At 36.2% G+C, this 144,179-nt stretch overlaps 9 protein-coding genes, 1 long non-coding RNA gene and 1 pseudogene across 14 annotated transcripts in view; 5 read left to right on the top strand and 6 right to left on the bottom strand.

Annotated features, from left to right (window-relative positions):
- Window positions 1-2,065: 2,065 nt before the first annotated feature.
- wdr47b (WD repeat domain 47b) lies at window positions 2,066-15,775 on the bottom strand. Its single transcript, XM_052591133.1, has 14 exons — window positions 15,519-15,775; window positions 13,759-13,928; window positions 13,410-13,493; window positions 13,236-13,320; window positions 11,244-12,028; window positions 9,355-9,460; window positions 9,097-9,266; window positions 7,686-7,913; window positions 7,445-7,606; window positions 5,745-5,914; window positions 5,314-5,484; window positions 5,098-5,229; window positions 4,081-4,299; window positions 2,066-2,987 (listed from the first exon to the last, which is right to left on the bottom strand). Exons 2-14 carry the CDS (start codon window positions 13,914-13,916, stop codon window positions 2,845-2,847), a joined length of 2,613 nt encoding a protein of 870 aa, XP_052447093.1. The 5' UTR covers window positions 13,917-13,928; window positions 15,519-15,775; the 3' UTR covers window positions 2,066-2,844.
- A 3,027-nt stretch (window positions 15,776-18,802) lies between these two features.
- LOC127988387 (uncharacterized) lies at window positions 18,803-24,066 on the bottom strand. Of its 3 annotated transcripts, XM_052591132.1 has the most exons (7): window positions 23,815-24,066; window positions 23,332-23,432; window positions 22,233-22,580; window positions 21,545-21,637; window positions 20,641-20,778; window positions 19,664-19,731; window positions 18,803-19,218 (listed from the first exon to the last, which is right to left on the bottom strand). In XM_052591132.1, exons 2-6 carry the CDS (start codon window positions 23,372-23,374, stop codon window positions 19,712-19,714), a joined length of 642 nt encoding a protein of 213 aa, XP_052447092.1. In that variant the 5' UTR covers window positions 23,375-23,432; window positions 23,815-24,066; the 3' UTR covers window positions 18,803-19,218; window positions 19,664-19,711. The 3 variants fall into 3 exon arrangements, with proteins under 3 accessions (XP_052447092.1, XP_052447090.1, XP_052447091.1); XM_052591130.1 differs by lacking the exon at window positions 19,664-19,731 and having other exon boundaries at window positions 23,815-24,053; XM_052591131.1 differs by lacking the exon at window positions 19,664-19,731 and having other exon boundaries at window positions 22,233-22,577; window positions 23,815-24,053.
- Window positions 24,067-34,723: 10,657 nt separating this feature from the next.
- On the bottom strand, window positions 34,724-81,802 carry p3h2 (prolyl 3-hydroxylase 2). Its single transcript, XM_052591129.1, has 15 exons — window positions 81,219-81,802; window positions 50,882-51,034; window positions 50,577-50,766; window positions 47,289-47,420; window positions 46,439-46,566; window positions 44,654-44,743; window positions 42,200-42,240; window positions 42,032-42,123; window positions 41,440-41,567; window positions 41,188-41,283; window positions 40,509-40,659; window positions 39,994-40,111; window positions 39,752-39,827; window positions 39,528-39,668; window positions 34,724-35,860 (listed from the first exon to the last, which is right to left on the bottom strand). The coding sequence occupies exons 1-15, from the start codon at window positions 81,624-81,626 to the stop codon at window positions 35,768-35,770; spliced, it is 2,037 nt and encodes a 678-aa protein (XP_052447089.1). The 5' UTR covers window positions 81,627-81,802; the 3' UTR covers window positions 34,724-35,767.
- A 2,454-nt stretch (window positions 81,803-84,256) lies between these two features.
- LOC127988384 (claudin-1) lies at window positions 84,257-86,175 on the bottom strand. Its single transcript, XM_052591127.1, has 4 exons — window positions 85,873-86,175; window positions 85,631-85,795; window positions 84,645-84,726; window positions 84,257-84,541 (listed from the first exon to the last, which is right to left on the bottom strand). Exons 1-4 carry the CDS (start codon window positions 86,081-86,083, stop codon window positions 84,364-84,366), a joined length of 636 nt encoding a protein of 211 aa, XP_052447087.1. The 5' UTR covers window positions 86,084-86,175; the 3' UTR covers window positions 84,257-84,363.
- Window positions 86,176-89,226: 3,051 nt separating this feature from the next.
- Window positions 89,227-91,581, top strand: LOC127988385 (uncharacterized). Its single transcript, XR_008161631.1, has 2 exons — window positions 89,227-89,487; window positions 90,402-91,581. It is a non-coding gene; the product is annotated as an uncharacterized LOC127988385 (long non-coding RNA).
- A 183-nt stretch (window positions 91,582-91,764) lies between these two features.
- LOC127988383 (coiled-coil domain-containing protein 50) lies at window positions 91,765-114,125 on the bottom strand. Of its 2 annotated transcripts, XM_052591125.1 has the most exons (12): window positions 113,834-114,125; window positions 108,145-108,207; window positions 104,240-104,369; window positions 102,638-102,728; window positions 102,325-102,421; window positions 97,776-98,567; window positions 97,364-97,488; window positions 97,241-97,285; window positions 97,048-97,152; window positions 94,971-95,065; window positions 94,784-94,887; window positions 91,765-94,696 (listed from the first exon to the last, which is right to left on the bottom strand). In XM_052591125.1, exons 1-12 carry the CDS (start codon window positions 113,880-113,882, stop codon window positions 94,677-94,679), a joined length of 1,716 nt encoding a protein of 571 aa, XP_052447085.1. In that variant the 5' UTR covers window positions 113,883-114,125; the 3' UTR covers window positions 91,765-94,676. The 2 variants fall into 2 exon arrangements, with proteins under 2 accessions (XP_052447085.1, XP_052447086.1); XM_052591126.1 differs by lacking the exon at window positions 97,776-98,567 and having other exon boundaries at window positions 113,834-114,110.
- Window positions 114,126-117,074: 2,949 nt separating this feature from the next.
- Window positions 117,075-120,082, top strand: LOC127988381 (platelet glycoprotein V). The gene is made up of 2 exons (XM_052591124.1): window positions 117,075-117,168; window positions 117,678-120,082. Exon 2 carries the CDS (start codon window positions 117,687-117,689, stop codon window positions 119,583-119,585), a length of 1,899 nt encoding a protein of 632 aa, XP_052447084.1. The 5' UTR covers window positions 117,075-117,168; window positions 117,678-117,686; the 3' UTR covers window positions 119,586-120,082.
- Window positions 120,083-120,776: 694 nt separating this feature from the next.
- Window positions 120,777-124,574, top strand: LOC127988380 (regulator of G-protein signaling 21-like; annotated as a pseudogene).
- Window positions 124,575-128,512: 3,938 nt separating this feature from the next.
- On the top strand, window positions 128,513-131,289 carry si:ch211-117l17.5 (regulator of G-protein signaling 21). 2 transcript variants are annotated; one of them, XM_052591123.1, is made up of 5 exons: window positions 128,513-128,696; window positions 128,832-128,891; window positions 129,001-129,062; window positions 129,185-129,351; window positions 130,365-131,289. In XM_052591123.1, the coding sequence occupies exons 1-5, from the start codon at window positions 128,620-128,622 to the stop codon at window positions 130,551-130,553; spliced, it is 555 nt and encodes a 184-aa protein (XP_052447083.1). In that variant the 5' UTR covers window positions 128,513-128,619; the 3' UTR covers window positions 130,554-131,289. The 2 variants fall into 2 exon arrangements, with proteins under 2 accessions (XP_052447083.1, XP_052447082.1); XM_052591122.1 differs by having other exon boundaries at window positions 128,514-128,696; window positions 128,998-129,062.
- A 6,511-nt stretch (window positions 131,290-137,800) lies between these two features.
- Window positions 137,801-140,009, top strand: LOC127988378 (regulator of G-protein signaling 8). Its single transcript, XM_052591121.1, has 5 exons — window positions 137,801-138,006; window positions 138,095-138,175; window positions 138,624-138,685; window positions 139,084-139,250; window positions 139,325-140,009. Exons 1-5 carry the CDS (start codon window positions 137,807-137,809, stop codon window positions 139,502-139,504), a joined length of 690 nt encoding a protein of 229 aa, XP_052447081.1. The 5' UTR covers window positions 137,801-137,806; the 3' UTR covers window positions 139,505-140,009.
- A 3,524-nt stretch (window positions 140,010-143,533) lies between these two features.
- The window catches only part of LOC127988376 (ubiquitin carboxyl-terminal hydrolase isozyme L5-like), a 4,979-nt gene continuing 4,333 nt past the window's right edge, over window positions 143,534-144,179 (bottom strand). The window contains exon 11 of the mRNA XM_052591110.1: window positions 143,534-143,765. Within this exon, the coding sequence (XP_052447070.1) occupies window positions 143,721-143,765 (45 nt within the window). The 3' untranslated portion in view covers window positions 143,534-143,720. The remainder of the gene's footprint in view (window positions 143,766-144,179) is intronic.

Below are 144,179 nucleotides of genomic sequence, written 5' to 3'. Positions count from 1 at the left end.
GTCTCAGGTTCGTGTTTGGGGCATTGGTTCGTCACTGTAGACCTGAAGGATAATGACTTTCATATTCAGGTTGTTCAGCAGCACAGGAAGTTCCTCAGGTTTGCCTTTGGGGGAAAGGCACACTAGTGCAGGGTTCACCCCTTTTAGTAAAGTTAGTACACAATCATAGCCATAAATGCAATGGTACTAATAATTGGCTTAATTTCTTTCGGTGTTTCTGCCTTGGTTTCCTCTTTTTCGGTTTCGGCCAAGGATTTTCATTTCATTGATTGCAGCATTCATTCATCAGTCATGAGCTGGACAAACAGGTGATGTGTTTCACCTGTCCCTGTAACATCCAGACAAGAATCAAGTTACCTCTGTAATTTATGTGCTCAATACTACATTTACATGTTGAGGTAGTTGCTGATGTGTTAACTCACTTTTTATTCAACACAAATGCTCCTCAATTCATCAACAATACCAATGGACAAATGGAACAAATAACTTATGTTTCGTTACTTTATGTAGATGTGTTTATATTTACATCCCATTCATCTAATGCAAGCAGTGCTGAAAACACTGAATTCTGCTACATAAGAGTGCACATACATCACATGTCTGTTCATGATATAATGTGCTAATATGCTAATCTTTTTGAACGTATTCCTCTTAGATATTAAATAGACTTTGGAGACGTACATGTGCTTACTGGAGCTCCGCTGTTACATGAGAAATATGTTTTAACAGAAAATTCACAAACATATAATATACTAACATTAACCGTTTACACTACAGTAGTTCAACAAATGCAACTTTGTGGTTTGTAATACTCACATTTGTAAGTTGGGCAAGTCGCTGCGTCCAATGACGACATATTGATGACGTACTGATCTCCCGCAGTCTCCTGGGATAGAAAAGTGTCCATTGATGAGCACTTAAAAATCTGAGTTGAAGCAGTAAGACAGCTGGGGATTTATCGCTTACTCTTTTATGAATACTGAGGTTTCTGACATACTACTTTCTTCACATGCTCTTTTATACTGTAAGTCGGCATATTTGAAAACAACTTAAGTGTACGTCCGAATCTCACGAGAATTCGTCACCAGCCAGGTAATTCTCACCTACTCTTTTATGAATACTCATGATTCAAACAGAATTATTCGCTCACCTAATGCTTTATATAGTAAGGAAGTACATGTGGTTTCGGACGCAGCTGAAGTCTTTTCGTCCACACGTGCTTCATGTATCTCTTGAATTCAACAACCACATCATGAAGCAACAGTGAGTGTAGTAAGTCATTCATACATGTTATTTATAATATCGCATGCTATCTTACCCATTACAAACCTCCTTAGCCTAAATATGTCTTTTGGTTTGAGACATTCCAGTTCAATTTCTTGGCTAATGAATGGCCAGCCAATGTTGTTAGTATTCTTCTAGTTGCATTCATGTTCAATTCAAGTTTTACAGGGCTGCCTGCAAAAAAACCCTGCATAGGCCCAAAGGTACGTAAATTACTCTGATATTGTAATTAAATGACCAGCACCTGTACAGTCTATGAGGAAAAACACCCAGATACATAACCTCAAACACGGCTTCTATGTTCTCATATCTATGTGCAGGCATTGTTACGAATTTTCTTCGCCATCGCCATCAAATGGAAAATGTTATATCTGAAATTCAACTTTGACTACTGAAACAAACGGACAGCAAACAACAAAAAAAGAAATCTAGTATAAACACGTGTAATGGCTGTATATTCATTCTTTATTTTAACATTTAGGACCGAACTTTTTTATTTATTACTTAAAAAAAAAAAAAAGATGTGTAGTTCTCTCTATATGAAAGATAGTAATGTTGTTTATTATTGTGTGGTTGTCATACATTGAATAAAGATATATGATTGTTTTTGTTGTCTTCATTATTATAATCTTAAGTTTATATTTCAGAAATTATATGATATGCCAATTTTAATTTATGAAATATAAACACAATACAATACATTGATAATCAGATTAATTTCAAAATGAAGATGTTTTGATTGTAGAAGAACCAAGTGAAGCGTTCATCAGGCTAAACCCCATAGTTTCAAAACTGTGTTTATTTCCATGTTCAAATAAAGTACTATCACATTCTTTGTACAACGGGTGACTGACAGAGTGCTCTAACGGTCGTCTGCGTCGATACAAAAAGGTGCTCGATTTATGCTCAAAAGTGATGCATATTATGCACATAAATAACCGCATTAGGAAAATGACGATCCAAAATAAAAGCATTCCTAAAAATGCGTGAAACCATATCAACACTGAGGAGGACGACTTTCACCAAACGTTTATCCTCAGTATTTACGGAGCGTTGCTTCATTTATATTTATTTGAATAAAGACATGACTCTTCATGCGGCATAAACAGATGCTGAAAGAGTGAGGTCTATAGTGACGTGTGCTATGTTCTTAGCATTAAATAAGCTCATATTTACAAGACATTCAGTTCGATAAGTGTAACTACAGAGAACATCACCTCAAGGCACAATTCAGCTCACATGTTCAGGACCGTTTCGTTCACTTGAAATATAAATATAATAAAATATAGAAGCAATGCTACGCGTGGCTTTTGTCATGTTTTTAAGTGAACTGCAATAGATTTGACAATAAAGCTGTTTCTTCCAGTAGACATGCAATTCCATGTAGACATGACTAGGACTGAGAAGCTACAGTCATTTCTTTTCTCTTTTTTTTTCTCATGTGAGTGTACTGGAGTAATGTTACAAAGAAATACAAACACCCACAGACACACACACACACACGGTCACACTCTTTCACGCCTGTGTTTTCTGTGCTCTTGGGTTTGTCTTCTGCTGGGGTTAAGGCTGATAGGCCCACAGTGTGACCGTCTTATCAGCTGAGGAGGACAGGAAGGACAGGTCTGTGGTGTGCCAGCGGCACTGGATCACTTTATCAGCGTGTTCAGCCACCACACTCACCGGCAGAGGTTTGGTCAGATCCCCTGCAGGAAAACACAGGACTTTTTACTTCCATAAAGTGACATTAAAACTACAGCGGGATTATAATAATAATATTATTAATAATAATAATGATTATTATTATAACTGTTCTTTTTACCACTGTACAGCCATTAAAAAAACACTCCCACTGTACTTTTCAAAACCAATAAAAACAAAACTGATATTATTGAGTGGGTTCTTATAAATTTGTATTATTATTTAAATTAATGTATTCATTTATTAAATGTGATTTTATTAATTTAAATTATTATAATAATAGTTATTTAATATTTTAATTAATTTTAATATATCAAATAATAATATGGTAAATACTACTACTACTGATAATAATAATAATTAATAATAATAATAATAATTATTATTATTATTATTATTATTACACAACATCTTAAAATAAGCTAATTCTGTCAAATGAACTGAAATTATTTATTGAGCTGTTTTTTTATAAACTTTTATTAAGATTTTAATTATTTATTTTAATTAATTTAGTAAATAATAAGCATAATAATAATAAACCAATTAATTGAAATGAAACGGATATATATATATATATATATATATATATATATATATATATATATATATATATATATATATATATATATATATATATATATATATATAAAATACAAGCCAGAATCTGCAATGTGGCAAAAAAAAAAAACATTTCCCAAACATATACTACTACTGATAATAATAAATAATTCTGTAAAAATAACTGGCATTATTTATTGAGTTGGCTTTTAATATTAAATTTTTAATATAATAATAATAATAATAATAATAATAATAATAAACCAATTAATTGACATAAAACAGATATTAAATAATATTCACAAGCCATTATCTGCAATGTGGCAAAAGAACAGGCGCATTCATTTTTATTAATTAATAATAACCATTCACAAGCCATGTTATTTTATAATGTGACATTTACTGTAATGTTTAGTGAAAATCTACTTGTACAAGAACTGATTCGATTATGAAAGATGGGCTGTCTATGACGGGGGGCTCGAGAGAGGGTTGAAAAAGAAGAAATAATGAGCACATCATTATTGGTGTGGCACGACTTACCCTGAAGGTCAGTGATCATGACTTTGTTGTCGTAGGAGCCGGTGAGCAGATAGTGGGCTCCAGGAGAGAAGCGCACTGAGCGCACGTCGCTGGTGTGCGGCCGATACGCCTGGACGCTTCGACCTCCTCTGATGTCATAAAGCATGCAGCGACAGTCCTCCAATCCGGTGGCCATGAGCCGCCCACTGGGATCCACTGCCACCGAGGCCACAGCACTTCCTGTCACATGACACAATGATATAAACCACCCAAACCTCTGGACGAAGACAGAATCAATAACAAAAATGTATCTTTATTATTGTTAGTGTTGTTGTTATATGTGTTTATTTATAGATTGTTTTTGCTGTTGCTTGTTGTCACTGAATTGTTTAGTATTAATATTGTTTAATAATTACAATAATTATTATTGTTATTCATATTAGTAATTAAGATTATTATTATTATTATTATTATTATTGTTTTATTTTTGCATTGCTTGTCAATTAATTAATTTGTATTTAATAGTATGAATAACAAAATATTTTATTATTATTACTATTATTGTTTGTTATAATTTTTTTTATAATTCTATATATATATATATATATATTATTATAATCTTAATTATAATAATTGATATTATTTACACATCTTTTAATTTAATTATTACTATCACTGAAATTGGTTCTAAATATGAATATTCTGTAATATTAAAATTAATACTATTGTACTGATTATAATTGTTTTTGTTATTTTTTGTTTTTGTACATTGGTCATTGTCATTTAATTGGTTTTGAGTTTTAAAATTGGGTTTTATAAAACAATTCTAATTTGTTTTTTATTTTTTTATCAAATAATACTGTTTTATCAATATTATTAACCGTAACCATAAATTCAAATTTCAATGAATATTTATAAAATAATCTGAATGATTCATTCAAAAATCACTCTCAAGAAATCTTTATCCCATTAATCACAAACGTGGGAATCCTGATGTTTTAAATAAAGGCTTGTAAAGGAGCGGGGGAAAAAACAGACCTGTTCCATGCAGGGCCGTCCCGACCACCTTCACACAGCTGGGCACACGCAGGTCCCAAAACCTCACCGTCTTATCCTGAGAGCCGGAGGCGATCATCCACCCGCCCCACGTGTACAGAGACAGGATGTGTCCTGCAACGGCATGTCAGATCATTCAGCACAACATGACATCCTGTTCATACGTGTGTGTGTGTGTGTGTGTGTGTGTGTGTGTACCTGTGTGTCCGCTGAGAGCGTGCAGCCCCTGTCCTCTCTGGCAGTCAGTGGTGTAGATGTTACAGTCTCCAGCCCCAGCGCTGATCAGGATCGCCCCTCCGCTCTCGGGACCCTCCATAAACGCCAGGTCTCTGATGGTGCCGTCATGCATGCTGAACTCTAGATCAGGACCTGCAGTCCACACACACACACACACACACACACACACGCACACACACATTTCAATTGATCGCCCCATTGATCAAAGAATCCTGAAAAGCAATGTTTTATAATAAGCGATGTTTCTTGAGCAGCAAATCAGCATATTAGAATGATTTCTGAAGGATCATGTGACACTGACGAAAATTCAGCTTTCCGTCACTGGAATAAATGACATTAGAAAATAGAAAATTAGAAAGTACTTGACAGACATTATTTGAAAGGCATGTTACCTGTGGCGTTGCAGGTGTCCGCATTGAACGGAAGAACTTTGACGTACTTGTCATTGGAGCCTGTGGCGAGAAGCTGGCCGCACGGACTCCAGGCCACGCAGTAAATAGAGCCTTTATGGTGTTTAATACGCTTGAAACAGATCTCAGGCTGTTTTACTGGACCCTGAGCACTTGACAGGAAGAACAGAGGACGTTAAAAGATATTTTGAAGAATGTTCAAGGTTATGACAATTTTGTATGAAAGCCCGTTTCTGCCATTAAAAAAAAAAAAAAAAGATAACTGTTAATTGTTATCTTGCAATTCTGACTTTTTTCTTCCAATTGTTGGATATAAAATCACAATTGCGAGTTATAAAGTCAGAATTAAGATATAAACTGCCAATTCTAAATCTTTTCTTGCAATTGTGAGAATATACTTCACAATTCAGAATCTTTTTTTCATTATAAAGTCCATTTCTGGGGAACTGATACTTTATAATCGCAATCGTGTGTTTATATCACGCAAATTCTGAAAAAAAAAAAAAAGTCAGAACTGTGTGAATGTTGCCTTAAAAAAAAAAAAAGGAAAAATAAGTCCTGTCAAACAATTGATCGCGATTAATCACATCCAAAATAAAAGTTTTTGTTTACATAATGTGTACTGTGTATATTTATTATGTATATATCAGTGCTGGGCAATTAATCGCATTCTTATGCACAAAAATAATAATGCATTCAAAAGTAGTGCACTGTGGACTTTTTGAATTTAAAAGTAGGCCTACTGCTACATGAACAAAAGTGTTATTACATTTGGTTTGCAAACACTTTAAACAAATAAAGAGCTTTTTACAGCAAGTGTTCCTTTTACATAATAGCGGTTAAAATATTTATTGTTGCCTAAATCTCAATTTATCTCAACATTAATGTAAATAAATTAAATATAAAACTGGCTGTTTGTCACTGCCAGGACATTAACGTTTTTATAGAAAATATTTTATAGTTTGTTATAGAAAAACTAGAGTCCAGAGCTTTGATCATAACATTATAACAAGCACCTTCCTATTAGAAACCTGCACGATCATGGGACACATCTCAGCGCTTCTCTGCTGTCTTCACAATGAAAAACTGCGTTAATGCACGATAAAATAATTGTCAGCGTTAACTTGCCCAGCCAAATATATATACCGTATTTTTCGGACTATAAGTCGCACCTGAGTATAAGTCGCATCAGCCCAAAAATACGTCATGATGAGGAAAAAAATATATATATATATATTATTTGTACTATTAAATTATATAAATATATTCATGTAAATACATGTACATATTTTCAAAATATTTAGTGTGTGAATGTGTATTTATATGTACATAATAAATAAGCTGTATACACACAAGTATTATTTAAACAAAAAACGTTTATTTAGGATGCGATTATTCACGATTAATCAATTGACAGCACTATTTTTTATTCAGTGGCAGAATGAGGCTTCCATAGGTTTGGGTCCCGTTGACTGCCACAGTATCTTCTGTTCATACTATGGAAGTCGAATAGAACCAGAAACGGTTTGGTTACCAACAATCTTCAAATATCTTCTTTCATGCTCCACAGAAGGAAGAAACTCATACAGGTTTGGAACAACATGAGGGGGAGTAAATGATGACACACTTGTCTTTTTTGTAGGGTGAATTAGCCCTTTTAAATACTGAGAAGAAGAACGCACCTGGTTTGGAGGGATTGTGGGTAAGTGCAGACGCGCAGTGTTTTGGAGTTGGAGCCGATTGCATAGAGGGTCCCGGAAGGGTGGAAGGCGACTGCGCGCACAGCCTGTGTGTCCTCCAACGTCTGAACTGCAACAAATTTGGGTTTCTCATCCTGAAACACACTGTCATGATGCATCAGCATTACAAGCAGCTCACAAACCAGAGTGATTTCATCTTTTAGGGTCAAAGGTTGTGAGAAACCTCTTGTTGACCAGCACTGGAGACTCGTCCAGAGACGGGATGCCTCGGCCTCCTCCCTTCTGAGGGGTGCTGCTGATCACCGCGGTCTTGTTCAGGCCTGAGCCGGTCTCTGGGGTCTGTTTACCGGCTCCGCTCGCTGCCGTACCGTTACACTGCTGGGCCAAAGCCTGGACGTCTTCACCCAGGTCCTCCATTCCCACGTTCAGCTCCTCCAGTTTCTGAATGGACCTACATGAACGATCAAGAAAACTGATGGTGATGTCTAGAGATCAAGGTACTTAATGCCTTATATAATGCTGATATTGATAAAACTTATGATAGCAAAGCTGTTTTTATAATGTACTTAAATCATATTTACTCTAAAATTAATAATTTAAAACAATAATTAAAAATAATAGTTATTAATAACCGGAACAATTCAAAAATGGTCCTCGCACCATTAGTGCTCGGGCCTTAATAATTACAATAATAATTACTAAAATGCATACAAAAATATAAATTTATATTGTACTATAAAAGTATTATTTAAAAATACAAAAATATTACACATGTCAAATATGCTATTAAATTGTATTTAATGAATAATTATTAAAATTAATAAATGGCATAATACACTTACAGTTTAATTATTGCAAAAATAAGTTTACAAAACTGCTGAAAAGCAATGTACAACAAAATGTATATTGTATGTGATATTGTAAATAAATTGCTGATAATCTCAAAATGACCAACTATTATGAGATTAATATGTCTAGCACTAGTAAAAAATCTATTATTAATTTATATGATAATATACAGGCAAAATATATTATAAATAATAATTACAAAATATATACAAGTTATGCACAAAAAATGTAAATTACTGATCATTTCACAAATATTTTCATATTAAAATGATATTACACTGATCATTTTAGGAAATATATTTAAAATATATCTGAAATATATATTAAATTATATTTGAATGACATCGAAATAGCATAATTTACATAATTCACACTTTCTATAAATGATATCATGTAAATGAGATGTTTATGATTTAATGAGAGCCAGTTAAGAAGTTCACAATATCGCTGTAAATAAATGAACTAAAAAAATGCAAATATAATAATTAGCAGATAGTCTCAAAACTGCCAAATATTTTCCAGATTAATCTCTTTCTCTATATATAAATAATACTACATAGATTAGAACAGAACAGAATAGAATAGAATAGAACAGAATAGAGCACATGCTATTACTGTTATCCCTGAAATTAATTGCACATCAATAACAAGTGAAACAAACGAGTTAGTTAATGGTAAGCACGTTCCAGTCCAAGAGGCATTTACAGCACTTCCAATCTCATCGTCTTGACATCAGAAGCCACACAATCAATCAGCTGCACATCTGAATGCCTGCTGGATCTGACCTGTTGAGGAACTTCTGTGTGAGACTGTGCTGCGCTGCGTCTGTGGGCTGATCTGGGGGATGAACTCCACCCTCCAGCAGCATCTGATGGTACAGCTGCCTCTGCTGCTGCTTCTGCTCCAGATGCTGCTGCACCCGCAGACGCTGCCGCTGGAACTCCTGGAGCTGCTCCTGCACACACGACACAAGACAAATCACCAGCAATGACCAGTCTGTCATCATTTGCACATGTAATCTAAATCTAAATGGTTTTAAATACCTCCGATTTCTCCGCTGAAGCTGTGGCTCCACCATCTCTGCCAGGAGTCAGTGGAGGACGTGGTGAGTTCGCTCCTCCTGAGCTGTTTATCCACTCGTCTGGAGCTCTGGAGGAACACCAGTCAACACAAATGAGCGGGAAAACATCTTAATATCTGTGGATGCATGGATAGTAAAATCCAGGTTCATGCCACAAGCTGATAGTTGGCTGATAAATGGCTAGAATTCAAATTCCATCCTATTTTTTTTTTTTATACATTGAAAATAAAACATTAAAAACTATGAAAATGAAAACAAGAGAGATGATATTGTTAAAGATTAAAAGATGAACCTTGAATGAGCGTTAGATGATGGCCAAAGTAACCTAAAATGTACAAATAGTGGAAATAAGCAAGAACAATTAAATATGCAATATATATTACCATTTAAAAGACAGTAGCATAGCATAAAAACTAAATCAGGAATATTATCTCTACCTTTTAATAAAAAGTGCACATTAATATTATGGTTTCTATTGCCACTTTTCATTTAGTATTCAACAAAAGTTCTCTGAAATATATTGACTGTCATTGAAGTTTGTTTGGACTTAACTAGTAAAGCTGCCAGGGTTTATTGTGGTGGATCTAAAAGGATTAGAAGTGTTAAGCTTGACCACCATATGTCGCATTTCACCTTCTAACACAGAAACCAGCTCTTAGAAGCTAGATTTGACTACGGTATTTTATACTTTACAATGAATTGTGCAGTTTTGTTTATGACAGATGTTTACCCTTGGTTTTATTGTTGATTAATATAGTTAAACCATGGTAACCACAAATTAACCTTCGGTCTGGCTACACAAACCATATTTTAACCATGGTATTTATAGAAAAAAATGTGGTTATACAAATGGTATTCAATGCGCCAGAAAAAAATTGGTTACTACACTTTTAATATAATAAAACCATGGTTAATTTTCAAAAGGGGATGGGGCGCAAACTCATGGAACACAAAAGAAGAAATTTGGAAGAATTTTTAAACTGTTTTGATTAGAGAGCAACCGATATTGGTTTTTGAGGGCCGATACTGAGATTAGGGAGTTAAAAAAGGCAGATATCGATATATCGGCCGATATTTTTTGTGCATATTATAGTACAGTAGCAGTCAAAATGTTGGACACTTTCCCATTCACATTTTGCAATGATCACTTAAATGTGACATTAGATATGTAATTGAGGCAGGGCATTTAACAATTTAACAATAAATTTACATCTTGCGCACTTTAATGCCCTTTGAATGTAATGTGAACATTCCTTTGCCCGACCGCGAATTAAACCGCCTGTAACTCCTGGATCCCAGGGGCTAGCGATGCGGGGGTGTTCTCAATTGAAATGAGGCTTCGAGACACTCAATTTGGCATTCAAGAGGTTTCCTAGAGCTGAAGGGATCCCCCAAATTTGGCGTGGATTCCCCATGTCATTGCGGAGATATCGCTGTTTAGAGTTTTGATTGTTTTCCATACACTTAAGCTTTAAAGCGTTTCATCCAGGTCACCAGTACCAAACAATGGAGCACGCTCTGCTGGACAAACTACGTAAATACATAATTTACAAGCATTTTACCTGCGTTTATTCTGCCCAAAAATTGTCATATCGGCAGCATATTCACCGATACCGATATATCTGCGACAGGCTCTTATCAGCTGATAAAAATCGGCGAAACGATATATCGGTCGGGCTCTAGTTTTGATTTACACAATGGAAGTCAATGGAGTCCAAAACAACAGCACTGCTCCCCTTTGACTTTTACAGTATTGACAAAAAAAAACTGAGAAAGTGATTTTTAAAATAAAAAAGCATACCAGTTTTTTAAATGTTAAACAAACAGTCATTTTTTGGTGAACTATCCCACCTGTCGGGTGAACCACTGACGTTGCTCTCAATCACATTTTTGCTTCCATTTCCTCCTGAAGGATAACCAAAGTTGGCGAACGACTGCGACATGGCCGCTGCTTTCCCGTCACCTTCCGTGCTTTTCTTTTCTCTTCCCACCAAGCCATGGGACAGACCGTCCAGGGCGGGATTGAGAGAGCGGGACATGTAAGTATCCGCCGATTGGGGCCGCCGTAGAGGCGATGCTGGGCAAGGCGAGAGTTTGGTGAGCAGTGGAGTGAGAAGATCTGCGTGACCCGTCCGGGCCGGTTTGACGAGCCGGTCTACGTGGATGCTGAGGGTCTTCTGCTCAAACGCACAAGCAAAGACCGAAGACGAGAGGTTTTGCAGCCAAGACAACAAACTCAAGTCCAGTTCCTCACAACCGTTCCCACACAGGACATCGACGGCGAGGAGAACCTCCTCCTCATTGATTTCCTCTCCAGTGGCTTTGCTCTGGCAGAACTCAACGCAGCATTCATACAGGATTCCCTTGATGAGGAGCTGGAACAGACGGTCGCCGGTGGCTTTGAATCCGGCTTCGCTCAGTTTGCGGTCTGCGGGGATGAAATCGGCCACCATGGAGCAGGCCTCCTCGAAGCAGTGCACGCGGGCCGTGCTGGGGTTCCAGTCCTTGAATTCGGCGTGGTGGGTGAGGCGCGGGAGCGTTAGGAGCAGGCAGAGTTTGCTGTAGTCTTCTTTGGTTGGGCAGAACTCTTCCAGGCAGTGAAGGGACTTCACCGCATCTTGCATAGTCAGCTCCAGCTGCAGGTGTGAAAGAGAGCAGTCGTTATGAATAAAACCCTTCTGACACATTCTGAGTTAAGATTCATGAGGTTTTAATGTGAGATTGCCCAAAATATCCCTATCTATCTATCTATCTATCTATCTAAGTATTAAATTATATTTAAATAGATTTTATTTCATAGATTAATTTTCAAGATTTATTCTAAGAACTAAAGGCCATTTAATGGTATAAATAATATTATACATTAAACTTCCATTTTGCTAAAGAATTATGTAATTTATTTATGAATCATTTACTTATTTATCATGGTACACATAACAAACATAACCATAACTTACAATTACACTTTTTACATTTTGCATAAATAACGAGCAATTATCATTTTAACAAAAACAATTCATTTATTTGCTGGTTTGTATACCATTTTTATTCATCAAAACTATTTATTATTGAAATGTATTATTATTATTATTATTATTAAGTATTAAAGGATATTACATAAAAAAATCTTCCATTTTGCAAAAAAGATAAACATTATTTATTTATTATTCAAGGATATGGTACAAGTAAAAAAAATATATAATAATAATCATAACTTTTTCCTGATCATTTTGCATAAAACACTGGCATAATTTATAAATCATGTACTTATTTGTAAACTTACTATCTATGACATGTTTGTATTAAAGGCTATTTTAAAATAATAATAATAACAATAAAAACTTCTTGCGCATCTTCTTGCACAAAGGATAAACATTATTGATTTATTTATTAGTATTGAAGAATATTGTACAAGAAATAATAATTATTATTCTTATCTACCTACTATCTATCTGTATACATTTTTCATTTATTTTCAAATTATTGCTATTATTATCATCACAACTAATAAAAAAAAAAAAAATCTTTCATAGAAAAAGGAATGTTTAATATCAAATAATAATGATAATAAATAAACTTTCAATTTCCGACATTTATTTACTTAAAATGAATTTATAAATCAGTTTCAGTGATAATGATAATAACAGTAATAATTTTTTCAATTAATTAAATAATGAAAGGCTATTTTTTCTAAGTAACACTTATACTGTTAATACAAATATTAATATCATATACAATTAAACTTTCCCAATCCCAAATCCCAATTTTACATAAAAGACAAGTGGGTCTTTTTTAGAATAACATGATGCCATTTTCCACACACACACACACACACACACTCACATTCTCAGGGTCATCTGCTGCAGATATGGCGTTGTTTACACACAGAGCTTCCAGAAACTTCTGTTTTAGGATGATATATCGAAATCTAAAAGATTAAAAAATGCCAAAAGACTGTGAAACAAGCAACACAAGCCTGAATGCTGAACAGATTCATAACTGTGCGACTGTGCTTACTTCTTTCTGTCAAATTTATCCAGGCACTCCAAAGGCTGGATGAACTGCAAAACTTCCTCCCACTGCCCGTCTAATATAAGTTGCCTTAGAAAAAATTTATTAATAATATAGAACCTGATTCTTCTTTCATAAGTTAAAATGATGCTCCTAAAAGAAATGCAAGTGTGCTTAATACTTCAGCACCTGAAACAGATGTAGGTTTTCCATTTTCACACTTCATTAAGCAGCACTACCATTTATTAAGGATGACAGTTTTTCAAAATACACCACAGTAAATGGCTACTGAAATGGCCACTGCAAGTAAAACTTCATAGTTGTGTAGGATTCAAAGACACAGCTTCCTACTGACCTCAGGAAGAGCATATCATCTGAATAAAGCCCATTAATGATGCCGCTCTCTTTTTCCAGCGCCAGCATACTGATGTGGAGCTTTCTGGAGTTCAGAAAGTCCAGGATCAGCTTGATTATCTCTGCTTCTTTAATGTTTATAATCTCCTCTGCAGTCATGGTGTCAGATTCCTGAAGGGACAGAGGGACAAGGTTATCTGTACGCGCGTTTGTGTGTGTGTGTGTGTGGTATTGCCTACACTGTGGGAACCAAATATTCCCACAAGGATAGTGCTCCATGGTAACTTAAACGTCTAAATTAAAACCTAAAACCAATAAATAAATATAATTCTGTGGAAGCAAGGCTTAAGAGAAAGAAAATATTATTAACTAAGAATATACGGTCAAAAATTGTATGTATATATATATACATACAATTTTTGACTGTATATTCTTTTACATTTTATATATAAAATATTTTATTATTTTATATATATATTTCTTTTTTTCCATTAATATTGAAATATAGATAGATGGAGGGGGGAAGAGATGGAGGGGGGAAGAGATGCATATTAAATTACATAGAATACATTTATTTAAATATTATGAATAAATAGTTCAATGTATAAAATATAATGTCTAAATAAAATGCATAACACAAACTAAAAAATATATATAAATATTCTGTGAGATTTAAGAAAAACATCATAATTTCGATGGAGCAAAAAATAAATAATACATTCATAATTGCAATGAATATGTTTAAATTAATTAATTAATAATTAATAGGTGAGGGTTAGGATCAAGGGATAGAAAATATGATTAGCTCAAATTATTACACTGAAGAACTGAAACCGAAATTTAAGAAATACATTTCTTTAAACATTGTAAATAATTAATTTGAAGTTTAAACTTTAGGGACAGATTAACTCAGTATATTAAGCAGAGGAAGTAATATATAAATAAATGCAATACATACATTTAGCGCTCTTTTAGGAGTTATGGCTTTTAGTAATTATCCTTAACTCTATTCTAAACATGAATAATAATCATTAGGTAAGCAAACCATTCTGGTTTCTGAGCAACATCATGTAGTAAATCATTACTACAACTACTAATAATAATAATAAACATTACCATCAAATATTGTGAAGCACCATTAATTCATGTCACTGATCTCAAGCCCATGCATTTCAAATGTACCATCATTTGAATAAATCACGTGCCTCAGAGAAAATGAAACCTTCTATAGACTTGATTTATTATGCATACAAACAGTTACATGCAAGTACTGCGACAGCTTGTGCCATGCAGCCCTGTCAGCAAAGAGCAGCATGCATTTCAGTGTGTTTGCACTAGTGCATTGGTTCTCAAACCTCACCATGAAGAACCCCCAGCACTGCACATGTTGTATGTCTCCCTGTCTCTGACACACCCACTTCAGGTCTTGCAGTCTCCACTAATGAGCTGATGAGCTGAATCGGGTGTGACAGATGAAGGAGACATACAAAATATACAGGGCTGGAAGTATTCCAGGACAGGTTTGAGAACCACTGCACTATAGTGCAATGGAGACAGCAGCATTGGCAATCAGGCTGCTGATCTGACCAATTTATCTTCTGACCCATTTCTCTGCATGCGACCTCAAATCTTGTCATTTTCGCTGACGTGCACATGTATAAACAGCATGCATGTCCTGTCTGGCCCCAAATGCAACGCAGTGCAGCGTTAACTCTCTGCGTGCTTGGAAGACAAGGTAAAAAAAAAAATCCAGAACCTTACCTTAAATCAAGCCTTGGCCAACGCCGAGTTGTTTATTCAGTCTTCTCCTGCGCGGATTAGCGCGAGCTCAGCGTTCAGCCGCCCGAGCGTGAGGTGCGTTTATCCCGACAATAGCTCGGATATCCCCACCCACCTTCCGTCTGTCTCGCTCTCCGTCAGCGGCAGCAGCAGCGCCGGTTACCGGCGGAGAGACGCGCTGCTCGGGACACACCCACCCAGCGCGCCGCTGCATTGCTGCTCATCTTTACACTGCTGAGGTTCTCTTAAAACATATATATTAGATTGGGGTGTCTAAATTATAATATTATGTGGGTTCAAATAATTATGGTCAGAATAAAATGCACAAAACACAAGAAAATTGACAAATATTTATTTTCCTCATTCAAAAATATTTAACAATCCTTAAAATTATTAAACGTGGGAAACGATAATAAATCGCTGAGTGCATTTAATTTAATTGTGCTAGAAAGCAGAAAACCCTGCTGTTGTGCTGTGTGTCCACTTGATGGCACAATAAAATCACAAAACTGATCCAAAAGCATGTTTTTGATTTCACCGAGAACTCATCGATGAGCTAATCGGTGAATGGTTGAGCTGAAGCTCTGGGATTACTTTAAATAGTTCACTTCCGTCTTCAAGATGTTTGTTAAAGAGCGTTTCATCTGGAAAACAGTCTCATAAAATCATTTTTAAATCATAAACATGTTAACAACATTTTCTGAGTGTCTATGTAACATCTGACAGGAAACGTCTTCGAGGTGTAGGCTATAGGCCGACTGCAGAATGAACAAACACACACACTTACAAAAAAAAATAGGGCTTCCAGATATAAACGTACTTTGAAAAGATATCTTCGTAAACTACTACAACATTGAGTTGTTGTTGTGAGAAGTACACATATAGCTAGCCTATATAAACTATTTTCCAACATAAAATTAACCTAGCAACAAATGTAGCTAAACTAAATCCATCAGAGTTCTTGACTTTTTGGACTCAGCTCAACTGCCATCTAGATTAAAAATGATTAAAACCGTTTCTTTGTTTTTATGGGAAATATACATTTAGAGATAAAGTCAAACCAACATTGGGTCTCAGACTCGCCAACCTTAAGCGTATGATGTAAACTAAATGCAACCCTTGAACCTTTTTTCTTTTCTTCTTTACATTTTATATATTTTCTAATTTGATGTTTATATGATGTTGTATGTTAAATGCTAGTAGTGAAGTTCCACAAATCCGGGATATGTTTATACATTCTCAAATTTGGATAAAGGAAGGAAAATAAATAGAAATCAAAAACAGCTCATGGAATATTTGACTTCATGAGGTTGACCAGATGTTAACACGAGGTAACCTTTTTCTGAAGGCAAAACATCTCCTTCAGTGAAAGGCCTGTTTTATACATTTTATGTCAAATATCCCACAAAGTATTGACTTGGTGTCCAAATTACAGTTCAGCAGTTGATTTTATCTTTGTTAGTCTTCATGCTGTTCATTTTTGTTCAATCTAGGTCACAAAGGAAATGCGTGAACTGATATATTTTTGGGCACCCAAGTGTCCATCAGTTTCGATCAGTAAGCATGACCCTGTTTGGCAAAGGCCTTCATTGTTTTTTTCACACATTAAATGCACCTGCAACTAGGACAGGGCTGTTCTCTGAGGACTGTGTCCCACTTTCTGCTAGTGGTCCGGGTAATGTTTCTTTGAAAATGTTCCTACACCTGCATTTTATGTATCTGCTTATGACCATCAACCTAAAAATCTTTTACACGGGCCAGATGCATAAACTGTTTAGTCTTATAAACTTATTCATCTAATTTTTTCTTTAAGACTGGTCATAAAATTTTGTTATGAAAAGGTCTTATTTATATTGAAGAAGTAAGACTGATTTCCCCTTGGCAGCTGCTAGTTGGTCAAACTAGTTCTTAAGACACAGAACTATGCACTATGTACTCAACCATGTAGTGAATGCATTATATAAGGTTATTTTGTTATTTATAATCTGAAATCCGGAGTCTGTGTCCAAAATTCCACATTTAGTTGTTTCGGCTATTTAAGTGCATCATCTGGGGGTTTAAAGTGCTGTTTAAAGTATTATTATTGGAACTCACACTGTTTATACTACAAAACCTCGTATAAGAGTGCATATGTGCGATTTGGGACGCACCTACATTCTTAACATGGAGGCAAAATTTATGCAACTGGCCCCAGAACATATTAAAATGATTTTAAAAATGTTTTGGAAATAATTTTCTCATGATTGCAAATGAGTTTACTTGATGAAAATAAATATTAAATATTAATACGGTTTAAAAACATCTGTTCTGTATTTTCACGTATTTTAAAATTTAAATCATTCTAGCGATTGATCTAACTCATTATAATTTCCTGATTTATTTCATAATAATATTCCTTATTATTATAAACGTCAAAATGTAAGTCTTTACACAGTCGATTTAATGAGTTCTCCTTAATTTCCTCGCTTCCTTAAAAAAAAAAAACAAAACAAAACAAAACAAAACAAAAAACAACAACATCAACAACCATAACCAAAATCAATCATAAATTACAGCCAATCAGGAGAGCGTGTGGGCGGGGTCTATCGCTCTCTCAGCATGAACACTGCTCGACTTGCTCTTAAATCGAATTCGGTAAAAGTGCATATTTTTAACGTTAATCAAAATACATATTCAGCTGTCTTTCATGGAATTCACTTGTTTGTTCACAGTTTGAAAGTTCTTGTTTCCTTTAAGGTATATTCAAGATCTGAGGTAAAGTTAAGCTACTGTCGTGTTTTGACGGCTATCAGAAAGTCGCATTTTGTGTTGAGTATTTCATTTTTGACAGGAATAAAAGTAGGCTGTGCAGGATAGACGTTCAATGGATTATACTGTTGTTCAACAACATTAATTTCTTTAAAGTCATGAGTTGTGAAATGATATGAAATGCATAACATTACCATTGTCTCTCTCACAGCCTCGTTTTAAAGTCATTATGGCGTCTGGACTGATTAAGGTCAGTAACCGACGCTAGTTACAATAGGCCCGTGTTAAATGTGCGTTCAAAGAAAACTCCCAGTTCCTTTATTGAATACATACGAATGAATGATTCATAACTACGAAACATCTCAGTTCCTTTTTTCTTCTTCCCTCATTTGCTGCTTTCACAGCATGTGGTTTGTTATCTAATCACGGTCGACTAATCTTCATGTAACTTCTGAAATACCAGACCAATTTGTGCAGTCGCAGTAATGATAATGCATTATTAATTGTGAGTGGAAAAAAAAAGTGTGACAGAGTTTTATTTTTGGTGGTTTTCACATTTATAACCACAAAATGTTTCGGTTTGACACAACTGAAAGTCATTAAGGGACAAAAAATCAGGTTTTCTCATGTATCTCTTTCTGAAGAAAAAACAAAACAAACAGCTTCCCATCTTATTGGGAAATGCAACATTACAATAAATATGTGTGTACAGTAAGGTTTTTAATATAATTAATGTGTTTTCAGAGGATAGGTCATTCTTTCATATTTAATACTTAAGGCCTTCGGATTCTGTTGCTTGAAAGAGTGTCGTACTTCCTCAGTGGTTTAATGGTGTCCGTTTTTTTGGACGAAGGCAGGTCGCAGATGTCCTTCTTAGCCTTGTTTCGCCCCCAGCAGCTCGATTCCACTGGTTTGGTGTTCTCATAAATGATGTCTAAAAACACATAAGATTACTGTAGAGTTACATCAGATGGTTATCAGTACAAAGCACAGGCCACACTGAGGGTCTGGAGGAAAACGGTTTGCTGTGCACGCTGCACCAAACTGCTCGAGCCTAACCACAGACAATGAGAGGCAGTTTAATCGTCATCAACTGGAGCGCACTCTCAAAGCGCTCAACCACATACCACCCACACTCATTCAGCACTCAGTTTGCAACCCAGAAATGTCTGACATTGTACAAAGACTCCTGAGGATGCGTTGTTTTGTTTCTTAGTGGGGTCTCGCGTGAGGTCTGTGTGACTTTTAAAGGATTGTTGTGGCATAATTTTGATTACAGCAAGAAATAATATTGATTCCTGCATCAGTTTATAGCAAGAAATATGATTATAGGCTTTAAACATTTGTAACTAGCATTATATAGCACTATGTGCTCTTACATCTTAATGCTTTATGATGCTTATGTCCTCCATTTGAAATAATTCTTATCAGCGGACTGAGCCAAACACTGCAAAACAAAAACAAACAAAAAAACAAACAAACAAAAAAAGATTCTAGTCATACACAAGAATGTTTAACAGAAAATTACTTCCTAAAATTCACGTTCAATTTAATATTTTTCTTGCCGTTTCTTTGTAATTGTTTGTAAAATTTACCAGCAATTTCTGAGGGAAAATAGTTTCACACCATTTTTTTTCAGTGTTTAAAATATTAATGTGTGATGGACAATGAACTTTACACTGTATACAAAAAAATGTGTAAAATATACGGTAAAAAACAGCAGCTGTGATTGCCAGAATTATACCGTTAAAAAATACGGTAACACCGTTTTGGGTTTAACCTTAAATTTACAGTTTAATACCATAATTTAACTGATATAATGTCAATATACCAATTTATTGAAGTACTGAAATCTGTTTTGTACCTTTGTAATACACTGGTGAAAATGGGGTGATGAGAAAGTCATGTGATGAAACAAAGACCATCACAAGCAGCTTTTAAATATTAACATATATAGAAGGTGCACAGTCATTCACACAAGCACTAAACACCATCACGGTGAGACTCATTAAACTGAAATTTACAATAAACATTATTTTAACAACATTGTATGTAACATACAAGCCTAATAAACATAAAAGATAAGAAAAAATAAGAAAAAACAGTTATTTCAAAAAAGAAAAAACGTCAAATTCAAACAAAATTTCAAATGCGACGCATAGAATTCTTGGAACATCAGTTTACTAGAAATTACCGTTAACCATTTAAAAGGTTTGTACTGTAGCATTTTCACAATTTTTTACAGTGATAGGTTCTTAATGTTAAAGCTTAAGCTAAAGTTAATATTTGGTATTTTTAAAAATAAAATAGTTTAGTATTAAGCACTGTTTGGTGAACCGTAGATTTGTAAATGTACCTTCAGGTTTGCGTGTCAGGATGCATATGACAACAATTGACACCAGAAGTACCGCGCATCCAACAGCCAATGCTAGCCATATCCACCACTGAGTAGACTTATCCTTTGATATCATGGGTGGTGTGGAGGTTGTTGTATCTATAGCACACAAAAAGATACAATTATCAGATTATTATTATAATAATATTTATTATAATATTATTATATTATCTTTCACATATGTGGCTCTTTCTATTACAGTATAAACGCTAGATGTATATTCATGAAAAAATTACTGTTCTATAATTTGTGCAGCGGGGTTTTAAAGACTGAAAGTCTTAATTTAAACAAAAAATTTAACAAAAAAGTAAAACAAAAATATTTTATTATATATAATAAAAATGAAATATTTTCGATTCAGTTCTGTTTCTTATTTCTGTTCAAATAAACTAATTTGTGGCATTGCCTCCTTTGAACAGACGGATGGCCAGGTGCTCTTGCTTCCATCGAAGCGTACAAAGCTCTTTCGGTCATTCTTAAATTATGAATCATAACTTGTAATAATAAAATGTATTACATTAGAAAAAAATAAAATCAAAAATTACCAGTGGACCCCACTATAAAGTATGCCATTTTGAATTTTAGCATATTATTAATATATTTATAGTTTTTATCTCCTAAAGACTTTCATTTGAGAACAAGTTTACTAATATTTGAGACAAAACCAAAAACTGACCACTTGCAATTTAATCCATGTATGTGAAGTAAAGTACTAATTTATTACTTTGTGGTTACTGTACTTGTGGAGGTCAAATATATGACCAAAATGTACATTATTGTACAAAATTAAAATTAAAATTTCAAATGCAAAGAGTTGAATACAAAGTATTTTAGGATAATTGAGTGTAAAAAGCTGAATATTTACCATTGTTCATGCAAGTTGTAGGTAAATGTGCTGTTGTCTGATTCTGAGATTCTGTGGTTCTGGTTGTGCTGCTGGTGCTATTGCTAGTGGCATCTATTAGAAAAAAAAAGAAACACTTTAGTGAATGTTGTTACATGGATACATTTCAATTCTAAACTTGCTCAATTTAAATTTCCGTTTATGCTGGAAAGTGGAAGAAAAGAAAACTTTGTCAAAGATTTGGATTCTGCTCTTTATTTCCCTAAAGGTAGGTGATCTGATTAAAAGCCAGAATGCAACATTTTTGTGAAATAGTTGTCATGAAGCAGTTTATATTTATAGATAATAAGATATTTGTACATAATAAGGTGATACGATTTGAAGTTTTTCATATTACAAATTATTTTCCAGGAAAAACAATTCTGAATTAATTTGAACACTTCCAGAATATCTTCAGAATAAATTTGGTGTTGTGTGTTTTTTGATAGCAGCACTCAAACTGCATGAACTTTACAAGTTCACACCTGATGGTCATGTTCTCCATCATGATTAGAGAATCATCCAAAGAGCATCTGATCAGCTGGAGAGTTCACATGATTTAGATTCCCAGGTGTTTAGTGCAGTCTCAATATATTGTAGAATACATGATATACATTTTTCTATAACAAACGTTATTTTGTACCATAGACTACAATGTCCCTTTACTTACCGACTATAACCTGTGTTCCATTACTGCAGTATCGTAAGAGAACCGGGATGTCTTTTGTAACCTTGCAGAAGTACCATCCACTCTCATTGGCTTTGTTAAAAGTAATGTTGAGTGTTGACCAATCTTCATCTTCCTCTTTAAAAAATCTCTGTTCTTCAGGTATCTTGTTTTCTGTTTCACAGTCTAAATAAGGTGTCTGGCTATAATGCAAGCTCACTTTGTACTTTCCACGAGGCTGAAAAGTGCAGTTGAATGTGACTGAAGCTTCTTCACAAACTTCAATGTACTTTGGTTCCAGATGGACGTTAATTTTCTCCTCTTCAGGGGTACTATTGAAAGCTCCTGCTACTGTACGTATGTCAGGAAAAGAAAAGAAAGATCATTTATTGTCTGTTGTTAGGTACAAACAATAGATATATGATTGGAAAACTGACCTTGTGAAAAGAAAGATGTTTTTAACATTACTTGATACTAGTTGGCAGATTTAAACTCCAAAAAAAAAATATATATATGTATATGCAAAATATGCTTTAATTTTAATTACTCAATCCACACCTCAAACAAGATATTCTGGGTCTATCAACCACTATAACTACTCCTACTCTTGTCAATAACTATGTAACTACAAGTTATTTAAATACAAATCATTCAACAAACAATGTTAGCAGAAGATATTATAATCTGGACAAAGGCTAATTGTCTTTTTTAGCTCAGTGAATATTTCAAAGGGTATGTTTATTTTTTTCAAGTCAGTTCCTATGTCAGATATCATAAAGCCTTGAAAACATGCAGTTTAATAAAAATGCAATTTATTGTCCAAGGTATAACATACAGTTAATACAAATTCTCTTTAAATAGTGGGGCATGTTGTCACAATGGAAATTGCTAAGTGAAACACTCATTGGTGTAATCCGACTTAGACTTAAAATCAAATATTTACTGAGGAAAACGCCTTTGTGTCGATTAGCCAAGGATATATTTTAAACATGAAGTGTCAGAAACAGTCCATCCCGAAATATTGACCAATTCTTTCTGGTAGATTAAATCCGAACTTTGTTCGAAACAAACTAGGCTTTAAAACAGAATGAATTTCACTTACCTGTGAGTAAAAGAACAAGGATAATACTGCACAGTCCATCCATGCCTAAGATGGGCACAGAGCGGGTCTTGATTTATAAACCCCCCTCAAAGAAAAATGGTCTGAACAAGAAGAAAAAGACTCTTTTAAAAGATAGATTCAACTTCACTGAACACACCACCTGCTGTCTTTAAACAAGGACGTGTGAATCTTCCTCTCGCTCGTGGTGATAGTTAAAGCTCTGGCAGAGATATCTAGACTGGTTCCTGTGTGGTCATGCATATATGAATAGAGCTATCTATTGATACCTTATGAAAGAGTTTACGAGTTGTCTTCCTGTAGAAGCTTAAGTCTACTAGATTGTAGTAGAGTTAAGTCAACCAAACAATGGTTTTCACAAATGGAAATCTATAACAAACGAGATACAATGCATTATATAGGCTAACATAAAAGATCTGCAGCTGGAAAAGTAATGGTTTGAAATGATGTAAACAGTACACTTACCGCTCTTAAAGTGGGTGAAAATGTGAGAGCTGCTTTGAAGTAATGCTCACAGGTTTACAGGCGTGAAAACAGGTCAGAGACACAAACATGAAATGAAAATCAGCACCACAAAGAACTCGCCTGACATCAGACGTATCAGGAAAACACCAGAGACACTCTCTGTTCACACGCAGAAGCAGCACTGCTCAGAAATAAAACACTTTAGGACCACAAAGTCACAGTTGTATTCCGCTGATATATTTCTTTACATTACATAGTAAATTAGCACCTGCACAAGCTTTTCTCAACATTAATTGAACTTTTCTGAACCATTTGTGCGATGAATTTTAATCAAGTCAGTTCTGTGTACTTCGAAACCTAACATGTTTTGTGGAAATATTTCACGTGGAATGTGTTTATCCTAAACTTATATTTCAAATAACTGACACTTACTGATATTTTATCTTGATATGTTATCTAATATGTATGACTGGAATATTTTATATTTATTGCAAGACATTTGGAGATTTTTAAGTGACTTTACATGTCCAAATCATTTTTTTGTTTTGACATCTCATACATGACTTGCTGGGAACTGTGACGTAGTTCGGATGTGGTTTCAATATTAAACCTAAAGGCATGCCTAAACCACGGTTTAAAAGTCAAACTACACGCCACACTGAAACAGAAAATGTAAATCTGGCAGTTTTTATTGACAAATCAAACATTTTGCATGCGTTGTATTGCATAATCTGTATATATATATATATATATATATATATATATATATAGAGAGAGAGAGAGAGAGAGAGAGAGAGAGAGAGAGAGAGAGGATAAATATATCTCAGTATACGGGGCGCCTACATTTACTTCACTATATTACAATCAAATCTAATCTAATCTTGACAAACTATATATCGTTGGAAAGGTCTAAGACTCCCAAATATATATTTTACCAATGTTTTTTTTGTTAAAAATGATGTAGGAAAGGTAATAGATTAATTTATGACGAGCGCACCCTCAAAAATCTACATTATAACTGGAGTTTTCACCTTTGTTAAAAAAAGACTTCTTCGTTGCATTTTTCTCTATCACATTTTAGAAATCATCAGAAGTTATTTATTAACTGAAAACTTAACTCAAAAAAATTGTTGAAACAGATAACATCGAAAATTTTAAGTCAAATTAACTTAATATTTTTTAGTTCAATAAAATATTTTTAAGTGTCTGTTACCATACACTGTAAACCCTAATAAGTTCACAGAACTCACAGAAGTTTAAAAATTGCATTACATAAAAAATTACATTTCCAGTTGCCTTAAATTATCTCAGTTATCTTATAAATATTGATATTTCTCAACTTATAATTAGAGAGTACTTCACTCAAAATGTTCTCTATTTTTCAACTCATATAATGTGGGAAATACCCTCAAATATAGTCTATTGTTGTCCATCCTAAACCTAACCACAGGCTCTACTCTTCACCACAACGGTAACACTACAAAAACAACATAATAGAAACCTTTGTAAATTCTGACATAACACAACGTTTAAGTACTAACTTAAGTCCCTCTATGTTAATCTTGTGTAAAGACACACAAAATAACACTTAATTTCTACATTTATTTTCCTTGTTTTCTGATGCAGAGCATGCTGGGAACTTGAAAACGCAATCATTTTAAGTTCACCTTACTACAACAATTTTGAGTTTACAGAACTTATTTAAATTAAGTCCAATGAACTTTCTTTAATATTTGAGTCCAATTAACTAAGTTCATTTGATTAATTTCACTGTTTGGTTTTACAGTGTGTGCAAAGCCCATTTGTATACACAAATCTGGTGAAACAAGGAAGCAAAGCAGCGCCACCATTACTGCGTGCCTTTGCTGCTAAGGAAGTAGCAGAAGTAGCGTATTGGTCCCGTAGGCAGCTGTAGCAGATGTTAGCTCAAGCTGTAAGAAAAGTTATTTTTATTTTTTAGTACGTATGCTGTCCAGTGATGCCGGGAAGAGCGTGTTGTGTGGTTGGCTGTTTTAACAACAGCACAAAACTATAGGCCTGGAATAAAACCATTTGTGAAATTCATGGGCCTTTGTTGCACATTGTCTGCCCATGTTTACGGTCATACGGATTACACAGAGTTCCTGGTCGAGCGGAGGAGTATTTATTGTTTGAATTTCTAAATAAAATTGACAGAATATGAGAGCTGAGTTTTTTCTTCTATCATAACCTGCTCTGTCTGGTCTGTCGGTCTTCGTGTCCTCTTTGCTTCGTGATTTTTCTGTGCGTGAGAAAATGGATGTGTGGTGTGAGAGAAAAGCGTTAAGTGCATTTGTATAAGTTGTTTGAAGAGTAAGAAAAAAATCAGTGGGTCTTAACCATAGACTGTGTTTTAACGCAGTTACAGTCGGCAAGGCGGTTGGACTAAAGGGGAAAAAATTATTAAATGGGTCGGTCGGGTTATTGGCAAACAAGAATATTTTTTAAGGATGGCCTTACAGTTATTGGAAGCTTGTGAACATATTAGCAACACAGCTTGTAATGACAGGTTTTATTGTTGTCATAAATTAATACACTTCTTAATTACATTACATATTTGGGGGAAGTCGTGGCCTAATGGTTAGAGGGTTGGACTCCCAATCGAAAGGTTGTGAGTTCTAGTCTCGGGCCGGACGGAATTGTGGGTGGGGGGAGTACATGTACAGCTCTCTCTCCACCTTTAATACCACGACTTAGGTGCCCTTGAGCAAGGCATCGAACCCCCAACTGCTCCCCGGGCGCCGCAGCATAAATGGCTGCCCACTGCTCCGGGTGTGTGCTCACAGTGTGTGTGTTTGTGTTCACTGCTCTGTGTGTGTGCATTTCGGATGGGTTAAATGCAGAGCACAAATTCTGAGTATGGGTCACCATACTTGGCTGAATGTCACTTCACTTCACTTCACTTCATATTTTTACATTATTACATTATGTTGTCAATAAATTACCTTTATCAGTAAGTTTTGGCCACTGCCTGACATCATCTACTCAATGTTCCCTTTCACCAGACATTTTCTTTATTGAGCAGGATCCGCTTTCATTGAAATGTCATTAGACTTCACCGGCAAGTGTCACACCCAGGCGGCAAGGAAGTCGACCGAAAGTTGAAGTCGGCCGTGTGCCGCCATCTTGTAGCAGAACTTCACTTGACTCCCATTGACTCCCATTCATTAGGCGTCACTTTGACAGCGAATAACTTTACACCTGAGGCGTTTAAAGACTCCGTTTGTCCATTATTTATTTCTAAAGATACACGACAATGTATAAAGGGCTCCATTACCTTCTATGTTACATTATGGCCCCGTATAAACAGTTTTTGTAAAAATAGGCTAACGATTGCGTCATAACCACGCGACTCTCTGTCGCATTACCGTACAGACAAGAGGAGAAGCTCACAGGCGATTAACTTAATATGGCGTACTGGCGTTACATTTTAAAATACTATACAAAATAATTAATCAGAATACTTACTCCTGCTCACTCACGCCAAAGAACTCCCCGCTCAAGCTCGCCGTCTCTGCAAGATTAACGATGGCAGTTTGCACGCACAGCTACTAGAAGATTTGCATCTGTCAGACAGGTTGCTGACGTCGTCAAGCTTCGTTTGAGTCTGCGCGTCAGAAACGGAAGTGCTAAAAAACGCTAAAAATGGGCTTCACTTGTCTCAATTGAGTTCCAATGGGGTCGCTGTTTCCATTTCTTTTACTGTTCATGGTCACACCGTCACACTTCACAGGCATGCAGTAATGGCGGCAGGCAACATGGCGGCGCCCACTGAGTTCGCGGCGGATTTGTGTATATCCACCTTCATTTTAGATCCATAAAATAATAATAATAAATAATACATTCAGATTGTCTGTGCAGTATCTGTTCCTGGACAAACGACCCAAAGGAATATCCAGAGGCCAGACAGCACTTCAGATTATTAAGCCTGATGCTAAACTTCTTGCTGCGAGCCCGGAAATACATGAGAACTCATGAAAGGTAACATTTGTCTTTTTGTTTTGCATAATTTTAATAAAGTGACAAAGACCTGGAAAAAAAATCCTGTACTTTTTATTGGTGTAGTAAAAATAATTTTAACAAAGAAAAAAAAGATAATATGAAAGTGTTATCTATAATAATATGACATAAATGTTTTAGTAGTGCATATGAATATGAATATATATGATTAGTAACTACTGTTCTCCTTGCCAGCTCCGTCTGTTTATTCGGCAGTATATAAATCTTCAGTTTGTGTTTTTTGTTGTTGTTGTTTTTCTTTTTACTTTTTTAACTTATTAGAGGGGCAGAATACCACAAGCAACTTTATTTCAGCATTGCACCAAGCAAAAATCTATTTTAATCATTGTAGTAAAGATCAAGCACAGGTAAAAAAAAAAAAAAAAAAAAAGATAAATTAGAGGGTTAGTTCACCCAATAATTCACCCTCATGTTGTTCCAAACCCATAAGACCTATAATCAACCTCAGAACACAAATGAAGATATTTTTGATGAAATCCGAGAGCTTTCTGACCCTGCATAGACAGCAATGCAACTGAAATGTTCCCAGGTCCAGAAACATTGTAAGAACTTCAATAAAACAGTTCATGTGACATCAGTGGTTCAACCTTAATTTTTACAAAGCAGCAAGAATACAATGCAACATTTCAGTTACATAGCTGTCTATGCAGCGTCAGAAAGCCTCCGATTTCATCAAAAATATCTTCATTTGTGTTCTGAATGAAGGTCATATGGATTTGGAATGACATGAGGGTGAGTAAATAATGACAGACTTTAATTTTTGGGCAAACTATACCTTTTAAGAAAAAAAAAAAAAAACATCAGAGTGGGTACGTTTACAGTTTAGGGTGCCTCCTCTATTTTAATATGCATGAGTCGCCACTGTATGCAGGCAGTGATCCTAAATATGTTGCCAACCAGAACCTGTGTTCCATCACTGCATTTGTCTTCAAGAACAGGAATATCTCTCGTAACCATGCAGAAGTACCATCCGCTCTCATTGGTCTTGATGGAATTAATGGTGAATATTGACCAACTGGTATTGTCTACTGGATAAATGGGCCCTTTTTCAAGTAATCCTACTGTTCCAGAGTTACAGTCTAAATCAGTCGGGCTGAAGTACCATCTCAGTTTATTTCCACTCGGCTGAAAAGTGCAGTTGATTGTGACTGAGTCTCCTTCCCAGACTTTAATGTACTTTGGTTCCAAATAGACGTTTAGTTCTGGATTTACACTACTGACCAGAGCTCCTGTTGTGGTCAAGAAATAAAAATGACAGTAATGTATTTACTCATGCTAAAACAACAGTGTTTGGAATATTGATGATATTGAGCTTGTTGTGAACGTGATTGTTTCATTTAGTGCAGTTTATTTTGTATATCCGTTTAAATTTTGCATACAATGTAAATTGTAAAATGTGCACAAATAGTGTTATCGATAGTTAAACAATTTATAAAATGACATATGTGTCTGTGTCAATATATATGCTGAAAATATACAGAGAAAATCATTGCTAGATAAACACATTGTGACTTTTTAGTGAGATAAAGCTTCTGTGACTTGCCCCAAACATATTTATTTCACAAGATATTTCACTTTCTACATGTTATATCAAAAATGTTTAGGCTGTTCATATAAGTCTCACTTACCTATAACTAAAAGAAGAAAGATTGTACTGGACAGTCGATCCATGTTCAAGTTGGACACGGTTTCAGCATATTATTTGAAATCACCCTGAGATTAAACGAAACAACAGTAAAACAAGAGATGACAGTGAAGTTCCTGCAAATGATTAATTCAACTTACACCGATCAAAAACAGCACCTGGAGTCTTTATATGAGGACACCTGAAGCTTTCTCATTCACTCGTGATGGTTAAAGCTGGTGAAGTCTGGCAGAAATACTTACAGTAAATGGGTTCCTGTGTGGTTATGCATATATGTAAGTGTTATATAAATAGCTTCTGGTGGCGTCTTCCTGTAAAAGAGTCTACTAGAAATTAGTGAATGGGTGCCATCAGAACGAGAGTCAAAACAGCTGTTAAAAACATCACAAGAATCCACAAGTAATCACCATAACTCCAGTTCATCAATTATTTTTTTCCAGAAGTGATATAAATGTGTTAAAATGCCTTAATTGGCTTGTTTTTAATACAAAAAAGTTTATTTTTTTCACTTCACAAGATTTTATCTAATGTACTGGAGTACGTGCGAATTAGTAATATTTTTCATCAGCTCTTTTGCACTCTCATTCTCTCACGGCACCCATTCACCGCAGAGGACCCATTGGTGAGCAAGTGATGAAATGATAATTACTCAAAATCTGCTCTGATGAAGAAACAAAATCATCTCCATGTTGAATAGCCTGAGGGTGAGGGAACTTTCGGCATATTTTTCCTATTTTTTTTTTTTTTAAGTATCTGAAAAAGCCTGATGGAACTTAAGGGCAAGCCAAAGCCACTAAATTAAACCTCAGATTGAAACCCTATTTTCCCTACGTGTCAAATATTTTGCATGTGTTTGTACTGCATAATGTATATTAAAGTCACTGCAAGTAAAGGAGACATATGTATAATTGAGTCTTTAATTTAAAATACATATTGCAAACATTGTGCATTGCATACAGTAAAAGCAGAGTTAAATACTCATGTTATTAAATATCAGTGAGAAAGTGGCCATCATCCTTGTTTAAATTCAACAAGAGCTGAGGCAAATGTGTAAAGCACATATCAACTACACACAGATAGAGATGTTAAACAAGACAATGAATTTGAAAGGAAAGGACAATTAATATGCCAGATTTAAGTTCAAATTCCTTGAAACAGGAACAAATAGCATCTTTTATTAAAAAGGTTCCTAACATCAAATGCTGACGCTTGCTATTATAGCCGTCTACGATCAAACTAGAGCATAGCTTGAGTCAGTTCATTTGTAAACAGTATAAATTAACTCATCTGAAAGCACAGTGGTGTCACAATGTGAAGGAAGCTAGTTCACCATTAAAACAACTGACAACTGACTAACTTTAACTTTTAATATTTATTCAACAATTCTAATCCTTAGCTTCAGCTCAGGGTGCCATTATAGAGAGCATCATGACGCATGTGTGTACTACATCAGCAGCATCACGCACATGCATTGTTTACATTTGGAGGAGAAGAATTGTTGAGTAAAGTCGTTATTTTTGTTTCTTTGTGCACCAAAAGTATTCTCGCTGCTTTGTAAAATTAAGGTTGAACCACTGATGTCGACTGGACTGTTTTACTGATGTCTTTACTATGTTTCTGGGTCTGGGAACATTTCAGTTGTATTGCTGCCTATACAGAATCAGAAAGCTCTCGAATATCTCCATTTGTGTTCTGAACGAAGATTTACGCTTCATTTTTGGGGGCGAAGTATCCCTTTAAGAAAAAAAAAAACAATCAGGGGTGGGGGGCTACAGTTTAGGGTGCCTCCTCTAATTTAATATCCACGACTCGCCACTGTATACAGGCAGTGATCCTAAATATGTTGCCTACCAGAACCTGTGTTCCATTACTGCAGTATCGTAAGAGAACCGGGATGTCTTTTGTAACCTTGCAGAAGTACCATCCACTCTCATTGGCTTTGATAAAAGTAATGTTGAGTGTTGACCAATCTTCATTATACTCTTTTAAAAATCTCTGTCCTTCAGGTATCTTGTTTTCTGTTTCACAGTCTAAATAAGGTGTCTGGCTATAATGCAAGCTCACTTTGTACTTTCCACGAGGCTGAAAAGTGCAGTTGAATGTGACTGAAGCTTCTTCACAAACTTCAATGCTCTTTGGTTCCAGATGGACGTTAATTTTCTCCTCTTCAGGGGTACTATTGAAATCTCCTGCTACTGTACGTATGTCAGGAAAAGAAAAGAAAGATCATTTATTGTCTGTTGTTAGGTACAAACAATAGATATATGATTGGAAAACTGACCTTGTGAAAAGCAAAACGTTTTTAACATTTCTTGATAATAGTTGGCAGATTTAAACTCCAAAAAATAAATAATAAAAAAAATAAATGCAAAATATGTTATAACTTTAATTACTCAATCCACACCTCAAACCAGCTACTCTGGGTCTATCAACCAATGACTTTATTTGTCCTTTTTACATATCTTGTCCATAACTACACTATAACTACTACTACGACCTGTAACTATGTACAGTACAGACCAAAAGTTTGGACAAACGTTCTCATTCAAAGAGTTTTCTTTATTTTCATGACTATGAAAATTGTAGAGTCACACTGAAGGCATCAAGGGTTATTTGAGCAAGAAGGAGAGTGATGGGGTGCTGTGCCAGATCACCTGGCCTCCACAGTCACCGGACCTGAACCCAATCCAGATGGTTTAGGGGGTGAGCTGGACCACAGACAGAAGGCAAAAGATCCAACAAGTGCTAAGCATCTCTCGGGGAACTCCTTCAAGACTGTTGGAAGAACATTTCAGGTGACTACCTCTTGAAGCTCATCAAGAGAATGCCAAGAGTGTGCAAAGCAGTAATCAAAACAAAAGGTGGCTACTCTGAAGAACCTACAATATGACATATTTTCAGTTGTTTCACACTTTTATTGTTATGTATATAATTCCATATATAATGCCACATGTGTTTATTCATAGTTTTGATGCCTTCAGTGTGAATCTACAATTTTCATAGTCATGAAAATAAAGAAAACTCTTTGGATGAGAAGGTGTGTCCAAACTTTTGGTCTGTACTGTAACTACAAATTTATTTAAATACAAATCATTCAACAAACAATGTTAGCAGAAGATATTATAATCTGGACAAAGGCTAAATGTCTTTTTTAGCTCAGTGAATATTTCAAAGGGTATGTTTATTTTTGAAAGTCAGTTTCTTTGTCAAATATCATAAAGCCTTGAATACATTCAGTTTAAATTTATTATCCAAGGTGTAACACACAGTTAATACATTTTTTCTTTATAATAGTGGGGCATGTTGTCACAATGGGAATGTACCATTTAATGACATGGTATAAGCTGTTTAACAGCTTCTTGGCAAAACATAAAGAGCAAAACGGTTGTGAAGCACAAACAGATTCATGAAACAGCAACAAATGTGAAGACCATTGTTTTTGTCCATAAATACTTTAGATAATAAATTGCATAAATGTATGTACAGTATAACATGTAAAAAACTGAATTTACTTAAGCTAAATTAAGAGACCTTTTTTAACTAAACATCAGAAACTTACATTCAATATCACTTGCTAAGTGAAACACACATTTGTGTAATCCGACTTAGACTTAAAATCAAATATTTACTGAGGAAAACGCCTTTGTGTCGATTAGCCAAGGATATATTTTAATCATGAAGTTTCAGAAACAGTCCATCCCGAAATATTGACCAATTCTTTGTGGTAAATCTGAACTTTGTTTGAAACAAACTAGGCTTTAAAACAGAATGAATTTCACTTAACTGTGAGTAAAAGAACAAGGATAATACTGCACAGTCCATCCATGCCTAAGATGGGCACAGAGCGGGTCTTAAATAATAACCCCCCTCAAAACAAAATGGTCTGAACAAGAAGAAAAAGACTCTTTTAAAAGATAGATTCAACTTCACTGAACACAACACCTGCTGTCTTTAAACAAGGACGTGTGAATCTTCCTCTCGCTCGTGGTGATAGTTAAAGCTCTGGCAGAGATATCTAGACTGGTTCCTGTGTGGTCATGCATATATGAATAGAGCTATCTATTGATACCTTATGAAAGAGTTTACGAGTTGTATTCCTGTAGAAGCTTAAGTCTATTAGTGAAGTAACTGCAAATGATTAATTCAACTTGCACTGATCAAAAACAGCACCTGGAGTCTTTATATGAGGACACCTGAAGCTTTCTCATTCACTCGTGATGGTTAAAGCTGGTGAAGTCTGGCAGAAACACTTACAGTAAATGGGTTCCTGTGTGGTTATGCATATATGTAAGTGTTATATAAATAGCTTCTGGTGGCATCTTCCTGTAAAAGAGTCTAGTAGAAATTGTTCAAACGACATTGTCCTTTTTCTCATGGCCATTTGTAACATGAATTTGCTAATTATATGGTTTTATCTACTTCCAGTTATTCCAGCTGAACAAAAACAGTCTTTATGCTGATTGATAGCACAAACTGGTATTTGTTATTATTTTAATGTATTGTCATAATTATGAACACATTGGTTTGTTGAGCAAATAGTTTAATTGTTATACACACTTTGCTATTCTTCCAGTTATTTACCTATAGCGACTAATGCATTGAAACAGATTTGGAGAAATTTAGGTAACCATTACATCACTTGCTCACCAGTGGATCCTTTGTAGTGAATGGTGCCGTCAGAATGAGAGTCAAAACAGCTGTTAAAAACATCACAAGAATCCATATGTAATCACCATAACTCCAGTTCATCAATTATTTTGGCCAGAAGTGACAATTAATGTTAAAATGTCTTAATTGGCTTGTTTTTATAAAAAACGAGTTTTTTTCACTTCACAAGACTTTATCTGATGTACTGGAGTACTTGCGAATTAGTAATATTTTTTTATCAGCTCTTTTGCACTCTCATTCTCACGGCACCCATTCACCGCAGAGGACCCATTGGTGAGCAAGCGATGAAATGATAATTACTCCAAATCTGCTCTGATGAAGAAACAAACTCATCTACATGTTGAATAGCCTGAGGGTGAGGGAACTCTGGATATTTTTACATTTTTTAAAGTATCTGAAAAAGCCTGATGGAACTTAAGGGCAAGCCAAAGCCACTAAATTGAACCTCAGATTGAAACAGAAAATGCTGGCATTTTTTTTTCCTACGTGTCAAATATTTTGCTTGTGTTTGTACTGCATAATGTATATAAAAATCAATGCAAGTAAAGGAAACAGAAGTATAATTGAGTCTTTAATTTAAAATACATATTGCAAACATTGTGCATTGCATACAGTAAAAGCAGAGTTAAATACTCATGTAATTAAATATCAGTGAGAAAAAGTGGCCATCATCCTTGTTTAAATCCGACAAGAGCTGAGGCAAGTGTGTAAAGCACATTTCAAATACAGAGAGAGATGTTACAGGAGACAATGAATTTGAAAGGAAAGGACAATTAATATGCCAGATTTAAGTTCAAATTCCTTGAAACAGGAACAAATAGCATCTTTTATTAAAAAGGTTCCTAACATCAAATGCTGACGCTTGCTATTATAGCCGTCTACGATCAAACTAGAGCATAGCTTGAGTCAGTTCATTTGTAAACAGTATAAATTAACTCATCTGAAAGCACAGTGGTGTCACAATGTGAAGGAAGCTAGTTCACCATTAAAACAACTGATAGCTACGGTATCTTAATTTCACAGAAGAATATACAGTAAGTATATAACTGTGCAAATACTCATTTTTCATAGTCTGTTTCATTAGGTAACTCGGATTATGTCTAGTTAAGTTAACTTGAATATAAAATACATCTAAAAAAGCTATGTATATATGTTGTCGTACAGTGTCAATTCACTCTTTGGTGATACGAATGGCATTTGATTCAATAAAGCCAAAGTCAAACCATACTTTCCTTGATAGAAATTGAAATGATGTTCCCGGTTTCTTTTAAAGTCAACATTAAAAGATTAAGAACCCATTTTACTTCCGTAATTTGATGTAAACAGGAGATTTCAACAGAAAAGTGATCGTGAAAACTCACTGATCATGGAATAATTTTGAGTGGATTTTGATTTCATGTTGACTTTAAAGGTATGAAACCAAATAACTTTGAACTGGGATTTGATATGCACACATAGGCCTTATAATAACAACAACAACAATAATAAAATTCTCACAAACAGTAACTAAATATGACACAGTAAAAAAATAAAATCATTCTGATCATTCAATAAATAAGTAATGACGTGAACCCTGTGCTTTGTCTCCCATTGGTTGATGGACTATAACTCGTCTTTTGGGTTTATTTGCAGGCCGTGGTCCCACGTGTGCTGACTATCAAGGGCTTGAATCACCTCATCAGCTTGAAGCCTCTCCTGCAATTAGATTTAACACACATTATATTTCATCATATTTTATCACATCACCAGAAGTGTAAAGTATTTGAGTAAATGCAATTAATTACTGTACTTTAGTATCTTCTTGGAAACTAAAATTTTAATGAGTATTAAAGATATTAACAACTTTTACTTTTTGAATGAGTATCTATACTCTTTACTCCACGACATTTGTAACGAGTGTTTGCGTTTATACATTACATTTTGGATGGCACCTAGTAGGGCTGTCAAAATGGCTGAAAAGCTAACTAGAATTTTGTACTTGCGTATTATCAGTATTCAAATTATATTCGAATTCGGGCTTCTTTCCTGAGGCCACAAGAGGGTGCATTGCGCGAAATATTAGTAAAACACGTTTCTTAAAAGCAATAATATAACATGACAATCTTAAAAAATAAAAAGTGCATAATGTACGTATCGTACGTTGCAGGGTGTAACCAGCACAACCAGAACTACCAGTGACGCAAGTATACATTGATTGGCCAGAAACTTATGAAAACAAACTCTGTGTAAACATACTGTAAACATTGTGTCAACTTATTTCGCAAGTATGGTGAACAGCGTTAAATATACGGACGCTGAAGTGCTTGCACTCCAACCAAGTGTAGCACTGTGACTTCCAGATATCAATGTAGAATCTTAATCCTCCTTTCTGTTCTTTCAAACGCTTAACGTATACATCAACATTCCATGTCCGTTATTGTGAATTCAGCGAGACACAACCAAAACACAGCTCCAATCACAGTGTTAATGTTATTCTTCTTTGTTAATGTTGTTGAATGCAGCGCAAAATGGCATCGCTGTCGACCAGCTTACTTTATATGCTAGTACACACTGTCGATGTGAATGAAACCCTTTAAATGGTACTGGGAAATAGGTCGTGAAAGATCATCCCAATACTTTAGTACTGTACATTTAGATCTGGAACTAAAGCCGTGAAAAAGGCCCTAAAGTGCACTTTCTTCATTTAAAAACATGAGATGTAGCTGGAAGGGGAAAAAAACACCATAAAGTCTTGGAGGTTGGATATTCTGTGCCTATATTTGCACCTATATACCTATATACTTCAGTGTTTTCACATTCCATCTGTGAAACCAGAATGCAAAGGTTCCATTACCATTTGGAGAAGTTGTGGCCTAATGGTTAGAGAGTCGGACTTGCAATCGGTTGTGAGTTCGAGTCCCGGGCCGGCAGGAATTGAGGGTAGGGAGATTGCATGTACAGTTCTCTCTCCACCTTCAATAGCATGACCTAGGTGCCCTTGAGCAAGGCATCGAACCCCCAACTGCCCCTCTGTATAAATGGCTGCCCACTGCTCCGGGTGTGTGTTCACAGTGTGTGTGTGTGTGTGTGTTCACTGCTCTGTGTGTGTGCACTTCGGATGGATTAAATGCAGAGCACAAATTCTGAGTATGGGTCACCATACTTGGCTGAATGTCACTTCACTCACTTATTCACTCACTCACTCATAGCAATAGCACAGCTGTGCATTATATATTCAACCCACACAACATAATGGGAGACATGTCATATTCAAAAAAGGACAAATAGTTGGTGTGTGTTTTGTTGGCGCATCTGTAACCAGGACAGCATGTTTCTGTGGTGTATCGAGAGCCACAGTTTCCATTGTAATGTTGGCATACTACCACAAAGGATAAACCACATCTAACAGGAGTATCTGTCGATGTAAGAGGAAGCAGTCTGAAAGGGATGTGACCTAGATTGTATCCAAAAAACAAAACCACTCCCCAACTCACTGCTGAATTTAATGTGTACCTCGATTCGTCAGGAGCTCCACAGAGTCAACATTCATAGTCAGGCTGCTGTAGCCAAACATGTGGTCACCTGTGCCCATGGCAAAAGTCTGTTTCAGTGATCCCAGAGCAAATCTTGGGCTAATGGATAATGTGAAACCTACTGTTCTCTGATGAGCCCACATTCACTTCCACATGGTTGGTTTTGGCTGCAATATTGTTGCACGCTCTAGGCCCACTACTGGTGCTAGACAGGCAACACTACCAAACCATCCTGGGGTGTACTAGGGGTGTAACGTTACACAAACATCACAGTTCACTACATACCTCAGTTTTGATGTCACAGTTCGGTATGGTTTTAGTACAGCGGGGGTAAAAATTAGTCAGTCTATTGTTCATTATCTGTTCATCTTCACATCTCTCTCTTCACAGCAGTTCATTCAGTGTACTGTTTGAGTAAATGAATTACTGCGGGATATTGGTTTGATTGAGCTTAAGTCATTTGTGGATTTAAAGCGTATTGGAGACGCGAACCGTTTCAAACGATTCAGTTCGATTTGATGAACTGGTTCAAAAAGATCTGGTTACATCGAATGATTTGTTCGCGAACCGGATATCCAGACTGCTTTGTTTTGAACTCTCTCTCACAACAGACACGAAAGAGAAGCGATGTTGAATAAAGTCGTAGTTTTTGCTATTTTTGGACCAAAATGTATTTTTGATGCTTCAACAAATTCTAACTGACCCTCTGATGTCACATGGACTACTTTGAAGATGTTTTTATTACCTTTCTGGACATGGACAGTGTACCATACACACAGCTTCAATGGAGGGACTGAGAGCTCTCGGACTAAATATAAAATATCTTAAACTGTGTTCCCAAGATAAACGGAGGACTAATGGTTTTGGAACGACATGAGGGTAAGTTATTAATGACATAATTTTGCTTTTTGGGTGAACTATCCCTTTAACTATATAAGATTTCATTACATTAATATAGTATTTAAGATTACAATTAAAGGGTTTGCCACGGCGCTAGAGTGATGCAGTGGAGACAAATTGTTGAATAAAGTCATTGTTTTTATTTTCTTTGCGCTGTAGCTTCGTAAAATTATGGTTGAATCCCCAGTGTCACATAGATTATTTTACAGATGTCCTTACTACGCTTCTGGACCCTAATTGTGGTTATTACAATGGGAGGATCACAGAGCTTTCAGAAATCCCTTACGTAAGGGATAATGTACACCCAGCTGGTCATTCTCTCAGAATAAACCCCCGACAGGGTGATCAGGTCTTGTATCAGCCTGAAGGTATAAGAAGTATTAGATATCTGAAGTTTGAACTGTATTTTACAAGCCAATTTTCTTCAGTGTATATAAATGTTTTTGTGCTCTTATAGAGGTTTTATATAATGCCCTGTTTATTTCACAAAAAAAAAAATATATATATATATATATATTATATACGATATGATATGACCCCTATAACAGTGTACAAGTCAAACCAGGTACAGCACTGGCATTCATTTAAAGTGGTCAAGGTTCACTGAGATGCGTGTAGAAATACTCCAGGTCAAAGGCCTTAGAAATGTGCGCTAAGTAAATATAAGCAAGATGGGCATCATTTCAGTGTACTGTGAGAACAGGAAGTGGTTTGGCGGCTTGACACTTCACTGGTGGGTATAACACTTCTGAACAGCAGGCCATATGCGGCTCAGGACTTGTGCTTAATGAACATTGGAAAATTCCACTTCCTCTAAAATTACATTTTCCAACTAGACAGAATTTAGTGACATAAATACATACATGGCGCCGTGTAAATGTCACTGGCATTACTAAAAGCTAAACAAAGACTGAATGTGCTCTTTATGACAGACATGCACGATTTCTCACCAGTTCCCTGTAGAGGGGGTCTAAAGTGAACCAGAGCGCCACAGCACAGCGCTGCCCCCTAGTGACCGCTCGCACACCGTGTGGATTCTCACCGCCGGACGAGAACCCCACCATCCGCCCGCACCTGGGCTTCACTGAGGCCTGCGACGGGAAAACAGAGCGCTTAAATGCCAAACTCCACCCGAGATGACAGATGAGCTAAACGCACAGTAATTTTTCCTCACGGTGACAGTCTTGGCATCCATTTCTGTAAAGATGAATTCTCCACCATCAAAATCCCCGTTCAGATACAGCAGGGCACTGAATGACCGTAAAAAAGAGAGACGGAATATAATTAATACAAACTACTTTGTTTAAAACTTTATTAGTGAATAACGATTCCTAACCAGGCTCACATTTAGTTTAAAGTACAGCTGTTTTGACTACTGAAGAGGGTTTTAAAGCGGTTAAAACACTTATTTTTTACCTGTAGTCTCGGTAAGTGTAAGCGGGGGGCTCTTTCCAGCACTCATTCGCTTCTGGGTCCAGAAGACAGTTGTCAGCGTGTATTGGGTGACTGAGGTCGTTTCTGTGGTCCTGCTGACCTGATCAATAAAATGTAAATAAATCAATATTTTAAAAAAAGAAGACCTATATATATATATGTATATGTGTATATATATATATATATATATATATATATATATATATATATATATATATATATATATTGGTTTAACAATATATTATATGTAGAAATGTGACAAATATTTAACAAATTTGAAGTGGATCAGAAAAGTTCAAAGACAAGCATGCGTATTGTTTTGGTTTTAGGACAACTTTGATGAAAGGTTTTGATCCACAATGTCGACTACTAGAGCAAGTGTATAGATATATAGGTATATATAGCTCATGACGCAGCATTATGTGTAGGATACGGTGACTTAAGTAATCCAAATGTGGTTTAATCTGAGGTAGAAACTGAGAGCTGAGGTGACGTACCAGATATGGCGGTCCTACACACTAAATGTGTGTATGAGAAATGCAGAGTAGAGTTTAGCATGAAGTATGACTCAATGATCCGCCTGGCCTTCTCACTGACATCATAAAAGAGGCGGGCACTTTTCAAAGGAACTCGTCCCTCGTAGCCATACTGCAAAGATAAATAATGAATAATTAATTTAGATTTATTTTTGCAGTTTTTGCTTTTATTGTGATAGGACAGTGTAGAGGAGACAGGAAGCGGGAGAGAGAGGGGGCGGGACAGGAAAAGGTCCTCAAGCTGGGAATCAAACTTGGGACGCCTGCAGCACAACAACGTTTTATGTCGACGCAATGCACACAAGGCTATCAGCATCGACACATAATTAATCATTGACTTTATAATATTCATTACTGTTTAAATATTACGACTTTGTCCATTCAAAAAGTACATAAATCTTTAAAAAATAATATTAATAAATTGAAATTGTAATTTTAAGTACATTTAAATTCCAAATAACAATACTGATAAGAACTATTTAAAAAAATGGACGGTTTTACCCAATGTTTGTGTGTCCAACACATTTTTCATGCTGTTAGCTTAGCAAAATGCTAACACTTTTTTTTTTTTTTTACATTGGATTGATGTGTCACTCTATTTGTGTTTTGTGTCAGCCAGTGTTAAAAACATAGGTTTTACCTTCAGCGTTTTCAATACTGTCGCCCCTTCGAATTTCTCATTTGGTGTGTGAGGAGACATTTTCCCCTTGTAGCCGTCGCCAGCTGCAGTGACAATCTAAGGAAATATTCATATTAATTAACACCCCGAACAGTCAAAGTACTTAACTGTAAAGTTATAGAACATCTGGCAGGAAGTGAAATACAATTCTATATAACATGAACTGATTTGTTGTACACTCTGAGAATGACGTAACAGAAGTTAGACTCTCACCTGTGCCAGCTGTTTGAGCTCAGAGCACTCGTCCTCACTGATGACTTCATCAAAAAGCACCCTCTGACTTCCGTTCAAGGTGACAGAGTTTTGAACAAGTCGTACATTCTCATACAGCAGTGGACCTCCTATACACACGTACACAACCGCAAAATTACATTTAATAACCAATACAAATGTTAAACATTAAACATGAATGGAAATATAACGAATGTTCTGAACCAGTTTTTTTTTTTTTTTTTTCTTCTTCAGTATTCAGTATAACTAGGATCGCAAAAAGGTGGACATTTTCCAATGAATGTAGAAAATATGCTACAGTTTTTGGAAACGTTACAGGATTTTTTGGAATATCCCAGGGATTTTTGGAAAGATTTCGGAAATTTACGGGAAATTTTCCACACTTTACATCCTTAAGTCTAACATTTCTGCCATTTTTTGTAGCTTCTCTATGATGTTGCATGATATAGAAATTATTTTCATATCTGGGTGGAGTACAAATGTAACTGTTCACCTATTTTGGTCCCTCTTGCATTTTGTTCAAGTTTTGTATATTGTCTATTACAATATTTATAAGTCAGAAATAGTATATCACCTTCTCGCAGCTCATGTAACACAGGCATTGTGATATTTCTCTTTGCTGATATTGGCACATAGTCCATCCAGCCATCAGTACCAGAAGGAATCCTAAAGAGACACATTCAACACATAAGCTCCTAACATTATTATTATTAAGCTTTATTATATTAATGAAAATGCCTACCTGTTAGCATCTTCTCTACTGCCTGAACTACTCCAGTAGTGCTGAGGAGAAACAACAATTAGAAGCGTACATTAAAAACTACAGTTATGAAGAGATATGCCTTTATGATATTTGGGCTTGTTTGATGATCCCACCACAAGTGGGCGATGTAGGCTGGTTGTGTAATGTCAAATCTTACAGGAGCACCTGTTCCCTGTCACAGCTGTTGCAAGACTGAACCATTTCTAAATTCATGTTATGACTCATTCCCAATGTCTACATGGTACATTTGAACCATTTTATGATATCTGATTCCACGTACATTTGCAAAGCAAACCCTAAATTAATATAAACATAGAAATATCATCTATACATTTGCAAGACGTTTAAAAAGAAAACAATCCACTTTTAAAGATATGAATGTAAAAGATCGTACATTTAAAGGTAGATTATTACAATCTGCAGAAGCCTTATAACTAAAAGTTTTTTTTTTTTTAATGTTCTTATCTAAAGGAGTAAGAAAATTAGTGCTGAATGTTTTAATTAATGTGAAAAATGTATATAATATCAAATACTGATGTAAAACTTAGGATAATTAAAATGTATTATTGCAAACCAGTGTTAATTATACATAATACAATGGTGTGTAGCAAATGAACATCCAATGACAAATCTACACAATTTATTATAGGCTATAGTAAGAGGCAAAATATTTTCTGCTAACCAAAAATATTAACTTAAATTGTTGTTGTTTTTTTATCAAATGTTAAAAGTAAAACAATGTTAAGACTAATACAATACACTGGTTACAAAATTAATATTCAGTATATTCAGTATTCCGTCCTTCGGATGAGACGTTAAACCGAGGTCCTGACTCTCTGTGGTCATTAAAAACCCCAGGATGTCTTTCGAAAAGAGTAGAGGTGTGACCTCAGCATCCTGGCTCAATTCGCCCATTGGCCTCCGACCATCATGGCCTCCTAACAATCCCCATATCTGCTGATTAGCTTCATCACTTCATCATGTCTCTTCTCCACCAGTAAGCTGGTGTGTGGTGGGCGTTCTGGCGCACTATGGCTGCCGTCGCATCATCCAGGTGGATGCTGCACACTGGTGGTGGATGAGGAGATACCACCCGACTATGTAAGCGGTTTGAGTGTCTAGAAAAGTGCTATATAAATGCAAGGAATTATTATTATTATTATTATATATTCAATATGAGGTTAAAAGAAAGTTTAGGATCCAGTCATAAGCCCAGGTATTTAATTTGATGCAAATATGTGCCATCATTAAACATTATTGTTAGATTATTAGGTTTTAGTTTAAACGAATGCTTTGTACCAAATATCATGGTATGAGATTTACTTTATTAAGTTGAAAATTAATAGAATGCAGCCATTCTTGCAAAGCATTAAAATCTGATTGGAGTATATTTTGAGCTTGAGTTAAGTGGGGATTTGAAATACTGATAGTATTGTCAGCATAAAGGTGAACAGAAGAGTGCAAAAAAATTATGGAAAGATCATTAATAAAAATGGAAAAGGAGGGGAAAAGAAGAGGACCCAGCATTGAGCCCTGTGGTACACCTCTTTCTTGAATAAATCAGAGGTGTGTTTCCCAAAAGCATCATTAGCCAACTATACTCGCAAGTTCTGTCGTTACAAACATGGTTCAACGATTCAGTGTTTCCCGAAACCATAGTTCAAACAAACATTCACAAACAGCGTTGCAATCTTATGTGGTTGGAACTAAATCTCTCGCCCTCTGGTTAAGCATAGTTTCTTGTTAGTAAGTTTGGGCTTAAATAAATTCTGCTCTTGGGCACAGTAAGCAAGCAAGCTAACATGCAGTACATTCCATCTTTCATTCGATTGATTTTAATCTATGTATTTTTGCACGTCCTCGATAAGCACTATTATTGAAGAGCTTGCATGTGCATAAATGACTAAGGGAACCCCATAGTATGACGTAAGAAGGAAAGCCGCAATGAATCAAACATCAGATAAAGAGAAATTATAGAACAAAAAAGTAAATTAGTCATCAGGTGCCATGTACAATAAAGCAGCAGCATCTCTAATCAGTTAAATAACAGAGGAGGTATAACGCTACAACGTGTGTGAAGTCATTAACATTGGCCCTGTATTGTTGAACTAAAGTGGTTTAAACAACGGAGATGTGACAGTGTTCAGGAAACTGTCGTGACTAGCTAATCCGTTTCTACAACAATGCATCCTATTGTGGTGGTTAATCAGTGAGTTTAGTCTTTGTTAGGGATATGCCCTCCAGATTGTTTCCCTTGGATAACCACATATTGTTTTGTTATGTAAATAAGAATTAAACAACAATAAATAATAGAGAAAAAAGAACAACCGTATACATCTTTTATAATAATAGGTAATGATCAAGTAGATCAAAGACCTTCTTAAAAAGGCATAGAAAGAAAGAAATGACAGACTTGAGATTTTGTGAACTTACCCCTTCAATATAGGGCACTCCAAGATTACTGCTGCCAATGAGGAGCAGATCTAACTCCTGTTTGTGCCGCCTTAGATACTGTTCAGCTTCCTGAGGCATAAAAAAAAACATAGTGAGACTGAATATATTTCCTACATGCCATAGGTTATAGATTATGGCCTCCTAAAGCATCTTGTCTATGACCCAAAAAAATAAAAAGTGACCTTAGAGATGAATGATGTAGTCTCAGTCTAAAATTAAGCTTGTCCACAACCTTTGCGATTTCTCTTCGCTTCTTCCAGGACTTTTTATTAGTGGTCTCTGGCACTCATTTAAAGCAAATTACTATAAATGGAGCAAAGTCTGCTGCTAAGTGTGGTTGAGACAACGTAAAATGGCAGCCTTGGTGCCCTTTTGGGGGAAAAGTTACATTGGTAGCATGTGCGGCTTCGTGTTCTTCGATTGCAAACAGCTCGCAAATTGTTTCTGGGAGCTTTAAGGTGTTTCTGTGAAACTGTTTTACTCAGCTCCCTGTTCAGAAAATTATGCTGTCAGCACAGTATCTCAGTGGTGGGCTAACAAGGTCCCAAAGGAACTAGAAATGTGGGCAATCAGATGTGGCGGTAAGCCAGATAGATGGAAACAGTCTGCAATGGGGTGGAAAAGAATGTATTTGGTTGTTGTGAGCTAAGAACTGAAGGATATTGCAGTGAAAGACGTATTCAAGCCCCCTGGCTCTGATGTCATGTGGCTTTTACAGTGCTAATAGCTTCCAGGCTTTCCAGCAAGAGACTCTTTGGGATGGTTCAAGAGTGCGTGCAGTCACTACTGTACATCTCGAAAACCAAACACACTAAACACATGATTATTCCAGTGTGTTTATGCTTGCTGGAATCCTGCCAAATTCTGCACTTGGGGAACAAGTCTTACTATAGGGATTTCGTATTGAATCTGGACCGGGAAGATCTGGATCTGTCAAAACGTTGCAGGTGGTGACCCAAGAACTATCAACATTATGAACTTTAACTTGCTCAATGGGGACTGTTGCTAGTGTATGGTAAGTTAATTTAAAGACAAGCATCAACTAAAGAGAACATTTTTGAATTAGGTCTATCTCAGGAGACCTTAAGATTGAGAACAATACATTGAGACCTTGAGAACAATAAATGTCTCTATAAACATTTTGTCAGTGGCTATCATGACTGTCAAATGGCATCTGGTAAAAAGAAATAAGAATGTCAGAGATAAAGAAAAGGAAAAATGATTTATAAAAATTTACCATGTTCTTAGAACTCTTTGTATTCATACAGTTTTGAAAAACATTAAACCATTTTAAAGAATTAAGTGGTGATGTAAAGAAAGTTACAAAGTTTTTTTTCTTTCTTGCATGTGATGTACATCTGAGTAAAGCAGATTATTGAAAGTTCTTAAAATAAAAAAAATATTTGTTATTCAGTGGAAGAAACAAGCCTCCATATATATATATATATATATATATATATATATATATATATATATATATATATATATATATAAGTAATTATTTTCAAAAGCATTTTTACAGTTTTTTTTTGTTTTTTTACTTTTTTTCAATTAAAAATTATTCTGTTTTATTTCAAGTAGCTAAACACAAACGTGAACTACTCATTCATTAATATACTTTTAGGCACCACATGACATTTTACAACCTGAACAAACCTTTGCTTGCCTATTAACCTTTACACAGTCATGAGGATCTGCAGGGCTCCTCTCTATGACTTCATTTCCTGTTTTAAGTTTTCTGCATCTTGCACTACCATGTCTCACCTTACGAGGCTGGCCATCATGTCCCAGCACTTCCCTGTAATACTCCATATTCTCAGTCATGAACTCTTCACCTTCGTGGAACAACAGGTAGGTCAACGCACACTCCAACGCCTCTTCATTCCACCCAGCTGAACACACAGAGAAAAGAAACAGCTATTCAGTGTTGATGTAGCCACCAGGGTTCCGTTTCTTGGCTCATCTTGGGAGATTATTCATCCTGTGAGGCTGTCTGATTTTTTGGAGTCATCTTTTCCCACAGTCACGTTTATTTCCTTTTGGAGACACGCATGCTCGGAAACATTTGCATTCCAGGCCAGTGACCACAATGGAACAAACGCCACAGGGGTGAGCGAGTGGAAACACGCGGCTCTGAGATTTGCTACAAAGACGGCACTCGCACACACCTGAAAGACTTGCCATTTTATGAACAATAAGCAGTAATATCAAAATGTTTAATCTCAGAGCTCTTTTTCTGGAGGTGGAAGGAAAAGATCTTCTTTGACATTTTCCAAGAAGAAATCAATCAAGTCCTAAATATTTATCAGACTCTCCCTTTTCTTTAGAGCAAGTAGTTTCATGATTAATGGTTTTGTCATTTCAAAATTATTTTCAAGGTGCTTTTAATCTGATTATAATTACTGCTGACATTTTCTTTCCAATACTGACTAATTCTACATTTTGTCTGATGTAAGTCAGTTGGCTGTTGCCAATATCTTCTATCCAAGAAGAGTCCAAGATCCAAGAAGAGAAATGGGGTTAGATACAAAATCAAATCCAAAGACTTGAGAAGTACTGCAAGGCTGTGAAGGAGAGAACACTCATTCTAGTATTGACATGTATAGAGGTCTACCTTGGAAATAGGCAAATTGTAGGTAGTCGTAATGCAGTGGCAGGTAGTTTTCCACAGGCGACAGGCGACCGGGGCGCGTAGCCAAGTCTCGGACACACTCGTGCTGACAGTGAAGAACCTGTGTGTAATGATCTGGAAGACAAAGTTCAACATGATTTAGATTAGGGGTCTCAAGTTCAAATTAGCTTGGGCCAATAGTCAGTTCGAATTCTCCATCTTGAACCAGTTGCAAGAAAAAGATGTTTGAATTTTAACTACATGCCATTACATTCATAAAAACAAAGGTTCAATAGGTGTTTTGCAGTGATGCTAAAGAAGAACCATTTTGGTTCCTCGAAGAACCTTTCAGTGAATAGCTCTCGAGATAACTACTGTATCTTTTCTTATTCTGAAGAACCATTGAATACTCTGAAGAAACGTCTTCCACTATAGAATCTTTTGTTTAATGGAAAGATTCCATGGATATACATTCTTAAAAATGTTCTTTTCTTAGGGGTTTTCAGACTAGAGGAACCTTTTCATAGTTCCTAGAGCTATTTTTGGACGTACCCACTTTTTGGCACGTTTGCACCGCAGGAACTAAGAAACGTTTTAGTTCAAGAAACCCTATTTGGGGGAACTAAATAAGCTTCTATTTCAGAGTAGGGTCTAAAGCTAGCTGTTGATATTTGTAAATGCTGCCGATAAAGATATCGCTGTTGGTCGCTTAAGAGTTCATACTGCTGTTGCGTAAATGCATGCAGGCTATAGTTCTCAGAACAGAGATCTTAGATCTATGCAGTGTGAAAAGGCCTATAGAAGAACCTTTTTTGTTTCCTCACAGAACCTTTCAGTTAACAATTCTTAAGAAAATGATTTTCTCTTACTGTGAAGTCCATTTAATATTCTAAAGAAAATATGAGGAATAAAGAACACCACATGTCGCAAAGCACATGTAGTGAGATCATCTAACTGGGATCAAATCAAAGATGTTCAATCAGAGGTGCCTGGTGTATTTCATGCGGACAAGGTTGAAGATTAAATTAGAGAGCTGAGAAGACTCACTTAAAAGGGTTTCATGATGTGGTGGATGGGTTGTAGGCAGATTGATCTCAGATGAAAGTGCAAGTATATTCACAAATTAAAAAGATGAGAAAGATCTGCTTTCAATAGAGAGCTTAAGAAGCGTATTATGGGATGGAGACACTATTTGATTAAATTGTTCTGTGTTAGTCTATTCATGTATTCACAAAGGCATATAACTAGCTCTTGTCTTCTTTTATAAATATAACAAAGAAAACATAGAAACCATGAAAATTATGATGGTGACCAACCCATCTGCCTTAAAAACCTTTTGTTCATACAGCAGAAAATGAGTTCATAATTGTAGCATAGATTCATGTAATTGCATACCAAAAAAGTGTCCAATCCCACAATCCCTAAACAATGTCTCCATTCTAACCAAAACATACATACACATATGCTCTCAGATCCTTTAATGTGCACAAACACACCCAACGGACAGAACATGTCAGTGACATCATTCTGAATATTTTCCAGAGATTTCTTGCTGAAGTCTGAGACATAACATAAACCCTGAAGCTAATGTCAGAAACACTGACGACTCCCATGAAGAACAAGTCCTTTCATGACCGGCCAATTCTTCACATTTAGGCCATAAACAGACGTCAATCATGCAACAGTCTTTCACATCCTTCCTTAATCAGTAAAATACAATCAGCAATAATTAAGAACCATTATGGCAGCTCAATGACATGCATTGTCTTGGAAGCCAAATGTTAAGGGGATGTTATGACAAGTGTAAGTGAATCACAACTCCTGGTTTGACTTTTATGGACTTTCACATGGTTAAAAGATGTCAGTTAGATGTATTAGCTTAATTTATTGCATATTATGCAACTATTTTACTGAAATGTGACAACTTTAACTGAAAGAAGCTAAAAATCACTAGCCAGCATTGTGAGATCTGTATCAACAACTTTATTATTATTTTTTTACGTTTTTTGAAAGAAGTGTATTTATTTGATCAAAAGTACAATAAAAATATTTATATTGTTAAATAAATATAAATATTTGAAACAGCTGTTTTCTACAGTATTTAAATATATTTCAACGTGTAATTTACTTCTGTAATCAAAGCTGAAATTTCAGTCTTCATTGTCACATGATCCTTTATAATTTTCTTTATGATCTGAGTTTCTGAGCAAACTTATTATCAGTTTTGAAAATAGTTGTGCTGATTAATTTTTTTGTGGAAACCGTGATACATTTATTACAAAAATGAAATAAAAACGGCATTTATTTGAAAATATAAATATTTTGTACAATTATACGTCTTTACCGTCTCTTTTGACCAATTTATTGCATCCTACTGAAATTATTTTTACATTTCTTTAAAAATATATCTTAATTTTCCCAAAGTTTTGTGCTTTTGAATAATAAGGCACTAGAATCTGCGAGGATGATACAAAATGATCACCATCTTTGGGTTTATTTTGAGAAAATGACCAGCTGAGCACAAATTAAATTAATGTTGACTGTTTGTGATCACCAAGTAACATACTTGTCACTAATTAAATTCATTTGACATGTGATCAAAGGTGTGTATAATAAACACTGAAAAACAAAACATTAAATTAAAGCTAAACATATTAAATATACTGCCACTTTATATTAGCATTAAATAGTTTTCTTTATTTAAAACTGAGGTCAGTTGGACTGCAAGTGGCCAGCTGAATTTCAAACAGTAGTCTGGTTTTAGGCAGGAATGCAATCCAGACAAAACATGACTCATGTTATGAATGATTAACAGACACTAACTAGTTTTTCCTGTGCAACTTCACAGGCTGATGTTAAAACGAGCAACTTCTGTATTGATAAATAATAAAACATAAAAGTGAATTCAGCTTTGATCCAAAGAAGCTTTTTAAATTGTACGCTTTGTTCAAAACGCTATAGGGCAGCCATATGTCACACTCTTTGAAGCTGTTCATTGGTGAACTATCATGACCTGCCTGTCAAGACACAACAATAACAGATAGTATTTCAAACTAAGGTCAAACATTTGTATCTCTTGCCTACTCAGAAATGACCTACATCGAGGTCATAGAACGGGAAGATCTCCATTTCTGGAAACACAAATAGCTCAGAAACATAATATCCTCAATAGAAAGTCCCAAAGAACCACATGAGTACGGAAAATTTCCCAGACCCTTCTCAAGATCACGGATGATAGCTTTAACAGATTAGAAGGAAGCAGAAAAGCTCTGAGTAAAAAAGCATCTGTACCTGAGATTAGCTCGTAGAGGTTGTATTTGTACAAGACATGTTTCTGCTCCTCGAAGTGCTGTGGCCCTTCACAGAGGGCCCGACACTCCACATCTGCATGGTAATACTCAGTCAGAGCCTCTTCAAAGAGCGTCACAGACTCTTCGTAGTTGCCTTTGTCATAGAGCTTGACCCCAGCAAAGAAGGCTTTCTGTAAATAAAGACACACTTCATGATGCTGAACTTGGTGTTCTGGCTTTGTAGGATGTCCGTGAAGGTTCAAGAAGCATTAAACATTGCCGTAATTGGGGTCAGCTGTCACTCACCTGGTGTGGGCGGGATTCCCGGTCAATAAAGTCTTCCTCTTTTACACCTTTCTGGGCTTTGTACTGCTCCAGGTCCTCTCCCATCTCCACATGCTCAGGGTTGGCCTGGAAATACGTATGAGCAGCAGATGCAGCTTTGTCCAGTTGCCCGAGCTTTTTTTGAAGGGAAACAGAACAAAACCATTTAAAAAATAACCTTTGGAAGCCCACTGTTAACACATTTTTGAGTTTTACCGCCCAAATATTGAGAAATTACATTGGAAGTATGTCAAATAATGTTGTAAACACAGTATAGCCAATTTGAACACGCACTGAAATTCATTTTGGTCTGAACTGGTCTCTTCAGCAGGGAAGCTCCTTGTGGCCTCTGAAAGGGATTACAATTTTGAATAAATAAACCAGAGACTCTTTAAATCATAATTCCAATGAATTCTGCTTTATCACAGGAGGAAAAAATGTCTAAACAAGTTCACAGAAGCTGTCAGCTGTTATTTTTCGGCCTTTATGAATTGCAGACCTCAATCTGTTCTGCAGATCTTGGTTTGGCATTAGTTTATTTAATTCTTACTAGGAACAACATATTGTATGAATAGAACTGTTTTATGTTTATACTAAATAACTTGTGCATTGCAAAAATTATAACAAAGTTGATGATTCGCAGAAAAACAGACCACCAGAAATCACAAAACACATCAGAAGGCTATCAGCATCAAGACTTCCAGGTCCAAACAGATTACGATTTCATTATCACTGAATACCAAAGCTTTATTTTCAACAAAACGTCCTTAAATACACAAACTTACAGCAAACAAGTTCCATGAATCACAATGAACGGTGCTACATAATTCTTTTTGAGGCATGCTTTGGTCACTATTTTCTTTTGTTGTATGGTAAAGATAAGCCTAAGATGTTAAAAGTTGAATAAATAAGCTTTCCATTACTGTATGGTTTATTAGGATTGCACAATATTTGGCCATGAAACAACTATTTGAAAATCTGGAATCTAAATATTGAGAAAATCGCCTTTAAATTTGTCCAAATGAAGTTTTTAGCAATGCATATTACTAATCAGAAATTACGTTTTGATATATTTATTGTAGGAAATGTACTAAATATCTTCATGGAACATGATATTTATTTAATATCCTAATGATTTTGGGCATAAAAGAAAAATCTATAAATTTGACCCATACAATGTATTGTTGGCAATTGCTACAAATATAACCGTGCTACTTATGACTGGTTTTGTGATCTAGTGTCACGAATATATTATTTTTTGTGCACACAGTCCAATGACATGAAGAACCTCCATGGAACCTTTACATTTTAGAAAAGGTTCTTTATAGTGGAACAAAAAGTTCTAAGCAAAAATGGTTCCCTGAAATGTTCTTTTTCTAATGCATCTCTACAAAAAACACCCTCTGAAACCTTTATTTTAAACACTGTAGAACAATATCATGGAACTTCTGATGTCTCCTGATACACCCATAGATGAACCAATGCACAGTGAAAAAGATGATCACGAATCATCTGCGTCTTTTATTTTTTCCTCATAATTTGCGACTCAGCCAAGGTTTGGTCTTTTATGTTAGGGAATGAGGCTGGGGGGCTAAAGGCTTAAGAGGATATGCTTGGTTGCCTCTGAAAGGCCAAAGAGCAAACTAGCGTTGACTGCATTCCTGTCTTCTTTCTACCACCCCCTCATCCACACACACCCACACAAGCCTTGTGTTCCAGCTGCGAATAGATTGCAAAGACCCTGATTGGATATACAGTTTTTTTGTATCCCGTCCAAATGCTGACCTGTCTGATTTTCTTCTAAAGCAGGTCAGAATCCAGGAGCCGAAGCCAAAATGCAACTTGGCCCCTCAGATCCGAATGTTATGTTCAGTCACCTGCCTTGTTTATCACATGCACTACAGTAGTGAATCGAAAAATCCTCATGCCCTGACAAATCCTGTACTCGTCACAGAACAGTGACAAAAGAGTTCACAAGAGGTGACTGGAAAAGGGCCCAGCTAGACACAAAAGCTCAAATGCAGCTGGGATTTAGTCCGGCTGGGTGCATAGTCTGCTCACATCCACGCATCTCTTGCAGCCATTTTCTCAATTTATTTACCAAAATCAGAAGTTATGAGACTTCAAAACCACAAAATTTTGTGGCATTTTTTGTGTGTTTTATGTTCCCGTATTAAAATCGTTGCCTCAAAAATTTTCATGTTTGCCTCTGCAGAAATGTTAACAACCATCATAAATTAGGGAAATTAATATTTTGAAGTAGCTGCTTTTCTTTGCAGTGTAACAACCTCCTTTAAACCAGAACTGTTAGTAGTTAAGTACCCTCAGGCCTTGTGGACATTGCACATAGTAGTTTGTTGCCATGCACACATTTAAAGACTTATCTAAAGAGTAATATTATGCACATTTGACACATTTAACTGCAAATTAGGTACATTTTATAAGGTATTCCGCTGGTACATGTTATGGTATTTTATGAAATGTTATGTTGTCATGTTATGCCATGTACTTTTGGTATAACCTAACACAATATAACATAACCTTACATCCAACCTACAGCAAAATAACCTAACATATAACCTAGCATAACATGCATCCTAACATAACATAAGCTAACCTAACATAACCTAACATCCAAACTACAGTAACAAAGCCTAACATACTGTATAACCTATAACATATACTGTAAGCTAACCTAACCTAACATCCAACCTCCAGTAACATAACATAACTTAACATATAGCCTAACAACACATGCAACCTGACATCATGTTTGGTGTCATTTTTAAAGATCTCTGTGCGATTGCTAAAATGGATGGGGAGTGTTCCCCTTTAGGGTCTGTGAGAATGTTTATCTGTCTCCAGCCAGGTGTGACCCTGGATCACAGAACCTAACAACCAAAAGGTCTTTTATGTTTTTACTGGTTTGAAGATTTCTTTGTTGTCTGGTCTGAGTATATTAGGGAAGTGACAAAACACTACTTTTGGATCCTATAGCCAGAAACTCCCATGCAGTGAAGCCCCTTTCACACTGCACTTTGGACCCGGAAAAATGCTGGAAAATTGCTGAAATCTACAGTAACATAATAAAACCTAATTTATAATCTATAACTTATAAGATAACTTAACATCCAGTCTACAGTAGCATAACATAACCTAACATACTGAAATTAATTAATCACGATTAATCATTTGACAGCACTAATATAAACTAACCTAACATATAACTGGAAACAACATAATCTATAATATAACACCTAAGCTAACCTCAGTTATGATTTGGGGCCTTTTGTTGTAGACTTTGGCTTAATTATCATGGCTGAATATAATATCTAAACAATGACCTGAGTCTCACTGACCATGCTGCCAGCGAGTTTTGTGAAGACATTTATTAGTTTTCTCTTCAACAGATGGTTTTACAGCTGAGATACTCATTTCACACACACTTACACACAAATCCACAGTGTTGGCTTTCCAGATATTCTCAACAAACCCATTACATAAAAAATGTAGTATGCGTAAAAAACAATTTCCCCTTCATTTTATGTCAAATGGATACACCCCCACAGACAAACTAAGTGTGTGCAACACTTTGAAAAAGGTCAACTTTAACCCACATCAACCAGCAGTTTGTTCCTAATAGCATAAACAGCCTTCAGCTAACATTTTGCCTTTTGGGTAAATATTTTCCAGAAAGAGCACCTGTGAACCTCGTAACTGCTCTTTAATATACACCACCACAGTTTCCCCCCCTGCATCTCCAGCCAGAGTTTACAAACCATTTACTCACTGGCTGTAAAAAAAGAAAAACATCCTGTTTGATGTGGTATAACATCATAGCCAAGACAAGCACCATTTATGCTTTTTTTTAAGTTGAAAAAGGCAAAGAATGTCAACAACATGTTGATTGGACTGTAGATGCTTTCATGTTCTGAGAAAAACTTTTGTTTGGTAGAGATAAACTATAAACATTCAAGGCCCTATCATACACCCGGCGCAATGCGATGCAAGGCGCAGCGCAAGTGTGTTTGCTAGTTTCAGTCCAGCGCCATTTGCATTTTCCCGTCAAGCGCCACGTCGTTTGAATAGCAAATGCATTTGCACCCATATGTGCGCCCATGGGCATGCTGGTCTAAAATAAGAGGCTAATTAAATATAAAAATGCCAACATGTCATAATGGATAGTCATCGCATGTATCAGAATTAGGAATTTTATTTGCTCGCACACGAACAGCGCCGAATCATCTCTGAGACGTGTTCTGTCTTTGCGCATGCCAAATTCCTCCGTGTAAATAGCAAATCTGTCATGGCACGAGCACAACTGGCTTCTTAAAGGGAATGGAAGATGAGACTCTGATTGGTTTATTGCATGTTACGCCCCAAAAACACCCATTACTCATTAAGAGAATAGGGACAACCCATTTAGACCATGCACCCGGGTGCGTCAACCGTTTTTCCGTCGTTAAAATAGCAAAAGTGGATTAAGACACGCCCTGAGTGCAACTGCGCCAAGCGCTTTACACTTTGCATTTAAATAGTTAAAATAGGGCCCTCTGTGTTTTAAGTGTTAACAAGGAAAGAAAGCATGTATAAATGTGATTTTCTTGGATTAAGTATACTACACTAAAGTCTCTACAAATTATTTAATCATTTAGAAGACACATTCATCCAGTGACTTACAAATGGGGAAACACAATCAATTTATAGTTTAAGCTAATAAAAAATTACATATTCACGGGGGAAATATGTCTATTAAGCCTTTATTTGGTACTTTTTTTGCTTGTATCAATTATAAATAAAGCTTAATCGGGTCCATAGCAAACAAAGACTTATTATTCATTGTGTACTGTAATCTAAGGATAAGCTACTATTGAACAAATATTCAATGGAATACTTCGGCGTGTATCTAATAAAATCAGTGCGCTGTATATTGACCGAAGTAGTGATATTGACTTCGAGCTGAAAACTGCCCTGGTTTCACTCAACACTAAGCAATAGAGAAACCACAAGAATCTGTGCAAATGCACTGAACTCCCTATATTAAATCCAGTGTGTTTACAAGTGGGGTTAATTTAGATAGCTGTGTCTTGTTATTTATACTTTACTTCCAAACGTTTTCCAATTTCCATCTTAAACTTGACTTTAGATTTTAGTAAATTTACCTAGCAATATTAACCTAGCAATGATAATAAGGAATACTGGGAGTCACATCATGCAAGTCCTGCTTTACAAAACATAACCTTAAATGTAAAAAAAAAAGCTATTTAAACAGTATGTTTTCCCTGGTAAACCACAATGTAAACTCCAAAGATTCTTATAAACAAAGTAGTAAGAATTGCTTGTCGTAGTCTTTATTTTTAAGTAAATTTGGATAAAAGTGTCTACAAAATGAATAAATGTAAAATTTCTGTTTCATACTAAGTAGGCCGCTTTATAATTATACATTATTTTTAGTAAAACCATTATAAAATGTATAGCATCCTCTTTTCAGTATGTTTCTGTATTTTCAAATTAAACGTAATGTCAACTTAAGAACTTCTTGATGCATTTATTCTGTTTACTTCAAAAAAACTTCCATGGCATTGGCATCCTTGTTAAATTTGCATAGCAAGTTTTGATTGGTTTTCTTTGTGCATTTATTTACTGAATGTGACTGAGCTTTTCATTCATGCATCTATTTTAACAATCTATGGTTCTGTCTACTGTCCCTGTCCCTTTGTCTATGCGGTGTGGCCATTCGTCCACACGCAAACGCAACACCAGGTTACTGAAACCAAACATTATTGAAAACTCCTGCCAGGGTGAAGATTTTCAAAAACTCCAGTTGCAGTGTTATTGTGTAGACTGCGAAACCGAAATTTTTGGCCTGTGATGACGGAGCATGCACTGTTATCTCCGCCTACTGGAAACTTATTCAGGCTTCTGATTGGCCAACATGGCTTTACGGTTGAGATAATATCGCCACCTGTTGGCTTGGCACGATCTTAACTGCTTCATAGCATGCTTTTGCATTTTCATGTGGATGGAGATTTTTTTTTTTTTAAAGGAAGAAGGAAAAACTCCATTTATAAAAGTACCTGTGTACAGGTACGTGTGGACATGGCCTACATCTGCTTTAAAAGAAAATACAAGCGTTCCTAAAACTTGAAACACAACATGTGATTTCTGTGCCATTAGGACCAAATATTCTCAATAGTAACATCATCTTAAAAAATAGATTTTTGCCCAAACTAAATACATTTCAGCATAAATGATGAACTGAGCTTTTGTGGCACAAAACATCAGATTGAAGCAGTCACCAACAAATTTTCTTCCACTAACAAGTCTCAACTAACCCACTTTCTCTATCAATATAAAACCTATTCATCCCATGTTGACCTGTCTTTCTTCATGGCAGTTAAACCTCAAAACCAAGCGGCTGTGGGGCACGTATGACACGTGCTTTGGAAAATGTGGGAATCCTATGGATGATGTCATCTGTCTGGGTTGTGGCTTCCCTTACACTTCCATTAGTGCCAACACACTAGCCCTTTTCTCTGTGCCCGGGCCTCACCCACTCAACACACATGTTGGTTTAATAAGGTAATGTCTGAGGAATGTCTTTAAAGCATGATGGAACAGACAGCCTCTTTCATTAGTGCAAAGACATGGGATTGCTGGAAAAAGTAAAAATAGGTCTACAATAATCCAGCTACTGTATGCTGCCGCTGAATGGATTTCTGTGTACGTGGGCTTTTAAAAAAAAAAAAATTTATGGTTTCTTTGGTCATTCCTTGTTTAGAGGAGTTGTTTGACTGTAGCTGATTTGATTGTACATAATTAGAGGGGAAATCAAAAGATTAGAAGTTAGATTAAAGGTTTGGACTAAACTGTTAACATTTCTGTTTGGTAAACAATAATTCTGTTATTCTGTTAAAAGAAAACCCTCGGACTCCTTGAAACGTAACTGTCTAATTACTTTTTCATTTAAATTTGTTTGCTTTTTCTTGGTAGCACTAGCTGTATTAGCAGTATGCTGTATAAGAGATTCTAACACCTCTCTGCAAAAAAAATAAAAAATCATGTTAACGGCATACACGAAGGGCACAATGCGACGCAAGACGCTAGTTTCAGGCCGGCTCCATTCGCATTTTCCTGTCCAGCGCCACGTCGTTTAATTAGCAAATGCATTTGCGCTCATTTGTGCGCCCATGGGCATGCTGGTCCAAAAAAGAGGTGTGTTCAGGCGCATTGCTATTTTAAGGAACTGAAAATAGACTGCGCCATAGACCAACTCAAACCTGGTCTTAAGTCTGGCACAATGTTTTTTCTTTGTTATTTAAAGAGCGTGTTAGTATAGGCAGGTCTGCAACGTGCGTACACACTGCTTATTAAACACAGGACAGCATCACACAAACATGCCGAATATTAAAAATTAAAGGATTGCAATGCAATAATAATTTTATATAATAATTTTTTTAAGTAATAATTTTTTGTAGGCTAATTAAAATATATATATATATATATATATATATATATATATATATATATATATATATATACACATATATATATATATATATATTTAATAATATTTATTTTTGTAGGCTAATATAATATATATATATATATATATATATATATATATATATATATATATATATATATATATATATATAGTAACGGGAGGAGCCAACGACAGACACAGTGGGCATGGCGTAATGCCTCAGAGAGGCTTTTATTAACAGAAAACGGGACAATTGTGGCCAAAGGGGGAGAGGGTCTAAAATAAACAAGGGATCTGGTGTCCTCATCGTGCTGCGGGGTTTGTGTGGGTCGGGCAGTGTTCATGGAGGAAGGGTCCAGGTAAGGGGCAGAGTCCGGCGGCCGCACGCGATCCCCTCTTCGCATCCTGCTCGTTACCCGCTGCGCTTGCAGGGGATGGACGGCCCGGCATCCTGGCCCATTGGCCATGTAAATGGGTGTGGTTCTCGTCCGGACCGTGGGTCCGGCAGCTCATGTCTCTGGTGGCGTGGGAGTCCCTCAACGCACCCTTCCTGGACCCACGAGGACACCAGTGTGCATGCACGGGGAAGAGACCGGTCTCTCGAGAAGAGGTGCGTTGGGCTTTTGTTGGTTTTTGTTGTGCCTACATGTCATAATGGATAGTCATCGTATGTATCAGAATTAGGTTATCTATTTGCTCGCACACAATCAGCTCCATTTCATCTCAGAGACGTGTTCTGTCTTTGTGCTTGCCAAATTCCGCCGTCTAAATAACAAATCCATCATGGCACGAGCGGAACTGGCTCTTAAAGGGAATGGAAGATGAGACTCTGATTGGTTTATTGCACGTTACGCCCAAAAAACAAAAATGTTTGAAAACTGTACAAAATTTTACACACTTTTTATTGACATTTATAAAATATTGCAAAGGTTTTGTACAAATCTGTAATGGAAATGCAGCTACTGTCCTGCAGACTTTAACCCCAATTAAACACACCTGAACCAGCTAATCAATGACGTTAGACTCACTAGAAGCTTCTAAGAAAGTAAGTTTGGAGCTGGTTGGAGCTAAAATCTGCAGGACATTGGCTCTCCAGAAGCAGGGTTGCACACTCCTGTCATGGAAGTTTCTCGGCTGCATCCTCCAGTAGTCTCAAGGCTTACCTTTGCTAAACCCGTCCCACTATTTCCTTTCACTTTCCCACTTTTAGCAAACCCATTAAAGGCTTAAAAAGCTCATAAAAATAGTAACAGCTCAATAAATCAAGGCAGGCCATTTTTTTAAACCTTCCCTTGCCTCCTGCATTAGGAGAGACAGTTTTGTTTTAGGGGTTTATGTAAAACTTGAGTTGAAATCCTCTCGAAACATCATCCAGCTTTCACTTGTGTTTATCCCCACGACTATTGGGCCCAAACATTTAATAAATGCACACAGTTAATAGTCCTCAACATCTTCTGTTCCAGCACCTCGTCTTTCATGCCACTCCGTGGGATCTTTTGGCCCAGAGCGGAGGGGTGAGTCAGCCCTCCCTCCACATCCTCCACATTCCTGCAGAGTTCTTGGCCTGAGAGAGGGCAGCCCCCTCATATCATCGCTCCCGGACTCACGCTGGCCTCCTAATGACCAAACTCCCCGCTGGGGAGAGCAACATTTGATCAAAAATCAACCTAATTTATCTTTTGGTTAAATATGAGCCTGATGTGAACTTACATTCAGCCCCTTCATGTGCTTTTTAACAAACTGAATGGAGCTAAAGTTGTATCCAATCTACATCACAAAGAACCTTTTTCTGATGATGTTTACAAATGAGTTCCTCAAGAGGTCAAAGAGCCCATCAGGCATATCAGTTCTGCTAGTGCGCCGTTTAAACGTATGGATTGGAAACAGAGTGGGATGGGGGTGCTGTACTAAAGAGTTAAATCTAAAGCAGGCCTGGACTTTGTACACTTACAACAGAGCATTATAATGGAGGCACTGGTATAACAGTGTTTCCACAATGCTGCCATTCATTCTCTCACGAAAGCACCAACACCCTCGATTTTCCATCCTGGAGGTCTGCACACTGTATTTTGTCATGTTGCAGATGCCCCAGTCCTATACTGAGTGCAGGAAACTAAGCAAAGGCTACTGTATTGGCTCTATCAGGTATGAACGTGCCTGAACATAGAGGCCCCAGTGAATTTTGAGAACCCTGAGGATCTGAGTGCCAAATGATGAATGATTTGTCCTTTGTGATTGACAAGTTGACAATTTTTTGCTGCATACTCAAAGTAAACCCCAGGTATTGGGTTTCTAAATCTAAGGGACATTTTTCTAATATTTTATTGTTCGACAAGAGAAAATTGTAATAAGCTTTGGCAGTTGTCAGTGTTATTCCAATTTTATTTGCTTTGCAGATTTTCATAAAGCAACATAAATATCCTGTCAGTAAGCTTAGTATGTCTGATTGATGTTTGTAGAGTTAAGCCCTGATTCAACTTCCCCTGATTCAAATATTGTGAGCGTGATCCAGCAAGTTTCCAGCGATAAATGATTTGCTTGTCTGTGCTGAATGTGGAACTTATGTGTGAAGTGACACAATAACATTCAGCAAGCTGCCCACGAGGTAACTGGTGCCAACTAAAAACGTACACTTACATGGAATAGGTAGCTTGACCTGTTATGTTTGTTAATTCGTGTTGAGCTGTATATTAGTATATTTCAGGGGTCTTCAACTAAAATTGCTTGAGGTCAAGTAAATGAACTCTCCTCACAAGCCAAGGTCCGTACAATTATGTACTGCATGTAAAAACATAAATTGCGTATTTTTCCACCCATTCATCTCGAAAAACTCTTCAACTTTCCTAATTTTTGAGAATACCATTGTTTTTCAGTCATAGAAAGTTGCATCGGTGTGCGCTGCTCTCTGCTCTCTTCACTGTCAAAACCTGTGTCGATGTACGACCCAAATAGCGCTACTGAGCTGACCTTTATGTGCCTGATATAAATTGGATTTTATAATAATGTTAAATAACGTTTGGCATTTATTTATTTAATTGTGTCAAAAGGCTTTGCGATCCATATGGACGCATCTCGCGGTCCGGATTCGGACCGGGGTCCGCCAGTTGGCGACCCCTGGTATATTTTAACTAGTAATTCCTAATGAAACAACTGAAACATCTAGAAGGCTTAAGCATAACATTAATCCACATTATGCATCTTTAACAGGCTAAAATATGAGGTTTTTAAAAAGTTTAGTGTTATTTGTTTGTTGGTTTATGGAAAGGTTTGAACAGGCCAACACTAAATGCATCCAAAGTGCGACAAGAGTGGCTCCTCGTTTCAGATCACAGCATGAGGCTAGTTAATTGAACCAGGGAGGGGATGCAGAGTCCTGTTATCTTTGGAGTAATGGGGGTGCTTGAGTTTTGACAGTAGCCTGGCTAACAGCATTTCTGGCAGAACGATGCGGTAAATCCGCCAAGTGGAAGCCCCCTTCAGTCCAGGAGCCGCCAAGAGCATCTCCCCTTGAGACCCGCCATGGCTCCCCCTGAAGAAAACACCCGCTGTACTTCGACAAATGGGAATAAATGGCTTTCTTGGGGGCGTTCGGGGAGGTGACCTCTGAGATGGTGTGACTGTTTTATTAAACTCTGATGACTATTATTAATTCATTTTTTTTTTACTTTAGGGAGGTACTGCTGGAAAGAACATTTGTTTACGAGTTCTAGTCACTGTGCAAAGTTTCTGACAAAGAGGAAGATCAAATCAATGAATCATTTAAAATGATAACCATGCAATAAATTCTAAACAACAAAATTTCAGTAAAAACGGACCTCAGCAACAGGTTTGGTTGTTAGCACATTGTTAGCATGCTCTGGGTGGTTGCTAGAGGATTACTGAACAATAATAACATCGTGAAGGTCAAAGAGTCAATGTAGCCACATCTCTTGCCTGATTTCACACCCATTTGGAAAACATACTGATTTATGACTGATGACAAGTGGTTTACTTAATAGCACTTTAACCGAGGAGGTGTTTCCAAACAAAATCAACCGCACATAAATTTGAGCTAGAACTTAAGCCAAGCACTGCATATTAATAGGTAAATAGCTGATGCAAAGTACAACTTAAAGGCAATTTTGTATTTAGTTTTGGTAAACTACAAATTAACCATAAAATGTATAGATCTATTTTCATTTTCCAATGAATTCAATGAGGAAAAAACATTCCCTTGCCTGTTACATCATATTGTTACATACACTAGGTGTTCAAATGTCGACAACCGACATTGTAAAACGTTTTATTTCAACCAACTCAGATCTACACCTAACTAAATCAAAAGCTAAGAAGCATTGCATTATAAAAATGAAAAACCCAACAAAACAAGGGATTTTTTAAATAATTGTCCAGTTTTAATATCAAAACATTAAAAGATACTGAATAAGCTGACTAAATCTCAAAAATGGTGTTTATGTGTAAAACCAACGATACAAGATGTGGTTTACAAGAGATTTTTAAAATACTGTAGAGTTTTAGCATCAAAACATAAAGATATTGAATTACCTGACTGGAAATTGGGTAACGTGTATACATATAAGTTTCTGTCAAGTTTTTCTTAAACTGTTGCCCTTTCCGAGAAAAAAAAAAACCTTCGAGGCATTTACATGACCTTTACACAATGTTGGCTGCATTCAGTGAAAACAGAAGCAAAATCCCCACAAACCACAGGAGATCTGATCTGATTTCTTAATACTGATTTCCACTCGGCTTTGAGAGAGATGGGAAAATGGGTTGAAATATCGAAAATGAAAAATGAACTGCTCTCCCGACCTCTACACCAGTGGTTCCCAAAGTAGGGGTCGCGACCCCACGGTGGGTCGCGGGACCCCGGCGCAGGGGTCGCGAGATGATTTCGATATAGGCTTTATATATTTTTGTTTCAATTAATTTAACTATTTCGCATCGCACGTACGATCACACCGGTGTGGTCAGTCTAGGCTAGTCCCTGGAGTGTACGACCACACCGGTCAGTGCATGACGTGAAATTCAAATGTGCTCTCGCGAGTTGGCTGGCGCTGAGCCAGAGACAAGTGCGCTCAGAGCTGTCATCACAACTTTTCAGTGTTTTCAACCACATAATGTTTATTTTAGGTTTCAGACATATAAGTACTAGAAAAAACAATACATTTAGAGTTTGTAAAATTCACACTGATGTCAAAGGAAGAGGCAATAATAATATTTTTCATTATAATTAGACACATTTTATTCATATCAGATACACATTGTGTAAGTAACTTTAAAGTTTACTCCATTATTCTTCCAGTTCACCAGCCACTTACTTTTATGTATTTCGGGAGAAGTGGGTGAATTCACGTGTTGTAAATCCAACAGATCTGATTCTCTGAACTGCGTCTGCGGCACAAACTAAGATAGCGGCGCCCATCGCGCATACAGCTCAACTAACGCGATCGTTATAAAGGTGTTTAAACAACAAAACACTTCCACTTGCATATATTTGACAATCGGAATATCAGCTATTTCATGCCATATCTAACAAATTTGTTAATATTTTGAATAAAAAAGGAAAAATGACAAAAGCAGATCATTCATTGTTGCTGCGGTATATCACGTGACAAGCAATGACGCGTCACCATGGAAAGCATAAAGTGACACATCTAGCGGATTAGCATGAGTGTGTGTTTGTGTGTGTGTGCGCGCGTGTGAGCAGCTCAGACTTACTCGACTGGTTCCTGATGGCAGAATAATGAACGAGTTCAACCCAACATAGCTGCACAGTTACGTGGATATCGAGCAACTCATGCAGACTTGTAACACTGATTTTGCACGCAGAACAATAAAATATAACTTTGTGTGCTTTGAGACTGGGCATAAAATCGATTTGCTGTACATTTCACGCGACAAGAGGTGTTTTTTTTGGGGGGGGGGGGGGGGTCGCGGGGCAGCAGCGCATTTATCATGGGGTCGCGTGCTAAAAAGTTTGGGAACCCCTGCTCTACACTGCCGGAAATGGGTCAGACCAAAAGGCGTAAGTTAAGTTTGTTCTGCCGTGTATTTATAAGAGGCGAAGGACATGATAATGGAGGGCCAAGCTTGAGGGGGCAGTGGAAACACAACAGGTCATCTCTGATTACACAGTGTGAATAAGTAGTTCAGGGGTCCTGACCATGCTGGGTGGTGACCTCACTGGCAGGCAGCTCAAGCCGGTGCCACGAGTCTGTAGTTGTCAGGAATCCATGGATGTTTGATCTGGGAGGGTTGCGAAAAGGTCAAAGGTCACGCCACATTCCTCTTGCAAAAACAATTGCAGAAAGACAATTGCACTGACCACCCAGACTGTAGCAAAGGCTCAAAACACCCCATTTCCAAATAATTCTTTCAATGCATTTATACATTTAGTAGATGCCTTCATACACTGTGTTTGCAATCACAATCTTACAAACTATTCACACTCTGACTTTACAAAAAAATGTTTTAAATACAGACTAAAGAGTTATGAAAATCATGCAACCATGGTGTAGTTTCTTAATGAGTTTCTGCTGATTGTATTTAGGCTTCATTTATTTGTTAAGATTATCACGATGAAAAAAATGTGAAAGGAATCATGAACTTCTGTTGGTCGCTTAGTTTATTTTCTGCAATATTCCAAAAGGCTGGGCCAATGGAAAAAGCCTGTTGGGTTTTTGCCAAGGAAACCAGAGTGAGGATAACTTCCAGGTTGGCCTATAAAAATAAGTCATCAATGCTATGCTCTGTTAATCTTTAAAGGATTTGTTCCAGAATAAAAATGTCCTTATTTTCATGTCCTTTCTTCGGTGGAAAAGATATTTAGGTTTTTGAGGAAAACATTCCAGGAAGTTTCTCCATATAGAGAAAAATCCTGGAATGTTTTCCTCAGAAACCTTAATTTCTTTGTGAATGAAGAATGAAAGAAGCCTACTAAGAAGCCTGAAAGAGTATTATCCGTTTCATGTAGTACATTTGGTTTTTGTTTGTGCTGAATTTGATAAAAAGCAGATCTGCTCTGTTGGCCTTTGATTTCAGAGTGATCAAATGAACATTTAACACACTAACATCAGAAACCACAACAGGTTTTGTTGTGGCTGAAAGGCCTTCTGGTTCCTTTATTAAAAGCATCATCTGTTCTAGTGGTGCTTTATGTTGAGACTATAAATTTGACTGATTTCAGTGAGTTAGTTTAAACCATAAGGACTCAATTAAAATACATTTTACTCTTGCTTGAAAGAGGGGATGTCTTTTCTCTAAAAAAACCCCTTTGCCAAAGTAAACTTTGCTAACCTGAAGCAGCCTTGGTTTCATGATGATGCAAAGCATGTGATTTTTAACAGATGCTTAAGAGCACTAAACAGAGTGAGGGTTAGAAAAAAAGACATTACTCGTCATCATGAAATTCCAGATGTAATTACATTTTTAAACATTTTAATATATTTTCCATTAAGTGACAGAGAAAACAAACTTGCAAAGTAAGTTTGAGCTCAAAATGATCTCAGATGCCCCTGGTTTGCTCAAAGCGTTTCAAACTCCATCTCTAATCAGGAAGGAAGGATAAATAAAGCTATGCAAAGATTCTTGCATTAAATGTCGCTCTTTTCTGTGTATCTCCCCAGAATCCTGTAAATCAAATAAGCTAGAAATGCTAAAAATGTCATGTGCTTGTTTACCCTGACTCTGAAACAAGACCTCACAGTTATTTCGGTTTAATTGGCAAATTTTGTTTAGCAAAGCTGAAGTTTCCTGAGTTGAGAAAACAAGTCTCCGGTTTAGATCTTTATGTACTATGTGGATCAACTTCATTATCTCGGCACACAGTATAGAGTTGGACAAGGGGGGTCAGGGCTTAAAATGTTTTACAGCATGGCCAAATAAACATCCCACAACATTCTTTACTTACACTGTGGAGTAGTATAAAGTTGAATGGCATTTGTGAGCAGAGGGTTTACAATTACACATGTGTTAAATGTAAAGCAGCATTCCTTTTGTTACCATTAAAAGAAACTGCTGTAGGACTTTAAACATCTGTTCCATTCAGAAAAGTTTAATTACATAGTGGCTAAACACAATTCCAGAGTACAAAGCCCTTGATTATTAAAACGCAGACGTCAGTATAGGGTTCATTCCAAGTCGGTAAACTCAAACAGGACTCAAACTGTAAATAGCTCCCTGGATTTAAAATAGGATTCTGAGTAGGTCTGCAGGAGTAACACACCTTTAGAAAACAACACTGACTATTGATGGTTTTCAAGTATTTATAAAGAATATTCGGAGCTAGGGATTTTCCACTAAAACTATGCAAAAATAGTTCTAATAAAAGCCAAAAAACATTGTGCACTAGTGAAAACATTAGGAAGGGTTGCCAGAGTCTATTTAAAATTTCAGTTAAGAGCTTGTGGTTTAACCAGTGGCAAATGCTAATGAAAGAGCTGCTTACATGAGCAGAACAAACCATGGTTGAAAGTCACGGTCTGGTATAATTTATTCTTTTTCTATGCCAGAATCTTATATACTAAAATTAAATGGTAAAATAAAACAAGATTTGGATTTCCAGAAGGAAATAAGTGTTCTAAAGGGAATAAATGCTCTAAAGTGCTCCCCACTTGCAGTAGCATTTTTGTCATCATAGAAATGCTCAAAAGACAAAGCTTCTTCCACATATGTGACCGTGGACCAAAAAACCAGTCTTAAGTGTAAACGTGTGTAAATAGCACAAATAAATAAATAGAACGAACATACAGTAAATATTAAACCATTTAAAACAGGGCCCACATGTACAACCTGCACCAGGGCCCCTCTAACCCAGCTACGGCCCTGGGTAAAGGTACCAAGACAGACCAATGCACTACAATGCAATACAGTTTCATTATTATCCAGAGCGGATTACTATAAAAAATGTGTGCGGCTAAATCATGTTTTGTCGCGCAAGTGCCACCACTGGAAAAGGTTAGTGTAGTTCCTTGATTTACAGTAGGAACTTTACAAAATATCCTCATGGAACATAATCCTTACTTGATATCCTAATGATTTTTGGCTATTGCTAAATATATACCTCAGCGACTTAAGACTGGTTTTGTGGTCCAGGGTAACATATAGGGAACATTATGCTATCTTATAGGATCACTTTTTTTTTTAAACTGAATTCTGCGACAACAAGTTTGTTGAAAATATTCATTCAAGATGGCACGAGTCAAGAGAAATTGGTTGATTCAATGCTATCTCAAGACCAGTTCATACATATTTTACAAGGTGGATAATTCGTACAAATTCATACGGCCTCACTCATACTCATCATTTTGAACAATTTCTGTGAGGTGTAGGTTTAGGGGTGGTCATTCAAATGAATTCTTACATATTTGCCAACTCGTAAAACATATAAGAATTGCCTTGAGATCAGGTTGGTCGATTAAATTTAGCACGTAGTAAGTATGATAAAGCATTGATAAAATGAGCTAAGTATTGGACCATATGATCATATTAGTGAGGATTATGTTTTTTTTAGCTTAAAGTATTTTGTTTTAAGCTTAGCAACATGTAAACATTAAACTACTGGAATCAACTTTGAAAGATCTATTTTCTTCATAGTTTTGCACCATTACAAGAACTTTGAAGACTACTGAAAAAACACCTTAAGAAGGTTTGCAAGTTTAGCTTGTTTCCCAGCCTGGTAAAGTTGGTCTGGTTTGCTGGTGTGAATGTATTCAAGTTTTTTGGGGACTTGATAATAGTCAGGGAGAATTATTATCATCCTCTTCTGCCTCTAAAACATTGCGCCCAAAAACAGGTCTTCCAGAACAGCGAGTCTAATGATTCTACCAGACCTCCATTCAGTCTACACTTAAGTGAGTGTGACAGTGGATTCAACACAAATGCTTTCCAGCTTCACACACTTTAACTGGAAAACTCTGTTTCTAGCAATTTCTGGCAGACTTGTGATCAAGCATTGGTCCTACACAAGTCTGTTGGCAAACAATGACAAAGCACATGTCTCTGGTTGCAGACTAGCATGCATTGACATCATCCGCTACCCAATTCTGACAGCAAGGTATGATCCAGACCAAAAACTGCAGACAGTCCTGTGCTATTTGCTTTCTGGCCAGTTACACAGGAAAGACTTAGTACAGACTGGGCTTTCCACACAGGTGTAGCTTTAAGTGAGAGCATGTTAAATCCTCAAATGCTGCAGTAATAAATAAAATACGGCCCCTTGGATTCATTCCAGGCTGATTCTGGGATGTTGCCCTTAAGGGCTGTAAAACAAGTAGCCACTAGAGCCAATAATCTGTAGGCAATAATAAAAAAAAACAGCAAAACATGCCATGTAACATCATGATTCAATATAGATGTCTCAGATGGGAGTATTGTATTATATATCCTAAGGTTTTGAGAATCACTCAAGTGTTTTTATTAGTGCGCCGTGCAGGAACTACTTAAATGTGACCGTAGGCATATTGATGCATTGAAGTGCATCTAAAGTTATCCCTCTACAATGTTAAACATCTTTAAGCATGGACTCCATTAGCAGATATGGGAATAGAAAACAGCATGTCTGCATTCCTGAAAAAAAATAAGCATTTGGAGTTTACCATACTGTATACACCCGGTTATGCTCCTTGGCACCAAGGCAAGCGCACCCAGAGGCCTGGTCAGTGGGTTAATTAAGCTTCCAGAAGAAGCCAAGAGTGACGCAAAGCCAGATGGCATGTCATCACCAGTATAATTAGTATGATACGATATGCCACTATGACCTCACCACTGAAGTGCTTCTTAATATCAAAGCACAGCCACAAGCAACATTGTGGCTGCGACAGTAGAAGGATGGAATGATTGGTAAAATTAGTTGGGATGGTTAAACGTGACTGATGGTGTGGTTGAAAGAGGGATACATTACAGTTATTTCTGGACTGTGAGATCACCCTCATAAACCCTGATGTAGGATCTCACTGGTTGGTCCAGATAGCTAATGTGGAAAATAGTCCATGTCATCCATGTCTTTCTGGTTTCAAACTCTTGAAATGTCCTCATTGAACTCAAAAGACCTGACCTAGAAACACAGTTCATATAAATGACTCAACTGTATTACAAGAATCAAGGGATGTTTTCTAGGGAATGGTTGCCTGTTTCAAATGTTTATGCACTTCTTAAGATCACACCTTTGGTGTACGTATTAATTACTGCTAAAGCAAGCAATTTTCCCCTTAAATCACCACTTGGAAGTGCTTTAAAGATTCCAAAGAATTCAGAGTGCAGGGCTGCCAAAGTGTGGGAAGTGCAGATGGGAGTATTGAGTTACCTTCTATACTAAGAGGAAGGCACATCCATTGTCAAACAATCTCATGCCACACACCTCCCAGATCTAGATACCATATATCCCCAGTCAGAAAGTTGACTAAGTCATCAGGAATTGGGAGCTGTCATGTACATGGTATGGCATGGAGAGGAAGGAACAATTTAACTAACCTTTCAAGTAACTCCCTGTCAAAAGTCAAACTTAACTACCATCCGAGTGGCTAAAAGGAGACCTGGGAGTAAAAGGAAAGGGTGACAGGTAGCTTTAAGAATGAAATAATTGGTCTGTGGTTTTGGAATCGAGAGGAAACTAGATAGGACATACTGTAAAAACTTAGGAAACATGCAGGAAAAACATTAGTGAGGTAATGGCTGATGGTCCCACTAGGACAATTGTAGCAGGGTGTACTTAATTACAGTGCAGGTGACAGCTGAATGCTTGACGTTAAAGTCTTTGACTTTCACTGGCACTCCAAATGGTAAGTCAATGTAAGCTATAGTTACATGCTGACATAAAACCTAGGTTCTGTGCAAAGCCCAGGGACAGCGGTAATTGTTTTAAGCAAATTTCCATGTTCTTCCCTGAACGTTCTTGGGCGAGACTTTAAGGAAAAGTTCAGAGAAAAAGGGACCAAAAAGGGACCTTTTCTATGTAGCTCTCAAATCTCATTTGGGCATTTTAACATTTGGTATGTGTTTTTTTTTTTTTTTTGGAGTAGATAATAACCCATAAAACCATTAGCTTTACAATAAATATTGTAATACTTAAACAATACTTATATTGTATAAATCAATACAGTTGAAGGCAAAGACAAAGGTTTTTTCATAAACAAGGACTGAAACTTTAGACTGTCCTAAACCAACAGTGCTTTACAGGAGGGCTTTCTCAAACATGTCAAATCTCATTGAGATACCAGAAGTTTGAGGCCATGAGAGTCTTGGTGAACTCATGTTGAAGGACTCTTAGATTCTGGTGTGTGTTTCCATCTGACAGAACAATGATTAAAAACACACCTAGGACATGAAATAACAGATTCCAGCACTTCTTTTATGCTAACATGGTGTGAGAATATCACTCAACTTGATGTGAAACCCTCTGTGAAATTCTGCCTGCAGAATCAATGAGATCACACAAAATGTTATAATACCTTTCCAGCAGGATCCTGGGATGAAGGTGTCAGAGCATCCAGACCATGCATGCAACCAAGCTAGGACATGGGATACTAAAACCCTCAGGTGTTTTTGCTGCAGATTATAACACGCCTCGCAGAAAACAAGTGATAAAGCACCTCATATGCATGTTTGAGCAAAAAGAACCAATGGTTCCCTTTGACAGGTACATGCATCTCTAACATACACTTTTTCAGAAAGATCTAATAAGAAAGAATGCCCATCATTTGCAGTGTTGTAAATATACAACCAGCCGACCAAGAGACTTGAGTAATAAGACAACTCCATAAACCCAAATGGTCTCAAACTGGTCAGACACATGGCCTTTTGTATTGCCCATGATTCAAGATTCCATGATAATGCTATTAAAACCACAAAGACCAATACGATTTAAATTTACCCAGCTTGATATAATAATAGCATTTGCTAATCAAAAACTGATTTATAAACAATGCTTTCTGCTTTGAATTTTGCACCACGCTTCACATATGTGTCATCAATCATTGTAATCATTGGGAACCTGAATCTGACACGTTATCAGCGTTTTTCTTTGAAATGAAAGATGAACTCGTTATTCTTCCTTAATGCTTAAATAAGAACAAACGAATTAGGGAAGCGAGGGAACGATTCATCTTAAAAGACAAGCTCCAGGTTCAAAAGAAAGTTCGACAGCAGCTGCAACCACATCTGTACATTCAATTGACTAGTCCCTCCGTTTGCCCAAACAAGCAAAGATCGTGTTTACAGTAATGCATATACACAACTAATGTTCAGCGGTCTGTAGCCGGATGATCCTTGACTTGATGTTTTGAAGAAGCGCCTGCGGTTTCTACTAGGGCTGCACAATGCGTCGTTTAAGCATCGATATTGCGATGTACGAATCCATGATAGTCACATCACAGGATGTGCGATGTAGACTGTCGTAGTTGATCTGTTATTCATTAACTGTATGGGCCAGCTGCTCCCCAGCCCTTGGCAAATGTGATTCGCGGATTAATTGCACAGCAATTAAATTTTTTTAAGTCCTGTCAGTTGAACAGGGCAGAGAGAGAGAGAGAGAGCGAGAGAGGGAGCACGAGAGAGAAAGAGAGAGTGCGCGGGAGAGAGAAAGCGCGACAGAGAGCACGTGCGAGAGAGAGAGAGAGAGAGAGAGAGGGAGAGAGAGAGGGAGCACGAGAGAGAAAGAGAGAGTGCGCGGGAGAGAGAAAGCGCGAGAGAGAGAGCGTGCGAGAGAGAGAGAGAGAAAGAGCACGCGTGCGCGAGAGCAATACAGAGAGAGAGAGAGAGAGAGCGAGAGAGAGAGAGCCCCGGCCGCACGCTCACCGTCTTCAAACAACACAAACGCTGTCTTGCTCTTTCTCCCTCATGCATATTAATCAATAGACACAATGTTGTCGTTGTTTAAATAATTTCAAATGAGAATGTAAGTGTGCTAACCCCATTTTTTTTTGTTAGAAAAAATTTGATAAGATTTCATACTGCAATATATATCGCAGAAAAATAAAATATCGCAATGTCATTTTTCCCCAATATCGTGCCACCCTAGTTTCTACTGCTATGACATCACAGATAAAATAATGCTTTAATGGAACATAAAAGCATTGTTGTTCCGAGGTCACCGTGGCCACCAGATCCAGTCTGTGTCCAGATCAGAGGGTCACTTCAGTCACCCGGATCCAGTACGTATCCAGACATGATGGTGGATCAGCACCTAGAAAGGACCTCTACTGCCCTGAAAGACAGCGGAGACCAGGACAACTAGAGCCCCAGATACAGATCCCCTGTAAAGACCTTGTCTCAGAGGACCACCAGGACAAGACCACAGGAAACAGATGATTCTTCTGCACAATCTGACTTTGCTGCAGCCTGGAATTGAACTACTGGTTTCGTCTGGTCAGAGGAGAACTGGCCCCCCAACTGAGCCTGGTTTCTCCCAAGGTTTTTTTCTCCATTCTGTCACCGATGGAGTTTCGGTTCCTTGCCGCTGTCGCCTCTGGCTTGCTTAGTTGGGGTCACTTCATCTACAGCGATATCATTGACTTGATTGCAAATAAAAACAGACACTATTTCAACTGAACAGAGATGACATCACTGAATTCAATGATGAACTGCCTTTAACTATCATTTTGCATTATTGAGACACTGTTTTCCAAATGAATGTTGTTCAGTGCTTTGGCGCAATGTATTTTGTTTAAAGCACTATATAAATAAAGGTGATTGATTGATTGACATAAGTTAATCTCAATACTGTGTCTTTCCAAAAAGCCCTTGTGGAGTTTCTATGTGTGAAGATTGAACATTGAAGACCATTCAAGAGTAGCCAAGAGAATAGTAAAAAAAAAAAAAAAAAAAAAAACCTTTCCATTGTTTTATTGCACACATTTCAAGCAAGACCAAGTAACTTCAAAAGACAACAAATGTCGGAATCTCCCTCTCTGCAATTTCCTAAGGTGATTTGATAATTCCACAGAAGTTGCAAGAAACAAATAGTGTACTTGTAGTTGGGAGGTGTGACCCCCCCTAGCTGAGAAATTATTGGTGGAAATTCCTGGCCATTTCAGTCGGGAAACATGTTTATGTCAGAGTTGAGGAAAGTAATGATTAAAGCGATGTTGAGCCCGCCCATGACAAGAACGTACAAGAAAATGAACAAGATGCAAATACCAAATTGAATTTTCCATATTAAGGCCTGGAAAAATAAATGACCCGGGAATTGTAGTCTTTAGCGCAGTTCATAAAGTAACATGGGGCATAACCTGAGCTCCCACAGTTCATGAATCACACTTACTTCAGTTTCCACAGTTTAGTAGTCAGCGTCACAGGGTCTGTGAATGGAAGTCCTGTTTCTTCAACTACTGAACCAGCAGGCTAGAATGTGGCTTCCAGCATTTATACACATGAGTCACATCCTGCTGGAGCCTGAGTCTTCACATCATCCCCACTATTAGCCGACATCATCATCTCAGCAGACATGCTGAGACTACACACTGTCTGTGTTTAAAGTTGGTCTACCACAATTGTAGGAATGTGTACTTTCATTTGTTAAATGATACCAACCCCCCGATGATTTTCACATGTACTCTGCACATACACTACACCAAGACAAGCAAGAAACTAGACAGGTTCTGTAAAATAATATTTGCCTTCGATAGCATAATCTAGAGGGGGAAAAAGACAAATTGTGAATCTTAGGCTGTAAATCTTGACTTCTAATCTATGTGTGTGTGTGTGTGTATTTGTACTCTGGTTTTATGTGGTTTTGAAAAAAAAGTATTGTAATTACAATAACAGATTCATTTATTGGCTCTTTAAAAAAAATTCAAAATCCATGTAAAAAGTATATATATATATATATATATATATATATATATATATATATATATATAAACCATGTATCATTAATTTAGATATATCATTAAATTTCTTTTTTTGAGTGAAGCAACATGATATTTTGTGACCCGAACCAACGTTTTATTTCCATAAAAAGGTCAGATTATCTGATATTTTATATTTTATTTGAGACTTCCTGACCTTCTCATTTAGTCATGAAGGACTGCAGGTGTCCACTTTTTGACATAATTTGCTTTTAACGCACCCCCCTCCCCATAAGCAATATGCTATGCTTCTTCTAACATGCACCACTAATATGAAATGCAGATACAATGAAACAACATTCAGTGGTGTGGTGCTAACACGTCCAACTTTCCATGAAAAGTACTCCAACATGTTTTAACGCTGGAGAGACAAGTGAGGTTTATTTATGTAGTGAACCTGAGACCTCCTCAGGTTTTAGTCAAATCCCACAAGATTAAATACATGAGAGAGTAAAAGTGCAGGGCAAAGTGATTAGAAGGCCAATAATCTCTCCAGTGTAACCATTCGCCAACAATGGAGCAGTGTACTTTACCCCACTCACCATACATCTGACCTTCAGAAGAGGTCTGAAGAGTTGAGACTGAAATCGGGCCTCCCCATTGGGCCGTCTAAAAATCCTGAGTTCACACTTACCAATTGTCTTAAACTGAAGCAGTGAAATGAAAGAAAGTAGATTTAAACCAACAAAAGTACTTTAAACAAACTGTTCCCAGTGAATTACAGCATGAGCAAATCACACATAGTGTCTATAAAACGAGCAATGAAAGATCTCATCATCTGGCAAAAAAAAAAACTGGGCAATGACTTGAATAGGATTACGTTTGTGACCAAAAAGCGACATGACTGATCGTTTTTCTGCCTTCACATTTGCAACCCTCCTTCCAACAGTGCTCTACATCCCCATTTGAAAGCACACTTGCATGCCGTTCAGGTACTTGTTGACACCAATGTGAGCAGTGATTTACCATGGAGGTGTCCTGTTACAAACATGTAGTTGAATTTGTTCCAGGTCATAGCAGGGTCCTGGAAAATAAAGCCAATCTATGCTTGTCATTTATGAAAGAGGCAGTGAAAAAGTGCTGTAGATGAGTAGATGAAAGAGATGAAGGAACGAACATCTTAAGAACTGTTTAAAACTAGTGTGGCCCAAGAGGTTAAGCTGAATTACTGCAATTAATAAAAAGAGATATGTAAATAATGCTTACGTTACTTGCCATGACATATTTAGTGCAAATAAGACTTGTTTTTATGGGTGTCTATGGGTTAAAATTGCATTGTCTATGGGCAATGACGTCAAACACCATTTAAGTAAATGACCACTTAAATGTTGGCATATTCCTCATAAAAGCTATCATATGACTACAGAAAACTTAATGCATAATGCATAAGTAATAAAAACTGCTTTTATGGTACTTTTGGAGCATCACTTGTGGAAAAGGAGTGCACTTTAGTATACTTTTTATTACAAAAAGAGTACTTGTTACGCAAATAATATACTTCAACGAACATACTTAAGTGCAAAGTAAAAAAAGGAAAATGTCATGCACTTAACAGCTTGTTAATTCAAATATTAAAGTAAATGTATAATAGTTTGTTTTAAATACATTTCTATTAAATGCAGTTAGCAGAATTTGTGACTTTTTAAACCCATTTAAGTTATATGCAAATTGATAATTTCTTCCTTATGGAAATATAGTTTGCTGGATGTACTGACAAACTGAAATATATATTTTTATTGACATTTTTATTGAAACCTGTATATCATGTATTTAAATATTTTGTAATTACACGTTAAGTTGCACTTTAGTACATTTAAGTGATATTAACTTTAATATGTATTATGTATTATGGAGTGTGTAGTCCTTACATACACTTAAGTGGCCTTTTATTTAATTAATATTATATTATTAGCATGTACAGTTTATTAAAATATAATTTGATGCACACGGAACAAAACCTGGAAATATTTTTCCGAATATAAACGGTTTAATCAGCCATTTTCAGTAAGATTTTATGTTATTAAATATTTTTTGTGTGCCTGCAATTCTGCGTTTAAATTGAATCATAAAGCAATGTGTAAATCACTTGTTTATTTGCTTAAATATTTATAGTGCACTCTATTCTACGTGTTTATTGCCAAAATAGACAGCGTAACCTTTACAAGTAATTTGCGTGCAATGTATCTGGTTGATATGGAATGCCTGCTGCTGCTCTAAGAAATCATATTAAAACCACTTAAATGGTACACAGAGTATGAATTTGTACATTTATTACAGAAATGCTAAAATGTCTGACCGACCAAATCGGTAAACCTCAAGCTATGTCTATGCTGGGGTCATATGTTTTAGCTCTATGGAAAAAAGCAGCGTGGACATTCTGCAAAACATCTTTCACTTCCTAAAGACTAAAGTCAGTCTCAGAGTGAGGACTGTATTTTAATTTCTAGCGAATTATTCCTTTAATACACTCTTTCTGCCAGATACTGCATGCAAGATTAAGAGGGTTAAAGCTGGACATTGTCTCAAATGTCTTCACTGACACACGTGTGCCAAAAGCATAGCTGTTTTTTTGATGTATTTCCTGTCACTTTTGTATGCAGTCAAAGTTTCACTGCAAAAAACCAAGTTTACAACAAAGGTTACAAACATAACATTTGCTCTAAATACGAATAAACACACTTTAACCGATACAGAAACCACAGTGGGGCCCTCGAGTTTCAAGTTGACCTTTTACAACACTATGACAACGTTGCTCTCTGAAAACCAGCTGTCTTCACATTTTTGGCAAACACTTGTAATACTAAACACTGTTCTTCATAGACTCTATAGAAGGAAGCCACAATTTCATTCAAAATAAGCACGAGAGAAGCCAAGTGCGATAGAAGAACACTGTTCCAGACTGCAGACAGATGTCCGCTTGGCCGCCGCATCCCGTTTTCCACTCTTTCTCAGACTTTGCCAAAATTCCCCCCCCAAGAGTCTTTTCATTCATCAGCTTTGCCCAACAGCTCTAGGACTTCTACTGTGACCCCCGCAGGACTCCTAAAACCAAGCCAAGCCAGGCTATTCTATCTTTATGGAGTCGCATTATATCTGACGCAGTTTTACGAGGACCTAAATCAAGGAGATCCGCCGATAAAGTGGAAATATGTGACGTAAATCAAGATTTAACAAGAAGCGGCTTGTACTGTATATCAGCGAAACTATACCAAAGGCTTGTTGTTTTTCTCCACTCCACTGTCACGTACAAAATTCTGGCTTGTGATCTGGAAAACAAAGCACCCCTGTGAGATATACGCTTCTGCTCGACGAAGTAGCGCGATCTTCCAGAATTTACAGTCTCTTGGAAGCGCACGCAATTCAGTGGTTGTGTTTTCTACATCGTAATCCCAGGCTGGGCCACTTGTTGTGCAACGAAATAAGGCAACGTGCCCACACATTCCTGCTGCGCTGTTATCCGCTTAGAGCCGGTCATGCACAAAATGTTTGGCAGAAGAAATGCCATGCTCTCTGGTTGAGCGTGTTGATGGGCACGGACCGAACCCTGCCAAGCGGCTGGGGAAACTCCACACACACACACACACACTCTCTCTCTCTCTTTTCAAGCGACGCAGGTGCACTGTTTGTTTAGTTTGCAAGTGCTTGCATAGCTAAAACAACAAGCTTTGAAACTCATAAAGGAAAACGTATACGGTGGGGTTTTGTTATAAACTATGATATCTTCTCAATCACTGTATATTAAATTCTGCCGAGCTGATGATGAAGATAACAGGCTAATGGTGGAAAGAATGAGATACGATGCTGGCACAGTGCAATTCACAGGGTTTTTCCATGATCTTATCTGTTCTTGCACTGGTTGTATTACAATAGATATGGGTTGGGCTTTTTGAGGTTATTGAAAAGAATGAAAGACAGTAACAGCGACACTGAGGTCACAGTTGGGACACTAAACTTCTGAGTATCAAAATATATCATTTAAAAGAGACATGATAAATGATTTTGGTGAAAAACAGTCTATTTCCTTAATTACAAATTGATTTGGGCTACTAATAAAAGTGAGAACTCCAGACTTTTTCACATTTAACAGTTTGATATAGCTCAATATCAAGCTTAAATAAGAATATTCATTTATAAAATTATCATGTTAAACTTTGCAGCAACACGATCATGTAAATAATAATAATAATAATAATAATAATAATAATAATTTCAAACTTTGTAGCAGTAGAATGGCATAAAATAATAATAATTTTAAATTATAAATCATTTGAATTATTTTAATTTGCTTTTAATTTTAAATATTAGAATTTAAAACTTTGTAGCAATATAATGGCATAAAACAATAATTATGATGATTATTATTATTATTTACAACTTTGTAGCAATATGATGTCATAAAATAATCATCATCATCATCCTTTATTATTATTATTATTATTTACAATTTTGTTGCAAATTATGATGCCTGAATAAAAATAAACGTATTATTATTATTATTATTATTATTAATGTAAAACTTTGCAGCAATGTGATGGCATAAATAATAATAATATCAATGAGAAGCCGAATAATTATTATTATTATTTAGTAAATACTGTGTCATTTTAACAAAATAAAGATAATAATACTACATTACTACCAAATATCTGTAATCATTTTTTTTTATTACTCTAAAATTTTTATTGCTGTGGTCTAATAATTATTTGGTAAATAAAAACATCTTCAAAAACAAAACAAAAAAGTTTATTTGAAACTTTAAATAATCATAAAATATTGGTTGTTGATTACAATTATTATTTATTTCGACACCTGTTACCTGTCAATCTGTTACTGATTCAGTGATTAATTCAGTGCAGGATTCATCACACAGATTCAAACCAGTTACTTAAGGTGATTATTTTAAATCGTACTGCACAACTTTAAAAAGTTTGTGCTTGAATCGGACTACACATCTCATGCTATTTTTGATGTAAGTCCATGAGCACAATTCAATTTGTTTTGTTTTTTTGCATCACACCAAATTAAATTCAGACTGCAAGCTCGCATTCACAATGAGTAAAATATGACTCAACAGCGACAGTGTACAATGAAACATGAAAACCTCAGTCGCTTTACACGTGACAATCTGTCCACAATGCCAGAACAGGCGTTTGTGCTGAGCTTTGATCTTTCTCTGATTGGTCCTTTTGATGCGAAAGGAACTAACAGAGCGACAGGGAGCACGACCAGTGGCACAAAACTCACCCTTTCATTACCCAAAACAAGCTGCTGCCTTTCCTTTCAGAACTGCAAACACACTTTAAGAGGAAAACAAAATATTTGCCTAGATAAATGCTGATTGACCGAGGAACACAAACACACAGACTTGTCAATGAAGTAACAGTTGGCCCCTGTTTCCCCTTCGTCCAGGCCGAAAAAAGCCTCATTATGCCAGGAATATGATGGGAAAGAGGGCCATGCGGTTAAAATATCAAAGAGCAGTGGAATGTTACATATTTTCTCAAATATCACCCCATATATTCGCATACAGACATCTCTTTAAGACATTGAGCGAGCAGGAGCGCTGACAGGAATGTGTCTGATCTCTCGCCCTGGTCATCGGTAGAACTGTGCCGACTTGAAGTCTAAACCACCGCTTTTCTCTCTATTAATCACTTTCTGTCTCTGGACACAGACCGCTGCCCTCAGAATGTCACGCTCCGTTCCCATCTGTCTGGACTGCAGTCCAAGCACTGTTTTAAATATCTCAATCATTTCAGGATTTGAAGTTAAAGACTGTTACAACATACAAAACATATGCAGTGAATGGGTGCCGTCAGAATGAGAGTCCAAACAGCTGATTAAAACATCAGAGTAATCTACAAGTAATCTACAGCACTCCAGTTCATCAATTAACATCTTGTGAAACCAAAAGCTGAATGTCTGTATATATTTTTACCAGAGAGTCTGAAACAGGAGAGAAATATGCACAGGTCAAGATCATTTAGAAGCAAAGCATTTCTAAACAATTATGCTTGGTGGATTTTGATGTGAGAGGACAATATGGTAAGGACTTTTTCACTGGAAGTAACTGGAGGTGGATAACTGGGATGTTTTTATCAGCTGTTTGGACTCTCATTCTGACGGCACCCATTCACTCCTGAGGATCCACTGGTGGGCAAGTGATGTGTTGCCAAATTTCTCCAAATCTGTCCCCAATAGGAAATAAATGGATGACCTAAGGGTGGGTGATTTTTCAGCAAATTCTCATTTTTGGTTGAACTATTCCTTTAAAACATATAACAATATATTCCTGACATCCTGCTAAAAACCTTAAAACTTCCCCGCAAAGTGTCCTATGGTAATAAAGTTTCCACAAAAACTGAAAGAAAAAAAGCATAACAAATGAAATTTATTATTATTTTTCTTTTCTTTGATCGTCAAAACCTGTGTTTGGCCGTTTGGCCTCTCTTTGCAGTCACGTATCGCACACTTTTAACCCTGCGCCACTTGTAACATTCGTTTGGGGGAGGACTAAAATGAATGTGAATTGTTTGAAGGGGAGACCTGCAGAAACAAACTTTCTAGAGATTCCCTCTGCTACAGTTAGCACTCGGAACTGCGTAATAAGCATTTCGTACCACAAATTTCAATTTTACGTTGTTTACGAGAAAACGAAGGCTGTGTGTCAGAAGTTTAAACATAATATAACACACAGAAACATTTGATCCAAACCTTCAAACATAGGCTAAATAAACGCACCGAAATGACCGATTTGAATGAGATGAGCACACATAAAGTTGACCAAAAATGTTCGATTTGAACATAAATGACAATTGACATTCAGCGTGTTCCATTCGAACGCACGACAATGTTCAGTTCGAACGTTCCAACAGATCTAATGATGCTCGGAAATGTTAAATTGATGCACAAAATACTATATGGGCACATCACTGTACACTGTACGGAACCTTGCTCGGTCACGTCTTGAAAATTGTAGGCTACTCACTTTTCTGTAGGCAAGTTGCAGGTAGTTATAGGGATTTCTTCTATTGAAATCTTGAATGACATCCTCGCTAATTTTATGCACGGACTGGGCTCCGATTTTCCCCTCAATGCATTGATTTAAACAATGCCCTCGATAGAGGACCACTTCAAAAATCTTATCAGTCAGAAAGCTGTCAAAGCGATGCTGGTCGCTGCATTTCAGCCTGCATCTGATCCTGGTCTGGCGCACTTCAGAGAAACTCTTCAGCGCGCTCTCCATGTACTGCACCACACGGTCATACTCTCCTTTATAAAAAGCCTCCACTCCGTTATCATAAAGCAGGTCGAACGGTTCCAGGGAGGCTGATGGCTGCAGAAGTGCCTGGAGGATGCATGTCAAAAAGACGAAGATTTTAGAGTTCACATCCATCTCCTGGAGCTGCAGCGTTATGACTGGCAAGATAATGCGCTCTGAGAGTGATGAATAAACACAGTCCAGTGGTCTAGTGGATGTTACAGAGGGAACAGGCTAATGAAAGTGACGGCTTAACTACCGTTCTAAGCTTCAAGGCAGTTTCGTTGCCACTCATAATGAATGACCGATTACTGGGGACATTTTTAGCTGTGACCCCCCGTCCCTCCCATTTATTTATGTTTGTGCCGACTCCTCCCCTACAGCCCACACAAGAAGGAAAAAAGAACATGACGACTGTCTGACGTTTTATTTATTAGTTGTTGTTGTTGTTGTTTTTGCACAACGACATATTAGTGCTTCTGAAATGTAGAATTTAAAGTAGCCTGGTCTTGTCTCTATTACAGGTTATACTGCTTCACAGACACAGAACATTCTGAGACCCTCACAAAGCCCTCGAAAGCGAAGACCTCCTGTCGCCGTTTAAACGTCTCCCTCTAGAGGATAGAAATCCTACTGCAGCTCTCCTGAAATCCCACAATGGTCAATATGCGTTTACATCAACCATTACAACATCAATCTAACGCTATGTTCGACTAAGTTAATGAGATAATATACGTCAGGTGATGAAGCTTTTGCTAATTTTGCAACATTGTGACGTCAATCTATTTTAAGCACTGCATACTGTAAGAAACATTTTCTGAATTTCTGACAGACTTGCCAACAAATGAAACGCCTCCACTTTTACAAAATCCCGCTGCAAAAACAAACCAAGGAAACTATCTCTCATCTCAAGATCTCCCTCCAGCGAGGATTAAGCTGTGTTTACAGGATATAAAGCGTTGAGATGTCACACCCTACAAACACATTCCCGTGGTAAGCCATACTTCAGAGTGGTTATTTTAATTGGATAACTTTCGTTAAGATCATTTCCTGCGCTATTTATAATTTGTGAAATGAAAAGAAAATAACTTTTCCAAAAAGAAAAAAAAACGAACCTGTCTTTCTAACATTGTTTTTGTTTTCTTGTTTCAACTGATTAATAGTATCATTCTCAACGTCTCTAACAATTAATATATATTATGATTATAAATAGTAACCATTCGAACCGCAAGATGGCGCCAGTAAGACATTCAAACTTTCTCAGTATCACGGAATCATAAGACATGAAAGTAGACTAATATGTATATTGCTGTAAAGAAGGATCAAAAATACAGTTAAGTATATATTTTTTTACTTCCAGAGTTAGAATAAGTTTCAGAGAGCAGCGTAATATAGACCTAATTCATGTATAAATATATAAATATTAGGGTTACAAAATGTGGTGAAATGATTTTTGCCTGATTATATAAGATGACACATTCACATTTATCTATTTCAAAACGAATGTGAAGTGACCTGGTATTCAAATATATTGATGTTGTTGGGTAAGAGTGATAAAAAACTGAAATTCTGAAGTTGTCTTAGTTTTGCATTGACAAACATTCTACACTACATCACAGCTTGGAATATTCTTAATCTTCAACCCTCGGGGGTCCGAGGGTGATTTAGGGCCCTGGAGAAGTTTTGACATGCCCGGACACTTATTCCTCTCAGCGCATCTTTAAATTCCGTTTTATTCCTCTCAGCACCTCTTAATCTGAGGTGAATTCCATCTTATTCTTCTCACCGCGTCTCCATCGTTTAAAAGTACATGTCAGGCTTTCTATAGATATATCTCTCATGTACGAGTGACAAATATTCACTTAGTTTCAGTTCATTTTAGTGACGCATTTCAAATAAATATGTGTGGAGAATGAGACGGCTAAAAGCACACCCTGTATATTTTCTTTATTTTACAAAAGCACAATGTTTTGTTTATATTTTCAGTGTACACAAATAAATGTAGACCCCTTTGTGGATTTAAATGATGTATTACTCTTATATGTATTATTAAATATGGCGGAGCATTTTAACTTCTTTTCCCTGTTATCATTAAAATCTAAAAGTGACGTTGCAGGTATTTTTTTATCCTATCAAAAATTAATCTGAGCTGAAACTCGTAGGCTACATTGTATTTCTAGGTTGCTACTTGAATGTTAAAAGTAACATTGATGATTGGAAAGTTTAAATGAACAGCATTTATTTGCTGAATACAAATACTATGCAAATTTTTTTCAAAGAAATATTTTTTTTTTAACAAGGATGCATTAAATTGATCAAAAGTGATGGGCAAAGGCATTTATAATGTTACAAAATATTTTTATTTCAACTAAAAAAATGATTCTGAACAAATAAAAAATACTATAAAAATACTACATAAAAATACTACACGTTACACATTCAAAAGAATATGTTTGTTCAGCAAGGATCCATTAATTTAACCAAAAGTAACAGTGACAGACATTAAATTGTTACAAAATATTTTTATTTAAAATAGTAAAAATATCCCCACATTGACTGTAAAGCTATGACTGGGATATGACATCATCTTCCACTGTGGTCAACTCTGAAACAATCCCAGCCTTCTAGTTTCCTAATGGCTAAACTGACTCACAAACATCTAAACATTCATTAAAAGTGGTTAAATCCTAGCACATGGATGTCAGTTAGTAAAATAACAATAACATATAATTACAGATATATATATATATATATATATATATATATTTAATTACTATAAAATGGTTTATTATTGTCTTTTTCTTCATTAACACAATGCATGCACATACACAACATTTAACCAGTGTCTGCCATTCAGATTGACTGTAGGTATTCAGATGGTCTCAGGATCATTAAACATAGTCTTTTCAGGATTCCTGGAGACCGGATGCTTGCTGATCATTTTTTTGGATAGTAGATGCGTCACGCTGCAGGCGCATAGGAGAACTCCTCCAAATAAACAAAGCACAGATGCAATAAATGCACCAATCAGAGATCTGCCAACCACATACCTGCAAAGAGCCAGCACAGATAGTCAGTTTTTGATTCCAAAAGACCGCTGAATCATTGAATCTAATGAATATTAGAAACAATATGAAACAGATCAACACCTACCTCTCCTTCCCTGTGTCATTCTGAAAGAAATCATCAACAATTCCATATATAAACCAGCTGGTTATGCCCAAAGAAAGAAGACCTGGTCAGGAAAAAAGAATGCACATAATCCACTTAATTCTAAATGTAGAGGAGATAAGAGGCAACTGTATTCTTTTAAATATAAACTGACATTTTGGCATAATTACTCCAGTTCAGAATCATTCTAATATGCTGATTTGCTTCTCAAGTAACATTTATTATTATTATTATTATTATGATCATCATCAATATCATACATTTTGAAAACAGTTTTGCTGCTAACTAATTTTATAGAAATAATTGTACTTTTTTAGAAGATTTCTGATGAATTGAAAGTTAAGAAGAATTTATATTAAATTAAAAACAGTTGTAACTGTTAGTTTAGGTCAATTTAACGCATCCTTGCTTAAAAAAAAGTATTAATTTATTTCAAATAATAAAAAAAAAACTTTTGAACACTAGTGTATATGTAAAATATCTAGTATTTTTATTTGTCTTTGAGAAAAAGAAAGTTCAAAATTATTTATTTATTTGAAATAAAAATCTTTTGTTAAATGAATTTGCTGTAATTTTTCACCAGTTTAATGCCACTTTGATTAATACAAAGTTCAAAAGACTTTATTTTTATTGTCTTCACTGTTCCTTTTGATTAAACTAATGCATCCTTGCTGAACAAAATTATTCATTTCTTTACAATTATAAAACTTTTGAACAGTAGTGTATATGTAAAATGTGTAGTATTTTTATTTGTTTTTCCAATCATCAACGTATGCATTTTCATAGAAATACTAAATTAGTTGCTTTTAACATTTAAGTAACAACCTAGAAACACAATATATAGCCTACAAGTTTCAACTCAAAATAATTTTTGATAGGATACAAAAAAATAAAATAAAATAAAATAAAAATAGTTTCAGTTTCTAGCACCAGTTTATTAGCGATTTGTTCAATACTTCTGAACTCACCACCACACACAGAAAGGATTCCTCCTAAGAAGGCAGCTCCATCCTTCGACTTCTTGCTCTCTTCTAAAAATCTTGTACATCTGAGACCAGAAATGGCCACCAGCGCGGCGAGGCTTGAAAAGACGATGCTGGTGATCATGATTGCTCGACCCATCCGGATTTTAACTGCAACAACACACAGCAGCGATTACAACAGAAGCTAATGGCCGAAGGATCGAATGATCCACAGAACACATACTCACAGGTCTGATGAAGAAGAGAAGTGTAAGTTGTGCAGCTCAAGTGAGACGAACTGTCCACGGAGCAGTCCATCCACAATCCTTTATATCTCTCCAGAACCACAGTCTTGTCGTTGTCATGTCCAAGGATTTCCCATTCATTCGTAAATGTGCCTATAATGAGGCCACATAATCCAGTAATAGACAGAATATAACCGACGAGCTGAAGAGCCATGGATGGATTAGAAGATGAATGCAGTTTTCAGTCACTAATACTGTATGTGTCCGCTGTACTGTAATGCAAGCTGAGAAATCCAGGCTGCTATTTATTATCCTGTGAGTAGGGGTGAATCAACGGTCATGACACTCGTGGATGGGACATTGGGTCAGACTTCCTTGAAAGTAGACACTTTTGTTTGGAATAAAATCTAGCTTTAAACTTCTCTAGATTTAGGTGTGAAGCAGTGAGAAAAAGCAAGTTTTGGGTTGGAAAACAGAAGGTTGTTGGTTTGATACCCTTAAAATCAGTCAATCCAGATAAAAGCATCCTTTAAATAAACAATAACATTTTTATTTTGGTGTACTAACATGGAGGAAAGAGATGAGTAACGTTTCGTGTGAAATGATATGTTGACATCCAAACTACACAGATCAGCACATTCCCTCTGATGACAAACGCATCGTGATCTTGATACATCTCAAGAGCTTGTTTCACACCTATTTACTCAGACGAATCCAAAAGATATATTCATCGTTTCCATTCATAATCATGTTCCCTCCTCTTTTTGGGTCGCGATTGTAACAGGAAACAAATGGGTGGGTTCGTGGGGAAATGGACACTAATATTGTGTGAAGTTCATGTCATCCACTAATAGTAAAAGTGACTAATACTACTGTTGAAAAATATTGTTTATTTTATTTAGAGGCATTTTCATGTCTTTATTTATTTATTTATTTATTTATTTTCGTTTTTTAAACGTACCCCAAACCATTGAATGGCTGTATTTTCTGACTTCTGAAACATTGTGTGACAATGAAGACTGGAGTATTGATGTTAAAATAAAAATCTGATTTGCATCACAGGAATAAATTACATTTTAACCTATATTTAAAGAAAACAGTAAGATTAAATGGTCACACTTTATTTTAGGGTCCAATTCTCACTATTAAATAACCATTAACTATGACTTTTGCCTCAATTAACCCCTAAATTGCTGCTTATTAATAGTTTATAAGGTAGTTGTTAAGGGTATTGGGTAGGATTAGGGATGTCATGCATTATATGTACTTTATAAGCACTCATAATCAGCCAATATGTTAATAACAGACATGCTAATAAGCAACTAGTTATTAGTGTGAATTGGACCCTATACTAAAGTGTTACCGATTAAATAAATACATAATTCACATTATTACTGTTTATACTGTGGTTTTGATCAAAGAAATGCATATTTGGTGCACATATGAGACTTATTTAACCAAAAAAAAACATACAAACAAAAACTTTGACCGCCAGTCAGTGTACGTATTTCTTTCTTTAACTGCAAAGATCTTACGTTGCAGTTTTTGTTCGTTTGTTTTGTTTTTTAGAATCCAATTCCAACTTTCTTTTTGTTATGCGTATAGGTCGAATTACAATAAACAGGGAAAGTTTTTTTAAATACCTTCGTCTACTTTTAAATTGGTTGTTAAACGTGTATTTTTGTGAAAAACTTTAAAAATCAACAGTTTCAAACATCGAAGAACTGCTTTTTGTTCACACTCTTGCAAAACTTGTTTGTGTGAGATTAGGAGGTAAGGAATGAGTTTAGAGAAACAGAAAGAAAGGAATCATGCCAGAAACACGAGTGCAGATGTACTGTATGCTTTGGCTCTTGCGCAAAAATGTATTACAGCACTCAAGATGATGACTGTACAAACACACTTTTTGGTTTCATCGCAGGAGTCATGTATTGCTGTAATACGTTGTGATTTCATTCTGTTGAAAAGTAGCACACATCTCCTCAATAAGCTACGTGATTTAAAATCACATTCATGGAAAGATTGAAAAGGTCTTTTTTTTAAAACATATTACTAGTATGTAATGACAGAATCCAGTGCCATCTTGTGGTCCTCCAATATACTGTCTGATTGAAAGCACATTATCAGTTCTCTCTTGATTTAGTTCATACAAATAAATGAGAATTCTGTCATCATTTACTCACTTTCCACTTGTCCCAAACCTGAATGCATTTCTTTCTTCCGTTAAGCACAAAAGAAGATTTTTTGAAGAATGTTGGAAACCAGATAGTTGACAGTAGAGTACAAATTGACTGTTATTATAATAATTGTTTTTATTTACAATATGAAGTCAATGGCTACCACCAACTGTTTGGTTACCAATATAAATATGTTTTTGTGTGTGTGTGTGTGTATATATATATATATATATATATATATATATATATATATATATATATATATATATATATATATATATATATATATATATATATATTTACTTAAACTATTAAGCTAATAAAATAAATTTAACAATAATGAAAAAATATATTAAGTACAAATATGTCTACTTGACATATTACATTAACAACATTTATATAATAATAATATTACTTTTTCAGACATTTTTTAATTTTAAATTTTACGTCAGTTGTAGACATTCCCATCAAGCACAGGATTAATTCAGGATACTAAAACCATTCTACCCCAGTCACCTCAATGGCAAAAAGCGACCCAGTTTACATAAATCCACCATATATCACAATAATATTTCTTAGTTAAAAATACTATAAACTGTAGCTGGCTAAACCCTCAAACATCAGTTACGCTTTCATGTTATAACTCTGAGCATGTGCCTTAGGACCGCCAGTCTCAAACCTGTCAGATGTCATTCCTGGAAACACAGCCCAAGGCACAACGACACATAACTAAGGGAATGTATAGGACTTTCTCACTTTTTAAAATCACACGCATGACACTGTTCAAATGTGGCGTGACAGAATGGATTTTCTGAGGGAGCAGTATGCGCAGTATGTGGGCCGGATCTGGGCCAAAAACTGCTTGATGTCTGGGATGTAGGCTACTTGTAGGCCCTACTATAAAAACTGTAGATAAACAGCGCCACTGATTTGACTCGAATCAGCCTAGAAATATCACATGTATGATCCCCTCTGCATATTAAGACGAGAAACAACCATTTTAACGTCGAAAAATACAAACTTCCGCTTTAAGTTTGACCTAGTTCGACTCAAAATGCAAAATAACCAACAGGTTGGACTTCGGTATTTTTCTTTTCTTTTTTATATTCAACAGAATAAGTTTTTACACGCACTTCCAACCTGTTTGAGTTTAATTAGCACCGACTCGACACACCCTCATGTGACCACCTGTACCGGTTTTTCCTGAAGATGTGCCACAGGCTCGTCGGCCCAAAGCGGGTAAATGACGAGAATTAAAGCAGAGCTGCATTCAGACCTGTACGCCGACACGACACACCTAAACCTCGCTGCCCCTTTACTCACGGAGGAGAAAGTGTCGAGGGGGACGCTTTAAAACCGCTCGGAGGTTGTCAGCGGGTGTGTAAATACCTATGTTTCGACACGACACCAGACGAGCGCTTGGGCAGTTTCTCTCTCTCAGGTAAGCAACTGTCATTATTACTGAGGGGAGAAGTTTACGTTACTGACAGACACTTTTAGTGACGTGAAGTTGAACGTGGTATTAAATACGATTAAAAATGACAACTTAGGGAACAGTTGAATACACCGCATGTGTTTTCGCATATGTCGCGTTCTTGCGGTCCTTCGTGTTTTTTTTTTACACACATAAGCACCTCTCACATGGACCACTGTGGTAGCTGTGTCGCGTCTCACAGTGCAAGGAATCCGTTTTTAAGAAGTGACGAGTTCACCTTTTAAAAAACGCTGCTGTCTTGTTTGTTTTTAAAAAATATTTGCTCTCTCTCTCTCAGAACCCTAGAACCACAAGGCAGAAGAAAAATAGTTAACTGCGTTATTTTTAAATTATTTTACGGTGACTCTTTTTCTACTGCTAAATCAGATAAAAAATAAATAAATAATTAATTTAAAAAAAAGTCATATCCGAGGCTTAATACTTTATTTTAAATAGTATTTTTGATAATAGGCTCATACTATATTTTAATAGGCTACTGATTGGTTTAGGTGTCATGTGACAATTCTAATAGGCTAGTTAATTGGTTACATTTAACATCGAAATTATTCGCCTGTTTAATTTAGGTAGCTATAGCACAGTTGCTATTCATCAATAAATCTCTACAAAGATAGTATAATAGTTACATTATGTAATAATAAAAAAGCATGTATTATTAGGACAAATTGAAAACTTTAAGATTGAAAGTGTTTTTATAATCTAGGCTACATGATGAAATAAAACCGAAAGTTATTTTTGATAAAATATTGCACACTGCAAGATGCTACCGCTTGAAATTTGATATTAAGCACTGGGGCTCAAACATAATTTCCTGTTAAAGCTGTTAGGTGCAATTTCAGAAGTGTACTCCTGTTTTATTTCAGATGTTGCATGAATGCCGCAGTTTCTGAGCTGCAGTGCACATTGCTGGGAATCGTGGCTGAGATGAGCAGCAGATTTCAGTCATTGTTTCTAGTAGTGGGCGCTGCAGATATTCAGCTTCGGAGCGCCTTGAATCAGATTCACAATCCTCAGAAGAAAATGGTCCACGGCGCGCACATCTACAATTGTGTGTGTGTGTGTGTGTTTTTTGGCGCCTGATGGCAGTAGAGCTCAAGGAAAGCGAGGTAGAATCACAGGAAAGCGCCTCTGTCACATGTAAGGATCTGCACCATTTACACTTGCAAGTAACCGTGAAAATCTTCGGCATGTAGGTGAACCTGGCCAGGACTCAGGAGAGGCAGCTGTTGGCATTCACACTTCCTCATTCATGAGTAATTGATGCCTTTATGCAGAAAATAACCACACCAGAATTTGCATTTCTTCATTTGTAGCCATTCATTTGAGGGTTTCTATGTAATCGCTGTTGTCTTTGGTTGGGATGTGACAAAGAGAAGAAACAAAAGTGTTGAAGCTGTGAATGTGAACTGATTATCTATTCATGATGGTTCCATGTGTTTTTTTTTTTTTTTTTTTACTGTTTTTCATAATGGTTTTAATGACCGTGTTGTAGCCACTGTTATAACAAGTACACAAAACCATTATTTTGAATATTTACAAACTTGAGCAAAGAGGTTCATCAGGGTTGCCTCTGTGATATCACTTCCTGTCACATGACAATAAAATGAAAGTGAGGAAAAAAACAAAAACTCTTCCTTTTGTAAATGACTTTAAAATAAAATGCTTATATGCCTTGGAAGAATTAAGACTTTAAATACTTAGTGATCATAAGGCTACTTACTATTCAATGACCCTTTGCTTTATGAATAAATAATTGCATAATAAAATAAAGAAATAATATGGTCCCAAATCTGCTAGCTCCAGAAAAATAATTAATTTAGGTACAACTTACGACATGGCTCTTGTGTTTTTTTTTATTTTTCATCTATTTGCTCAAAGTAAGTTTACTATTTTCTGTAAGATACCATTGCAACAATTTGTAAATTGTATTCAGAAGTTGTTGTTGTTTTTGTGTGTGTGTGGTGACTGGTTTACTTAAGGACAAAACAAGCAAAACTAAGCAAATGAACAAACAAAAAGCAAATAAATGCAATACAAAACCTTTTTTTTTTTTGGGTTACACTTTTTACTGATCCTTATTATATTAAAATGTTTATCAATATAAGGCACAATTTTGATCCTACATTAAGAAAAAAAACTTGCTGAATAGACATACAAGACCTTCTGTCAGGTTATGACCAGCAGGTTGTTCTTTAAATCAGATACACTGGATTACTGACACACACATACCCTTTAAAAGTCATTTATTTGGTATTTACAGTTGGCCAGTGGAAGCTGTGAGAATGTGCAAGATACAAACACTTTCGCCGGTCACACAACATTTCCAGCAGCAGCTGATTGTAAAACAAACTGGCGTGGACGTCATCTTCATACGTTGAGTGAAAAATGCTCAGGTTTCTGTCGCTCTGTCACACACACATACATTTACAACAACACACCAGGTGCTAAAAGTTCAGTCAGTTTGTTTACAGCCTCGAGCAAAACTTTTGTAAACCAGTTTTTATCCCTCAAATCATGTGACCATCAGAGATTGACAGTTTTACAGCAATACTTTTTAAGTCCCTGAATGTTGAATTACATTTGGCACAAAACCCATCCGGCCAATTAGGATCAGAATTGTTACGTACAATTGTTTTCAAATACTACAGTGCACCGCAAAATGCAACATGATATGCGCTAAACTGACACAGCACTGAAAGATAAGAGCTATATATGCACATTCATCACTAAAACACACACGTAAAGTGATTCAAAACTGATTCAGTAATACAATTCCACAAGAAAATGTTCTTAAATCACCTTTTAAGCGTAGCAGCATGGCAACAGAAGATATTTTCCCTACAAGTTTATTCGATGCATTTCAGGCCATGCCTTTCATTGGAATGCACCGACACTAGCATACTGTCATTCTCGAGAGCAAAATATGGGAGCGTTCAGCACTAGCGATCGAACACTGGTCTTATAGAGGCACTAATGCGATACAAAAAGTAGCTGCTGTCTTTAGTTGTATCTGTACAGGATGCTACATGTAGCCCACACAATCATTTTCCCATTCCCAAAAGCCAAGCGGAATGTAATCCCTTTAAAATGCATTTCGACGGGAATATGGAATGTAAGCGATGACTGAATGAGCAGTAAGGAACAAAAAAAATGCCCTGATAGAGTGATGAGCTTGTGGCACTTTCCATAAACAGCGTACAAGTTGGTCTTTATCAAACAAGAAATACAAAAAGATAACTATTCTTAGTAGCATACTATTAGATAAGCTAGATTAATTATTTTATAGCATCAGACAAAAGCATCATAATACTGTTGAACCTACTTTAATTACTCAAAAAACAATTGTTTTGTTGGTACCCAACTAGGGCTCTAACAGAATTATAAATCCGGGCAAAATGTGCAACAGTGTCTATACTTTTTAAAATGTTTTTTTTTTTTGTTTGTTTGTTTGTTTGTTTTTTGTTAGAAATAAACAATTGCCAAAAAAAAAAAAAAAAACATCCACACAAATCATTTATACATTGTATTTACACAAGGTAAAAGACCAAAATTATGGTGATGGAGTTGCTTAAACTGCAAAAAAAAAAAAAAAAAACTATACAAACCAAGGCAGTAGAACAAACAAAAACCAAAGAATAGCAATGCAAAAAATAAATAAAAACCAAAAAACTAATTTAGTGGAAAACAGAAAACAAACAAAAAGCAAAAAAGAGCAATGCAAAAATAAAAACAAAAGTCTGTAATCAGTTTATTCTCTCTGTAAGAAATAAACAATTGCTAAAAAAAAAAAAAAAAAAAAAAAAAAAAAAACACAATTGGCCTTTTTTAGATTTAGATTTGAATGAAAAAAATTTGATTTGATTAAAAAGAAAAAAAATCACTGATCTTTTGCTGAAAAACAGAGTTTCAGGCCCTATTGTGAACTCTATTCATAGAAAGTGCCAGATAAATGCCCTAATCACTTGTTTGCTGCCTTGATCTGTTTGCTGGTCAGTTTTTATGTCCCTGCTTAAAGTAAGTTTGCCACCAAATGCAAAGCACTGCAACTCCGAACACTGATATATATATTTGCATGAATTGCATATGATGCAGCAAGCGAGAAAACAGTTTACGTCTGTGCCAACAGCAATGCTACTACATGCCTTAAAACTAGTATTTTGCATTTGAATTGAATTATACATAAAACATAATATATAAAAATAAAAAATGAGGAGTAGAGATGTGTTTGTGGCCATTTTTGGACAAGATTCACATTCACATCCACAGAGTGCACATTCAGCCAGCATGCACTTTAACACCGGAGCATATTAGTACAGTAGGTCCCTGAAGCACCTACGAAGAAGATGAGAGAATCGCTACCAACACTGCAGGTGAAGGGGGAAATATCACAAAAACAAAGGCACCCGAAGGCTGAGCGTCTCGAACCCTAGCTGTACGTGAGCCTGCAGTGCGAGTAAAGAGTCTCTCATGAATGATATGAAGGCAAAATAAATAAAGAGCTGACAACCTCAACTTGACTCCTGATTCTTAAGACGTTGAGATATGTGAAACTTTGCATCTCTGGAAATTGGATCGCTCCTGGTTTAAGCTAACAGTCTCTTCAGATCGATTGGGGAAAGGGTAAAACAATCATCATTTTAAAAGACAAATCAAAATAAAATATATCCTCTGAAAATAAATCAATAAATATATAGCACAAAAGTGCACGGCGTATAAATTCAAGCATGTTTTCCGTTAAATAAAACCAACGACAAAGTGGAAAACCGCTGTATCCTGAACTCAACATGGAATCAAGACAATGCTTCATTATAGACAACAAGAGAGAAGGGATATTCTAGAAAGCTGTGCAGTAGATCCCTTCCTGTTCACTCATCCACAATAAGACAAGAACACGAGACGCAAACAGGAACTGTCCCGGTCGCACAGTAGTTCGTAGCTCCAGGGTAAAAGACTCGTTCACAAGACGAAGAGACGACGTCGGCTCATCTGATGCGATGAACCCAAGAGGGAAAAATCAAATAAAGTGTCAGTAGCTTCTGCTGAAAGCCTCAAATAATTTCTGAATCACTTCTCCTCTACTGATTCGCAAAATAAAGGGCAGAACGAACTCAGGATTGGACAGCAGTGGAGGCATATGGTCACTGTCTGTAGTAGGCACCTAAAAGGAGATAAGGAGATTCAGACGGCCATATTTAAAAAGTTGTTTCAAATTTAAAGCATGATATCTCATTAGTGCAACGGGAACCTTTGTACGCCGCCTCTGGTCTTGATGGAGGACGAGGGGAGTAGGGGTCCGCAAATGCGTAACTCGGGTTTACGTTCTCGTAGTGCTGTGTAGGAGGCGGCGGCCTGGAGAGAAGAACCGAGAGGAACATGAGGCTCCAGCAGGACTTCTGACAGCTTGAGTGTGTTATTGAGTGGAGATGTGGTACCTGACGGGTTTGTGGTTGTGTGCTCTCTGGTACTCGTCCTCTCTGATGCGCGGCTCTTCTCGAGCTCGTGGTCGAACTACTTCTTCTTGCACTGACTAATGTGACAGAAGAGAAGAGAATGTGTGAGTAGTGTCGACAGGGTCAACGTCTCCAAGCATACATGGCATAATGTGAAATAGTCTAATAAATTAATTTCAAAGGCCTCTACATTAACCGTGCATTAATAGTCCCATTAACAATTCTCTGAAACTGTTGCAATGTTCTTGCTACCATAATTTCAAAATTTGAATTACTATTAAAATAACCCTAAAATAAAATACATTTAAATAAATAAACATACATTATACACATTCAATTTAGTAGTCGACCGATATTGTGTGTGTTTTTTTTTTTGGTACTGTCGATATCTTGGAAAGTGGGGGCCGATAACCGATAAAAAAAGAAAAAAAAGAAATCTGAAATTATTTCACAATGGATAAAAAAATGTATGTGTATCAAACTTACACTTTAGATGACAAAGTATTTTTAACAAATAAATAAATATTTATTAAAAATATAATTATAAAGGAAATAAACATGCGGCAGCAGAAATATGCCAAAAACTTTTGGGTAACTTTTGTTTAACTTTTTCATACTTTTATTACTCGTGGAAAAACTTGAAACACAGTTTGAAATAAATATAAAGAATGGTTTAGATTTTTGTACATTTTATTTTTGTTTAAATTTCTTAATAAAAAATAGCTTTTTTAATTAGCATGCTTTTGCTATGGTACCGAGAACCGTCGATTTTCACTGTTGTTGGTACCGATTACTGAAATTTTGGTACCATGAAAACACTACTCAGAACCAGAGTATGTGAGCGGAGCGGAGCTTGGAGTGGAGCATCACGAGTACAATTCATGCCAACGGCCCGTAATATAACTGCATATTTAGCAAGTATTCACGTTAAACATATTTAACTATGGCTTGATACAGATGGATCTCTCAAATCAGAAGGTTACAATGACGACAATAGCCGAGCGGGAAGTTATAGGTTAGTTCTCAAGGAGTTTGTCTGTTCCTTTTACTGAATATTTTCGGGTCAAAGCATGATTTAAACAGTTACAGCACATTCACACGCAATCACTTTCGCAATAATACATTCTAACAAATGTAATCTTTCAGTGTTACTTCATCTGTATCCAATTTTGAATGAGCAGAAATCTGTAAGTAATGCATTGATCTGTAGATAAAATAAAAATATACTGTTATTTTCATCACAAACAAAATTTGCACAGCAGAATACAGTAATTATACCTTTTAATGCTGACATCCATGTTATTAGTTTGGCATGTGGTAGGAAAAAAAACTTTGAAACTCTCCTGTTATTTTATTTTTTATTTTAATATAGGCTACGTTATGAACATAACATTTCAAACATACTGAAATACTTTAGCCATGGAGCGAAGGCGGAGCGGTGTTTCTGGTATCACTGAGCGCGGAGTGGAGCGGGAGCGGGAAATTGTGAACCCGGAGCGGAGCTGGAGCGGAGTGATTATTAAATGCTCTGAGCGCGGAGGGGAAATTGTTGCCACTCCACTCCGCTCACATACTCTGCTCAGAACATAATAAAAAATGCTCTGGTCCTTGGCAGGTCTTAAAATGTGGAAAATGAATAAACAACAACACATGAAAAACTACAATGTGTCATTATTTATTTAACAAAAATAAAGCCAAGAGGGAAAAGCCATGTGTGACAGTGTTAGGACACCCTATGATTCAACTGCCTGTAGATCCATTTTTAGCTGAAATAATTACCTCCTTGGCATTGTGTTAACACACACCTGAAGGCTCCAGACCAGCAAACTGCAAAAACTTTTATACTGCTTCTATAGCGGTGCTCACACTTACTGATTATCATTTAGTCAAAGGCCTGACTGCTACTTACCCTTATATGTATATATAGAAATCTACTTTTATGTATGTAAAAATTTATCAATCTCCAACAAAAAAGGTTTTAAAGGGTGGATGGATCACTCTAGTGATCGATCAGCATTTCAGACCAGAACTATGCTTAGTTCGAATGGATGTTGCTTACCTTGTATTCCACCTCAGCCCATCGTCTCTCAATTGCTTGTTTCTCCTTCTCTCTCGATCTCTTATACTCTCTTTTCTCTTCCTCCATTAACAGTCGTGCTATTTCCTTAAAATACAGTCACAAAAAAAAATCGTAAAACAAACAAGATAAGCGACACCCTGACAGTGCACAAAAACAACGAACCATACCGTACCTCATCTTGTGCAACTTGAGCGGCTTGTTTGTCCAACCGACACGCCTGTAGAAAAAAAATATATAAAATTATATTTGTGGATTACAAGTAACCAATAATTACATTCAGCACGACTCAAAATACCTTAATTTCTTCTTCCTGTAGCTTGCGTGCCACCTCCAAGTCTATGAGCTCCTGGTCTTGTAGGTCTAAGTGGGCCAGTCCACGCGTCGCCTCCTTCATGCCATATTCTCCTCGTGGTTTCCGACCTGAAGGGGGCATCAGAGGATGTTAATCCACGTTAAAAGAACGACAAATTTACAAATATTCACACAGAACCCAAGCAACAATTTTTGGTTTGGGATTAAGAAAGGAATGATCAGAAATGACCAGATTTAGTGCACAAGGATCCCCAGAAATTAATTTAGAGAGTCCAAAAAAGACAAGAAACCCAAATGCACAGGAAAAGGGAAATCTTGACAGCGCTCCCCACCACCAGATGGCACTGCAAAGTCCAAGCAGGTTGACTCAAACAACCTTGGGCCTCGTGCCATACCTCTCTCTCTGGGAGAATGACCAGGGGACCGGCCCTCGTTCGACGGACCTCTGAGAACAGGCTCCTCAAACACCTCATTAGGACCTGACGGGAGCCTCGGCCGGTTCTTACGATCCTCCCACTCCAGGCTTTCCTCTGAGAGTCCCCTAGTTGGAAAGTAACCGTCCAGTTCTCGCTCCCTGCTTCTGTGCCTCCCCCTGTTCCCATCTCTTCCTCGTTCTCTTTGCTTCTCTCTGCTACCTTGTTTATTTTGGTCCATCTCCCGGTCCATGTTCTTGCCCCTGTCAATGCCGCTAAACAGTCGATCTTGACTTCTTGTCCGGTTGCGATCTATCGACCTTTCCTTGGCTCTCCGTCCATCCCATTCTCGTTCTCGATCCCTGATCCTCTCCTTGTCCCAGACCTTGTCCCGGCCGGCAGAGTAATCCCTGGGAGTCCTCTCCTTTCGTTGCACCACTGGCTCCAGGTCGTCCCATTGATCTTGCTTCTTCCTTCTACGCGGTTCTGTGTGATCGAGATTGAGAGGTTTGTTTCTCTCTTTCGGTCGTCGCCCAGGTGAGTAGTACTCGAGGAACCTTTCCTTGCTCAGACTCTCCGGATGCCAAGATCGACTGAACTCAACGGGCTCATATTCCGGATATCGACTATGGCTACTGGGATATCTTTTTCTGTCAGGCTCTGGAGAGTTGTACGGGGAAAGAATTTGACTGTAGTCATGATGCTTCTCTTTTCTGTAACCCGGAGATGCGGAATGGGGTTTTGGCTCTCGCCGATCCGGTGGAGATCGGGAGACTGGGTGAAAGCGAGTGTGAGGCAAAAGGTGGAGTGCAAGAACAAGGAGGGAAATTGTCTGTGTTAGTACACAAGGGTTAGTTTAATGTGGATAGTGCAGGAAGCAAAATGGTAAATAAGGTTATTATTGACAATTAGTACCAAGACATTCAAATGAAAAAGTTACAGCAAGGGGTCAAAATTAACAAATGCAATGCATGCCAAGGTCAAATGATTGGGGAACATTTAACTTGTATATTTAAGGCTTTTAAACTGTATTTATCTTGTTTTTAATATAACAGTAGTAATGCATCACTTATATAAAATGCATAATATATATAATAAATTAATTATATATATTATATTACTACAACTTTGTCACAAAGGCTACTCCAAGTCTTAATCCACAGATCTGGGCCCGTATTCACAAAACATTTATATATGTGTATATATCTTTTGACCCACCTGTTTACTTTCACTTTAGACACGACTAAAGCTGTCAAAATTGCTGAAAAACTTAATTTACATTTTGTACTTAAATATTATCAATATTGAATTTATATTTAAATTTACAAAGGCATAATTTCAGCTGGTTGTGGGGGGTGGGGGGTGGGGGGGGTTGGCTTCTTACCTGAGGCCACAAGAGGGCGCACTGAGCAAAATATTAATAAAAAGCATTTCTTAAAATGCAATAAAATAACACAACTGACATTTAGAAATACAAAAGACCGAAAACCAATCACGAAAAGTATGGTTTTCATTTAAAAACATTAGATGCAGTGGGATGGGGAAAAACTGCCATAAAGTCGCGAGACATGTTTTTAAATGTTGAATTCAAAGAAATTTTACATGGCTTTCTAAGCATGAAGCGATCTTATGTGAGACGTGAGTGCAACGGTGATAGATGTCCTTTTAGAAAATGCGATAAAATACATTCAGAAGTGGTCCAGATCTGTTAGATAACTTTTTTATCTATATATCTATATCTATATATATCTATATTTTTTTTTTTTTTTTTTTTTTTCCCAGAGTAAACAGCCAAAAACCAAATACCCTGTTGTGATTTCAATTAATTTCATATGTCTCAACATGCAGAGTTTTGGTGGAGAGAATAACAGCACGATGATAATAATAGTAATAATAATAATGATTAATGTAGTATTTAAAAAAAAAAAAAAAAGTGTCTAAAAATTATATTGTATTATAGAGCGTACAAATTATAAATTAAAGTGACTGGAAAGTGCATTTGGCTGAGTGTTAATTTTGAACCCTGTTTACAGCAACTTACAGGACGTTTAATAAGGAGCAATATGTGGGTTGGGACAGATTGTAATTTAACAAAACTAAAATAAACCAAAACAAGCAATCAAAAAAATAAAAGTTATTTCAAACGGTTGGCTGCAAACCAGTGTTTCTTTGCAGCAAAACATACAAAATCCTTCACAGATTTCTCAGTCTTAATGCCTTAATCCTATTTCTACCAACAAATCTCAAATTATCGTACATGGTAGGAGTTTATAAATAGTCTAATGTGCATTTTCGTCCACATTTATGCCAATAAACTAAGCCTTTTTGCATTCATTAACCCTCCTACAACTCTTTCTTAATCACAGATTCATGCATCAAGGATTCAGATAAACCTGTCTGATCTCCTCCCCAACATATCCCTGCATAAGCGCAGTCTAGGCCTATTTGTTTGCATCCCTGCGTGAGAACGGGGCCCAGCTATGCAGTCACGCTTCGAGAGGTAGAGACAAAGCTAAAGATACTCCCTGAGATGCTCAATCTTTTATGTTGTGCCCCGTAGGCGGCTGCTAATCTCTGCTCATCACGGCAGCATCCCTACAACATGAAGCAATGCATTACGTGCTAAAGTTTCAGTCTTTAGGGTTCGAGGGTTTCAGTGAAACAAACTATTCATTAAGAACTTGTGAATGAGAGACTTGAGCGTGTTTAATGAAGCAAACAGACCCTGTGGGTACGATACCGGCTAGCCAGCACGAGTCCCTAAACACATTCAAATGATGGCATGATTACATAACATGAAAGCAAACAGTTTGAATGCACACTGTGGCATGCAAGGGCAGCCATGCAGGGCAGGTGGAGTTAATAGATGCCGTGTTGACACAAACAACTTTCATCTCCTGTTTTGAGGCATTTGTTGTTAAATGGTCATCCATTACCAATGCAAGGTCTGCTGGTGCTTTTTAGATCCTTCCCAGAGTAACCTAATGTTTACTAAACTAACTTTAGTTGCAAACTAAATATGTGCGGTCAAGCTAGCTGACATGTTTTTTAACTTCACAACAAACAACAAACAGAAGTGTCTGGAGTGTAATGAAATGCATACAATGTGTGTTAACTACTGCAATTGCTATCTAAGGTAAGTACCTCTGAAAGAGTTAAAACATAAAACATATATATATATATATATATATGTTAGTATTTTCAGATTTGATCATTTTATAACATTCACCGTTATAAGTATGTAAAAAAAATATTAAAATGCCAAAAAAAATTAAATACAAAACTTAATACTTTTTCAGCTAGTTGCATTTTTGTTTATTAAATACGCTTAAATTACATGTAATTTAATGAAAAAAAAAAAACTGATTACACTTTATGCATCCATGTAAGCATAAATATATATACACACAAACACACACACACACACACACACACACACACATGTTGGTATATGTGGTTTATGGGGACTCTCCATAGGCGTAATGGGTTTTATTCTGTACAAACTGTATTTTCTATTGTCCTACCCCAACCCTACACCTAAACCTAACCCTCACAGGAAACTTTGTGCATTTTTGGATTTTCAAAATAACTAATTCTGTATGATTTATAAGCGTTTTGAATTACGGGGACACTTAAAATGTCCTCATAAACCACCTCCTCATTGTAATACCTGTGTCATACCTATGTCATTATACAAATTTGTGTCCTCGTTAACCACATGAACAAGCTCACACACACACAAATATGAAAGTCTATTTAGACATTAATTCACAAAAGGTTACTTTATTATTTATACACAATTATATTTTTTATTAATATTATGAATTTGTTTTTTTAATGATTTTTTTTTATTTAATTCAGTGATTTTGTGGCATGTTTTGCCATGTCTTTGCCATTTTAATGTCTTTGTAACGTAAATGTATTTTATTTTTACTTCAGTTTTTGTCATTTGAGTACTTAAATGCAAACATTCCGTTCGTATTTCTCAGAATTAATCATAAATATCTTCATTTGTGTTCCCAAGAAGAACAGAGATGTCTTTCAGGTTTGAGGGTGAGTGATTAAAGACAGAATTTTCATTTTCATTTTTTTCATTTTTGAGTGAACTATTCCTTACATTTTTTTATTTTAATTTTTGAGTGATTCTGTTCTGTGCTTTTGTCTTTTTTTCAGCTTCATTTCAATAAACAAATGATTTAACGGTAACTTGGCTTTTGACTGATTCATTGCAAGAAAGAGTCATTTGTCGGTGAATCAGAAGGCACTGCTTCTGTTTGTTTTTGCATGCAATGAATGAAAGCGTGTTCTGTCCTCGTGTTTCATGGTATCCAAAGAATTCAGTTTCACATCCACTGCTGTGGTAAAATGCGATATGGCGCTGTATAGATTCAGTGAACAGCTGAGCAGGAAACCCTGCAAACGCAGATTTCCCAGCAGTCAAACGTGTTGACCGACCCAAACCCACATATTCTCTTCTCCAAACCCCTTCGTTGCTGGATGGCACACCTTCCTCCAGAGGGCGTCTACACACCTTTATCATCGTAGTACTCCTCGAGGTTTCCTTCCATCTGCTTGTGCCGTTTTCTCTCCTCTTTCATCTCTCGCTCCTGCAGCTTCCGGGCGATGGCCTGGTTGAGCGCACACACAAACATGAGGAAACAAACGCTGCAATGCAGCAGCAGTCATGGGTGTGGATACACATCTAAGCTTTCCTGGTGACTAACACACAGAGAATGCGAGTACGCGTTCTCGAGTCTTACAAACACAATCACGAGGATGTCATGTGACTGCTGGGGGCGTGGCTAAACCACAGCGAGGGCCTGAATGCTGTGAATGGCTCTCACCTCATCCTTCTCCTCCTGCTGCCTCAGTTGTTCGGCCTGACGGACCAGTTGTTCTTGAATCTCCTGAGCTATTTCAATGTCGATGCGTTCCCTGGCGGCACAGAGGAGAGAAAACACTGTGAGCGCTCACATCAGCCACCATGGCTTTCTCTTCCTGTGAGATGAAGGTGTTGTTGGAAGACTGACCGCTGTGTTTGGCTAAAAGGGTTACAGAGTAACTATAATCTAAGGCTACAATAATCATACATTTGTGCCTACTGTCGTAAAAAATGTGTGTTTTATGTTGTGCCTTTGGTAGTTATTCACATTAAACTTGGAATCATACAAAACCTGGTGGTATTTAGTAGTATTTTATTTATTAATTCTTTTATACTTGCTTTATATACTTCATTTACATTTTAGTTTAGTTGGGTTTTAGTGATTGTTTTGTGCATTTGGCAAGTTTGCATTTTTTTTATGTCTATTTAACTTAATTTTAGTAATTTTAGCACTTTATTTCAGTCGGTTGCATTTCATTTTTATATTTCAGGTTCATTTCAATTAGATATGAAAGTTTTTAGTTAATAACAAAGGTTTTGTGAATAAAGCACAGGGGTAGAAGATGAATTTTATTTTTTTATTATAAATAATAAAATATTAACTAGCAATATATTGACTATTTATTTAAATAAATACAAATAAAATACTAATACTCCTCCTACTACAACTAATAATTCTTAAAATAACGATTATTATTATTATTATTATTATTATTATTATGCAGCAGCTCTACAAACACAGAAGTAAACAAATCTTTGTTTTTAAACTGTTAAAAAGCACAATCTGGTGTGGTCTTATATTGTTCTTTACACCGGATTGGGAGATTAATTGACCAGTAATTAGTCATGTGATTACCACCCAGACAGAGTAATTAGTAAAGCAATCCCATTACAACCAAGCTAATGTAATTGGTTTGATTTAAAGCTTCTCAGTCAAGCAGCACAGGAGGCAACAAAAAGACAATTTAGAAATTAATATATATTTTTTTCTACAGTAAAAACAGTAATATTGTAAAATACGTTTGTAATTTAAAATAACTGCTTCCTATTGCTAAAATGAAATGTATTCCTGTGATGCAAACCTGCATTTTCAACATCACTCTTGATGAAATCAGTCTAATGTGCTGAAAATAGTCACTTTTTCTTAACATAAACAAATACTAAACTGACTTCAAATCCATAACAGTATCTTCTGCCGCTCAAGCTCTGACGATAGCATCAGCTCAGAGACCTTGAGACGTCTCCCAGCAGGAAAGAAATCTTTATCAGCATGTGGCATGAGCAGAAGTCAAAACATTTTACTGCCACGGCGCACTGCTAGACGACACAAGGCCAGAGAGCAGCCGGAGCCTAACTAAACCCACATACTGTGTTTCTGTACGAGAAGCAATGTCAACATTTGAGGGACAACAGCTGCTATCAAGGACTGATAATGAAAGTACAACAGACAGCAAAAACAAGCAGGATTTCCCAACTGGCTCTGCAGCGTCTGATCCTGCTAAGAGTTTGGGAGGATCTGGGGAAAGAACCACCTTCCTTTCCAGACGGGTTTGAGGTGACTCACATGTGGCGATGCTGTCTCTTGCTCTCGGCTTGGGCCCGCTTGTCCTCCTCCTCCTGCAGACGCTTGGCCACCTGCAGGTCCTGCTGCACCAGGCGGCTCTTGTGGACGTTGGATGCCAGGTGGCTCTCGACTGGAAGAGAAACCTGACGTTAAGACGCTCACGTCGAAGAAATTCAACAAAGGATACCACAGATAGCATGTGCTGTGTTTCTGAAACACATGACTGCTGGAGCATTTCTGACATTTACACAGATTTGTAAATATATAAAATAAACAATTTACTGAATAATAAAAAAACATGCAATTAGTTTTGAGATTAAATACTGTGTATTTAATAATAATACTTAAACAATTTATACATTACTACTAATACTATTACAATATTTTTTATTATTACTATAATTTTTATTGACCAAACAGAATATCAAGTCAAAACTAATTCAGCACTTTAGAATTCAGTAAATTATTCATAAATAATTCATAATTATAAGTGCTTTAAAACTTTTAGGTAAAACTGACATACACATCAAGTTTTTATTGTTGTTGTTTATTTTCATTTTTTTAGTAGTAGTAAGATTAATAGTGGTATTTGTTATATTTTAAGTATTCATATCATTATTATTTTATATTACTACAAATATGAATGATATTCATACAATATAATGATTATTATTATTATTATTGATAACAATAACACTGCTAGGATGTTATTATATTTTATTGATATTATTATTTACTAGACACAAAATATTAAGTCAGAACTAAACCAGCGATTTATGAACAGTCAATTGTTTAAGAAATTAATATTAACAATTATTAGTGCTTTAAAACATTCACAAGACTGACATTTACATTGATTTTTCAGAAAACTCATTACAAGAATAAATAAACCACTGAATAATAAATTGTCCAATACAAAAATACAGTGAAAACTGCCGATGCAAAATAATACCGATAATAATGAAAAAATGTCAAATAAGAACAACAAATGACAATTTTCCCAGAAAACCCATTTATTTATTTATTCAAACCACTGAATAATAACTAGTTTAAAAATGTTTACATTTAATTAATTATAAAAAAAATTATGCAATCTATTATATATTATATGCTCATAACTCATAACAATATTAAAATTCAGTGAAAACTGCCAAAGTGTCGTGGCAATTTTCCATTTGAATGAAGGTATGAGACAAAAGTCTTTTGAATATTTATTTTCCTGCAGGAAAAGGTCTAGATTCATTCAGTCATTTATGGCTGGCTGTAGATTGCATCAAGGAGGAAACACCTAAACTCACCATTTATACCTTCTTCAAACACAGATGCTTTGCTCTCATCCAATCATAATGCATATTCAACATATATGTCCATTTAAGGTGCCTTAATTTACTGAAGCGCTCAGACACAGTCTAAAAAATGCTCTTTAGTACAGTGATGCAAATAAGGAAAAAATAATAATTTCCCCCACACAAAGCAAAATAAATTATAATAATTAAAAATAAGAACAAATTACACTTTTTTTTTTTAAATTTGTACAACTACTGTGACTGACAACTGTAAAAAAAAAACTGACAATTCAGTGTCCATGTTCGATGATATATAATGTCATCACATATCACATATTGATATACACGCAGCTGAGAGCTGATGTTCTGAAATGACATCAAACTGGTTGCCATTTCAAGGCTGTGCTACGTCGACAAGGCAGTCAATCGTAGACACCGACGCAATTCTAGCCGACACAGTGCATCATCTTCCCAAAGTCTGAACACTTTTATTGATCCTGTGGCTGCGAGCGCACGCTATTTTTAAGAAAGAGCACCAGGAAGAAAGAATAGCTATAAACTGAAAGATTCATGTGATGGATAAACCTGATGTCAGTCAAGCTAGCCACATTTTTTACAAGAAGCCGTTTTGATCGTGGAAAACAATCGAGAATGAGGTATTCTCTGGCTTTGATTCACTGCAATTCTTTCAGATGCAAATCTGCCAGCGCGACTAAAAGCTGATGTGCGACACGCAAATAAATGGTTTCTTTGCCTGCAGAAAAGGTCAGGCCTTTCAATCAATGGTCAAAGAAGCTGCTTGGTTCAGTCATATAAAAGCTCTGCAGTGCTGTTATTCTAAAACTAAAACCATTAAAATCTTCTTTATTAACTGAAATAATGAAAAACGTAAAGGGAAATTTAAAACGCTGCCTTGCCAACTAAAAAAAAATATTTTTGTTAATTAAAAAAGCTAAAAAATAAAGAAAGAAAAAAAGCCTATATGAAAACTTACAATTCTGCCTCGGCAACTAAAGCTTAAGGTCTCAAATTATTCAAACCAATCAAAAAATAGTGTTGTCGTAATAAATTAGTGCTATATATAAAATATTAATCGCGATTAATCGCATCCTAAATAAAAGTTTGTGTTTACATAATACTATGTATATTTATTATGTATATATAACTACAAACACATGCATGTATACATTTTGAAAATATTTACATTTACATTAAATTATCATATATAAATATTTCATATACAAACAAAACGTTTTTTCTGAAATATATTAATGCATGTTTGTGTATTTATATATACATAATAAATATACACAGTACACAAACATATATAATGTATTTTTTGGATGCGGTTCAGCACTGATATAAACTTAATAGATCTATAAAACATTTAACATAATTTAACAATTTAACCGAAAGGTACAATAAAATGAAATAAACTAAAAACTTGCTAAAAATGCTGGTGTGGCTACACAAATAAGCTGAAGATCTAACATTTTTCAAACTAAAAATTAGCGTTAATAATGAAAAAAAATATGACTAAAACCTTTAAATTTAAATGAAAACGAAAATAATTCAAAATAAGAATAAATACTATACTAAATAATATTATAATAACACTGCTCTGCTACAAAGAAGAAGAAAAACTAGGTTTTAGAAGATGATGTGGTCAGGAACTTTTTTTTAAGGTTCGTTTATAGGATCATTAAAATAGTCCGTGTGAAATCAGTGGTTTGAATGTAATGTTATGAAGCTACAAAAATACTTTTTTGTGCAAAGTAAACATGCGTGCTTCATGGTACTATCACGAATGTGTGAAGACGACTGACAAGGAAGGGAAGACATTTTTTATTTTTTACAAAATGTATTCTCGTAGCTTCACAACATTACGATTGAACCACTGACATCACATGGACTATTTTAATTCTTACCTTTCTGGGCCTTAAACGTGTCAGTTACATTGCTGTCTGCTCTCAAATTTCTTCGTAAAAAAAAAAAATCTTAATTTGTTTTCTTAAGAGTTTTTCATTTTTGGGTGAAGTATCTCTTTAAAGTGTGATTTCATTAGAAAAATTGCCCATTGATAGTGGTGTAAATGTATCAAGCATTCAAACTCGGGATGTCAATTTAAAACTAAACAGCTTTCTGTCGGTCAACGCGGGGAATTTTTGTAACCAACTTGAACCCGTCTACTTGTGGAAACCTTAGTTTCGCCCTCACATAAAATTCCCAGATGCTTGGATGCCTATTGAAATAGATTTCGAAAATGTACCAAACAACAGTAAATATGGCCACACATTTAGCACCGTGTCCTCAAGAGCTCTTTCTCTTTTTCAACACTGTTTCCTCATACACAAGTGCTAATGAAATCAATATGATGGCATGTGAGATCTGTGGTGAAGGTGTAAAACCTCACACTGCAGGTACAAGGGGAAGATGCTGAGATGAGTTTGGACTTTTCTTTCAATTGCCATTCATTTTTATGCTCAGTTCAGGATGGGGAAACACCCTAGTGGCTTTGAAGGACTCATTTGGTGCCAACAAACAGCTTCAGGATTATAGGTCATAACTTTCCATGTTTTAACGTTCATTTAAGTGGGCAGAGGATATGAGAGGACTCACTTTCCTGTTCTTGAAGGTTGTGGGCCAGACAGTGGTCTTCTAGCATGGCAAAGTCTCGGCACACTGCACACAGACAGACAGACAGAGATAAGAAATCAGGTTATTTACTGTTAAAAAAGAGCCACGTGATAGTTTCAACCCACACAGGAAGTTCACAACACTAACCTCAGGATAACAGATTTAGGTTAATATTGTAGCATGCATGAGCACTGATCTGTATGCATGGTAAAGTACTGGACTTACACTACTGAAATTATCACTTTTATTCAGCGAGGATGCATGAAATAGATCATAGTATTACAAAAGATTTCTATTTAAAATAAATGCTGTTCTTTCGAAATTTCTGTTTTAAGTATCGCAGTTCAGTTTGCATAAAAAATATCAAGCGACTCAACTGTTTTCACCGTTAATATTAATAATAAGAAATCAGACTTTTTAAAGAAACATTTGTAAAAATCTTATTGATGCACAAACTATTGAATAATTCTGCGTCCTCAATTTTTTTTAATTCATTCATTTATATTTTACTGCTATAGTAGCAGTAAAATCTATATCCAAGCAAAAATCTATTAATAAACAAATTAATGAATAAATAAATATAAAATTAAATACAATTTAATTCCCTAAGAGCAGTAAAGGCTGTATTCATGGCACAAAAAAAAAAAAGTTTTTTATTTATTTTGTATCAGCATCAGTTTACGGTCATGAATATGTCGCGTTGTGTCGCGTCGTGCCGCATCCACAGCAGAGAACATCACTGGCTTATATTTGCTTCTGTCAAATCACGCCACTCACGCCTGGTTTAGACACTTAGAGCAAAACCATGCTTCATTCATTTATATTTCTACATGACTCCCTGCAATACACTTCTGATTAATCAATCGCTCCATCTACTGGTCTGTTATTGATACACGCACAACTGCTATATCTGATAACCGAGCGCTCAAGCGGGTGCTGCGAGTCAAGCTGACAACCCTCTACATTACGAGTAAATCACTCACATATACGACTAAATCTTCATTCTGGTGACTAAATGATGTCTAATATTAGCCAATGGCATAATACATTCTTAGATTTTACTCGCCAGTGTTTTAGTTAGAGGCTGAGTATAAGTATAGCACAGATATTTTCACTCGCGAACACTGACCGAGTGCTTCGGAGTCTCACTCTTCGCTAGGCAATCTCTGCTTTTTTTCAGTTCATCTGAATGGATACACAGCGCAGCTGTGTTTGACGTACCGTAAACTAGTGTGAAGGTGCACGACTCACCATCGTCGAGAGCGAGAGAGATAGAGGGAGAGAGAGGATGAACTGATGCTCTATATGTAAAAATATCCTTTGTTGTAGTTTCCTGTCAAAAAAAATGTTACTTTAGATTTTTTCAGCTTTTAAGAACTGCTGGGTTTTCGGGTAGTGGGCGGAGCTAATGCACATTCTCAAATTCTTCTCAATTCTTCCAACCAAGCCCTGGAACCAATGGCTAAACGAAACGAACGCGCCCAAGCCATTCTCCCGCATCCCACACACTGAGTCTTTATCCGCCTACACCGGTACTCGCCCATCAGGTGTTGTCAATGCTCTGCTGTGTTGGGTCCGAGCGGCAACCACCTGCTCAGTTTTAGTGACTAAAACTGTAATTCGTCGACTGGCCGCTGGCTGCAAAAGGGGAGTCAATCCCATAGACTCCCTATATTAAAATGGCCAACTTTACAGCAGAAAAATGAAAAAATTAACTGTGAGGGGGTTGATTTTTTAAAAATATTTTTTTAATAACTCATCCGTTTAGCACTTGCCGCTGCTAACACTGCCTTCGAGCTTGGCGGGTGTGGCTTCAGCAACCAGCTCCCGCCTTTTTGCAAATTTTCAATTATCCGGGAGAGTTGCGCAGTGACACGCTGCCAAGATGGCGACGGCCCGTTCTGCACACTTTGAGCTTCGAAAACGCTCTTCAGGAGTTTACGGGTGACGTCACGGACACTACGTCCATGTTTTTATACAGTCTATGTTTCGGTCCCGCGATCATGCAGGTCACAACACGGAGGATGCCTGTTATTATGTTATAATCAAGGTATTGGACATTAGTGCCCTGGCAGTGGCTTTGGTTTTAGATTTAATTTGATTAATGTTACAAGCTTAGATTTACAATAAATATTTTAACTGCTATGTAAAAGGAATACTGCTGTAAAAATTGTGTTTTCAAACCAAACGTTATTGCACTTTTTTTCATACAGCAGTAAAAAAAAAGGTGCACAACACACTACTTTTGAACTCATTATTGAATTTTGTGCATAATACAATTAATCCCAGAAAATCATAGATTAATCGCAATTAGAAATTTTTATCGTTGAGCAGCACTGATATATAAATAAATAAATAAATAAATAAATAAATAAATAAATAAATAACACATCTATCAAAGAAGGAAACAATTCTGTGGGGTCTGAAACTGCGGTTCAACCAACCATTATCACCTCAGTTATAAATACATCCCAAGAAACTGAAACCATGTCCTTCGCATCCGCCCTTTAACATCCTCTTTTTTTGCTTTTTAATGTTTTCTTTAGGCCTGATTCTGCACCTGGCAGCGTCCCAGCTGCTTAGACACGCTTCAAAACACAGGTGGAGAAGCACAACAAACGCCTTCAAGCCTCTGATCCAAGCTCCGATAACCTAAATCAGACAAAAGCCACTTTTGCATTTCCGCCGGCGAGGAAAACTGCGCTGTACTGTTTGTGGGAATCGAGCGTGATTAATAAAACCAAACACACGCTCCAGTTTCACACCGTGTGCTACAGCCGTGAGGGAATTTAGTGGCAGGTTTAACAACGGCGTGAAACACTGTTCACGTAAATGCTAATTCACCTAGGAATTTTCCAGAGTCCGTGTTGTTTAGCTGAGGCGAGACGAGGATACGATTAAGCCACTTCTGCAGATCAGTGATTAAAGTCGTCGTCCATCTGCTGCTGATCCGCATCTTAAGAAGAAGAACTGCAGAACTGAGACCGAGGGATATTCTTAGCGCTAAATGAGGAACCAAGAGCAGAATTTACATGAAATCTCCTTTTCAGTCTACTGGCTGGTGAAGCCACATCTCCATGCTCTATCAGACAGGATTCAGATAACGGCCGAGTATCATTTGGCAGGAGGAACCAGGAAAGCCCCTGCTGAAAATAAGCATCTTGGTGCTGACTGTGCATTTATTCTAGGCTTCATTTGCTTATGCATGGAGCCTTTTTGAGGGGTTCGAGGCCAATTTGATTAACCTGTGTTGAAAACTTTTTTTGGTTTATATGCTGAAGTTAAGTGGCTTATCATTATGATGAAACTGGATTTATGACACAGTTAAGTATTAGTGGCAAACAGATATATATATATATGGGCCAGGTTGACAAAAAGAACATGCTGGTGGATCTTCGCCTAACATTAAAAACGTGTGGGTGATCCCATACACCATGAAATAAATACAGCCCAGAGCGACACAAACACTATGACATCAATTAAAATGTCTGATTCATTAAGAATGACGATCCTTAAGGCGCTATAAAGCAGCACCCGAGCAGCGACGGGCAAACAAGTAACAGCAACACAAGGAAAAGCTGAAAGCTCTCCAAAGCAAACATGAAACCAGCACTGAACACATCCCAGCAGTTCTTAGCTAGGCAGCAAAAACGCCACTTTGTTTTTTTTTAAGCCTGCACGCTTTCCAGGCAAACAACCCTAACTTTGTCTCCAAGAGCACCGAGCAGCTGCAACACAACAACAAAACGCTGAATCCACACGCACGAAACGACTGGAAACAGGAACCACAAGCACATTCCTCTAGGAGAAACTCGTGAGAAATGCGGTATGTTGCTCGTCTTCATCCAGTAAATTAGTGTTGAAAACATCCAGAAGCACTTTCGCAGTAACACACGCAAACTTTTACGTGGTACCACCAAATACTACGCCGTTCTGAAGTTTACAGTCGAGGCTTTCACTCAAATTGTAACAGCGATAATACAAAATAAAATAAAACGATTTTTGACCTGAATATCAGCGATATACATTTCGTAAATGGGTTCAATGGTTCACAAGGTTCTCGAATTTCAAACATACTGTATGCAGAGTCTAATGCCAACGTTCCACAAACACGGGACACTTTGTTGCCTAAAAGACTTCTTTTAAGTGTTGAAGACACAACATCATGTTGGTTGTTGTGTAAACCAACAAGATATGTTCGATAAACTATAACAAATGTAGACATCAAACCTCTTTAAGAATGTGAACTTGGCCGGTCCCAATATAGAGCGCTCAACCTCGGTACCGTTGTTTATTTTATATTAAATAATTGCCTAGAAACCAACATTTGGTCCCCCAGTTGGATAAAATTACTTAATATTTAAAAATCAGTAATACAGTAGCTCATATTAGACGTGTCAAACTCCTTGAAATTGGTCAGATTTGGCCTATCACACCTCAGAAGACACCTCGGGTCTTAACCTTTTCGGTCGCATTGAAGCAAACTTATTAAACATAACTAGAAATCAACATTTGGTTCCCAATTAGCCACGATTACTTGATTTTTGAATTTCAGTTCCACTCCAATAACTGAGTATGAATGAAAAACGGTTTGTTTTAAATGCATCAAAGTCAAACATCTTAAAATGTTTAACTCGGCCTGTCCTACTTCAGACGTCTTAAAAAATAAAATAAAACCCAGCATTTGGTCCCCAATAAGCCAGAATTACTTCTTAGTCTGAAACTGTAATTCAGAAACCAACTGAACCTAGACAAAAAAAAAAAGCTTCTTTTAAACAAAAAGTTATTAAAATCATCAGTTATATATATTTTCAAGAACGCTGGTAAACCAAACAGTTAACTGTGGCCTTTGACTTCCAGATCATATTTTCCAATCCTATGGAAGTCAATGGAGACCATTAACTGTTGATTTACCAGCGTTCTTCAAAACATCTTCTGCTGGGCTCAAATGTAGAAAGAAACTAATACAGGTTTGGAAAGGCAAGAGGGCGATTAAATAATTACATAAGTCAACTATTTTAAATGAAATATTTAGAAATCAACATTTGGTGCCCAACTAGCTACAGTCTTCTGAATGTCGGTTTGAGACCAATAACTGAATCTAAAGCTCAGATACGATCTCAAACTGGATTTAGGGCGGAAATGATAGGGTCTGTAAATCCTAATCCACCTAAAGAATCAAACGAGGTTCAAATGAGTGGGTTGAAATCCTGCAAAGCTAGCTGTTTGTTTCCCCTCAATAACACGCAAAGTCTTCAACAGCTTGTGTTGCAGCACAGTCATCTTCAGTATGCTCTCAAGAAGACTCTCACAACACATGTGCCAGCATTCACACACACACACACACACACCACAGTAACTAAAACTAACGTCAGGCATCACACGCCATCTAATACAATATATTTGAGACAAAACAGGGCAGAATTTAATCGCTTTATCTTTTTTTAATATCAGAAATATACTGATGGAGGCGTATTGCCTTCAGTAACGTTATAACCATTGTATTGAGTCCAAATAACAGTTTACCTTCATAATTCACCACAATGCAATCATATTTAGTTTTTGGCAGTTCTGAATCTGGCAGGTCGTGCCATTTGCCCGTTTATTTTAAGGCAGTAAGAAACAGTGTAACATCACCATCATCATCATCATCTTCTTCTTCTTCACTCACCCTCTTTCACGCCAGGCAGGTTGTTCTGATCGATACTGAAATCAGCCATGTCGTCGGCGATTCTCTTAATGTTTCTCTGGGGTTTCTGAAGGTTATAGTTTGACAGACTGATGACAGTCTCCGTCAGATAAATAAATCCCGATCGATGTCTTCGCTAATGTGTCGCTCTGATTGGTTTCTGTCGCCAGACGAGGTTTCTGTCCGTCCCTCCCTCTGTACCCTCACACACAAACCCCGCAGGAAGAGCTGAGCTGAGCACCATATGTGTGTGTGTGTGTTTGCTACGGATTGCAGGGTGGGACATGCCACGCGCGCACGCGCTCACATTCTTACAGGCGGAGAAGCGCGCGCGCGCACGCCAGCAAACAACTGAACAGCAAGTGCACGAGCGCAGCTCTCAGATTCCTTCAGAAGTGGACTGCTTGAATGTTTTATATGAACCTTGTTATTGTCGTTATTTATTTTAACAATTCAGGCCAATATAAACACTCTGATACTGACTGTATTACTTCAAATAATTAGGCTTCCACGATTATAAAATTATTAAAATAGCCTATACAAATGATCAAATATTAAAAATATAAACCTATTTTAAGGTAAATATAGAGTAACCAAAAGAATATTAATTGAGTTTCAATGCAATTATAGTTTCATATATATATATATATATATATATATATATATATATATATATATATATGTGTGTGTGTGTGTGTGTGTGTGTGTGTGTGTGTGTGTGTGTGTGTGTGTGTGTATTTATTATGTATATATGAATACTCATACATGCATGTATGCTATGTTTATATATGAAAGACATTTATATACAATATAAATTATATGAATATAAATATATACATGTAAATCAAAATGTGTACTGTATGTCTGTGTTTTTGTACATAATAAATAATAATATTAGCAGAGTAACTCAGTATACTAAGTTATAATAATAATAATATGAAATATGACTTACCATTATATTAAATATAAATATGGATTTTATAGCTAACATTTTGATACAGAAAAAAAAAACTATTTAAACACAATACATTTGTAAATTATATGGATCTCACCGTGTATAGGTTTCTAGAGTCTCTATAAGATGTAAAAGCCACCAGAATGACATTATATTCTTCATTTGACATCCTTCATCATACCGTTTCTTGTTATTCTAGGCACTGACTCACATATACTTTTAGTTAAATTAAAAGAAGAACGCCAGGGACATTATGAACGATACCCAGTTCTGCCAGTGATTTACTCTTGTCCTGACACACGCCGCCGTTGACTGATTGATTGCCGGTCGCTGGCCATGAGACCACGTCAGATCATCAGTCCCAGCTGTCACAGACCCTCTTTTAAAATACAGAAGGTACTCCGTCACACTTTTGATTTACAGCGATGACACATCCTCACGTCCTGATTAAAAGTATCCCGTCTGATGAGAGCCTCCAGCAGAAGCGCCTTTGGTCAGACAGGAGCAAACACACACCAGGATCATCCCTTCAGTGCCATGGACAGACTATCCTCAGGACGTCTTCTCCCACGACTCGCTTTTTTACTTCTGATTGGTGCTCTCAACGTTCATACTAGAAGCCTTCCGAGTCCAGGTGAGTCCAAGCCACTAATTTGATCTAAATGACTGTTTTTTTAATTCTAGATTGTATTAAAGTCAGTCTCGTTGTATTTTAACTGTGTGCTGAATGGCATTTTTTCATTTTTATAGTCAACCAGGTGTTCGATTCGGTGGATGATTCAGATGTGCAGAACCAGATCCTGGCTTTTCTGCTCCGGAAAAACATCCTGCCTGTGCAAGAAAAGGTTGCGATAGGTAAATAAATGCATTTTATTTATGTGTTGCACATATGGTCTTATTCTTAGCAAATGTAAAATGAATAAGCATCTTATAATCCACAAACCTGCACTTGTTCTTGAACATCAGAACTCGAGCTGGCCAGAAAAATCCCAGAGCTGCAGGAGGTAGGTTTCATTTCGGTTCAGTTTTGTCTTTAAATACAATTTAATCTTTCATTTTCATTGTATATATAAAACACGAAATATATTCATATACAAATGTATTAATAAAAATAAACCAACTATTATTATGAAAGCTAATTGTCAGCTTGCTGTTTCAGCTTGCGGCCCTGCAAGAAGAGCTAAATGTAGAAAGAAAACTGGTTTCAAACGCAATAGAAAAGGAGAGATCCATGACCAGCAAAAGAGATGATGGTGAGTGTTGCTTTTTTTATGAGCAGATATGTTTGTCAATTGCATGAATGCGGATTTAATTATACAATTTTCTACGTTTTAGCCTGTTTCTGGAAATACTGTGTTTGAGGATGTCGAGGTGAAGAACCGGGAGCAAGAAAATCTGCAAAATCATCTAATGCCTTAAGATGTGTCAGACGAGCAGAACTGTTTTTCAGATATGGAATTATGTGTATTCATAATGTGTCATGATAATGTGGCTTTACTCTTATAACAAAAACCTATTTTATGTCAATGGCATCTCAATAAAAAAAATCAAGTGAAATTTATCGAGTTTACTCTATCCTCTTATTGTGCAAAACCTTCCCTATTTTTGAAGGATCTTGGGTTTCTAATCAAACATATGAATGCATAATTGTACTATAATAATTTCAAAATAATTTCACATAAGCTAAAACTTGTCATCTGCCTTTATTTATAAAGACAGTCTTTTCAAAAGCTCTTGTCTCCCTCTAGTGTTAAGACTTTGTTGAACATTATAAATGTCACACATACCAAAATAATATACCTGAGGGTAGCCATTGACTAATTGGTCATCAAGATTCTTACAGTTCTTATGTTTTCAATAGAAGAAGGAAACACATATATGTTTGGAACAACCTGAGGAACAAAAATGACAGATTTTTCATTTTTGGGTGAACTGTCCCTTTAAGAACACATGTGGACATATGAAGACAGAGGATTATGGACATAAAATAATGCTAAAAATAACAAAATTGCACATTGTCCAAACAAAAATAAGGAACAAGTATTGTTATTTTATTTTAAATATGCTTTTTTCAATATATCAATCAATCAACAATGTCACACTCTGCATTACTGAACATTCAGTATTTTTTTTTTTTTTTTAAAGAGAGACATTGCAAGTTGAAAGACAATGACTTCTACAAGTACACATAATAAAGACAAAAAAAAAACAAACAAAAAAACATCACAACGGATGCAGGCTTCCTTGTGGGCTTCACTGCAGAGTATGATAAGTGTCAAAAGGGAAGAGCTATTTCCAAAGTGTGGTTATTAAAAACAGAATGCACCCATTTTAGCCAGACATTCTTCAGTATCTCTGAGAGGTAAGTTTAACACTGCGACTTCATTTATTTATTTTAGTAACTTTTCCCTAACTTGTTTTAGGAATAGTTTACCTTGAAATGAGATTTTTTTTTTCAATCCAAACCTATGTGACATTCTCTCTTCTGTGCAGCATAAAATAACATATTTTGGAAAATGTGTCCACTACTCTCTTTATAATTCAGTAAATTGGGTCCAGTGTTGTTTTGGAGCCAGTGGACAAAAACTGACATAATTTGGTCCACTGAGTCCAATGTTTTTTTGGACTCAATGGACAAAAAATACAAAGAAAGAATAAGGTCATACAAGTTTGGAACAACATGAGAGGAAGTTACCATTTTTGGGCAAACTATCCCTTTAATTATAATAGTTTATAGTCTTTTTTAATTGTATCTTTTTTATTGTACACTGGGCAATTTATTTTCCTAAAATAAAAAAAAATAAAAAAAATAGATCAATTAAATAATGAAGAAGACTCTTATAATGACTTATGCCTATATTTGTTCCCCAGGTTGAGAAAATGTGGTTCACGTTTGTTCTACTTCATCTTCTGCCTCAATTCGCCCTCGGTGCTCGTTGTCCCAATCGGTGTTTTTGTGACATTAGGGGTTCTGTAATATGCACAGGGGACATCACCGACGTTCCTCCTCTCGACCCAATAACAACCTTCCAACTCATGCTAAATGTCACAAACATAAAGATCCTCAAAGACCGAAGTTTCCAGCCGTTCTCTCTTCTGCAACGACTAATGATCACGAACAGCCCTCTTGACACCATCCAACCAGAAGCCTTCCACGGTGCGCCACAGCTTCGGTCCATCAAGCTCTCATCGAACGCGCTCTCTGTCTTCCCACCAAAGGTGTTTAGTGAGCAGAGGAGCTTGGAGCAACTGCAGCTAGATGATAACCGAATAACTTCCATTAGTTCAGATCTCTTTGAGGCGATGGTCAACCTAACTGAACTAAATCTGAGCAAGAACCGCATCTCCCGGCTGGACGCCAACGTCTTCCAGGGTTTGACCAAGCTGAATTCCTTAAACTTAGCTGATAACCAACTGAGGAACCTCCCGAGGACCCTCTTCCACAATCTTTTGCAACTCAGATATTTGGTGCTCTCATCCAACCAGTTGGAGACTCTTGAAAGTGGTTCCTTTGACCATCTAAGCAACCTGTTGATGCTCATGCTATACAAGAACAAGATCCGAGAGATTCCTCCACGTCTTTTCTGGCCCTTGCCATCCCTGTCCACCCTTTCAATCTCTACAAACCAACTCCGGTATATTCCAGCTGAGAGCTTCTACTACTTGCCCAACTTGATGAAGCTTACCATCTACAAGAACCCCTTGACATCTCTACCCTACCAACTAATGGGACACATGCCAAGGCTCAAGGAGCTGTACCTTTACGAAACCAATCTATCCACTGTCCCATGGAACCTTTTTGCAAACATGACCAATCTAGTGACTCTCAATTTACACTTCAACAACAAGTTGACCTCCCTCCCAAAGAACCTCTTCTGTTGTCTGCCCAAACTGACGAAACTGTCCCTGAAGTACAACAACCTTCAGGAACTAGACCCGGAGCTCTTCTCAAACTTGATCAGCCTTCAAGGTCTGATGCTTAATGGGAACAAGCTTGAGTCGCTCCCATCTGCAATCTTTCGCAACACCTCAAGTCTAGAAAAACTAGACCTGAACAACAACCATCTGAGGTATCTCCCCGGAGATGTTTTTTTACACGCGATGGCGCTAAAAGATCTCTCTCTTAGCGGCAACAAATGGAAGTGCGATTGTAGCATCATGGATATTGCCGAATGGATTCGCGAAAACCCTGAACTAATCAGTGACTTGGACAAAGAAGTATCGTGCTATGAACCGTCCCGCTTAGAAAACCATCCGCTGCAAACGCTCACTTACGAGGAACTCCACTGTGGTGTTTTCCAGACCACATTTATAGCTACAAGTACCATTACGACTGGGGCTCCAACGACAACAACTATGCAAACATCTACAGCTACTACAAGCACAACGGCAACAAATGCAGCGAATGCAACTACAACTGCAACTACTTTTCCAACAGACGCCTCTCTACTTTCTCCAACACCTGATCATATTTATGTGAAACAAGGCAATGGTAACGACAACGATCTGGCGTTCTACGATACAATCGTGTTGGATAACGGACCTGAAATTGTGCACAACAATCATTTCAATGGCTGGGTGTACCTGTGGACTGTCCCGTCAACGGGTCCCTACAGTGGATTCATGATGGCTTTGTACATTGTTCTCTTGGTCAGTGGCGTAGTCCTGATTGTGGTCACCTTGTATGCTTTGTATCGGCTTCATAAGATGATTTTGCTTTCAGGAGAAGTCGCAATGGGAGAAAATCAGAGAATAGTGACTAGAAGATTGAAAGAGTGAAGAAGAAAAAAACTCTTAAAACTTCTTCAGTTAGCAAATTGCTATTTGATTTGATATACATTAGTGTTCCCTTTGGCTCAGTGGTGACACAGTGCAAAAGGTTGTGGGTTCAATTCCCAGGCAACACATGTTAGCCCGAATATATTGTAAGTCGCTATGGATAAAAGCATTTGCTAGTATAAATTGAATTTTATATATATTTAGGAGGAATATAAAATCCTGAGACCACTAATCAAAAGCATCTGTCTTGCATTTTTCTCATTTTATGCAACGCATTTCATTACAAATGATGTTCAGCTCAACTTATGTGACAAGCCTCCAAATGTACATAATTGTTTTTGTAAGCATTCATTTCTTCTTTCATATTTTGTTTTAAATTTTCCTTTCTGCAATTTCCACATTCCAGTGCTTTACATTCACAAAACTGATATGGACAACACCCTTGGTGGTTGTTTGCAAAGTGTAAGACCAAAATAAAATATTTCTGTTCATTGAGAGTGGTTTCTTTGCCATCTGGTGGTTAGACAATATAGTGCAGGATTTATAGGGCAGAATATTCATATGAACATATTTACACCATACCACCATAATTATTTTCTCAAGAAAATTTTTATTTTATTTTAGTTATAATTATTATATTTATTGTTTGTTCATTTAAATAACTTATTTATTATATCATACTATGTTTTGATGATATAAAATATATTTAAAGCATATAAAAATTATTGTTAAATTAGGATATTCAAACTGCAGATATTTAGTAAATATACACAATATCAAACTTAAAATTATTTTTATTTAGATAAGTATAGATAGTCTATTATAATTAGTAGGCTACTAGGGAAAGCATAAAGTGTGTATTTTGGGAAGTTAAAATATAAAAAAAAACTAAGTAGGCTATATTGTTGCGATTCTTTTTAGTGACACTAGAGGCACAAAAATCCCACTTTTAAGTATGTTATGAGATCAACATCGACCCACCCAATGAAGAGATGTGGCTAAACTCACGTTTGTATATTACTATTTCGCCATAGTTTACCTTACACAGCAAAAATGTACCAAGCACTGTTATCAAATTCTTCCCACTCCCACATGACTAACACTAGTCTACGCCTGATGTCTGGTGTGACTCCAAACTCAAAGAAAGTATTCACCCATAGGCTGTGTGCTCGTCTGTGGGTGCGGTCCATCCGACCGCCAGTGAAGCGTGCAATCCTGAACATCTCCATTACAACATTAACAGGATGTTTCGCGTCTTTGAAAATTCCCGCCACCCCACGATGCCTACAATGCTTTTCTCGAAGAGAGAGTTCAAGGACCTCAATCGGAACAAATAAACAACCGAAAACGTAAATTAAAATCTCTCTGCATATAAACTTCTCGAACTGACCAAAAGATGAATATTTATTGAAGTGTTTATTTTTTATTTCATAGATGTTCTGTTGAGCGGGAAAACAAAAACAGAAAACCAATATCCGGTGTGTATTGATTAAGAAAACTACTGAAGACTCTCATTATCAGCAAGTTTTAAATTCTTATATACATGTGTAGAATCATTTCAGCAATAATGAAATCATCAGTCTATGGGCACTAGATGCATTAGCTGTCAATTTTAAGGCCAGACTTTGGCCAGATACATTTTTTTTGCCTTTACTAGAGTGACAACAGACAAAGTTCAAACATAAATGCCCATATAGTCTTCGTAAAATAATTTGAAAAAGATGGGTTAAAATTATATATATATTTTAAAATATTATAGCATGTCACTCACACACACATCATTTCAATTTAAAATGATCAAAAGCAGGCACGTGCACAGGTAGGGCTCAACCTGTGCAGAGCACATGCCCTTTTTGCCCTTACACTCCGAAGTGCCCTTTTTTTGGTGGTGTTTTTTTTTTTTTATCAATGCTATTGGTCACCCTTTACGTCTGTCTGTCTGTTTTACCAAATGAAAGTTCTTAAAACGAGCTTGTGTAAATCTTATTTGATCCTCAAGCGGTCAGTAAGCTGATAACTCCGCCCCCTCTATATTCATTGAATCAACTGAAGTTCCACAGCAGCCGCACAGTAGCTAGACAACAGCTGAGCTGAACGAAGTTTTGCGAAGGGTAAATAAATATCTTGTTGTTTGAATAAGTAATACTAAACACTGTCTATAAAGGCTCATATTTTATTTATTTGATGTCTGACTGACTCACTGACTGAGACATGTGGGACGTCGCCTGAGAGAGAGGGCAAGCATTTGCCATCTGTCATAGCCAACATAGCCTGTGCATACAGTTGCATTTCATCTTTTATAAAATGCTAATTTGGCCAAATGCATTTTACCACAGGAAAAACTGAGCGCTCCGTCTATATAGCTACAAAAACTAGTTTGTAACCTAGATGAAAAATGTAATTTGATGCCCGCAGCGGCAGGCGCCGTCGCCGTTTTAATGACGGACAGAAAAAAAAAATCACATTTGCACACATTCGCTGGTCAAAAACGATATATTGATAAGTAATACAACAACATATAATTTGTTTTTACCATCGGAAAATCATAACAGGTGCGCCCCCGCGCTGTTTCGTACTGGAACTTACACAGCGACGAGTGATCCTCGTCACCTAGATAACATATATTTCTAAGAAATTTCTTCTTTGATTCATGATTGCTGATAGACTTAATTTATTAACATTTAGGCTAATCATGTTATGGTATACTCTCTGTATACTCTCTTTATAAAATGTTGTAAAACATGGTTTTACTACAGTAATGTAGTAGTAACTAAAAAAAAAAATTACAGAAGATCACTGAAATCTTTATATTTTATCATGCAGAATGTAATTCATGATTCTTTCCAAGGCTTCATTTATTTGATCGAAAATACAGCAAAATCAGTAATATTGTGTAATATTTTTACAATTTTAAATAACTGTTTTCTATTTGAATATTTTAAAATGTAATTTATTTTTGTGATCAAAGCTGAATTTTCAGCATCATTACATCAGTACTCTTCAGTGTCACGTGATCCTTCAGAAATGCTTTTCACTGCAACTGTACTTTTCACACTATTTTTATTTATTTTTTCATTGCTGGCTTATTTTAGGGAAAGTTTAGGTGAATAAGAGACCTTTAAGAGACCAACATCCCTGGTCCACCACAGTATCACATTTTTGCCAGATACATGGCTCACAGAAGGTTGCTGTTGTATTAGGTTTAAAGAAGCCCTTAAAACCCTGTTTATCTATATTATCTAATTATCTAATATTATTATTATTATTATTATTATTAATCGTGAATAAATCTAAAGCTTTTGAGACTATTATTTTGTGTTATTGAATTTGTCATGAAGATGTGACCATTTCTTCCTTTTATGCAGGCTTACTAAATAATCTTGATATAAAAAAAGGGGGGGGGGTGGTGCCCTTTTTCAGTTTCAGCACATGCCCCTCAAAAGGTCTGTGCACGGCCCTGATCAAAAGTACTTAAAAATATTTTATATGACTATGGGTGGTGTATTTTAAGTGCTATTTTTTTTCATTCTAATTTCCTCTTTTTTTCTTAAGACTACAAGACCATGAGCCAAAGCTATCTGTTCTGCTCGAAAACAGAGGTTGTTTCAACTACCAGTCACCTTTATATAATTTGTGTTTCATTTTAGTGTATAAAAACTTTATTCTTTTGCAAACAGACTACATGGACGCCTTTCATTTATTTCTCCAGTCTGGGTTTAGTGCAGAGAACATTGAATTCTGCCTTGCCTGCAGGGAATAGAAGCAGATGACTTCATCTGGCAAACTCTCTAACAAAGCTGCAGATATCTATAAAGAGTTTCTCCATCCCATGGCTCAAAAAGAGATCAGTATGTGCGTTCAGTAAAACATTAAATAGAGTTGGGCCTTTCTGAACAGCTACAGTAAATTGCAATACACAGAAATGCCATTGCATCATAGTAATGTTTATTAATATGTGGGTGGTGGATGGGGGGGGGGGGGTGTAGAGTATTTGGGCTGGTAAACAAAAAGTCCAATAATAAATGTGCACTTGCAAGTCGCAAATGAACTAAGATGACATTTCAAAAAGCATTAATAATGGTTCAAAAGAAAAACAAACCAGGATTTTTGCATTTGCCATTTGCTTAACAAACTAAACACCATTGAAATGATAATGTGAAATATTTTTCAGCTATCTCTCATTGATGTAAAGGTTACAGTTTTGCAGGTCAACATTGACCATCACACTCGTGAGAAGATCAAGAGATCTTGGTTGAAGCCTGACCTCACTTGTTTTGATGAAGCAGACATGCATATAAACAAACTTATGGAGAAAGATTCCTGCCCAGAACTTGAGGAACGCCGCCAGGAACCCAGTGTAGACCAATGACAACCAATTCACTGAAAAAAAAAAAAAAATGTTTCTTAATGAGCCGGCGCACAGAAAGAGGACATATGCACATGGTTTAGAGGAAATGACAGAGGAGAACAGAAAGTATGTGGTGTGCAAAGGCTCAGCTTCATTGGTTTGCATGATAAGATGAATGAGAAAAATAAAAGTGTCAACGTTACAGGAAATGATCAAGAATGAAGGTACATTAAATTGTTTCCACTGTTATTTTGAGAGATGGGCTGGACCGTTCTGTGAAATAAGTGACTTTTCTAAATGTTGGTCTTAAAAAAGTAGATTTCTGTTAGATTTTATCAGACACGTGTGTTTAAGTGTTGAGAAATTGATTGTGGGACCTCAAAATAAACTGTAAGTTGGCATCAACGGCGTTTTGCAAATTAAAAAAAATAACTATTATAACATTATATTTTATAAGAGACTACATAGGCCAAGTTACAGCATTGAAACATTCATTTAACTTAAAAAATTTATATAACTAACTAAATGAATAAATAATACTCTACTTGAAAGGTAACAGGGTTGACATTTACAGGTTTGAGAACATGAAACATCTCATTAAAAAGACATTTTAATGCTGTTATTTCCACAAATATTAGCTTTATTCGCCAGGTGTGTGTGCAAACACACGAGGAGTTTGTAAAAAAAAAAAAAATTCCTATTTATATATTTTTTTTTTTTTTACTAATCAAATATTTTATTACAAAAATGGAAAATATGATGGTAACAGGGTTGACGCATAACCTAAAGTCAACTATATATACATATATAAAGAGCTGGGTTTTTTCTTTAAGAAAATGTACTGACATTTTTATAATAGTTCATTAATAAAACAGGGAAAATATTACGGTAACAGGGTTGACGCATAATGTCGACTTTATATATACACAAATTGCTGTATTTTTCTATTCATTCACTATTTTCCTATTTTTTCTTTTATCTATTTTTCTTTGTGTTTATGACAATTCCAAGGAATATCTAATTGATGAAATGTTTATGACCAAAGTGGAAAACGTGACGGTAACAGGGTTGATGCAAAACCTTAATCTATATTTCTGTTCAAATTAAAATTTTAATCAGAAATCTAATGAGAAAAATGCAGTCCAAATTTAATTTTTTCAAAAAAAAAAAAAAAGTATCTGTCTTCCTTTTCAGCTACCTCAAAAGTTCGTTAAGCAACAGCTCTAACAGACATCTTCATTTGTTCTACATTTAATCTCACAGCTGACTAGGAGAAAACCAAAATGCCTTATTTATTTCTAAATATTAAGTTATACATATAAATATAAACTTTAATCACACACACACACACACACACACACACACACACACACATATACATATATATATATATATATATATATATATATATATATATATATATATATATATATATATATATATATAATTACAAATAAATTTCCCAGGATGTTCAATATTTCCATCATGCCATCTTTATGGTAACAACACACAAACATAATGTGAGCCGCAGATGAGCTTTACTTAGAAAGTCTGTGGACAATGACTGATTAAGAGCAGAAAACCAGCTCTGAAAAGCCAGTTGTCCACAGTCTGTGAGGAACTCTGTTTTGGTCACATATCCGACCCGAGCTGATTGAAGCAGAGACGTGCCTTAAGTGAGAGACATTGCCATAAAATACAATAATAATCCATGTCGGCGCTTGACCCCACTGTCACAATGACTGACTTATTAAGATTCGTAGCTTAAAAAGGCAATCCAGAGTGTCTAAGAATAGCTATGTTTGATTAACCTCAAATTCTTTCAACACAGCGAATGTCAACAGACCTTTGATGCATGCAAGATCTCCCTCGGAGTATGTCCTTTTTGGGGTTAGGTCTTTCTATAATAAAGACGCCATTGTTTTTGGACCACTGGAACTACATCATTAGTTTTTTTATATATATAGGTAAGTAAATGCATTTTTGGACATGTTTTTTGCTGCAGAGGGACCAGTGGCTTTTAATAAAACACAGCGCACATACAGTACAACTGATTCAATCATACATTATTTACATTTTTCCCATGCATGTCATGTTTGATTATTCCGTCTCAACGCAACACATATGTTGTCACTCAGAAGTGAGGTTGATGTGAAATCATGTGGTAATACAGACATAAGGAAATGAATTTACAAAGGCGACCGTTAAAAGTAAGCACCCATCATGCAACTGTACAACGGATGCGCCAATTATTGATGAGACGCTTCACCAATCTTTAAGTTACCCAGTTTCAGCCTGCGGATGAACGCAATGACCAATCTCTCACACAATCTGCCCATCATCTGCTGCCAAATACACAGTCACCATGGTAGCTAAAGGAAATGAGTAATGCTATGAGGCACTGACATTGCCCGAGGTACAAAATTGCTCAATTGCGTACAATGGAGAAACTGACAGAGTTACAGAATGAGATAAAGCGGCGATCAGGTGACTTTGAGGATGTCTACACACACTGGAACTAACACATGGTGTCAAAAGTGAACGCTTGACTGCCTATATCCATTTTTTAAATAAACTCATGGAGACAAAACCCAAAGTGCACTTACTATGGATTAATACACATAAAACACTCAAAACATTTCAATTTAAAGGGTTCATGGAGTGACAATGACAATGAGTGACAACTGTTTTGACTTTTTCTAGTAAAATGCATATGCCAAGTTCTTAGAACTGTACCTTTTTACTCATGTCGGTTTCAGACATGAGTAGAAAACATTAGTACAATTTCCAAGTAGCGTTTTATTTTGATTACTCTGAAACTGTCATGTGGTGTAACACATCATAATCATTATTTTCCAAAACAGTTAATGTTAAGCTTTTAAGTGTTAATGCAAATTAAGTTTTGACTTACACAAACTTGTAAAATATTATTAATTAGCCTTTTTTTCATATATTTTTTTCAATGTAAAATCTACCTTTACACAAATATCCTGATTTTATTTTTATATATAAACTTTGTTTTATTTATTAACTTTTTAAATTTGAGCTGCACCAAATTGCATTTTACAACCTGATGGAATATTGTCCTGTCATAAAATATCAAATGGTCTATTTTCAGAGAGGTATTGACCTTTAAATACAGTCATGGGGTCTGCAGGGGTCTTATAAAATATGCTTTTTTTCATGCATGTTGGTTGCACCACATGACTTTGATATTCTGAACAATTTGTTTTAAAAAAACAATAAGCAGTCTTACGATTTTTTTTTAATTAAAGTATATCTTTTTAATTAATTTGTAATTCATATACATCTTTACGTGTGTGTTTGTGAAGTTGACACATTATATTTTACATTCTGAAATAATTTATTTTGGCTTGTCATAAAAAGATCAAATTCAGATCAAGAGTCTTCAGGGGTCTGTAATATATGCATTTCCATGCATGTTGGCTGCACCACATGACTTTAATTTGACAAGTTATTAATACATTTGTCAATGTAAAATGTATTTATTTATTTTTTTTACAAATATCATGAATTGCTAAATTAGAAGTATCATTATGTTTTTGTGGAGTTGCATGTGAAAATGTTTTTCACAGGCAAAACATTTTTGATGAATATTCAGAATATTGATTTATTTAGTGGAGCTGCACCACATGACACTTTATAACCTGATCTAATCAGATATTTTCTAATACGTACTGACCTTCACTATGATGCATGTTGGTAGTACCATATTAAATTAAATTAAATGTATGCATTTAGCAGACGCTTTTATCCAAAGCAACTTACAGTGCATTCAGGCTATCAATATTTACCTATCATGTGTTCCCAGGGAATCGAACCCACAACCTTACGCTTGATAACGCAATGCTCTGCCAACTGAGCTACAGGAACACTACATACCATACGACTTTGATTTAACAACAAATGTTTTTTAAACAAATATTATCAATTAATTCATAAAAATGAGGGTCTATGATCCAACTCTGTTGCATTGCATGACTTTTATTTGACAAACAAAAGTTTAAGAAATATGAACAGGCTAAGCAGTTTTCTTCAGTTGTTGTTGTCCTCAAGAAATGTTTCCGGTGATACTTTTCCTTGTGAAGTTTCATCAGGTTATTCTGAAAGGCATGCTGGTTAAAGAGCAGGTGACTGGAGACACCAAAGCCCTTGCAGGACATCAGCACTGACGTCAGGCAGTACAACTCTTTTCGCTGCTAGCTACTCGCTTTTACAAAAAGGATTCCTTTGTGTAACTCCTTCAATGCTAATAAAACAGAAAACAAAGAGTGATGAAATGGCCTAACCAACTCATTTGACTCTTATTTCCATCCATGCCCCATTACAGTTTGGCCCTGTTTACGTCTGTAGATTACTGAAAAACCCAAAACATGCAAAGCCGTCATTTGCTTATCAGCTATTTTAGCAAGGCACACTACATGTGCATTTACATCTCTAAAATATGGAGAAACGGGCTATGCTTTTCGCACACGAGCGGCCAGGGAGGAGGGGGAGGGTTCGATGGGGCTTCCTCTTTGTGACACGAGCCCTTAGCAACCCTCATAGGGCATAAAAAGCAGAGCCGGATACGCAGAAGGGAAACCTGTCGAGCACCAAGTGCAGCATGATCACTAGCAGGAGCGCACGGCTGTGGATTCCTGGGCAATAAGCCCTCGCCCTACCATGCCTGGCCTAACCCCACAGCCTCTCCCAACACATTTCAACATGGACAGAGACGACTGCAGGAGAAACGAGACCTTGTAAGTGTGATCTTCAGGCATTTGCACTCCACTATCAGCTCAGGGGAATGTATTGTGAGTCCCAGCATGCTTTAGAGTAGGTTTGCATGTGTGAAGCGTAAAATGCAGCCAACAAAGCTCACTTTCTCTCCGTAGAGGAAAGAACCTCATGTGCCGAATAAAGTGTGTGTTCACCAGTTCATCTGCTCCTGAGAGGTAAGGAAAAAGCGGCACACGTATGAGGACACCAGGTCCAAAATAGTTCACACACTATTGCTTCTAATCCAGTTACGGTCAACTAATCAAACCCGTCTGATCCCAGCAGGCTAAGTTTAGAAGACACCCAACAATGGTCCCAGTCTCTGGAGCGACTCCTTGGTTCCAAATGTAAGTCTTTTCGAAGCGATTCTTGGCATTGGTTTGCTGAGACTAGAGAAAACTAAAACATGAGTACATGAAAGAGGTGCTGGTTTACATTCGTGTGTTTTGACGCATTCGCGTTCCTCCAGATGGACTGGCCACATTCCGCACCTTTCTGAAATCGGAGTTCAGCGACGAGAACATCGAATTCTGGTTGACGTGTGAGGACTACAAGAAGATAACGTCGTCCTATAAGATGAGCTCGAAGGCGAGGAAAATCTTCGAGCAATTCGTCGAAGCAGAATCTCCGAAGGAGGTACAGGACACACCACATGACGCCCTGTCGCTATACAAATCAATCAGGCTACGCTAGAAGTGTCTGTCGTGTCTTGTTAAGCTTCTGTTTTCTCCATTTGTATGACAAGAATTGTGTACGTTTTATATTTAAACAACTTAAGACAGTTTCTGTTCAAAAACGCTACATCATCTAACCATGTATACACAGTAGCAATATAATACAATATAATTTTTTTTAAAATTATAAAAAATATGATAAATGAAAACAAGTATCGTATGTAATAATTATATATATATATATATATATATATATATATATATATATATATATATATATATATATATATATATATATATATAAGCAATACAATGTAATATAAAATTATTAATTATTAACAATTATTTACCATAAATAATCTAATAAAAATATAATATAATAAAAATAATAATAGTCCATCATTATAAGTACATTTGTACTGAATCTGTATGAATATACAGTGTTAATGTAACATAATTATCATCAAGTCGATGTGTATACACAATATAATATGTTAATTCAAAATAAGTACATTTGTATGTTTATACAGGAGTAATATAATATAATATAATAATTTATGATATATTTATTTATATTGCCTTTGTATGTAAATATAATATAATATAATATAATAACAGATTACAGGGCCTCTAGTGTTATTTTCGTGGGGCCACTAACTGTCAGGGGCCCCAGCAGAGAAGCCTGACCCCTGGAAATGGCCACGGCAGATCTTAAACAGATATATAAATGGAGGAATAACGTTTGATTGTGAAATAAATGAATTAGCAAAATATTATCTGATACTGGCCTCTTCACACAGAAGCACAAACTATGGCTTCTGAACACCTAAATGTTGCGTTGTTTATACTTTTGTCTCTATTATTTTCCCGCAATTACATCTTTCCCACGTAATTTCTCATTATATTGACAGTCCGTCTAACAATCGGTCACTTCCAGTGTAGACACTGTGTCAATGGCTCTTATTTGCATTGTAGATAAACATTGACTATCAGACACGGGAGGAAATCAAGAGGAAAGTGAGGAGTCCGACGCCGCAGTGTTTCGATGAGGCTCAAAAGATCGTTTATGGACTGATGGAACGCGACTCTTACCCCAGATTTCTACGGTCTGAGATGTACAAGACCCTTCTCGAGTCCCTCGCTACAGATAATGCTCAAACATGACTCTATGGATATATCACACCAAAGCTAAAACTGGAACGGTCTGGTCTTGTGTGCAGGACCGCAACCCCAAGGCTTGCGCCCCCCGCCATGTGGATCAGACCCCGAAAGACCTCTGAGACTACAAGGAGACAGTATGGAGCGATGGTTGGGAACGCGCCATTGATATCAACGTCCAACATGTTACTGAAGCGCCATGAGTGCTTCTTAACTGAAGGTGCTTCCTGTGTAGATAAGGACGCTGCTCCTTCAAGCCCTTCCGGTGGTTTCTGAAGCTACAGTGTGGGCACGACACTATTTTTTTTTTCCTGGCATTTCCAGAGGATCTTTAAGAACTGCTTTACCATGTCCTGCAATGACTTTAGTAACGAAAAGCTACCCCAGCCTATTGGCTGAGTTGGTTTGGACACTTTTGTGAGAGGAACTTAACATATCCTATTTCAACATCGGTGCGTTATTGCCACACAGATGTATAAAATGAAAGAAAGTGTGACTTTATTACCTACTTGAGAGGTCAAGTTAAATGAAATGAAAAGTAAATAAAAATCCATATAATATAAGAACAGTTGTAGAATGTGTGCCACACACAAAAACTGTAGGCATTACTTGTAATGTTATAAAGTTTAATTTAAATAATGATGTTTTTATTTATTAGCTACAGCCACTGGTTGGATGTTGACTTTTGTTCTGTCCACTGTTATTTTTGAGGACAATAAAATAAAGAGTAGACACTGTTGAACTTTTGACTTGTTTTTCTCTGTCTTTGGTTTGCTTCAAACATAATATTCAAAAAATATTTTTGACAATTCGTGATTTGCCTATTCTATCCGATAACCGATAAATATCCGATATTATTTCCATTAAAATGTAAACACATTAAAATGTTAAGCCTTTGCCAGAAACCTCCACTTTCCCTTAAGTTTTTGATATCTAAATCTTATGGAAAGACATAAACACCTAATAATAAATATAAAAATAAAATCAATAAGGTGTCAATATATTGTGTATAAACACTGAAATGTCTTGTCTTGCACAGTTTTGCCTCTCAGGTTAACTTATCTTGTTTTAAGGATGTTGCTTTCACTGAAAAACAAGATAGTACAGCCACTACCGAAACTATAAAACACCAAATACACCATTAAATGTTAACTTTCTAGCTACTGTCAACCCGTTTGATGAACATTGGAATTATTCTTTACTAACCCTTTGGCCGACTACATAGTGAAACAATTCGATTTGAAACAGGAACAGATGAGTTTCAGTTCCCACAGAACAGGGAATTAAGAAAGAAAGACTTCATAGGCGCCAGAGAAGTGTGCATTGCAGCGGCTGCTGAAAAGTCATGAGATCTTGCAACTCGCACATTTCTGCTATTGCATGTCTAATGTTGCTAACCTAGTTTATGACGCAAGCCTTCCTCTGTGAGACTTGCCATTTAGTAGACACTTCACACTATTTGCAGGGACTGTTCTGCTGGAGAAACTTGAATGTGTTGGTCAAGGGCACATGGGTGACAAAGCAGAACTGTGACCGGAAAAACTGACTCCTTTTAGGGACTTAAATCTTTAGGCATTTGTTTCATGGTTTCTTGGGCAGAACGCTAACGCCTAATTTAGTTTGTAATGAATTTTCATAGCTTTAAATATAGAGCCGTTCAGTCATGATGCCAATTTAAAGCCATTTATATCTGGAATGCTAATTCGCCAAAATTTCCCAGTGATTTCAATATGCTAGAACAGCAGGGCTGTTCTTTTTTTGTGTTGAATTCATGAATAGTAGTTTAGTTTGTTAGCATTTTAGCATCTTGTGTTTACAAAAACACATAGCGGTTTTGTGTGCAATTTATGTAGAACGTAACATAAATGTCTGTTCAAGCAATGCTAATCACAGACATAACTGAAAAATGTTAATTCTAATTTAGGACAAATGTGACAGCTGTACCTTTGCTAGGTTTTTGAAAGGAGCTAATAGCTAACATAAAACTACTGTTCAAAGACGACCAAAAGAGTGTTCAAGAGGTAAAACCTACTACAAACCCAGTCAAAAGACTTCCAAAGATGAACCTATTAGCTATTAAGTTAGACATACTAAAACATGGTTGATCTGTTTTCAATTTATGCATATTAGATTATTAGCATGCTATTATCATGTGTTTGCGATGCACAAAGTGGTTCTGTATGTAATTTTTGAAAATGGCATTAATGTCTGCTCGAGCAGCACTTATAATTGACATTAATAACAAAAAAATAAATTGTGTTTTAGGCCAATCTAATAATAGCCAGCATAAATCTTTGTTTAAAGATGACCAAAAGATTTTTGCAAGAGGTAAAAACCACTACAGACCTGGTCAGAAGATGAACTTCGATGCTTTATCGCTTTCAATTTGTGAATAGTAACTTGTTAGCCGATTAGCATAATGTATTTACAAAGCACACAGCAGCAGTGTGTGTAATCTATGTTTATGTACAACATAAACAGACTTGACAAAAAAAAAAAAAAAAAATTATTGTGTTTTAAAACAATCTGGACAGCTGAAGGTTTGTACTTTTTGCTATGCTGTTGAACTGAGCTAACAGCTAACATAAAACTTTGTTCAAAGATGACCAAAAGTGTTTTACAAGGGGTGAAAACCAATACAAACCTGGTCAGAAGACTTCCACACTCACCTTTTGGCTGGCAAGTTGGACATGCTGGAGAGAGTGGTCGATTTATTCCTTTCAGTTCATGAATATTAAATTGTAAGCCTGATAGCATCTTATGTTTACATAGGACACAGAAGTTTTGTGTGTAATTTATGTACCGTATTTTTAGGACTATAAGTCGCACCTGAGTATAAGTCGCATCAGTCCAAAACTACGTAATGATGAGGAAAAAAACATATATAAGTCACACTGGACTATAAGTCGCATTTATTTAGAACCAAGTTAAAACATTACCGTCTACAGCCACGAGAGCGCGCTCTATGTCTTCAGTGGTAGGATACAGTAGCACTGAGCAGCATGAGCGCCCTCTCGCGGCTGGAGACGGTTATGTTTTCTCTTGGTTCATTTCTCTTGGTTCATTTCTCTCGGTTCATGTCAAATTAATTTTAATAAATAAGTCGCACCTGACTTTAAGTCGCAGGACCAGCCAAACTATGAAAAAAAGTGTGACTTATAGTCCGGAAAATACGGTAGTAGAAAATTACATGAAAGTTTGGTCAGACAATGCTAATCACAGACATAACAAAAACAAACAAAAAAACGTTTTTTAAGTTTTTATTTTGCTAAGTTTGGGTACAAAGCTAATAGCCTAAAACAGCTGTTCAAAGACAACTAAAAGAGCTTTGTGAGAGGTGAAAACTACTACAAACCTGTTCAGAAAACGTCCAGAGGTTAACCTATTAGCTAGCAAGTTGGCTCTGCTAGAACACATTTGACTTATTGCTTTCAATTTGCAAATAGTAGTTTATAGGCTTGTTAGCATCTTGTGTTTACAAAGCACACACCAGTTTTGTGTCTAATTTATCTTGTAGAGCATAACATTATAGTCTATTCCAGCAATGCTAATCACAGACATGACTACAGTTCAGTAGAACAAACTGAATAGCTCAACTTTTGTACATTTACTTCTTGTCTTTAACTTCTCTCACACACATAAACTATAAAGCATGAAGGTTATCTCAAGTTCACCAAACAAGCTGGCTCTTTTATGTCAAAAACATTACGCACCCTCACCGTAAGACAGTGCTCTTGTTTTCAAGCTGAGGTACTTTTGGAGTCCCCCATGAGTACAGGACATGTGTCATTGCTGGGAAATACCTCGTGCGTAAAGCATTTCGACTATCGTCTTTTCGTACGGAAACTTGGCAACAATCTCGCTGCAAACCACTCAAGAAGCTCGCTGATATTTACAGTCTGAGCAGCATAACAGACGATAAGCCTTTTAAAAACACTGAGTCTGACATCTGCAAAGCTGGATGATGTGGATGGGGTCGTAAAAATGGACTTTATATGGAGCAGTCGCAGAGAGTCAATTTGGTAGACCTCCTAGCGTGTCTTTTTCCCAAAAACGCTGATCTTCTGATCGGCTGAGGTTTACTGAAAAAGCTGCCTGAACAGCAGATCTTCATCTTTACAATGACAGAAGACATGACATAAATAGGAAGTGGTGAAAAAAGCTCATTGTGTTGCAAAAAAGATATTACTCATGCAAAGATATAGAAAATGTGGAAAGAAACCATTGAAGCTGGATCCTTTTGAAAGCAATGATATAGTAACCATATCGCACAAAAAAAAAAAAAAAAAAAAAAAAAGTTTTTTGTGAAATGTCAAAATATTCAGTTCTTTGTAACTGTATCACTTCTGTAAGTGCATGGAAACTTCAACGCTGTCCATTTTAATGGTCCTGTGTCTATGCAAATCGGGCTCTTATCCATACCCTCTCCAGCGCTGTAGAAGGCCTTGAGGCTAATTCTGTACGCATATCTATATTTGCATCTCATTGACTAAATGAATGGAAACATGCATAGTTCTGATGCCACACTGGTGACAGGAACAAACCGCTCTGTGTGTGATGTTCAGGGATGTGTCCTCTTTCCAGCACCTATGGCTCAAAACCAGTATTTCATGTTCAGACTGAATAGGATCATGTGAATTGCACAGTGTGTCACACAGGCTATGACAAATGCATATTTCATTACTGAAAAGTTTTAGAATTTTTTTTTTTACACCTGTGTTCTATTTTAAGACAAATGCATGTGGATTTGAAGATGATATAACATGAAAAATATAAAACATATGTATGTATATATGTATGCATATATGTATATTTTATATATGTATATTTTTATATATATATATATATATATATATATATATATATATATATATATATATGTTTTTGTTTTTTTTCCATAATGTCATATAATGTACAGAAATATATGTGTGTGTGCATATATATATATATATATATATATATATATATATATATATATATATATATATATATATATATATATATATATAATCGCACACCTTTATATTTTTATAATAAATTGTAGATCATACAAAATTATATTTTTAAGTAAAAAAGTAAATAAAAAATGCACACAATTTATATATATATTACATTTCAGGGCATAAAAAATGTATATTGAAATTTGTGTTAGTTGTGTGTGATGTACACACACACACACACACCAATTTATACAACTATAGCATGAAGGAAAATTGCATATAACCATATACTGTAAATACGATTATATATAATCATAAACATTTATATTAAAACTATATTTGTCATTTTTTTATGCTGATACTACCTTTATAAATATATAAAAAAGTGTAAAATATAAATACTTTATACATACATTTTATAAACATTTACATAATTATATCATTATTATAATTTGGTCTATATAATGTATTTATCAATATATATGTATTTTTTTTAATATACTATACATATACATGTGTAACTCAAATGTGTACATATAAACTTACAAATATGGATTGCATGTAAGCACACACACCCATAGGTGTAATGGTTTTTATACTGTACAAACTGTATATTCTATGGCCCTACACCAACCCTACCCCTAACCCTAACCCTCACAGGAAACTTTGTGCATTTTTACTTTCTCAAAAAAACTTTATGTCCTCATAAGTCACCCTCTCCTTGTAATACCTGTGTCATACCCATGTCATTATACAAAGTTGTGTCCTGATATGTCACAAAAACAAGAGCACACACACACACACACACACACACACACACACACACACACCCTTTATCCAGCATGAGAAAGTCCTACAGATCTTGTACTTGTAAGCAAAGCAGATCTGATCTGCACAAAGTTCACATGCTCGGTGTCACAAATTTGCCTTCTGAGATGAGAAATGTCCTTGTGGGATGTGGTTGCACCCTTTTAAACCTGACATTAGGAATGAGATCGCATTTGTCATCTAGTCATGCAGTTTGTCATGCAAATAGTTACTGTGCAGCCGTTCTACTAAATCAGTGATCAAGGATGTTTCTGGCCAACACCAGTGCTTTCAGCTCCGCTCTTACAGAGAACACAAACACTTGTGTTCAAGGATGGCTAAAAACAGTCAGTCTATCAGCTACAAAAATGTTGATCTAATTTAGCACTTTAAAGTCAAGGTTTCAACAGTTTATCACGTCACAGATGTTTACTCTTTCACCACAGCACTGTATGTTAATCGGCGAGGCCCTTGAAACACGAGGAATCTCATCTACTGCTCTTTTTCTTCAGGAAATGAAACATTTTTTGGTATCACCTAGTAGCCAGATGCTTACAGTCAGAAGCAAAAATGGCACAGATTGCTTTCAGTGGTCTGAATCACATCCAAAGTAACTAAAACCCCGTGATAACACAAACCTTGTGAGCTTTTTTTAGAAACCAGTTTCTATAAATAAAGCATTCCTTTGGTCTCCACAAATAGATGCATGAGGAATGCTGGTTGGGTACAAACCAGTTTGTTTGGTACTTTCTGTCTGAGACGGATGTTACGTTTACAAGTTACAGACATGGCGGACGTGACATATTGTTCATCTCGAGAGGCACACGTTCTTATTCTTTCTTTTTACTACTTTGCACATTTGCAATAAGAACAATCATCAAAATTAATTGATAAAATAAATGAGAGTTATGGGGAAAGGGAATTAAGATACACACACACACACACAAACATCTATATATCTATCTATCCATATACACACATAAACACATACATTAATATACATGCATACATACACACACACACAGATATATATATATATATATATATATATATACATACACACCTTATTTTATATTGCATTTTATATCTTAACAATATATATAATTACATTGAATTTCACATTTTTATCCTTTAAGCTGATAGATATATATTTGTTTTTATTATATGACACGTGTGTGTGTGTCTGTAGAAATTCTGTAATTTAAAAAAATTGTAGTATTTTTTAAAATTATAAATAAGCATTAAGTAACACACTCAACTAAATGTGAAATGTTTAATTTAAAAGAGTGTAATAGTAGTTTTAATATGTTAAAACATACTCCAATAATCTTTGAACTTTGAAAAATCATGTTTTTTTGAGTGTGTGTTTGTATATTAAGTAATTTCGTAGATATTTCTCTTAATGTAATGCATTCCAGGTCATAAGTTCAGCATGATTATTTGAGAAAGAGCTGCAGTGTTCCTGCCAACAAGTCTGACACACAGAAACAATGATGCAGGACGACCAATCAGATGCTTCCCCTGCTGATAAGGCCCCGCCCACAGCTCACCAAGGGTATAAGAGCCACACACTGCAAGACACAGCATGTTTCAGTTCAATTGATAGTGATGGTTAGACTGGCAAAAATGAGAAAATCCACATCAGTTTCGAGCTTGGAGTGTCTGATCTACTGCAGGAACCCCGACACGACCACGGGACACAAAGAGATGAAGTGAGACTCGCTTTTTATCACTTTGTTTTTGGTTTCCTGCGGGCCAGTTGACCCGTGGTTGCTAATGTTTGTTGATTATGATTAACAGACAAACAAACTGGAGATCAAGAATGCTTTTCAAGACTTTTCCCGTGAGAGAATCACGTCACACATTGAGGAAATCATACGGGTGAGCATTAAAAATACTTCTAATGTGCACAAATCTGGTTTCACAAACCGGGCTTAGCTTAAGCCAGGACTAGGCCTTATAGTTAAATTGAGATATTTAAGCAACTTTTACGAAAAAAGCCTTAGAAGAAAACATTACAGGTGTGCATCTTGACCCAGAACAATGACACTGACATGTTTTAAGATATGCCAGAGCAAGATATTTTCAGTTGAGAGATCAAACATGCATTTTAGTCTGGGACTAGCTTAAGCTTAAACATTGTCTGTGACACCGGAGGTTAATGTATGTAATAAAGTGGGATCAGTAACTTAAAAAAAAAAATAATTAATAATAATAAATAAATAATAATAAAATTAAATCTAAAATAAATATTTAATTGATTATATTAAAATTAAATTATATTGTGAAATTAAAATCAAATGACCTTCCTCTATTTATATTCCCACAGGCCCACTACTGAAGAAGTGACTCGATGGGCACAGTCTCTGGACAACCTGCTGAGCAGCAAATGTAAATATGAATTCTATTTATTAATTCATCTTTGAAATTATTTTATTTGTATAAATTTGACTTTTTTTTTTTTTTTTTACAGTTTTTTCATTATTTATTACAGTATTTATTTATTTATACAGTATTCCATTCATATAATTAACATTAAGTTTTTATTTTTATTATTAAGTTAATATTAATAGTTTTTTTATAGTTAAGAAAAACTGTTACCTATTTTTATTTTCTAATTTATATTATAAGATATATAAATTAATTTTAAAAAATCATATATATGACTAGTTAATGTTCATATTTATTGACACCCATACTAAAAATGTATAAATGTTTTTAAAGCAGGAACTGCATCACGTTATATAATGTCAACGGATGTAATTAATAAATATATGTTCACGTTTCAGGTGGATTAACGGCTCTGCGGCAGTTCATGAAGTCTGAGCACTGCGAGGAGTACATCGAGTTCTGGATGGTCTGTGAAGAGTTCAGAAAGATCAGGTCCAATTCCAAACTCAAATCCAGGGCAAAAACCATATACGAGGAGTTCATCAGGGAAGATTCCTCCAAAGAGGTGAGCTTCAGCTGAGATTCAGTTTTCATTAATCCGTGCCACACATTCTCATTTCTGTCCCTTATTCTTTCTAGATCAACCTGGACTTCCACACAAAGGAGTCCCTCCACCAAAGCCTTCTGATCCCAACGCAGTCCTGTTTCACAGCCGCCCAAAACAGAGTTTACTTCCTGATGGAGCACAACTCGTACCCTCGGTTCCTGGACTCTGAACTCTATCGCCGGCTCTGCACAATCGCTGCAGGGGAGCAGTAAATGTGTTTAAACAAACGGCAGGTCCGTTTCCGCATCTACTGTCCCATGTAGGGAGTGTGTTATATGAAGATTTCAGTGTATTTAATATTTAATAGAAGATTTGTAAATAGTCAGGCATTGGTATTGAGTTTTCACGTAATGTTGTATCTATGTTCTGAAGTTTTCTTGTAGGACTTTTTTTTTATTTTTGCATTTCATTTCCGATTGCTTTCTGGATTTTGGGTGCACTGTTAAGAAACAAAAACAAAGAATAAGCAAAAAGTGTATAAATGTTTACAAACCGACATTTGGAGGTTTTTTTATTAATTAACTAACTTATTTTTTTCTATCAGTGAATATTTAATTATTGATGCTCGTTTTACTATTTTATTTTTATTTTTTTTTACATTGGAAAAAAAAAAACCTTTTCTATCGAGTACTCACTGAAGGTTAATTTCTAAAAAAAAAAAAAAAAAAACAATCATAATACACATACACTTGGATTAAATATTCGTTTGTCACTCCATTTTACATTGTGTTTATTTTTTTCAAAGCTGTAAATAAAACAAATTATTTTACAGTAAAAAACTATTTCATTCTTTCTACTTCTTCAAAATGCAAAGTTTAATGTCCCCAATTCTCTGTAATTATTTGTGAAATTTACTAGCCATTTCTGAGTGAATTTGTTTTTTCTACACTATTAAAGTGTATAACTTTCTGATTTATTTGGGGTGAAATATGCAACAAAAAATGATACATATCGGTATATGGTAATTATAAATTTATCATGTTGCATGTTTAATTGTGCTATTTAATATTTTTACATTATTATCTGTGATGCTCACTTCAAGATATTTTCTTTCAAAAACTATTGTTAAACGCAATCTTTGGCAAATCTCAAGATGAATATACAGTCTTTTATAGTACATTATAATTTTGTGATGACTAAATTCATATACGATTCAAAAGGAGTTTGGCTTTATATTTATTTTTATGTCGACAAAACTAAATAATATTGGATATAACACAATATTAGCATTTTTTACAATTCGTTTATAAAGTGTCCCGTCCCAAATTAATCATTAATTGATGACAGCAATCCTTCACATTATTTAAAGTTGAAGCGCCGTGACTACACTAGCATTGCAAAACCGAAAGTTTCATAAACATTCTTGGGCTGCTATTGGTTGCGCAAAGAATTAGCCCCGCCCCAAACTCACACCAGTTATTCGTGCTATTTTTAGTCGCGAAGATAAGATTGCTTTCATTTAACTGAGCAGACCAGTTCAACAAGTTGGTCTCACTTAACCAGAACCCCACCGAGCTGCAGTTTTTACCCAGTGTGCACTGATGAGTTAGTGCAGACTCCAGCCATCCGAACATTTACAGAAACACTTCTCGCGTGATTTCATCGAGTGCAAATAAAGCGAGCAGAACATTCTGCACTTTACGCGCTTGTTTGGTTCCACACGTTCGCTACAGCTAAACACTTTCGTGCTCGTTGTGTTCCTGTAGATGATCTCACGGCCGTCCGACACTGAACAGACACCAAACACTGCGTCTGTTTAACTGATCCAAGATCCTGTTCACACACAGTGAAGCAGAACAGCTCTTAAAAACACCGCTGGCTTTCCTCAACGCGCTTCCCACGGGTCGTCTTCACATCTGCAGTGGGCCCGAGACAGATCGAGGTGCTTACTGTATGCCACACGAGAAAATATATTAACGTCAAAGCAAGTGGCTTTTATTTTGAAGACGTGGCATGTTTTTTCTTCAAGCAATTTTTTTTTCAGTTAAAGAAAGAAGAAAAACGGTAGTAGGCCTAGAAACATGACAATTTGGTATGGATATTTTTTTCTTTTAGTCCATAATGGTCTGTGAATGCCAAATAAATAAATAATAAATAAATACATATATGAACAATATACTGAAGTCACGCTTAAAAATGTTTTTATTTTATTTTACACATGAGTGTGTGTGTGTGTGTATACGTGAAAAGAGAAGAAAAAGAAGAAAAAAAGTCTAAAATACTTTTCAGGACCAATGCACTTCTAATCATAACAGCCATTAAAATAAACTAAAATCAAATAAATGTGTAGATAAGTAGATAAACAAACCAACATTTTCTTGTGTGTGACTTGAGAGTCCATAAATACTTTCTGGGACCATTATGTAAATGAACATTATGTAATTTAAAATGTATGTAAATAAACACACACACACATATATATATATATTATTGTTATTAAATTATTTAGAATAATACTGTTTAAATACTTAAGTATGAATTGGGTTACTAGATATATAAATATATAAACATAAGTGTCATTTATATTATAATAATCTTAGAGACTTGTTGAAGTTACTGGATTCATAAACACAAATGCCATTTGAAATAAATGTACCCAAGTGTCATTAAAAACTAATAAAGTAATTTTATATATATTATATAACTGAAAAAAGTATATATTACACACTGACTTTTTAAAAATGTTATATATATATATATATAGGGAGAGAGAGAGAGAGGAAATATTAGAAGATAGATGCATTTTTGTTTCGAGACTTGAGTGTCCAAAAATAAGTAAAAAAAAAAAAAAAAAAAAGATAATTGCTATTATGATTCCTTTAGTCTGAATTTAGTTAAGCTGGCAACTAAGAAATCAATGAATAAAAATAAATAATAAGCTATAAAATGTGCTGGTTTTGTGAAGCTACACCAGAAAGACTTAAGACTTCAGTAGCTTGCAGTTTGAAGTTACTCATCCCATGTCAATAACTCAGATGTTTGGAACAGTTATGATCTCCTGTTCTGAACATGTTTACACCTAGACATAATAAAACTTTTCTGGCAAGAGTAAGATTTTTCACATAACCGGATCGCACTGTGGACAGCAATAATATAAGATTAAATAACGTGCTCCTTCATGGCGGGAACGGCGTCGTGACGCAGCTAACACGTTTTATAAAGTCACTTAAGCGGCTCTTTGAAGTGCACTGACGGGTCTGGAGAGTTTGAAGGAATGTAAATAAACAGTCCGGCAGAAATAGAAACGCAACTCACTGTGTAAACCACTGTCGCACGCTACGAGTACAGATGAAAAAATCTGAGATAAAAAAAAAAAAAAAAAAAAAACGCCAAACACTCGGGCGATTTAGGCGTCTCCTTGAGCGCTGCAGAGCATTAACAAGCCTGTTCGGCTTTTTTAACAACACTTATTGATGTTTCCATCACTTCACGTGAACGGCTGCACGAGAAAGGCAAAAATACAGGGAACATTGCACAAAGCTTGACCAAAAATTCGCGCCCTTTCAACCCTTTAGCTGAGGTTAGATTCCTAGCGCCTCTAGCGTCATCAAACAGAACCGCACAAATAAGAGTTTTCACTCTTTTATTTTAATAGCTTAGTACAGTAAGTCAGTGCTTCCTAATATTTTCGTTTTTAAAACTAAAACAGTAATTATTAAAAATTTTTTTTATATAAATAAACTTAAAGGGACAATCCTATTAAAATCTTGTCATGAAAATCCATATTGAATCCATATTGAATAGCTAGTAAGCTATATGAGGAACGCAAACATGCAAATATTGATGAATTTTCAATACTGGTTGCTATGGTGGGAACAACAAGCCTGAGCGCACGCAGTCTGTCTGCTCATGTGAGTCTGCGTCACACTCCCAAATTAAACATCCCAGATGACAGGAAACATCGGGACAAAACCAGCTCTATTTACAAACACCGGAAACAGAAGAACTGCCATATAAAGCGAGCCAATTCTTAAGAAAACAAGAAGCACTATGACGTTGCTAAATGGACAGGAAGACGCTTTCCATGCGTTGTTACTGCAAACTCATCATACATCATAATTAAAAATCTTTCTCGATTTCTCACATTTGTGTTATTTCAATTCTGATTAGGTTCATTATTAATAGGTCACGAAAAATAGATACATTAGTGCTTAAATGTACAATATTTGACAGCAATTTAAGACTCATTTATCGTCTCTTACCATTTGCTAATCAGAAAAAACAAACATGAAACGACACAATTACTGAACAAATGAAATTTATATGAAAATAAGACATTATTTAAACATCTCTTTGCATGCATGCACAGACGTGAAGGAAATGACAGCAAGACTTCACTTCCACGTGCTCCGTTTGTGGGATACAGAAGACAAATGCAAATAAAGATATTCCGTGGCATAAAATTAAAGCGGGTCTGACATTGTGGGGTTACTTGGCTTCTTGCATTTTTTTGGCACTTTGTTTTTCCTTTGCCTGAAGAAACAGAGGAGAAAAAATAAAAACAATTCATATTCATCCCTTCTGAAGTGCATTCAGATTTGGAATTCATAGAATTTTGAATTAAAATTATATGGATGCCGGCGTTTCTCCTACAATCATATTAGGAGAATATCAAAAACTTTGGGAGTTTAGGAGTCTAGTTATCGATAAAATCCCAAAATATAGAGATAGTATTCTTTTTTTGTCAATATCCCACATCCCTTCTCCCACGGTGGTGCAAACCTACAGGAAACACTGGATGTTATTACTGCGTGACTATTTGAAGGTTTTTTGATATTAACATACCATTCAAACATCACTGCCTTATTATCTGTAAGGTTTCGTGCTAATCTAATTACAAGAGAACAAAAGACTGCAAGCTCAAAAGCAGGTACACACTGTCCTCTA

Source organism: Carassius gibelio, chromosome B22 (genome assembly GCF_023724105.1).
Source record: "Carassius gibelio isolate Cgi1373 ecotype wild population from Czech Republic chromosome B22, carGib1.2-hapl.c, whole genome shotgun sequence".
NCBI lineage: Eukaryota > Metazoa > Chordata > Actinopteri > Cypriniformes > Cyprinidae > Carassius > Carassius gibelio.
The sequence above is the reverse complement of the archived record's forward strand: the minus strand, read 5'-3'. Positions and strand labels throughout refer to the sequence as shown.

Coding starts and splice junctions, on each gene's coding strand:
- wdr47b (XM_052591133.1), bottom strand. CDS start 13,916: ATGACTGCAGAGGAGATTATAAACATTAAAGAAGCAGAGATAATCAAG. Junction 7,914..9,096: donor ACACAGAAGTTCCTCAACAG/GTCAGATCCAGC, acceptor TCGTTCATGTAG/GTCCATTCAGAAACTGGAGG. Junction 4,300..5,097: donor GACGGCCCTGCATGGAACAG/GTCTGTTTTTTC, acceptor GTCATGTGACAG/GAAGTGCTGTGGCCTCGGTG.
- LOC127988387 (XM_052591130.1), bottom strand. CDS start 23,374: ATGGATGGACTGTGCAGTATTATCCTTGTTCTTTTACTCACAG. Junction 20,779..21,544: donor TACAACTTGCATGAACAATG/GTAAATATTCAG, acceptor TGTGTGCTATAG/ATACAACAACCTCCACACCA. Junction 19,219..20,640: donor CCTGACACGCAAACCTGAAG/GTACATTTACAA, acceptor ATGTGTTTTTAG/ACATCATTTATGAGAACACC.
- p3h2 (XM_052591129.1), bottom strand. CDS start 81,626: ATGGATGTGAACTCTAAAATCTTCGTCTTTTTGACATGCATCCTCCAG. Junction 46,567..47,288: donor ACAATTTGCCTATTTCCAAG/GTAGACCTCTAT, acceptor CTGTGTGTTCAG/CTGGGTGGAATGAAGAGGCG. Junction 41,284..41,439: donor AGCTCAAACAGCTGGCACAG/GTGAGAGTCTAA, acceptor ATATTTCCTTAG/ATTGTCACTGCAGCTGGCGA.
- LOC127988384 (XM_052591127.1), bottom strand. CDS start 86,083: ATGGCTCTTCAGCTCGTCGGTTATATTCTGTCTATTACTGGATTATGT. Junction 85,796..85,872: donor TTCTCTTCTTCATCAGACCT/GTGAGTATGTGT, acceptor GTGTTGTTGCAG/TTAAAATCCGGATGGGTCGA. Junction 84,727..85,630: donor AATCCTTTCTGTGTGTGGTG/GTGAGTTCAGAA, acceptor TTTCCTGACCAG/GTCTTCTTTCTTTGGGCATA.
- LOC127988383 (XM_052591125.1), bottom strand. CDS start 113,882: ATGGCTGATTTCAGTATCGATCAGAACAACCTGCCTGGCGTGAAAGAG. Junction 102,729..104,239: donor AAGAGACAGCATCGCCACAT/GTGAGTCACCTC, acceptor CTGTGCCGCCAG/GGAACGCATCGACATTGAAA. Junction 97,286..97,363: donor TACAGGAAGAAGAAATTAAG/GTATTTTGAGTC, acceptor TTTTTTCTACAG/GCGTGTCGGTTGGACAAACA.
- LOC127988381 (XM_052591124.1), top strand. CDS start 117,687: ATGTGGTTCACGTTTGTTCTACTTCATCTTCTGCCTCAATTCGCCCTC.
- si:ch211-117l17.5 (XM_052591122.1), top strand. CDS start 128,620: ATGCCTGGCCTAACCCCACAGCCTCTCCCAACACATTTCAACATGGAC. Junction 128,892..128,997: donor AGTTCATCTGCTCCTGAGAG/GTAAGGAAAAAG, acceptor GTCTGATCCCAG/CAGGCTAAGTTTAGAAGACA. Junction 129,352..130,364: donor AAGCAGAATCTCCGAAGGAG/GTACAGGACACA, acceptor TTTGCATTGTAG/ATAAACATTGACTATCAGAC.
- LOC127988378 (XM_052591121.1), top strand. CDS start 137,807: ATGCTTCCCCTGCTGATAAGGCCCCGCCCACAGCTCACCAAGGGTATA. Junction 138,007..138,094: donor ACGGGACACAAAGAGATGAA/GTGAGACTCGCT, acceptor TATGATTAACAG/ACAAACAAACTGGAGATCAA. Junction 138,176..138,623: donor ACATTGAGGAAATCATACGG/GTGAGCATTAAA, acceptor ATATTCCCACAG/GCCCACTACTGAAGAAGTGA.